Source organism: Coregonus clupeaformis, chromosome 3 (genome assembly GCF_020615455.1).
Source record: "Coregonus clupeaformis isolate EN_2021a chromosome 3, ASM2061545v1, whole genome shotgun sequence".
Taxonomy (NCBI): domain Eukaryota; kingdom Metazoa; phylum Chordata; class Actinopteri; order Salmoniformes; family Salmonidae; genus Coregonus; species Coregonus clupeaformis.
In genome coordinates, this window is record NC_059194.1 from 30,032,853 (window position 1) to 30,154,748 (window position 121,896).

The window sequence follows — 121,896 nt, forward strand, 5'->3', positions numbered from 1 at the left end:
TATCTCCAGCTGATCATGAATGGCTTTAGAAAGGGAAAGTTATAAGCAAAGTTACAAAAACAAAACAGCATTGTCAATATCCTGCTAAAGAGATATGCAATTCCAAAAATGTCAGTCGGCCATTTAGTGATGCCATTGAAGACAAATCAGATTTCCTTGACCAGAACGGGACATTTAAGTTAACTAATGCCGAATACAGTGATTCTGCCAAATATTTTGTAGAACTCTGTGATGTCCTGGAGAGAACATTTCATCTTATTCAAGTTAAATTTGTTAAGTCTTTAAAAACTGAATGGCTATACTTGTTGACTAAATAAGTTAAATGGTAGTGGACAAGCTTCAGTATTGTACAACAAAAATATATCTACATGTAATTGGAAGTAAAAACAACCCTAATCAGTGAAATGTATAGCAATTAATAAAGAGGGGGTTTCATAAGTGACAGTAGATTAATAATTTATTTACTTGGTATGAGTTTTGTGAAGCATTACATTTTTTTGTGTTCAAATCTGGATGTAATATTGATACAATGTAGGCTTAGTCTTGTTTCAATTATATATGTGATCAACTCTTTTAAATTATATTATGTTGGTGTCCCATGGAGAGAAGAGGGTGTCCAGTTCCTCTGAGGGGGGATGGTTTCCAGTACAGCTGGACTCTGGATGGACACACACTGAAAGACACTGAGCCCTGTCATGTTGATGAGACTAACACCGTCACACTGAAAAAAGGCTTGTATGGAGATCTCACTAGCACCGTCTAAAACAACATCAACATGCTACCGCCAACAAGAGAATCTCACCTTGTCTCGGTAAGCTGTGGCCTTCTGTCAAACTGTCAATACTATTTGTATTATAATTTACTCAGACATATTATAAAAAATACATACACTACATGACCAAAAGTACTGTATATGAGCATTAGTGAGGTCGGGCACTGATGTTGGGCGATTAGGCCTGGCTTGCAGTCAGTGTTCCAGTTCATCCCAAAGGTGTTTGATGGGGATGAGGTCAGGGCTCTGTGCAGGCCAGGGAAGTTCTTCCACGCTAATCTTGTCAAACCATTTATGTATGGACCTCGCTTTATGCATGGGGGCATTGTCATGCTGAAACAGGAAAGGGCCTTACCCACAAAGTTGCATCCGCCAAACCCAGATTCGTCCATCGGACTGCCAGATGGTGAAGCGTGATTCATCACTCCAGAGAACGTGTTTCCACTGCTCCAGAGTCCAATGGCGGCGAGCTTTAAACCACTCCAGCCGACGCTTGGCATTGCGTATGGTGATCTTAAGCTTGTGTACGGCTGCTCGGCCATGGAAACCCATTTCATGAAGCTCCCGACGAACAGTTGTTGCTTCCAGATTGGAGCTCGGTAGTGAGTGTTGCAACCGAGGACAGACGATTTTTTTACGAGCGACTCGCTTCAGCACTCAACGGTTCTGTTCTATGAGCTCTAGCAGGGCAGAACTGACTTGTTGGAAAGGTGGCATCCAATGACGGTGCCACGTTGAAAGTCACTGAGCTCTTCAGTAAGGCCATTCTACTGCCAATGTTTGTCTATGGAGATTGCATGGCTGTGAGCTCAATTTTAAACACCTTTCAGAAACGGGTGTGGCTGAAATAGCCAAATACACTAGTTTGAAGGGGTGTCCACATACTTTTGTATATATAGTGTATTTATACCATGATCGTCATATTATCAGGAATTGAAAACTTTTCAAGGTGTGGAGAAATGCTAAATGTGAAAGAAAATGTCACAGACATTAAATGACGGGTCAGACCAAGGCGCAGCGTGAAATGCATACATGTTTATTTCAACGATAAACACACGAACAAAACAACAAAACAACGTAACATGAAGTCCTCAGGCTAAACACAATACAAGCCTCTACACGGAACAAGATCCCACAACTAATGATTGCAACCAGGCAAGTATGATCCCCAATCAGAGACAACGAGCGACAGCTGCCTCTGATTGGGAATCACACCCGGCCAAACATAGAAATACAATAACTAGAATGTGAACATAGAAATAATGACATAGATCTCCACACCCTGACTCAACATACAAGAGTCCCATAAGTCAGGGTGTGACAGTACCCCCCCCCAAAGGTGCGGACTCCGACCGCACAAACCTGACATAACAGGGTAGGGTCCGGGTGGGCATTCCGCCTCGGGAGGCGGATCCGGCTCCCGGGCGTGACTGACCACATTCTCTCAGCCTCCCCGTTGCGCCCCTGGTCTGGTCTGGACCTCGGCGCGCTGCTTCCCCTCTCCTTCCTCCCACGATGCACCAAGCCCTGTCTGGGCCCTGGTGTGGGAGACCCCGAACCTGGAGAGAGGCTGACGTCTGGGTCTGGACTGGAGCCGCTGACCGGAGCTGGACTGGGCACCGGTGGAGCGGACTGTTCTGGCTCCGGAGTGGAGCTGCTGACTGGAGCTGGACTGGACACCGGTGGAACGGACTGCTCTGGCTCCAGAATGGATCCGCTGACCGGAGCTGGACTTTGCACCGGTAGAGCGGACTGCTCTAGCTCCGGAGTGGAGCAGCTGACCGGAGCTGGATTGAACCCCGGTGGAGCGGACTGCTCTGGCTCCGGAGTGGAGCAACCGACTGGAGCTGGATCAGGCACCGGTGGAGCGGACTGCTCTAGCTCCGGAGTGGAGCCACTGACCGTGCCGGACTGGACACACGCACCACTGGTCTGGTGCGAGGAGCAGGCAAGGGCCGGACCGGACTAGGAACACGCACCACTGTCTTGGTGCGAGGAGCAGAACGGGACAAGCCGGACAGGCGACACGCACCACTGGCTTGGTGCGGGGAGCAGGCACGGGCCGTACCGGACTGGGAACACGCACCACTGGCTTGGTGTGAGAAACAGGAACGGGCCGGGCCGGACTGGGAACACGCACCACTGGTCTGGTGCGAGGAGCATGAACGGGCCGGGCCGGACTGGGGACACAAACCACTGGATTGGTGCGGGGAGCAGGTACGGGTCTTGCCGGGAACACGCACCACTGGTCTGGTGCGAGGAGCAGGAACGGGCCAGGCCGGACTGGGGACACACACCACTGGCTTGGTTCGGGGAGTAGGTACGGGTCGTACCGGGCTGGCGACACGCACCACTGGCTTGGTGCGGGGAGGAGGAACGGGACGTACCGGGCTGGCGACACGCACCACTGGCTTGGTGCGAGGAACAGGAACGGGCCGGGCCGGACTGGGAACATGCACCACTGGTCTAGTGCGAGGAGCAGGAACGGGCCGGGCCGGACTGGGGACACACACCACTGGCTTGGTGCGAGGAGTAGGTACGGGTCGTACCGGGCTGGCGACACGCACCACTGGCTTGGTGCGGGGAGGAGGCACGGGCCGTACCGGGCTGGCGACACGCACCACTGGTCTGGTGCGAGGAGCAGGCACGGGCCGGACCGGACTAGGAACACGCACCACTGGCTTGGTGCGAGGAGCAGAACGGGACAGGCCGGACTGGCGACACGCACCACTGGCTTGGTGTGAGAAACAGGAACGGGCCGGGCCGGACTGGGGACACACACCACAGGCTTGGTGCGGGGAGAAGGTACGGGTCGTACCGGGCTGGCAACACACACCACTGGCTTGGTGCGAGGAACAGGAACTGGCCTTGGCGGGAACACGCACCACTGGTCTGGTGCGAGGAGCAGGAACGGGCCGGGCCGGACTGGGGACACACACCACTGGCTTGGTTCGGGGAGTAGGTACGGGCTGGGCCGGACTGGGGACACACACCACTGGCTTGGTGCGGGGGGCAGGCACGGGCCGGGCCGGACTGGGACACACACCACTGGTTTGGTGCGGGGAGCAGGCACAGGCCGGGCCGGACTGGGGACACACACCACTGGCTTGGTGCGGGGAGCAGGTACGGGTCGTACCGGGCTGGTGACACGCACCACTGGCTTGGTGCGTGGAGCAGGCACGGGCCGGACTGGCGACACGCACCACTGGCTTGGTTTGGGGAGCAGGCACGGGTCTTACCGGACTGGGAACACGCACTACTGGCCTGGTGCGAGGAACAGGAACGGGCCGGGCCGGACTGGGACCACGCACCACTGGTCTGGTGCGAGGAGAAGGAACGGGCCGGACTGGGGACACACACCACTGGCTTGGTGCGAGGAACAGGAACTGGCCTTGCCGGACTGGGAACACGCACCACTGGTCTGGTGCAAGGAGCAGGAACGGGTCGGGCTGGACTGGGGACACACACCACTGGCTTGGTGCGGGGAGTAGATACGGGTTGTACCGGGCTGGCGACACGCACCACTGGCTTGGTGCGGGGAGGAGGCACGGGCCGTACCGGGCTGGCAACACGCACCACTGGCTTGGTGCGAGGAACAGGAACGAGCCGGGCCGGACTGGGAACATGCACCATTGGTCTGGTGCGAGGAGCAGGAACGTGCCGGGCCGGGCCGGACTGGGGACACACACCACTGGCTTGGTGCGGGGAGCAGAACGGGACAGGCCGGACTGGCGACACGCACCACTGGCTTGGTGTGAGAAACAGGAACGGGCCGGGCCGGACTGGGGACACACCCCACTGGCTTGGTGCGAGGAACAGGAACTGGCCTTGGCGGGAACACGCACCACTGGTCTGGTGCGAGGAGCAGGAACGGGCCGGGCCGGACAGGAGACACACACCACTGGCTTGGTTCGGGGAGTAGGTACGGGCTGGGCCAGACTGGGGACACACACCACTGGCTTGGTGCGGGGAGCAGGCACGGGCCGGGCCGGACTGGGACACACACCACTGGTTTGGTGCGGGGAGCAGGCACAGGCCGGGCCGGACTGGGGACACACACCACTGGCTTGGTGCGGGGAGCAGGTACGGGTCGTACCGGGCTGGCGACACGCACCACTGGCTTGGTGCGTGGAGCAGGCACGGGCCGGACTGGCGACACGCACCACTGGCTTGGTGCGGGGAGCAGGCACGGGTCTTACCGGACTGGGAACACGCACTACTGGCCTGGTGTGAGGAGCAGGAACGGGCCGGGCCGGACTGGGACCACGCACCACTGGTCTGGTGCGAGGAGAAGGAACGGGCCGGGCCGGACTGGGGACACACACCACTGGCATGGTGCGAGGAACAGGAACTGGCCTTGCCGGACTGGGAACACGCACCACTGGTCTGGTGCAAGGAGCAGGAACGGGCCGATCTGGACTGGGGACACACACCACTGGCTTGGTGCGGGGCGTAGGTACGGGTCGTACCGGGCTGGCGACACGCACCTTTGGCTTGGTGCGGGGAGGAGGCATGGGCCGTACCGGGCTGGCAACACGCACCACTGGCTTGGTGCGAGGAACAGGAACGGGCCGGGCCGGACTGGGAACACGCACCACTGGTCTGGTGCGAGGAGCAGGAATGGGCCGGGCCGGACTGGGGACACACACCACTGGCTTGGTGCGGGGAGCAGGCACTGGGCCGGGCCGGACTGGGACACACACCACTGGCTTAGTGCGGGCAGCAGGCACGGTCCGGGCCGGACTGGGGACACACACACCACTGGCTTGGTGGGGGAGCAGGTACGGGTCATACCGGGCTGGCGACACGCACCACTGGCTTGGTGCGGGGAGCAGGCACGGGCCGGACTGGCGACACGCACCACTGGTCTGGTGCGAGGAGAAGGAACGGGCCGGGCCGGACTGGGGACACACACCACTGGCTTGGTGCGGGGAGCAGGCACGGGTCGTACCGGACTGGGAACACGCACCACTGGCCTGGTGTGAGGAGCAGGTACGGGTAGTACAGGACTGGTAAGGTGCACTGGTGACACAGTGCGAGAACCAGAGCAGGATATACTGGACCTTGGAGGCGCACTGGAGACCAGGAGCGTTGAGCCGGCAGCCCCGGTAATGTGGTGGCCTCCTCTCTTACCCTGCAGATCCGATCCTTCTCTCTTTCTCGGCACTCCTCCTCCAGGGAAGACTCCTCCGGGAGCCCCCACGAGTTAGGGAACAGAAACTCATCGTCGTTGTCATCCTCCGACTCCTCAGTATAAAACTGTTCCCGCTCTTCTTCCCATGATCGTAGGGACTCAATCTGGAAACCCACCGGGTGCAGTGGTCGGGGCTCTTCTCTCTCACTCCCCGAGAGAGAAGAGCCCCGACCACTGCACCCGGTGGGTTTCCAGATTGAGCCCCCCAAAAAACGTTTCTTGGGGCTGCCTCTCAGGCTTCCTCCTCGGCTGGCGCCTTCTGTGTTGCCGTTGCTCCTCTCCTGCCAGGGTCCTTTCCCCGCAAATATCTCCTCCCAAGACCAAATCTTCCCCACCTGTGTCCAGGGTGTTTGCTCCTGGGCACGCTGCTTGGTCCGTGTTTGGTGGGATCTTCTGTCACGGACGTTGAAGGACGGGTCAGACCAAGGCGCAGCGCGAAATGCATACATGTTTATTTCAACGATAAACACACGAACAAAACAACAAAACAACGTAACATGAAGTCCTCAGGCTAAACACAATACAAGCCTCTACACGGAACAAGATCCCACAACTAATGATTGCAACCAGGCAACTTAAGTATGAGTGACAGCTGCCTCTGATTGGGAATCACACCCGGCCAAACATAGAAATACAATAACTAGAATGTGAACATAGAAATAATGACATAGATCTCCACACCCTGACTCAACATACAAGAGTCCCATAAGTCAGGGTGTGACAGTTAAGGCGAACAGCTTCTATATTTAAGAGTTTTATTAGACAACAGCTGTGCACAGGGAGACCAAAACAACACTTCTGCAAGGATCGTAATAATCTGTCCCTCCAGAGGAAAGATGGGCATATATACCCTGCCTTATCTGTTCGTTGTTTAATCTTTCCATGCCTAGCTCCAAAACATTAAATCAAGGTTGCCCTTGGGGTTGAATAGGCTATCACTTTAAACCATACTAAGTGCTCGAAAGCACCAAAGGCCGATATTGTGGCTTAGGGGCCCAGATATCCTAGTGGCCGGGGACTTTAATGCAGGCAAACTTAAATCCGTTTTACCTAATTTCTACCAGCATGTCACATGTGTAACTAGAGTAAAAAATAACTCTAGCCCACCTTTACTCCACACACAGCGATGCATACAAAGCTCTCCCTCGCCCTCTATTTGGCAAATCTGACCATAATTCTATCCTCCTGATTTCTGCTTACAACCAAAAACTAAAGCAGGAAGTACCAGTTACTCGCTCAATACGGAAGTGGTCAGATGACGTGGATGCTACGCTACAGGACTGTTTTGCTAGCATAGACTGAATATGTTCTGGGATTCATCCAATGGCATTGAGGAGTATACCACCTCAGTCACCGGCTTCATCAATTAAGTGCATCGACGACGTAGTCCCCACAGTGACCGTGCGTACATATCCCAACCAGAAGCCATGGATTACAGGCAACATCCGCACCGAGCTAAAGGCTAGAGCTGCCGCTTTCAAGGAGCGGGTGCCCTCAGACTAACAATTAAACAGGAAAAGCGTCAATACAGGACTAAGATTGAATCTAAATACACTGGCTCTGATGCTCGTCAGATGTGGCAGGGCTTGCAAACTATTACGGACTACATAGGGAAACCCAGCCGCGAACTGCCCAGTGACGCGAGCCTACCAGATGAGATAAATGCCTTTTATGCTTTCTTCGAGGCAAGCAACACTGAAGCATGCATGAGAGCACCAGCTGTTCCGGACGACTGTGTGATCACGCTTTCCGTAGCTGATGTGAGCAAGACCTTTTAACAGGTCAACATTCACAAGGACGCGGGGACAGACGGATTACCAGGGCGTGTACTCAGAACATGCGCGGACCAACTTGCAAGTGTCTTCACTGACATTTTCAAACTCTCCCTAAATGAGTCAGTAATACCTACATGTTTCAAGTAGACCACCATAGTCCCTGTGCCCAAGAATGTGAAGGTAACCTGCCTAAATGACTACCGCCCTGTAGCATTCACGTCAGTAGCCATGAAGTGCTTTGAAAGGCTGGTCATGGCTCACATCAACACTATCATCCCGGAAACCCTAGACCCACTCCAATTCGCATACCTTCCCAACAGATCCACAGACGCAATCTCAATCACACTCCACACTGCCTTTTCCCACCTGAACAAAAGGAACACCTATGTGAGAATGCTGTTCATTGACTACAGCTCAGCGTTCAACACCATGGTGCCCACAAAGCTCATCACTAAGCTAAGGACCCTGGGACTAAACACCTCCCTATGCAACTGGATCCTGGACTTCCTGATGGGCCGCCCCCAGGTGGTAAGGGTAGGCAACAACACATCTGCCACGCTGATCCTCAACACCGGGGCCCCTCAGGGGTGCGTGCTTAGTCCCCTCCTGTACTCCCTGTTCACCCACGACTGTGTGGTCAAGCACGACTCCAACACCATCATTAAGTTTGCTGACAACACAACAGTGGTAGGCCTGATCACCGACAATGATGAGACAGCCTATAGGGAGGAGGTCTGAGACCTGGCAGTGTGGTGCCAGGACAACTACCTCTCCCTCAATGTGAGCAAGACAAAGGAGATGAGCGTGGACTACAGGAAAAGGAGGGCCGACCAGGCCCCCATTAACATCGACAGGGCTGTATTGGAGCGGGTAGAGAGTTTCAAGTTCCTTGGTGTCCACATCACCAACAAACTATTATGGTCCAAACACACCAAGACAGTTGTGATGAGGGCATGACAACACCTTTTTCCCCCTCAGGAGACTGAAAAGATTTGGCATGGGTCCCCAGATCCTCAAAAAGTTCTACAGCTGCACCATCGAGAGCATCCTGACCGGTTGCATCAGCGCCTGGTATGGCAACTGCTCGGCATCCGACCGTAAGGCGCTACAGAGGGTAGTGCGTACGGCCCAACACATCACTGGGGCCAAGCTTCATGCCATCCAGGACCTACAGTATATCCATTGAATTTTGTAGAAAGAAAAAAAAGAGACACCAATCTCATCTCTGAAGTGTTTACTAGATAGCTGACTAGTTGGCTAAGCTTCCGGTCATTTCTTTTTTACTGGCCAGTCAACTTTTAATTCCTTAGCCCGGTGTGCCCTCCTATGGACTCTTATAAATGGTTCTTCACCAACATCTTTTTCAGTGTTGCAAACAAATCATGTCTCATCATTTGTTTTGCAGATTAATCTTAATTTTTCAGAAAGTAGATAACAGTTTAATATTAAAATATGAATGAGTATGAATAGTTTACATCAAATTAAACTTTAATTTCAGTGATGTGCATTGACATGAACAATGAAAACACTGTGTTGGAGATTGTGTTGCAGTGAGGGAAGAAATACACATTATTGGTTGAATATATATATATATATATATATATATATATATATTAGTACCAGTCAAAAGTTTGGACACACCTACTCATTTAAGGCTTTTCTTTATTTTTTACTATTTTCTACATTGTAGAATAATAGTGAAGAAATCAACACTATGAAATAACACATATGGAATCATGTAGTAACCAAAAAAGTGTTAAACAAATCAAAATATATATTATATTTGAGATTCTTCAAATAGCCACCCTTTGCCTTGATGACAGCTTTGCACAGTCTTGACATTCTCTCAACCAGCTTCACCTGGAATGCTTTTCCAACAGTCTTGAAGGAGTTCCCACATATGCTGAGCACTTGTTGGCTACTTTTCCTTCACTCTGAGGTCCGACTCATCCCAAACCATCTCAATTTGGTTGAGGCCGGGGGATTGTGGAGGCCATGTCATCTGATGCAGCACTCCATCACTCTCCTTTTTGGTAAAATAGCCCTTACACAGCCTGGAGGTGTGTTGGGTCATTGTCCTGTTGAAAAACTAATGATAGTCCCACTAAGCCCAAATCAGATGGGATGGCATATTGCTGCAGAATGCTGTGGTAGCCATGCTGGTTAAGTGTGCCTTGAATTCTAAATAAATCACAGACAGTGTCACCAGCAAAGCACCCCCACACCATAACACCTCCTGCTCCATGCTTTACGGTGGGAACCACACATGCGGAGATCATCCGTTCACACACACCGCGTCTCACAAAGACACGGCAGTTCGAACCAAAAATCTCCAATTTGGACTCCAGACCAAAGGACACATTTCCACTGGTCTAATGTCTATTGCCTGTGTTTCTTGGACCAAGCAGATCTTTTCTTCTTATTGGTGTCCTTTAGTAGTGGTTTATTTGCAGCAATTCGACCATGAAGGCCTGATTCACACAGTTCCCTCTGAACAGTTGATGTTGAGATGTGTCCGTGACTTGAACTCTGTGAAGCATTTATTTGGGCTGCAATTTCTGTGTCTGGTAACTCTAATGAATTTATCCTCTGCCACAGAGGTAACTCTGGGTCTTCCTTTCATGTGGCGGTCCTCATGAGAGACAGTTTAATCATAGCGCTTTATGGTTTTTGCGACTGCACCTCAAAGTTATTGATATGTTCCATATTGACTGACCATATTCTCTTAAAGTAATGATGGACTGTCATTTCTCTTTGCATATTTGAGCTGTTCTTGCCATAATATGGACTTGGTCTTTTACCAAATAGGGCTATCTTCTGTATACCCCCCTACCTTGTCATAACACAACTGATTGGCTCAAACGCATTTAGAAGGAAATAAATTCCACAAATTCACTTTTAAGGAGGCCCACCTGTTAGCTTTAAATGCATTCCAGGTGACTACCTCATGAAGCTGGTTGAGAGAATTCCAAGAGTGTGCAAAGCTGTCATCAAGGCAAAGAGTGGCTTCTTTGAAGAATCTCAAATATAAAATATAGTTTGATTTGTTTAACACTTTGTTGGTTACTACATGATTCCATATGTGCTATTTCATAGTTTTGATGTCTTCACTATTATTAATTAATTAATTGAAAATTGTAAAAATAAAGAAAAACCCTTTGAATGAGTAGGTGTGTCCAAAAAAAAAAAAAAAAAATATATATATATATATATATATATATATATATATATATATATATATATATGAAAACAAACAAAACAAACAGCTAAATCTTGACCTCAATCCCTATAATGTCAAATACAGTGCATTCGGAAAGTACTCAGACCCCTTTTTCCACATTTTGTTACTTTACAGCCTTATTCTAAAATAGATTAAATTGTTTTGTTTTTGTCATCAATCTACACACAATACCCCACAATGACAAAGCAAAAACAGGGTTTTAGAAAGTTAGGACAAAAATTAAAAATAAAACGGAAATAAATTAAATAAAATCAAATTTTATTGGCTACATGCGCCGAATACAACAGGTGCAGACATTACAGTGAAATGCTTACTTACAGCCCTTAACCAACAGTGCATTTATTTTTAATAAAAAAGTAAAATAAAACAACAACAAAAAAGTGTTGAGAAAAAAAGAGCAGAAGTAAAATAAAATAACAGTAGGGAGGCTATATATACAGGGGGGTACCGGTGCAGAGTCAATGTGCGGGGGCACCGGCTAGTTGAGGTAGTTGTTAAAGTGACTATGCATAAATAATTAACAGAGTAGGAGCAGCCTAAAAAGATGGGGGTGGGGGGAGCAGTGCAAATAGTCTGTGTAGCCATGATTAGCTGTTCAGGAGTCTTATGGCTTGGGGGGTAGAAGCTGTTGAGAAGTCTTTTGGACCTAGACTTGGCACTCCGGCACCGCTTGCCGTGCGGTAGCAGAGAGAACAGTCTATGACTAGGGTGGCTGGAGAATTTTGAGGGCCTTCCTCTGACAACGCCTGGTATAGAGGTCCTGGATGGCAGGAAGCTTGGCCCCAGGGATGTACTGGGCCGTACGCACTACCCTCTGTAGTGCCTTGCGGTCGGAGGCTAAGCAGTTGCCATACCAGGCGGTGATGCAACCAGTGAGGATGCTCTCAATGGTGCAGCTGTATAATTTTTTGAGGATCTGAGGACCCATGCCGAATCTTTTCAGTCTCCTGAGGAGGAACAGGCTTTGTCGTGCCCTCTTCATGACTGTCTTGGTGTGTTTGGACCATGATAGTTCGTTGGTGATGTGGACACCAAGGAACTTGAAGCTCTCAACCTGTTCCACTACAGCCCCGTCGATGAGAATGGGGGCGTGCTCAGTCCTCTTTTTTTTTTCCTGTAGTCCACAATCATCTCACATATCACATTTACATAAGTATTCAGACCCTTTACTAAGTACTTTGTTGAAGCACCTTTGGCAGCAATTACAGCCTTGAGTCTTCTTGGGTATGACGCTACAAGCTTGGCACACCTGTATCTGGGGAGTTTCTCCCATTCTTCTCTGCAGATCCTCTAAAGCTCTGTCAGGTTGGATGGGGAGCGTCGCTGCACAGCTATTTTCAGGTCTCTCCAGAGATGTTTGATTGGGTTCAAGTCCGGGCTCTGGCTGGGCAACTCAAGGAAATGTAGAGACTTGTCCCGAAGCCACTCCTACATTGTCTTGGCTGTGTCCTTTGAGACCAAAAATTACAAGATTATGTTATAATGTTATTGAATCAAATGGTTGTTTTCCGCAATAAAAAAGGGTTCTTAGAACTCTCATGTGTCTGTGTTGACACTGACAGTAGATTTAGTCTTCATAGCAAATGCTATCTGGCTGGGGGATACTCCTTTCTCATATATCAAGTCTCATCTTGTGACCTATTCCATACATCTGTTATGTGTCATGTTGACTAAGAGGGTGTATCTTTGCTATAAAATATCTTTGTATTCTTTGTGCCGGGGCTCTCAGCCAACAGTCAAGACTGTTGGGCTGACCAGCCTCACTTATTAACTTAGTCATACGTTTTGAATGAAGTAATATCCTGATTGGTGATTGACCCTGTCTCTCCTCATTATTGATTACAATTTCCACTACAGTGCTTAGGGTCATTGTTCTGTTGGAAGGTGAACCTTCATCCCAGTCTGAGGTCCTGAGCGCTCTGGAGCAGGTTTTCATCAAGGATCTCTCTGTACTTTGCTCCGTTCATATTTCTCTAGATCCTGACTAGTCTCCCAGTCCCTACTGCTGAAAAACATCCCCACAGCATGATTCTGCCACCACCTTGCTTCACCGTAGGGATGGTGCCAGGTTTCCTCCAGACTTAACGCTTGGCATTCAGGCCAAAGAGTTCAATCTTTGTTTAATCAAACCAGAGAATCTTGTTTCTCATGGTCTGAGAGTCCTTTAGGTGCCTTTTGGCAAACTCGAAGCGGGCTGTCATGTGCCTTTTACTGAGGAGTGGCTTCCATCTGGCCACTCTACCATAAAGGGCTGATTGGTGGAATGCTGCAGAGATGGTTGTCCTTCTGGAAGGTTCTCCCATCTCCACAGTGGAACTCTGGAGCGCTGTCAGAGTGACCATCAGGTTCTTGGTCACCTCCCTGACCAAGGCCCTTTTCCCCCGATTTCTCAGTTTGGCCGGGCAGCCAGCTCTAGGAAGAATCTAGGTGGTTCCAAACTTCTTCCATTTAAGAATGATGGAGGCCACTGTGTTCTTGGGGACCTTCAATGCTGCAGACATTTTTTGGTACCCTTCCCCAGATCTGTGCCTCGACATAATCCTCTCACGGAGCTCTATGGACAAGTCCTTCGACCTCATGGCTCGGTTTTTGCTCTAAAATGCACTGTCAACTGTGGGACCTTATATAGACAGGTGTGTGCCTTTCAAAATCATTTACCACAGGTGGACTCCAATCAAGTTGTAGAAACATGTCAAGGATGATAATTGGAAACAGGATGCACCTGAGCTCAATTTCGAATCTCATAGCAAAGGGTCTGAATCAGTGGCGGTTTTACACGGAGGCCGGGGGAGGCCCGTGCCTCCCTGGAAATGTCCCTGGCCACCCCTGTGGCCCCCCCGTGCTGACCAAATAAAAAATTATGAATTTATAACTATTTTACACGCGAGCGCCAAAAGCGGAACTAATGCAACGCTCTACACGGCAACGTTCTACACGGGTAAATTAGAGTGGCGCACCCAAAAACTGTATCCTGCCATCTGCGCACCCAAAATGGCTGTCTCTCCAAAGAGAAATGTATGGCAGAACCAGAGAGCTGCAACGTTTAAGCGACACACGTTGGTCATGCCGATTTCTAGCCCTACGTAATATCATGGACACTCTACCTGCCCTTAAACGACTACTGCAAGAGATTGCTCAAGAACGTCATGGTGAAAGAACTGTTGAGGCCCGAGGTCTTCTTGCTCAAATTGACCAAGAATTTGTTGTGCATCTTGTTACTCTGCGTAAGTTGTCTTTTTTTCCTCACAGTACCAGTAGTTCCACACACTACTAGAGTGTATGTATGTTTGTATGTATGTATATATATCCCACCAATCCTCTCTCGAGGTTTTCAAAAAGGGGCAAACTCATGTCTCAAGACCTGCTTCTGTTGGTTCCCCTCTCCTGCCTGTAACTTTCCATCCACATCCCCAAAGTTTTGTGGCCCATTATGACATCACTCCATTAAGTGATTGCTGCATGTACTGCTCTAAGGAAACACTTCTCTCTCTCTCTCTCTCTCTCTCTCTCTCTCTCTCTCTCGATAGATAGATAGAGTTTATGATTTTATTCTTTTGAATTATCTCTGCCAAACATCTATGTACTACAAATCTTCAAGCTCCACAGATGTTTTATGGCATCCACTAAACCTCTTTAGATATTTGTAAATTATACAGTGTGATACCTTTCAACGAAAGTTTATTTTATTTTTTACCAACTATGATTTTTCCTTTTGAAAACAAGCAAAGCAAGAAAAAAAGAAACAAAATCACTCCAATCATTGCACACCTTGTGTCGTTCAGACTTTGCAGGTCCAGCTTTGACATGATGATCTAACTAACACTAATATTGTAACTAATATTGTAACTGAAATATGTATGATCCTATGATGAGCGATTGCTTACTTCCCTTTCACTCTTAAAAATTACTGGAAAAAAATGTGTATAAAAAGGTATATGTAGTATATGTTTGTTTAGTGAGCATTCATGCTGTCATTTTTTCCTAATGTGAACTATGGTGGAAATGTGCTGTCCTAAATGGACTTGCCCATATATGTTGTAAAGCCTTTTTGTACACCTGCTCATCAACTGACAGTGAAGTACACAAAGACACAGACACACACACACACACACACAGACACCTGTAATATTCTTGTTTTCATGTTGTTGCTGATATCCATCAGTGTTGTTCATATTGCTACATTGTGTTGACATGATTGTTGCTTTTAAACGAATGTTAACTTAATGTTTATTGTCTGCATCCTATTGGACTACTGGATGTTAATGTGTAACACGTTTCCCTGTTTATGTGCTTTAGCAATACTGTATGTCAATATGGTCATGCTAGTAAAGCCTCTTTGAATTGAATTTCTTTTCTGATTTGGTTTATTTTACCTAAATGGATACAGGGTAGTGTGTTTTGTTTATAAATCACTCAGAAAGTTTTCTTTCTTAAAACAAAATGTGGAATCAACTGTCCACAGTAGTGGGGCTTCCATAAATAGGAAATGGCACATTGTTGTACCCTTTGTTGTATCCTGGAGTTTTGTTCACATTGAATATGAACCCTGTATTTGTACCCTGTACTTTTTATTTTATTTTTATTTATTTATTTTTTCATTTTTATGGCACTATCTCTCTTGCATCTGCACTCTTGTACAAAATACGTGTTATAATAAATGTCATATGATTTTAAAGTAAAATAAAGTTTATAATCTTTGAATATCATGTGTTGCCAGTTTTTTTATGTGTGCCCCCCTGATTAAACACTGGCCCCTCCTTGGCCCCCCTAGTAAAATGTGTCTAGAACCGCCACTGGTCTGAATACTTATGTAAATAAGGTATTTCTGTTTTTAATTTTTTCATACATTTGCAAAAAGGTCTAAACCTGTTTTCGCTTTGTCATTATGGGGTTTTGTGTGTAGATTGATGAGGAAAACAATGTATTTAATCCATTTTAGAATAAGGCTGTAACATAACAAGATTTTGAAAAAGTGAAGGGGTCTGAATATTTTCCAAATGCACTGTCACGTTGGTTGAAAGACGGGACAGACCAAGGCGCAGCGTGATATACGTACATGTTTATTCAACTTTAAACACACGACAAAACAACAAAGGAAACGAAACGTGAAGTCCAAGGTAGAACACACAACATACCTTACAAGGAACAAGATCCCACAACTAGACAGTGCCAATAGGCTACTTAAGTATGGTCTCCAATCAGAGACAACGAGCGACAGCTGCCTCTGATTGGGAACCACACCGGCCAACATAGAACTAGACATACTAGATCCTCATACAAGAACAAGCACAACAAGGAATATACACACCCTGACTTAACATATAAGCGTCCCCTGAGTCAGGGCGTGACATGCACTGTATTTAGCTTCATGAAATCAATAATTTGCTAGTAAGAGATGACATTCATATTCTGACAATCTCTGAAACTCACTTAGATAATACCTTTTGTGATACAGTAATAGCGATACATGGTTATAATATCTACAGAAAAGACAGACATTTCAAAGGTGGAGGTGTAGACGTTTATATTCAGAACCACATTCTTGTAAAACTTAGAGAGGATCTCATGTTAAATACTGTTGAAGTAATAGGGCTACAGGTTCATCTGCCTCACCTAAAGCCCATTCTGATGGGAAGCTGCTATAGACTACCAAGTGCTAACAGTCAGTATCTGGATAACATGTGAAATTCTTGATAATGTATGTGATATCAACAGAGAGGTATATGTTCTGGTGATTTAAATATTGACTGGCATTCACCAGGCTGCCCACTCAAAAGACAGCTTCAAACTGTAACTAGTGCCTGCATCCTGGTTCAGGTTATCAGTCAACCTACCAGGGTAGTTACAAACAGCACAGGAATGAAATCATCAACATGAATAGATCACAACTTTACTAATGCTGCAGAAATTTGCTTTAAAGCAGTATCCAAATCCATCGGATGTAGTGATCACAATATAGTAGCCATATCTAGGAAAACCAAAGTTCCAAAGGCTGGGCCTAATATAGTGTATAAGAGGTCATACAATACGTTTTGTAGTGATTCCTATATTGTTGATGTAAAGAATATTTGTTGGTCAGTGGTGTGTAATGAGGAGCAACCAGACACTGCACTTGACACATTTATGAAATTGCTTATCCCAGTTACAAATAAGCATGCACCCATTAAGAAAATGACTGTAAAAACTGTTAAAACCCTGTGGATTGATGAGGATTTGAAAAATTATATGGTTGATATGGAATAGCAAATAAGTCTGGCTGCACAACCGATTGGCAAACATACTGCAAATTGAGAAATCATGTGACTAAACTGAATAAAAAGAAGAAGACACTACACTATGAAACAAAGATAAATTACATAAAGAATGATAGTAAAAAGCTTTGGAGCACCTTAAATGAAATTATGGGCAAAAAGGCAAACTAAGCTCCATCATTCATTGAATCAGATGGCTCATTCATCACAAAACCCACTGATATTGCCAATTACTTCAATTATTTTTTAATTGGCAAGATTAACAAACTTAGGCATGACATGCCAGCAACAAACGCTGACACCACACATCCAAGTATAACTCATCAAATTATGAAAGACAAGCATTGTAATTTTGAATTCCGTAAAGTGAGTGTGGAAGAAGTGAAAAAAGTATTGTTGTCGATCAACAATGACAAGCCACCGGGGTCTGACAACTTGGATGGAAAATTATTCTGGATAATAGCGGACGATATTGCCACTCCTATTTTTCATTTCTTCAATCTAAGCCTACTAGAAAGTGTGTGCCCTCAGACCTGAAGGGAAGCAAAAGTAATTCCGCTACCCAAGAATAGTAAAGCCTCCTTTGTTGACTCAAATAGCTGACCAATCAGCCTGTTACTAAACCCTGAGTAAACTTTTGGAAATAATTGTGTTTTACCAGATACAACGACATTTTAATGTAAACAAATTGACAACAGACTTTCAGAACACTTATAGGGATGGACATTCAACAATTACAGCAATTACACAAATGACTGATGATTGGCTGAGAGAAATTGATCATAAAAATATTGTGGGGGCTGTTTTCTTAGACTTCAGTGCAGCATTTGCCATTACCGATCAGAGTCTGCTGCTGGAAAAACGTACGTGTTATAGGCTCAGTTGGCATGAAATGGCAAATTACTTGTCAGAAAGGGGTGACATCTTTACTATGAAATTTGTAAACAAACTAGGTACAACACCCTCTTGGATAGTCAGTATAAAATAAAATTAACCAGCTAGCTAACTAACATACAATAGAAAGGTATGGGAAGCTTGTTAGCACAACATGCTAGTGGACTTTCAGAAGAGAAATGCACATTCATAAACGGTATACAGTACTAGTTGTAAACCGTGATGGAATGTATAAAATTATATCTAAAATCTGAAAATAAAATAGCACACTTACTGATAGGTAAAGTTAGTGAAGGAGCAACTCCATCTATGTTTTTCGATCTTAAGCTTGTTTGAAGGAATCAGTCAGTGAGCTTATATATATATATATACAGTGGGGGGAAAAAGTATTTAGTCAGCCACCAATTGTGCAAGTTCTCCCACTTAAAAAGATGAGAGAGGTCTGTAATTTTCATCATAGGTACATGTCAACTATGACAGACAAAATGAGAAAACAAAATCCAGAAAATCACATTGTAGGATTTTTTATGAATTTATTTGCAAATTATGGTGGAAAATAAGTATTTGGTCAATAACAAAAGTTTCTCAATACTTTGTTATATACCCCTTGTTGGCAATGACACAGGTCAAACGTTTTCTGTAAGTCTTCACAAGGTTTTCACACACTGTTGCTGGTATTTTGGCCCATTCCTCCATGCAGATCTCCTCTAGAGCAGTGATGTTTTGGGGCTGTCGCTGGGCAACACAGACTTTCAACTCCCTCCAAAGATTTTCTATGGGGTTGAGATCTGGAGACTGGCTAGGCCACTCCAGGACCTTAAAATGCTTCTTACGAAGCCACTCCTTCGTTGCCCGGGAGGTGTGTTTGGGATCATTGTCATGCTAAAAGACCCAGCCACGTTTCATCTTCAATGCCCTTGCTAATGGAAGGAGGTTTTCACTCAAAATCTCACGATACATGGCCCCATTCATTCTTTCCTTTACACGGATCAGTCGTCCTGGTCCCATTGCAGAAAAACAGCCCCAAAGCATGAAGTTTCCACCCCCATGCTTCACAGTAGGCATGGTGTTCTTTGGATGCAACTCAGCATTCTTTGTCCTCCAAACACGATGAGTTGAGTTTTTACCAAAAAGTTATATTTTGGTTTCATCTGACCATATGACATTCTCCCAATCCTCTTCTGGATCATCCAAATGCACTCTAGCAAACTTCAGACGGGCCTGGACATGTACTGGCTTAAGCAGGGGGACACTTCTGGCAATGCAGGATTTGAGTCCCTGGCGGAGTAGTGTGTTACTGATGGTAGGCTTTGTTACTTTGGTCCCAGCTCTCTGCAGGTCATTCACTAGGTCCCCCCGTGTGGTTCTGGGATTTTTGCTCACCGTTCTTGTGATCATTTTGACCCCACGGGGTGAGATCTTGCGTGGAGCCCCAGATCGAGGGAGATTATCAGTGGTCTTGTATGTCTTCCATTTCCTAATAATTGCTCCCACAGTTGATTTCTTCAAACCAAGCTGCTTACCTATTGCAGATTCAGTCTTCCCAGCCTGGTGCAGGTCTACAATTTTGTTTCTGGTGTCCTTTGACAGCTCTTTGGTCTTGACAATAGTGGAGTTTGGAGTGTGACTGTTTGAGGTTGTGGACAGGTGTCTTTTATACTGATAACAAGTTCAAACAGGTGCCATTAATACAGGTAACGAGTGGAGGACAGAGGAGCCTCTTAAAGAAGAAGTTACAGGTCTGTGAGAGCCAGAAATCTTGCTTGTTTGTAGGTGACCAAATACTTATTTTCCACCATAATTTGCAAATAAATTCATTAAAAATCCTACAATGTGATTTTCTGGATTTTATTTTCTCAATTTGTCTGTCATAGTTGACGTGTACCTATGATGAAAATGACAGGCGTCTCTCATCTTTTTAAGTGGGAGAACTTGCACAATTGGTGGCTGACTAAATACTTTTTTCCCCCCACTGTATTTATATATATATATATATATATATATATATATATATATATATATATATATATATATATATATACAGTGCCTTGACAAAGTATTCATCCCCCTTGGCGTTTTACCTATTTTGTTGCATTACAACCTGTAATTTAAATAGATTTTTATTTGGATTTCATGTAATTGACATACACAAAACAGTCCAAATTGGTGAAGTGAAATAAAAAAATTAACTTGTTTCAGAAAATTCTAAAAAAATATATATATAAATAAATATAAATAATAAATAACGGAAAAGTGGTGCGTGCATATGTATTCACCCCCTTTGCTATGAAGCCCCTAAATAAGATCTGGTGCAACTAATTACCTTCAGAAGTCACATAATTAGTTAAATAAAGTCCACCTATGTGCAATCTAAGTATCACATGATCTGTCACATGATCTCAGTATGTATACACCTGTTCTGAAAGGCCCCGGAGTCTGCAACACCACTAAGCAAGGGGCACCACCATGCAAGCGGCACCATGAAGACCAAGGAGCTCTCCAAACAGGTCAGGGACAGAGTTGTGGAGAAGTACAGATCAGGGTTGGGTTATAAAAAATATCAGAAACATTGAACATCCCACAGAGCACCATTTATATCCATTGTTAAAAAATGGAAAGAACATGGCATCACAACAAACCTGCCAAGAGAGGGCCGCCCACCAAAACTCACGGACCAGGCAAGGAGGGCATTAATCAGAGACAACAAAGAGACCAAAGATAACCCTGACGGAGCTGCAAAGCTCCACAGAGGAGATTAGAGTATCTGTCCATTGGACCACTTTAAGCCGTACACTCCACAGAGCTGGGCTTTACAGAAGAGTGACCTAAAAAAGCCATTGCTAAAAGAAACAAATAAGCAAACTCGTTTGGTGTTTGCCAAAAGGCATGTGGGAGACTCCCCAAACATATGGAAGAAGGTACTCTGGTCAGATGAGACTAAAATCGAGCTATTTGGCCATCAAGGAAAACGCTATGTCTGGCGCAAACCCAACACCTCTCATCATCCAGAGAACACCATCCCCACATGATGGTGGCAGCATCATGCTGTGGGGATGTTTTTCATCGGCAGGGACTGGGAAACTGGTCAGAATTGAAGGAATGATGGATGGCGCAAAATACAGGGAAATTGTTGAGGGAAACCTGTTTCAGTCTTCCAGAGATTTGAGTCTGGGACGGAGGTTCACCTTCCAGCAGGACAATGACCCTAAGCAAACTGCTAAAGCAACACTTGAGTGGTTTAAGGGGTAACATTTAACTGTCTTGGAATGGCCTAGTCAAAGCCCAGACCTCAATCCAATTGAGAATCTGTGGTATGACTTAAAGATTGCTGTACACCAGCGGAACCCATCCAACTTGAAGGAGCTGGAGCAGTATTGCCTTGAAGAATGGGCAAAAATCCCAGTGGCTAGATGTGCCAAGCTTATAGAGACATAACCTAAGAGACTTGCAGCTGTAATTGCTGCAAAAGGTGGCTCTAGAAAGTATTGAGTTTGAATAGTTATGCACGCTCAAGTTTTTTTGTCTTGTTTCTTGTTTGTTTCACAATAAAAAAATAGTTTGCATCTTCAAAGTGGTAGTTATGTTGTGTAAATCAAATGATACAAACCACCCAAAAATCAATTTTAATTCCAGGTTGTAAGGCAATAAAATTGGAAAAATACTTTCGCAAGCCACTGTATGTACACTGAACAAAAATATAAATGTAAAGTATGAAAATGTATGCACTCACTACTGTTAAGTCGCTCTGGATAAGAGCGTCTGCTAAATTACTTAAAATGTAAAATGTAAAGTGTTGGTCTCATATTTCATGATCTGGTCATACCTGTATGCATTTTGGGGTATATTGAGACAGATTGGGCAGTATTGAGATGTGCTTTATTATCATATGGTACCCTTGATGATAACTACACCTCATTTCCCACAGAACAAGGATACCCATTGGAAAAGTGTCATTGAGTCATCATAGATTTAGTATAACATCTGTCACAGCAGCCTATTTTCAAGTTGGCCACCATTCATTTAAATGTGGAGGAACTGAATTTATTTTTCAATGCCATAAAGGAATAGATATTGGTGTAATAAGACCAACTGTCACACCAGTCTTTGATTTGGCTCCGCCTCCTGTCCAGATCAGGCGTTTGGCGTCGCCGGCCTTCTAGCTGCTGCCGAACCTACTGCTGGCTAACGCCCTTCACTCATCAACCCCGGTCTTGTCTCGTCATCATTACACACACCTGGTTCCAATACCCACTCTATCACTGTGTATATACTCCCTCTGCCATTTGTCTTTGTCGGTAATTGTAAATGTTACTTGTTTTCCTGAGAGGAATCTCTCCTACTATTTCCTGAGTACTTTATATTTTGCACTTTGGGTTCGCCCTGTGCCTTTTTGTTTATGAAGATATATTTTGAGCACAACAGCGTTTGGGTTTCGTCCCACTTTGATCTATGGTGCTTAAATAAATCCAGTAGTTCTAAACCTGCGACTGCGTCTACACCAGTGACAGAATGACTGACCTGAGAAAACAGGAAGCAGCAGGACATCCCGACCTCTCCGCTGTAGGAGTGAAGCTCCGCCACCACGACTCGTGCCTGGAGCGCCTCGGGACTGCCATGGACGAGGAGCTCCGGGACATACACCAACTGCAGGCTAGACCACCACCTTCCCAGCTCCCCGCGGTCGTTCCAGCCACCCCCACCACCATCTTCATCACCCGGTCCGATCAGCAACGTCCACCTGCCCCTCCTGGAGTGGTTTGATGGCACCCCAGCTCACTGTAGGGGGTTTCTCCTGCAGTGTGACTTCCACCTTGCCCGTCATGCAGGGACGGCCTCTGAGAGGGACAAGGTGGCCTTGGTGATCTCGGTGCTGACAGGCCGGGCTCTGGAGTGGGTGCACGCCGTCTGGGAGAGGGACGGTCCAGAAGTGCAGTCCTATGAGCGCTTCACCCAACTCTTCCGTGCCGTCTTTGACCACCCAACAGAGGGCCGATAGGGAGGTGAGCATCTCCTCCGTCTACGCCAGGGGTCCAGGACAGCGTCGGAGTATGCTTTGGATTTCCGTACGGTGGCTACGTCCACTGTCTGGAACGACCAGGCCCTGTTGACGGTTTTCCACAGCGGGCTACAGGCGGACGTCCAGACCGAGCTGGCCTGTCGAGATGAGGACCTCACGCTGGACCAGCTCATCGCCATCCACCTGGATAATCTCCTGCGTGCCCGTCATCGCCCATCCAGGTGGTTCGGGTCTCTCCCAGGAACCTCCAGCGAGACTGAGCCCATGGAAGTGGGCACGACGCACCTTCCCCCTGCGGAAAGTCAACGCCACCGTCAACAGGATCTCTGCTCCTACTGCGGGGAGTCGGACCACCCCTGGAACACCTGTCCCAGAAGGAGACCCAGGCGAGGAAGCGACAGGACGAGGAGCGCTCCTGCACCTTCCCAGGTAGACATGGACGTGCCTTGCTCCTCTCTGTCCACCCAGCCCGTCCTCATCCCTGTCACCATCCCTGACTATCCTGGTCCCCCACTGAGTCCTCCCCTAGTGGACTCAGGTGCTGCAGGCAATTTCCTAGACCGGTCAGTGGCCTTATCATTACGCATTCCTCTACTCCCTTTACACTGGACAGGTGTAAAGAACACATGTAAAAATGACCATAACAAGAATTCTAATCACTTGTAAATATTTACTAAACCGGTGTAATTAACAAGTGTGAAAATGAGTTTTGACACTTAAAAAAACCAAGTGAAAAATTATCATAACAAGTGTTCAAATCACCTGTAAACGCACACTGGACAAGTGAAAAAATCACGTGTACAAAAAAAGACATTTGACACTTGAAAAAAGCAAGTGAAAAATGACCATTACAAAAGTTCAAATCACCTGTAAAGGCACACTGGACAAGTGACAAAAACATATGTAAAGAAAATGACATTTGACACTTGAAAAAAGCAAGTGAAAAATGATAATTACAAGTGTTAAGACATCTTCCGGGTAAGACGATTTGAATTTTTTGGCTTTCCATATGCGTAAGCATAGAATAAGCCGCCTCAATATTTGCAGCAGTAGGTGGTACTATCTCTCTAGGAGCTGATCCGTTGTCAGTATTGTGAAATAATTCTAATGTTAAGGAAATATTTGAATGGAGAAAGCTGATCCGATCCCTTTCTTTTGATTCTATCAGTATTGACACATGCTCCAACTTAGCGACTGTTCTCTCTGCGTGGTGTTCTGGGAAACACATGTTACATCTTCTGCCGTTGTTGGAAAGATGAATCATTAAAACACTTGTAAGCCTCAGTTCCATCGCTATCAGGAAACTGTGCCCTGGGCCATTTCACCATGCAGACCCACTGCAACCTGGTCTCAGATAATTTTGTATTATTCAGTATGTAAAGCCGATATTCTCAGTTTAGTATGATATGTTATGTTTTGTTTGTTATGTATTAATTTGTGGATGTCCATCACCCATTTCATATGACATGTTACGAATTACAATTCATATTATACTGAACAAAAATATAAATGCAACAATTTCAATGATTTTACTGAGTTACAGTTCATAGAAGGAAATCAGTCAATTGAAATAAATTCATTAGGCCCTAATGTATGGAGTTCATATTGACTGGGCAGGGGCGCAGCCATAGGTGGGATCTTTTATTTCAGCTCATGAAACATGGAACCAAGACTTTACATGTTGTGTTTATATTTTTGTTCAGTATAATAATATATAATATGCCATTTAGCAGACGCTTTTATTTTTTTATTTTTTTTTATTTCACCTTTATTTAACCAGGTAAGCCAGTTGAGAACAAGTTCTCATTTACAACTGCGACCTGGCCAAGATAAAGCAAAGCAGTGCGATAAAAACAACACAGAGTTACATATGGGGTAAAAAACATAAAGTCAAAAATACAACAGAAAATATATATACAGTGTGTGCAAATGTAGCAAGTTATGGAGGTAAGGCAATACATAGGCTATAGTGCAAAAGAATTACAATAGTATTAACACTGGAATGATAGATGTGCAAGAGATTATGTGCAAATAGAGATACTGGGGTGCAAAAGAGCAAAATAAATAACAATATAGGGATGAGGTAGTTGGGTGGGCTAATTTCAGATGGGCTGTGTACAGGTGCAGTGATCGGTAAGCTGCTCTGACAACTGATGCTTAAAGTTAGTGAGGGAGATAAGAGTCTCCAGCTTCAGAGATTTTTGCAATTCTTTCCAGTCATTGGCAGCAGAGAACTGGAAGGAATGGCGGCCAAAGGAGGTGTTGGCTTTGGGAATGACCAGTGAGATATACCTGCTGGAGCGCAGACTACGGGTGGGTGCTGCTATGGTGACCAATGAGCTAAGATAAGGCGGGGATTTGCCTAGCAGTGATTTATAGATGGCCTGGAGCCAGTGGGTTTGACGACGAACATGTAGTGAGGACCAGCCAACAAGAGCGTACAGGTCACAGTGGTGGGTAGCGTATTGGGCTTTGGAGACAAAACGGATGGCACTGTGATAGACTACATCCAATTTGCTGAGTAGAGTGTTGGAGGCTATTTTGTAAATGACATCGCCGAAGTCAAGGATCGGTAGGATAGTCAGTTTTACGAGGGCATGTTTGGCAGCATGAGTGAAGGAGGCTTTGTTGCGAAATAGGAAGCCGATTCTAGATTTAGCTTTGGATTGGAGATTCTTTATGTGAGTCTGGAAGGAGAGTTTACAGTCTAACCAGACACCTAGGTATTTGTAGTTGTCCACATACTCTAGGTCAGACCCGTCAAGAGTGGTGATTCTAGTCGGGTGGGCGGGTGCCAGCAGCGTTCGATTGAAAAGCATGCATTTAGTTTTACTAGTGTTTAAGAGCAGTTGGAGGCTACTGAAGGAGTGTTGTATGGCATTGAAGCTCGTTTGGAGGTTTGTTAACACAGTGTCCAATGAAGGGCCAGATGTATACAAAATGGTGTCGTCTGCGTAGAGGTGGATCTGAGAGTCACCAGCAGCAAGAGCGACATCATTGATATACACGGAGAAAAGTGTCGGCCCAAGAATTGAACCCTGTGGCACCCCCATAGAGACTGCCATAGGTCCAGACAACAGGCCCTCCGATTTGACACACTGAACTCTATCTGAGAAGTAGTTGGTGAACCAGGCGAGGCAGTCATTTGAGAAACCAAGGCTATTTAGTCTGCCAATAAGAATGCGGTGGTTGACAGAGTCGAAAGCCTTGGCCAGGTCGATGAAGACGGCTGCACAGTACTGTCTATTATCAATCGCGGTTATAATATCGTTTAGGACCTTGAGCGTGGCTGAAGTGCACCCATGACCAGCTCGGAAACCGGATTGCATAGCGGAGAAGGTACGGTGGTATTCGAAATGGTCGGTGATCTGTTTGTTAACTTGGCTTTCAAATACTTTCGAAAGGCAGGGCAGGATGGATATAGGTCTGTAGCAGTTTGGATCTAGAGTGTCACCCCCTTTGAAGAGGGGGATGACCGCGGCAGCTTTCCAATCTCTGGGGATCTCAGACGTTATGAAAGAGAGGTTGAACAGACTAGTAATAGGGGTTGCGACAATTTCGGCGGCTAGTTTTAGAAAGAAAGGGTCCAGATTGTCTAGCCCAGCTGATTTGTAGGGGTCCAGATTTTGCAGCTCTTTCAAAACGTCTGCTGTCTGAATTTGTGTGAAGGAGAAGCTGGGGGGGCATGGGCAAGTTTCAGCGGAGGGTGCAGAGTTGGTGGCCGGGGTAGTGGTAGCCAGATGGAAAGCATGGCCAGCTGTAGCAAAATGCTTGTTGAAATTCTCGATTATTGTAGATTTATCGGTGGTGATAGTGTTTCCTAGCCTCAGTGCAGTGGGCAACTGGGAGGAAGTGCTCTTATTCTCCATGGACTTTACAGTGTCCCAAAACTTTTTGGATTTAGTGCTACAGGATGCAAATTTCTGTTTGAAAAAGTTTGCCTTTGCTTTCCTGACTGCTTGTGTATATTGGTTCCTAACTTCCCTGAAAAGTTGCATATCGCGGGGGCTATTTGATGCTAATGCAGTACGCCACAGGATGTTTTTGTGCTGGTCAAGGGCAGTCAAGTCTGAGGAGAACCAGGGGCTACATCGGTTCTTAGTTCTGTATTTTTTGAATGGGGCATGTTTATTTAAGATTGAGAGGAAATTACTTTTAAGGAACAACCAGGCATCCTCTACTGACGGAATGAGATCTATATCCATCCAGGATACCTGGGCCAGGTCAATTAGGGAAGGCCTGCTCGCTAAAGTGTTTTAGGGAGCGTTTGACAGTGATGAGGGGTGGTCGTTTGACCGCGGACCCATTACGGACGCAGGCAATAAGGCAGTGATCGCTGAGATCCTGGTTGAAGACAGCTGAGGTGTATTTAGAGGGTATGTTAGTCAGGATGATATCTATGAGGGTACCCATGTTTACGGATTTAGGGTTGTACCTGGTAGGTTCGTTGATAATTTGCGTGAGGTTGAGGGCATCTAGTTTGGATTGTAGGATGGCCGGGGTATTAAGCATATCCCAATTTAGGTCACCAAGCAGTACAAACTCTGAGGATAAATGGGGGCAATCAATTCACATATGGTGTCCAGGGCACATCTGGGGGGCTGAGGGGGTCTGTAGCAAGCGGCAACAGTGAGAGACTTATTTCTGGAAAGGTGGATTTTTAGAAGTAGAAGCTCAAACTGTTTGGGCACAGACCTGGATAGTATGATAGAGCTCTGCAGGCTATCTCTACAGTAGATTGCAACTCCACCCCCTTTGGCAGTTCTATCTAGACGGAAAACGTTATAGTTGGGGATGGAAATTTCAGAATTTTTGGTGGCCTTCCTGAGCCAGGATTCAGACACTGCTAGAACATCAGGGTTGGCGGAGTGTGATAACGCAGTGAATAACTCAAATTTAGGAAGTAGACTTCTGATGTTTACGTGCAAGAAACCAAGACTTTTGCGATTACATAAGTCAGCAAATGATAGCGACTGGGGAGTAGGAGTGATACTGAGGGCTGCAGGGCCTGGGTTAGCCTCTACATCACCAGAGGAACAGAGGAGGACTAGAATAAGGATACGGCTAAAGGCTTTAAGAACTGGTCTTCTAGTGCGTCGGGTACATAGAATAAAGGGGGCAGATTTCCGGGTGTTGTAGAAAAGATTCAGGGCATTATGTACAGACAAGGATATGGAAGGATATGAGTAAAGTGGGGGTAAACCTAAGCGTTGGGTAACAATGAAAGAGATAGTATCACTAGAGGCATCAATTGAGTCGGTCTCTGCGTGTATGGGGGGTGGGACAAAGGAGCTATCTAAGGCAGGTTTAGCTGGGCTGGGGGATCTACAGTGAAATAGTACAATTAGAAATAACCGAAACAACAATAAGCTAACCATGTTTGGGCTGAGGCTAAACATAAACAGGATGTAGTACCGTAAAAAGGAACAGTCCAGCAGACATCAGCTGTATAGCTGAGTTATCATAAGGTCCGGTGAACAGCAATAGGATAGTTCGGAGGCTGCTAAAGCCTCCGAAACTCAACATTAATACCATTGTTCATCTTCCCCCAAAGCGACTTACAGTCATGCGTGCATACATTTTTACCCTGGCGTTACAAGCGCCATGCCCTACCAATTGAGCTACAGAGGACCACATTTTACATATTTGCAAAACGTACAATACAGTATGTTATGAATCTACAAAAACATATATGTTACGAATTAGCTAAATGTACTATATATGTTACAAATTTGCAAAACATATGATATGTTACGAATTCTAGCTAGGTGGCTAACGTTAGGTAGCTGGCTAATGTTAGCTATGCTAGGGGTTATGGTTAGGGTTGAGTTTAGGATTTAGGTTAAAGGGTTAAGGTTAGGGTTAGGGGAAGGGTTAGCTAAAAGGGTTAAGGTTAGGGTTAGGGGAAGGGTTATCTATAAGGGTTAAGGTTAGGGGAAGAGTTAGCTAACATGCTAAGTAGTTGCAAAGTAGCTAAAAAGTAGTAAGTACTTGAAAGGTTGCTAATTAGCTAAAATACTTAAGTTGTCCGTGATGAGCTTCGAACTCGCAACCTTTTCACATTATACACCAACCCATCCACCCCGACCAACCACCCTACTTCCGTTTTTGCTTTAAGTAAACATATGTCTTATGTAACCATACCAAACGTCACATTTCATACCAATTTAGATATCCTGGATTTACATTTACTATGTTACGTCTAGTCTGAGACCAGGCTGCAGCCCTAGGTGACAGAGAGCACATAAGTGTGAGGGAGGGCCTACAAGGCTCCTCACCTTTCCTCTGAGTCAGAACCTATGAATAGGGTTAGGTCAAAATTACAGTTTATTTTGGTTGTCACAAACTGAACGAGTTCTACTGAAGGGCAGGGGCAGCTGGAGTATCTTTCATACCACCTTTGCATAGGTTTTGTTTATGTCTTAAAACATTGACAGGTTATGAAAATTCAGCACGGTATGAAAAATAGAGGGTTAATTTGCTAAATTGAGCGCTGTGTTGTGAAGAGACATGGAGGCTGTGTTTGGACTGTTCGGGATCTTAGTAGGAGTGTCTCATGGTAGGAAGTTTCTGTATATGTGTTGGTGTCCCTCTTTTTATGCATAGTATAAGGAGTTGTGTACAGTATATCAAGCAGCAAGAGCATCGCTTGATCACAGCTCTTTGTGATACAGTATACTGTAGGCTACTCAGAATCACTTTTGTCAAATGAATCCCTCTAATAAACTGAGGTGCTGTTACAGTATGTTGCCTATTGACCCATAAGAGTCTAAGCCGGGGGAGTTTTTTTTAAACTAAGCTATATGGAATTGTTTTAAGGTCATACCAAGGATCATTTTGCTGTTTGATTTTTGATTTTTAAGACCCCTTGAAATTATTATTTGCTGAAATAAAATGATTTGGCCTTCTTGCTGTTAGCCCACACAAACGCATTGAATAAAATATTTACTAAATGGAACAACAGATGCCAAGAGTGTGCAAAGCTGTCATCAAGGCAAAGGTTGGCTACTTTGAAGAATCTAAAATCTAAAATATATTTTGATTTGTGTAACCTTTTTTTTGGTTACTACATGATTCCATATGCGTTATTTCATAGTTTTGATGTCTTCACTATTATTCTACACTGTAGAAAATAGTCAAAATAAAGAAAAACCCTGGAATGAGTAGGTGTGTCCAAACTTTTGACTGGTACTGTATATACATTTTACATGTATTTAACCCCTTATTTTTTGCACTAAACAGTCTCCATATATACTTCCATTCCTATACGTCCATATACTGTTGCTTGCTTGTATCCTCATCTGTAAAATGAAACTCAAAAAGAGGACAGTAATAGTGACTATGATTTTCAGGCAAGGTGACAACCTGTGATGCTAGACAAAACATGTCATGTTATGGAACTCTGGGAGGAACTGTCTATCTCCAGCTGATGACTGCACATGATATCACGTTTAAAAAAGACTCCAATGGTAGTTCTACACGAATATTCAAAATGACAGACAACAAAGTGATAATCGATGACCCCTTTAAAGCTAGGTCACACTTCTTCATCAACAACGGGACGTTTAGATTAAATAACACAGAAAGGACAGATATAGCTGAATACATAATTGTAACATTTGATAAAAATTGAATATCATTGGGCACCAGACGACTACAACTGTTCATTGAAGGTAAATACCTAACTCGCTAACTCATTACTATTTTATTTTATTATTTGATACAGTAATTTTACTATTTGCTTCCTAGATATTAATTTAGGACATTTAATCAACAAGTATGATGCAATGACTTATAAATCAAACTAACAAAAAATGCATTTAATACTGTAAGTATATAAATATGTGTCCATAGAGCTGTAATTGTGATAAACTAGACAGAAACCAGTAACAACATTATAACCTCAACATTAATACCATTGTTCATCTTCCCCCATAGCCCCTGTGTCCCCTGCAAAGCTGTCCTCTGAGTGTCTGTCCAATGGAGAGATGAGGGTGTCCTGCTTCTCTGAGGGGGACGGTCCCCAGTACAGCTGGACTCTGGATGGACATCCACTGAGAGACACTGAGGCCTCTCCTGGTGACAAGACAAACACCATCACACTGAAGAAAGGCCTGTCTGAAGATCTCAACTCTACCGTCAAAAACAACATCAACGTTGTTACCACCAGCGAGAGAATATCGCACTGTCCAGGTTATCTACTGTTTCATTTATATTGTTAAACAGACATATTATGAAAGAATATTAATGATAATAATTATGATGATTATAATAATGATCAATCCTTTCAATGGAAATTGACCAGTTTAGAAACCGCACTGTCCATTTGCCAGTGTTCAATTCAGATACAGTGGCTTGCGAAAGTATTCACCCCCCTTTGCATTTTTCAAATTTTGGGGGGGTTTGTATCATTTGATTTACACAACATGCCTACCACGTTGAAGATGCAAAATATGTTTTATTGTGAAACAAACGAGAAAAAAGACAAAAAAACAGAAAACTTGAGAGTGCATAACTATTCACCCTCCCAAAGTCAATACTTTGTAGAGCCACATTTTGCAACAATTACAGCTGCAAGTCTCTTGGGGTATGTCTCTATAAGCTTGGCACATCTCGCCACTGGTCCAGCTCCTTCAAGTTGGATGGGTTCCGCAGGTGTACAGCAATCTTTAAGTCATACCACAGATTCTCAATTAGATTGAGGTCTGGGCTTTGACTAGGCCATTCCAAGATTTGTAAATGTTTCCCCTTAAACCACTCAAGTGTTGCGTTAGCAGTATGCTTAGGGTCATTGTCCTGCTGGAAGGTGAACCTCCGTCCCAGTCTCAAATCTCTGGAAGACTGAAACAGGTTTCCCTCAAGAATTTACATTTTACATTTTAGTAATTTAGCAGACGCTCTTATCCAGAGCATCTTACAGTTAGTGAGTGCATACATTTTTCATACTGTATACACATTTCCTTGTATTTAGCGACCATTCATCATTCCTTCAATTCTGACCAGTTTCCCAGTCCCTGCCGATGAAAAACATCCCCACAGCATGATGCTGCCACCACCATGCTTCATCGTGGGGATGGTGTTCTCGGGGTGATGAGAGGTGTTGGGTTTGCGCCAGACATAGCGTTTTCCTTGATGGCCAAAAAGCTCAATTTTAATCTCATCTGACGAGAGTACCTTCTTCCATATGTTTGGGGAGTCTCCCACATGCCTTTTGGCGAACACCAAACGTGTTTGCTTATTTTTTTCTTTAAGCAATGGCTTTTTTCTGGCCACTCTTCTGTAAAGCCCAGCTCTGTGGAGTGTAGGGCTTAAAGTGGTCCTATGGACAGATACGCCAATATCCGCTGTGGAGCTTTGCAGGTCCTTCAGGGGTATCTTTGGTCTCTTTGTTGCCTCTCTGATTAATGCCCTCCTTGCCTGGTCCATGAGTTTTGGTGGGCGGCCCTCTCTTGGCAGGATTTTTGTGGTGCCATATTCTTTCCATTTTTTTATAATGGATTTAATGGTGCTCTGTGGGATGTTCAAAGTTTCAGATATTTTTTTATAACCCAACCCTGATCTGTACTTCTCCACAACTTTGTCCCTGACCTGTTTGGAAAGCTCCTTGGTCTTCATGGTGCTGCTTGCTTGGTGGTGCCCCTTGCTTAGTGGTGTTGCAGACTCTTGGGCCTTTCAGAACAGGTGTAGATATACTGAGATCATGTGACATATCATGTGACACTTAGATTGCACAAAGGTGGACTTTATTTAACTAATTATGTGACTTCTGAAGGTAATTGGTTGCACCAGATCTTATTTAGGGGCTTCATAGCAAAGGGGGTGAATACATATGCATGCACCACTTTTCCGTTTGTCACGAATACCGCCGAGGCTGCTCCTCCTCCTTGTTCGGGCAGGCTTCGGCGTTCATCGTCCCCGGAGTACTAGCTGCCACCGTTTGATGTTTTCGATGTTTGTTTGGTCATGTCTAGTTTAGTGCACCTGTTTCGTATTCTGTCCTGATTATGTCACCTATAAGTTTCCCTGTGTTATGTTTTGTAGTTGTGTGTTATTGTTCCACATGTCGTGTGTTGTAGGTTCGGTGCCTTGTCTGAGTTTAGTGTTTTACTCACTGCGCGTATTTTGTTCGCCTCCTGTGTTTGAGGCCGTTTCTTTTTGTGTCTATTTACAAGTAGAGTAAAGTCGCTTTGACTGATCCTCTGTGTCCTGCGATTGACTCACCCACCGCATCCACATCAACACATTTTCTGACAGAATAACACACCTCTTTACTATGGAGTCAGCAGGAGCAGTGGCGAGAACGGAGTCGCTGGAGGATCGGGTCAGCTGCCAGGACGCCAGGATCCAGCAACTCGGATCTGCCATGTAAGAGGTAATGGACACCCTGCGCCGATGGGAGAGAGGAGGCTTGCCCACACCTCCTCCTACCTTACCACCACCATCGGCCAGCCCCACCATACCAGCTCCGGAGTCCAGTGGTATTCGGCTCTCGCTCCCGATGGCACCGCAGCCGGGTGTCAGGGGTTCCTCCTTCAAGTGGAGCTCTACCTGGCAACCATACACCCGGCGTCCTCGGGATACGAGAGCATTTCCGCCCTCATCTCCTGTCTCTCCGGCAAGGCGTTGGAGTGGGCCAATGCCGAATGGAGGGGAATAGACGCCGCCACCATCAGCTACGCGGAGTTCTCCCGCCGCTTCAGGGCTGTTTTCGATCATTCCCCTGAGGGTAAAGCGGCGGGGGAGCGTCTGTTCCACCTTCGACAGGGGAAGAGGAGCGCACAGGAGTTCGCCCTGGACTTCCGGACTCTAGCGACGGATGAGGGGTGGATTGAGAGGGCCCTCATCGACCACTATCGGTGTAGCCTGCGTGAGGACGTTCGACGAGAGTTGGCCTGCAGGGACACCAATCTTACCTTCGACCAGTTGGTGGACATGTCAATCCGTCTGGATACCCTGCTGGCCACCCGCGGACGTCCAGAGTTGGGGCCGTCCATTCCATCCCCCAGCACCTCCGAGCCGAGCCCTATGGAGCTCGGGGGTGCTGGCGCTAGAGAGAGGAGGAGAGAGATACCGAGGGAGGCCGTCCCCTGCCCCAACTGTGGTCGTAGAGGACACACTGCGGCTAGGTGCTGGGGAGGGTCTCCAGGGGTTCGAGGCAACAGGTTGCGCACTGGGGAGTCATTCCAGGTGAGTAGGCGCCCAACTCACCCAGAGCTCTCTGTTGTTCACTTTTGTATACCTGTAGTATTTCCTCAGGTTGCATCTCAGTCCCAGCATAAGGCGCTAGTCGATTCAGGCGCAGCTGGGAATTTCATTGATCGTAATTTTTGTGTGAGGTTAGGGATTCCTCTCCTGCCTGTTGATGCACCCTTCCCGATCCATGCCCTAGATAACCGTCCGTTGGGATCTGGGTTGATTAGGGAGGTCACAGCGCCACTTAAGATGAGGACGCAGGGGGGTCATGAAGAGATTATTCAGTTGTATCTGATCGACTCTCCTGCGTATCCCGTGGTACTGGGGCTTCCTTGGTTAATCGCCCATGATCCCACCATTTTGTGGCAACAGAGGGCTCTCAAGGAGTGGTCTAACCAGTGTGTCGGGCGATGTTTAGGTGTTTCCGTAGGGGCGACCACGGTGGAGAGTCCGAACCAGGTGCCCGCAATGCACATTCCCCCCGAGTATGAGGATTTGGCACTCGTGTTCAGCAAGACTAGGGTGACGCGATTGCCACCTCATAGACGGGGAGATTGTGCGATAGACCTCCTGGCGGGTGCGGCACTTCCGCGGAGCCATGTGTATCCCTTGTCTCAAGAGGAGACGGCGGCTATGGAGACTTACATAGCCGAGTCTCTGAGACAGGGATACATACGGCCCTCCACTTCCCCTGTGTCCTCGAGTTTATTTTTTGTGAAGAAAAAGGATGGAGGGGTTGCGCCCGTGTATTGATTACCGTAATCTCAATCAGATCACTGTTAAATACAGTTATCCTCTTCCTCTGATTGCGAGTATGACGGAATCATTACGCGGAGCGCGTTTCTTCACAAAACTGGATCTCAGGAGCGCTTACAACTTGGTGCGCATTAGGGAGGGAGATGAATGGAAGACAGCATTTAGTACCACCTCGGGTCATTATGAGTATCTCGTCATGCCATACAGGTTAATGAGATGCTCCTTCGGTCTTCCAATCCTTTGTGGACGAGATCTTCCGGTACTTGCTTGGGCAGGGTGTGGATGTGTACATTGACGACATTCTAGTGTACTCGTCTACACGAGCCGAGCATGTAGCCCTGGTACGCCGAGTGTTGGGTAGGCTGTTGAAGCATGATTTGTATGTCAAGGCAGAGAAATGTCTGTTTTTCCAGGAGTCCATCTCCTTCTTGGGTCATCGGTTGTCCGCGTCAGGGGTGGAGATGGAGATTGACCGTGTGTCAGCCGTGCGTAATTGGCAGACTCCAACCACTGTTAAAGAGGTGCAACGGTTTTTGGGTTTTGCCAATTACTACCGGAGGTTTATCCGGGGTTTTGGACAGGTGGCAGCTCCCATCACTTCCCTGCTGAAGGGGGGCCCGGTGCGTTTGCAGTGGTCGGCTGAGGCGGACAGGGCGTTTGATAAACTGAAGAACCTGTTCACCTCGGCTCCGGTGCTGGCGCATCCGGACCCCGCTTTAGCGTTCCAAGTGGAGGTGGACGCGTCAGAGGCCGGTATTGGGGCAGTATTTTCTCAACGCTCAGGCACGCCATTCTAAAAAGCTCAGCCCAGCGGAACGAAATGTATGACGTAGGGGACAGGGAGCTGCTAGCCGTAGTTCAGGCCCTAAAGGTGTGGAGGCATTGGCTTGAGGGGGCTCAACACCCTTTTCTCATTCTGACTGACCATCGTAACCTGGAGTACATCTGGGCAGCTAGGAGACTGAACCCTCGTCAGGCTAGGTGGAACAGGTTTCTGACCCGGTTTGTTTTTAAGCTTACTTACATCCCAGGGTCCCAGAACGGTAAGGCAGACGCCCTGTCCCGGCGGTATGACACAGAGGAGAGGTCCATTGAGCCCACTCCCATACTGCCGGAATCTTGCCACCAGACAAGATTCCGGCAGTATGGGAGTGGGCTCAATGGACCTCTCCTCTGTGTCATACCGCCGGTGGTGGCACCGGTGGTGTGGGAGATCGATACGGAAATCGAGCGGGCATTACGCACCGACCCTACTCCTCCGGAGTGTCCGGTGGGGCGGACGTACGTGCCGCTCGAGATCTGTGATCGTCTCATATATTGGGCTCACACGTCACCCTCCTCTGGACATCCAGGTATTGGCCGGACAGTGCACTGCCTTAGTGTTAAGTACTGGTGGCCAACATTGGCTAGGGACGTGAGGGTTTATGTCTCCTCCTGCTCAGTGTACGCCCAGTGTAAGGCGCCTAGACACCTGCCCAGGGGGAAGTTACAGCCCCTGCCCGTTCCACAACGGCCGTGGTCTCACCTCTCGGTAGACTTTGTCACTGACCTACCCCCCTCCCAGGGGAATATCACTATTCTGGTCGTTGTGGATCGGTTCTCTAAGGCCTGTCGTCTCATCCCAATGCCGGGTCTCCCTACTGCCCTACAGACCGCTGAGGCTTTGTTTACCCACGTCTTCCAGCACTACGGGGTTCCCGAAGATATAGTGTCCGATCGAGGTCCCCAATTCACCTCTAGAGTCTGGAGGGCGTTCATTGAACGTTTGGGGGTCTCGGTTAGCCTTACCTCGGGTTTTCACCCTGAGAGTAATGGGCAGGTTGAGAGAGTGAACCAGGATGTGGGTAGGTTTCTGAGATCGTATTGCCAGGACCGGCAGGAGGAGTGGTCGGGTTATATCCCTTGGGCAGAGATTGCCCAGAACTCTCTTCGCCACTCCTCTACTAACCTGACCCCTTTCCAGTGTGTGTTAGGGTATCAGCCGGTTCTGGCACCATGGCATCAGAGCCAGATCGAGGCTCCTGCGGTGGATGAGTGGTTTCGGCGCTCGGAGGAGATGTGGAACGCTGCACACGTCCATCTGCAGCGGGCTATCCGTAGACAGAAGGCTAGCGCCAATCTCCACCGCAGTGAGGGTCCAGTATACGCACCTGGAGATCGAGTCTGGCTCTCGACTCGAAACCTGCCCCTTCGCCTGCCCTGCCGGAAGCTGGGTCGGCGGTTTGTGGGGCCATTTAAAGTCCTGAGGAGATTGAACGAGGTATGCTACAAGTTACAACTGCCTAATGATTATCACATTAACCCCTCGTTCCATGTGTCTCTCCTCAGGCCGGTGGTAGCTGGTCCAATCCAGGACAGTGAGATAAGAGAGACTCCTCCACCCCCACTGGACATCGAGGGGGCTCCAGCGTACTCAGTCCGGTCCATCGTGGATTCGAGACGTTGGATGGGGGGTCTACAATATCTCGTGGAGTGGGAGGGGTACGGTCCGGAGGAACGGTGCTGGGTGCCTAGGAGGGACATCTTAGATCCCTCCCTCCTGACGGAGTTCCACCGTAACCATCCCACGCGCCCTGCTCCGCGTCCTCCTGGCCGTCCCCGAGGCCGGGGTCGGCGCACGGCTGGAGCCGCGCGTCAAGGGGGGGGTACTGTCACGAATACCGCCGAGGCTGCTCCTCCTCCTTGTTCGGGCAGGCTTCGGCGTTCGTCGCCCCCGGAGTACTAGCTGCCACCGTTTTATGTTTTCGATGTTTGTTTGGTCATGTCTAGTTTAGTGCACCTGTTTCGTATTCTGTCCTAATTATGTCACCTATAAGTTTCCCTGTGTTATGTTTTGTAGTTGTGTGTTATTGTTCCACATGTTGTATGTTCGGTGCCTTGTCTGAGTTTAGTGTTTTACACACTGCGCGTATTTTGTTCGCCTCCTGTGTTTGAGGCCGTTTCTTTTTGTGTCTATTTACAAGTACAGTAAAGTTGCTTTGACTGATCCTCTGTGTCCTGCGATTGACTCACCCACCGCATCCACATCAACACATTTTCTGACACCGTTATTTATTTTTTAGAATTATAAAAAATAAAAAAAATCATTTCACTTTACCAATTTGGACTATTTTGTGTATGTCCATTACATGAAATCCAAATAAAAATCTATTTCAATTACAGGTTGTAAATCAACAAAATGTACTGTACATATTTTATTCCTGTGTTTATTGCCTACAGCACTCATATAAACTCAGCAAAAAAAGAAACGTCCTGTCACTGTCAACTGCGTTTATTTTCAGCAAACTTAACATGTATTACTTAACATTTGTATGAACATAACAAGATTCAACATCTGAGACATAAACTGAACAAGTTCCACAGACATGTGACTAACAGAAATTGAATAATGTGTCCCTGAACAAAGGGGGGGGTCTAAATCAAAAGTAACAGTCAGTATCTGGTGTGGCCACCAGCTGCATTAAGTACTGCAGTGCATCTCCTCCTCATGGACTGCACCAGATTTGCCAGTTCTTGCTGTGAGATGTTACCCCACTCTTCCACCAAGGCACCTGCAAGTTCCCGGACATTTCTGGGGGGAATGGCCCTAGCCCTCACCCTCCCATCCAACAGGTCCCAAACGTGCTCAATGGGATTGAGATCCGGGCTCTTCGCTGGCCATGACAGAACACTGACATTCCTGTCTTGCAGGAAATCACGCACAGAACGAGCAGTATGGCTGGTGGCATTGTCATGCTGGAGGGTCATGTCAGGTTGAGCCTGCAGGAAGGGTACCACATGAGGGAGGAGGATGTCTTCCCTGTAACGCACAGCGTTGAGATTGCCTGCAATGACAACAAGCTCAGTCCGATGATGCTGTGACAAACCGCCCCAGACCATGATGGACCACCCACCTCCAAATCGATCTCGCTCCAGAGTACAGGCCTCGGTGCAACGCTCATTCCTTCGATGATAAACGCGAATCTGACTATCACCACTGGTGAGACAAAACCGTGACTTGTCAGTGAAGGACATTCTTCCTTAAGTACTACAATTTACCGGTGCCAGTGAAATACTAGATGTAATGTCTCTGAACCTTTCCACATCACTGGTTTTGGGGGGGTTAAAGTTGCTGATGCATTTCCTGTTTGAGTCGCATTATTTCCAGTCAAGAATCCCCTCATTAACTAAAAGTAAAGCATGCATGATTTCACCATACAGTATATCAGTTTCACTCAAAATAAATTAAGCTAAAAGAACAAATTGAGAAGAGGTTGAGAAATAAAGATAATAATGTTTCTAACAAAGTGTTGATAACATCATGTAATGTTGTGTAATAGGAGTCCCCTGTAGCTCAGTTGGTAGAGCAAGGCACTTGCAACGCTAGGGTTGTGGGTTCGTTTCCCACGGGGGGCCAGTATGAAAATGTATGCACTCACTAACTGTAAGTCGCTCTGGATAAGAGTGTATACTAAAATGTAAATGTAATATGCAGAGGAATCACTTGTCATGCTTCATTGTTGATGCCACTGTGTGATAGGAAACTGCAATTTGATAATAAAATACTTTTTTTTTTAAACAAGCAAAAGTTGTGGCTGTCTTCTCTAATAGTACAGTATAGAGGTCAAAGGTTAAGAGCCTTGGGCTACCATTCATCCCCTCTGAGGAGTACTAACACAGTCTTTATGGCCCATCATAGTTGAATTCTCCACAACCCCAGGATCATTACCTCTCTATGGTTACTGATCTATAGGACAGGTGACACAGATGCCCAGGTATGCTGCTCTAATCATATAACTAATGTGTTCTTCTGACATCCTCTTGTCATGTCCCCTATTGGACAATAAGCAGGGAGAAAAGGGTATGCATATCAAAACCAGCAGACTGTACAGATTAATGTGAAATTCATAATAGTTTTTAAGTCCAAATAATGTCATGTGGGTTATCTATACTGCGGATGTAAGTGTCCATATCCCCATATACAGTGGCTTGCGAAAGTATTCACCCCCTTGGCATTCTTCCTATTTTGTTGCCTTACAACCTGGAATTAAAATTGATTTTTTTTTTTTTTTTAATCATTTGATTTACACAACATTCCTACCACGTTGAAGATGCAAAATATTTTGTATTGTGAAACAAACAAGAAATGAGACAGAAAAACAGAACTTGAGCGTGCATAACTACTCATCCCCCAAAAGTCAATACTTTGTAGAGCCACCTTTTGCAGCAATTACAGCTACAAGTTTCTTGGGGTATGTCTCTATAAGCTTGGCACATCTAGCCACTGGGATTTTTGCCCATTCTTCAAGGCAAAACTGCTCCAGCTCCTTCAAGTTCGATGGGTTCCGCTGGTGTACAGCAATCTTTAAGTCATACCACAGATTCTCAATTGGATTGAGGTCTGGGCTTTGACTAGGCCATTCCAAGATATTTCAATGTTTTCCCTTAAACCACTCGAGTGTTGCATTAGCAGTATGCTTAGGGTTATTGTCCTGCTGGAAGGTGAACCTCCGTCCCAGTCTCAAATCTCTGGAAGACTGAAACAGGTTTACCTCAAGAATTTCCCTGTATTCAGCGCCATCCATCCATTCCTACAATTCTGACCAGTTTCCCAGTCCCTGCCAATGAAAAACATGGTGTTCTCGGGGTGATGAGAGGTGTTGGGTTTGCGCCAGACATAGCGTTTTCCTTGATGGCCAAAAAGCTCAATTTGAGTCTCATCTGACCGAGTATCTTCTTCCATATGTTTGGGGAGACTCCCACATGGCTTTTGGCGAACACCAAACGTGTTTGCTTATTTCTTTCTTTAAGCAATGGCTTTTTTTCTGGCCACTCTTCCGTAAAGCCCAGCTCTGTGGAGTGTACGGCTTATAGTGGTCCTATGGACAGATACTCCAATCTCCGCTGTGGTGCTTTGCAGCTCCTTCAGGGGTATCTTTGGTCTCTTTGTTGCCTCTCTGATTAATGCCCTCCTTGCCTGGTCCGTGAGTTTTGGTGGGCGGCCCTCTTTTGGCAGGTTTGTTGTTGTGCCATATTCTTTCCATTTTTAAATAATGGATTTAATGGTGCTCCGTAGGATGTTCAAAGTTTCGGATATTTTTCTATAACCCAACCCTGATCTGTACTTCTACACAACTTTGTCCCTTAACTGTTTGAAGAGCTCCTTGGTCTTCATGGTGCCGCTTGCTTGGTGGTGCCCCTTGCTTAGTGGTGTTGCAGACTCTGGGGCCTTTCAGAACAGGTGTATATATATTGAGATCATGTGACAGATCATGTGACACTTAGATTGCACAAAGGTGGACTTTATTTAACTAATTATGTGACTTCTGAAGGTAATTGGTTGCATCAGATCTTATTTAGGGGCTTCATAGCAAAGGGGGTGAATACATATGCACGCACAACTTTTCCATTATTAATGTTTTAGAATTTTTTGAAACAAGTAATTTTTTTCATTTCACTTCACCAATTTGGACTATTTTGTGTATGTCCATTACATGAAATCCAAATAAAAATCCATTTAAATTACAGGTTGTAATGCAACAGAAATAGGAAAAATGATAAAGGGGGATGAATACTTTTGCAAGGCGCTGTAAGTTTTACAGCAATGCAATGCGAACAGTGCTCATCATCATGTGATATAAACAGCTTAGATAAGACTTTTATAAGTTTTATTTTGCAATCATGAAACTTTTATGCTTGTCATGTGCCTCTGGCATTAAAATAGCAAACTAATCATTTGTGGAGAGACTGTAAACGGCTAAAACGTGTGGTTTCTCTTCTTGGTGATCATGGCTGTCTTGGCACATACTGTAAAGGGGATACAGCAGTGGTTTTCAAACCTGTTTTTAGGTGTCAATTTTGGCAAAACGGGGCAAACAACATCTATATGTAGCCTAGGTGTCAATGATACACTTGTAAAGTCGTTTGTAACACAGAAATGTTTGTACCAATAAGACGTACCAAGACGTTTTTTTATTTGTCTGGATGAATCATAGGATTGAGAAACTGAGGCCAGCTGTCGATCAACTATCAGGATGTGAACATAAATACCCCTGCTTACTTCCTTCTTCGACATCTCTTCAATTGATTTTCCCTTCACGGTGCCTCAAAACCAATCAAACCTTTCATACAAAATATTGAAGAAAAAAAAAGAAAAAAAAAACATCTGATCAAAACATTACCCTTGTTTTGCAGTTACAAATTAATTGGGTCAAGAAAATATAAACACAAAAGCAGTTGCAAGTAAGGCACTTATGTCTTTATACATATTTGCATAGTGTAACCTGTTCTACTCTCTCTCGTTCTTATTTTTATCAAAACACAGACAGTAGTATTCTATTAGAGGTGTGCAAGAAGCATGTAATAGTTTTTTCATCATCATATCACTGAGGTCAATTACATCTTCTGTAGTGATTGTCATGGGAACAGCAGTTTAATATGGTTATTCCAGTGTTTTACAGTTTGTCCGCGGTAAAGGAACTCCTCAGTACTCCTCTTTGATAGTCATTGATATTGTCTCTGACAACAAGCTGCTGCTGCTGGAGCTGGTTGCCATGGAGCCGTTGCTGGGGTCAGCCAGGCTGGACGGGGTAAGGGTCAGGGTGGTTGTAGTCTTAGAGGCCTGCTGGGACATCTCGATCTTCTTCTTGGTAATCTTCCTCTCCTTGGCTCTCCTGTTCTGGAACCAGATCTTTACCTGCGACGATATCAGAGAATGATGAGAATGTATCTGCAGTGTGAGGTGATGTTCACCTGTTGCTCTCACCTGTCTTTCTGACCCACCTGTCACTCTCACAAACATATCTGTCATCTACCTGTCTCTCTGAGAGGCTGAGTCCCAGGGCCAGCTCTGCACTGGAACTCTTTCTACAGATCTCCAACTGTCTCTCTAACACACACCTGTCTCTCTGACACACCTGTCTTTCTGACACCTGTCTGTCTGTCTGTCTCTCTGACCCACCTGTCTCTCTGAGAGGCTGAGTCCCAGGGCCAGCTCTGTCTTCCTCCTGATGGTGATGTAGCGGCTGTACTGGAACGCCTTCTCTAGCACTAGGCGCTGCTGGTCCGTGTACACCACCCTGTACTTGTCCTTGGTGCGCGTCTTCCCTCCTGGAACCAAACACAAAAATGACAATGCAACAAACATAATAATACATTTATCTAACAACTATTATAGGGATGATCCAGCACTGAGTAGTTTTCAAGGATTTTGAAATCAACGTTCTAAATGGGTTAAATTGGCATGTTAGGTAATGATATGATAAATACAAAAAGTGTATAACTCTTGGAGGGATTGGCATACATAGATTCAAGTGTAAACAGTGTGAAGATATCTCCATGACTCAGGCTGTACAATGTGTGAACAGTAGTACCACCACAGACTGCTAAAACTGGCTGATGGAGACATGTCTGGAGCCATGTTAGAGTTGTCTCACACATGGGGGTGGTTGAAAGCTCCCTGGCGCCTGTGAAGCCTCATCTACCCTATTAGTCATGTTAATCATAAGCAGTGTGTAAGACATTACTGTGGTGGTTCTTATCACTGTGAGAGCTGTTTACATAGGAGTTTACATAGATAGCCATTCATTCCCACTTGTGTGCGTACACACACATACTGTACACACACACACACACACACACACAGCGCCAGGGACGGGTGAGTCAGGGAGATGGTATTGATCCACAGGAGAAGTCTTGACGGCACGGTGCGACCGAACATTGATCGCAACAGGGCGAGGAGGGGAACACAAAGTGAGATAAGGCCAGGAGAGTTTCCTGTAGAGGAGGGTTGGTCCTGTCCTGTCTGAGACACCCAGCCCAGTCCAAACCAAACCCCTGGCTGTCAGCCTTATATGCCCTCCGTGTCACCCCCACAGTGGACAGAGAGGGTGGGGAACCACAGGTTACAGACTCCCAGGCCTCGGATGTTAGCTTTTCACTAAAATATTTTAACCAGTGGAAGGGATAGGTGAAAAGGTTCTGTTTGATGAATGTGTGTGACGTTTTGCAAAGGTTCTGGAACTTATGTATATGAATATGTATTCTGTTTTCAGTGAGTCAACAATGCTTGTTTTGTGTCCTGTAAGCCTACACCCACTCAAAACATTAAACCTGACGTCTGCCATTGAGCACTAACATTGGATCAACAAGTCCATAACTTGTACTATTTTTCTAATAGGTGTAATACTCTCCGCAAAGTTCATAAACAGTTTTGGGCGTTCAACAATAAGTAGCCTACTGTACATAATAAATACATTTTATTGAGGAAATAAACTAGGCCAATTCATATATTTGAGATAGGCTCAAGGAATTGGGATTTGGGGAGTTTACCTGTACTGGATGAATGTACATTGTGTCTGATCCAGTCTGAGTCTGGAGAGTACTGCCCGGCAGGTGAGTTGAGTGATGGAAGAGTTCCCGGCCCCGTAGGCAGGATGGATGTCGGATCACGGGAACTGAAACTTATCTGTTCTGTACCTGGGCTCAAACCGTGGAAGTCTGCGCTCTGGCCATACGGTGACCACTCCTCCTGCGGAGCTGCGAAGTAAGTGGGGTTCCACACACCTGTCATCTGGGCATGCGGGTCACTGATGCCTGTGACATGATGATAACCAGTCAAATCCGTATATTGCATGAAGTTCTGACTGTTCAGAGTTTGAGTCGGGTGTCCCACAGAATTTGAGTACATTCTGGTGTTTTTATCCAGCAGGTAACTCACGCACATGTCAAAGAATTAACTCCTCTGCGCATGGTAATCCACAAAATTATAACACCAATTCTATAGAAATTCCTAGAAATCTATCTACGCGATCAACCTCCTGTAACCTATGCACCTGTCGAGCAGTTACACCTCACCACACCTTTATATAGTGTTGTTTGCAGGACAAGTTGACAGTTCGAAGGTATCTCCATGACGTCAACTTTACAACCTGGAGGGACTACCTAGTTAGCACAGCCCCTCACATCAAGATTATGTAGGGTCTTTTTCAGAAATGGTGTTTTATTAATAAGTTAGGATCAGTGGAGGCCATTGAGGTGAGGACATCATGATTATTTAATGTACAAAATTATTCCTTGAATCAAAGTAATTCACTGTGTTTGTGTCTGTATGAGGTGGGGGATACATTCCCTCCTAAAAGTCTGAAACACTGCATGACTTTACAGTGACCATAGGGGGGCATCAGATTACCAGACATGACATGCAGCCCTACAACCTGAAATGACGGACAACAACATGCTGGGGTAAAGTACATTTAATGTGTGTGATCTGCTGTCCTCTACTGTTTGTGAAGTTTCTTGGGTTTGAAGTAGCCTGCCATCTCAAAACTACTTTTACTTTCACCTGAGGCAATTAATGCGGTATAGACCCTTCTACTGTTCACATTTGGAAACATAATTATTTTATGAATAAAAATATGTCACATTGTTGATAATCTACAGTGACAGCCTACTCAGCTGGTGCAAAAGACACCATCCATTAGAATTTCGGAAGGGAAGGCATTTATTAAAGATTGAAGTCAATATCTAGTCTAGACGTCCATTAGCGACAATCCACCATTAGCACCGGCCAAGTGAACACTAAAGGATGAGAAACTGTTATAATACTCATGAAGCCTCCAGCCAAATTCACCTGCCGGCGCCCAATAAACCTGATGTCCATCAGAATGTGTAGACAAATGTACAGTCATCTGGAACCCAGACAGAATACAGCTCATTCTGTACTGTAAATCCCATTAATGCACTTTCTCTACCATTTGTAATGTAAAGAATAGCTTATAAAGTAGATATTTTGTGGAGAGTGTGTTTTCAGCACTGGTATCTTGTTGGACTGGGTAGGACCACACATATCTTGTTTGTTGTTGCTGCAAATAAGACAGACAGACAAACAGACTTACATACAAACAGATGAGAAGACAGACAGACAGATAGGAATGCTAAGCATGCACACACACGCACGAAGCATGCACACGTCAGCTCAACAGGCAAGTCTGTCCATTACACAACCCACTGACACAGATTCCAGACATAAGCTTTGAGCAAAGCCAACTGTCTGAGCTTTATGTAAGTCTAAAACTCTATTATAGCTCCCTGAAAAATGTCTCCAACATCTACTGAAAAGTTTCAAACCACAAAACGCTTTAAATAGGACATACTATATATAGACAACTGAGTTACAGGAACTTGACTCTCGCTCTGTGCCAGAAAAAAGAATCAGACTTTTTCTAATTCAGAGGTAGGTTGAATTGTCTCTGTGGTTAAGTGTAGTAGTCCTACATAAACAGTATAGCATTTCACTACTGTATGTCTTGTAAACACATAAAGTGTAACTGGGGAAGTAATCAAAGATTTCTAGCCTCTGTGGGCCACTTGTGAGACACTTACACGTGTCAGGAGCACTGCCTCTGGGCGGTAATGAGTTGTTATGGGTTCCCAGGCAGACCCAATTCTTTGATGTTCAGCAGCCTCCGCCTGGAGGGAAAGATACAGTGGACTCAAGTCACAGCCTGAGGCAACCTGTGGCCTACAGCAGGGGTGTCATGCACCCCAAAAATCTGAGGGGGCACAAAGTATGTGAGGATCGCTGGTAGGTGGTCACCGGTAAATTGGAAGATTTTGCCTGAACACCTGAAACAGCTTTCTCCTGCAATCTAGAGACAAAATCATTATGCTTAATTCTATGTTTAAAAAATATGTCAATTTTTCTGCATATCTAAGTATACCTCTTGAGCTGTCTGTATCCTCCTGAGTGGTGGTCCTTTTTTAAAGAAACTAAATATGTTTCTCTGCATCTCTGCTAATATCTGGGTTAAAAGATTGAAAGGAATGTGAGTCTTATTCTGTACATTTAGTTATTACTTGCTTTTCAAAAGTCTACCAACCTTGCCAGCAGGCATGCCAGCTAAGATAGTTAGACAAGCTAGCTACCCAAACTTGATTGATAGTCTGAAATGGCATCTTGGTAGCTAGTTATGAGGTTGGGAGATTGGGAACCTATCTGGGCTATCAAAAGCCAACTTCATAAAATTGCTAAGTGGCTAGTAGTATTACAGAAGAAAATTGAGAAATGTGAGGGGGCACATGCCCCTGTGCTGCCCCCTATGGGCATTATCCCTCTGGCCTACTGGGCCTTGCTATATGCTTTGTAATCTATTCTTACTGTGTTATGTAATACTTTATTATGCAATACTAAATGTGGTTGCTTGAAGTTTATCCCACATACCGTTTACAAACTTCAAACAAGCAAGTCATAGATAACGTCATAACAATTATCTTTAAGTGTTTAATTGTGGCCAGTATTAATTCTTATAAAACACTCTCTCTTACTGTAACTACTGATGAGGATTGCCCAATTTCAGACTCTCCACACATAAATAATGAATTGGTTAAAACCAATATTCAGTAGGCAGAACTGCATGGCACCTTATCCTAGATCGAATTAGTGATTTGTTTCCCTACTAAGCTTTCTATATAGGGTTTGACATTTTCCCTTTTACTACAAAACAAAACATTTCCTCTCTTGACCACTCCCTAGGCTACTCCAACTGTTGTGCCATTGTAAAAGCTATCCCCCCTTAAGTGAGGCCATGTAAATATGACTGTTGATAACGGACCAGGCCTCCCAACAACACATGGGTGTCCCAGCCAGTCAGTCCATAGGCATTCTTGGCCTAGCCAGTCATAGGGCTTAGACGATTTCTATCGTGAGGGTCTGTCCCAGGAGAAGAGCTGGCCTGTTTTTAATTGGAGGATGTTTAGACAGTTTGTGTCTTAGCTCCCCTCATCCTCATAGATAAGAGTGTGTGGGGAAGCAATGAGTACTGTATAGAGGTAAAACAGCAGCCATGGTGTTACTATTATTACTACTACAAATACTACTAATGGTATTTTCAAAACATCAGCCATGGTATTACTACTACTACTGGTATTTCAAAAAGAGGATGTTGTCTACATCCGGTACAGTAGATGGAGAAGCAACAGCTGTAGCAGAGGGCTAATATTACAGAGATAGAAGTTGAAGTCATTGATGTTGTGGTAGTGGCTGCAGTGCAGCGATCTGTGCAACGTTTATACTGCACTATGAGCTCACTTTGGGCTTGTAGAGAACAAGATAATATGTATTATAAAGTATTACAGTAGTTTACTATTGCATTAGTATACAACTGTGAGGTGGGGCCCACTATGCTCTGACTGGCGGTTCTGAAGACTGTTGTTGTCCCCTCTTAACTCCCTGTGTTGTGTTGTAACTGTCATCCCTCTAATTACTGCTGCTGAGCCTTCACATTGACTCACACAATTAAAGGAGAGTCTGGTCCAATTTGCCCCCTCATCTCTCACTCTCTGTACCCCCCGTTCCCTCTCAGGAGGCCCTCTCTTTCTAACAGAAAGAAAGGCCTGAGTCAGCTGCTGGCTGGCATTATGAATTTTCAGGCCATCCACTCATATCCTGGGAAAGGAGAAATTAGGAATCCGGCCAAGATTGAAAACAGACATGGGCACAGACATTGAAAACAGAGAGAGAGAGAGAGATTCTTTCAAACTGAAAGCAGAGCTCCTGTGCACAGTACAAACCTCCTGTAGTCTCAAACCTGTTTTCTCTCTCGCTTTCACACTTTGTGTAGATGAGGTGATTATTACTGAAAGTGAAGCTGAGTTATGTTACTAAGTGAAAGAGAGACTTGTTTTTCGTTTATTTTCTATAGCCTGGCACAGGCTTGCCAAAACACGTTTTCTCCTGGAATTGTCCCTTTCTCTCTCTTTGTTGTACTTTTTTTGAGTCTTAGATACAGATGCAGTCCGATCCTGTTGCTAGTAGTGACTGTCGGAACTGCTTCAGTTCAGTTACACCTCAAACAAATCACACCGGTGGTGAACCTTAGAACAACAAACACAACCTGATCTCTCTCTCTCTCTCTCTCTCTCTCTCTCTCTCTCTCTCTCTCTCTCTCTCTCTCTCTCTCTCTCTCTCTCTCTCTCTCTCTCTCTCTCTCTCTCTCTCTCTCTCTCTCTCTCTCTCTCTCTCTCTCTCTCTCTCTCTCTCTCTCTCTCTCCATGTGTTAGAGCCTCAGCAGTGGTGGACCAGGACCAGGGAGGGAGACAGTGTGTGTTTCTGTTCGCTGTTCGGCAGAGCAGTGGGCTGACTTTATCAGTGTATGTGAGAAGAGAGCAGAGGAGAGCAGACCAGAAGAGAGGAGACCCCCTGTGCTGTGATTTGACTACATAAACAGAGAGCTCAGAGCGGTACCTCTTCCGACGGACTCCCAGGACACTGGAGATTCACCCTAAACCCTACAGTCCTGCACTTCAGAGGGATCTAGTCCAACCCTTAAAAACACAACTTGCTGGAGACTGTTACTAGAGACTGTTACTCAGAAGAGCACTTCTTTGACAGAAAGTGAGAGAGAGAGAGAGAGAGAGAGAGAGAGAGAGAGAGAGAGAGAGAGAGAGAGAGAGAGAGAGAGAGACACTCACAGAGACTGAGACTTGATCATGTTTTAGGAGCCAAGACACAGCCGAGAACTGATACACTGAAGGTAAGAGGATTTTGTTTCAGTTTGGCTCTTTTGTTTTCTTTCACATTTACAGTGTTTCTGACTAATACATTTTTGGCAACTGTAATAGAGCCTATGATTTATTACTGGACATGAAGGATGACTAAATACAATTAGTTGCGACAGAAATCCCACTATGAATAATTCAATTACATGGCTGTCTATCACCTCACTAATACACTACTGTACTGTAGCTGTCCACAACTGGATAATGGCATTTTCTGCAAACATATTTTCTGTTGTAATGATTAATTGGGAATTGATTAATTTAGTTAACTTTGTGTGTGTTTAATGTCACGGAATGGCTGTCTGTGTTTCATTTCATGGAATGTCTTGCCAGACTTATACCATTGTGTGTTTTGTGTGTGTTGGCGGTTGGTGCTGTTTAAGATTGGGGAGGACGATTTTCTTTTATGAGCATGGTCTTATTTCTACTACAGCATATTGGATGACAGGTCGAGTGACAAATTTGATTAATCAAGGTGACAGAAAGTGACACATTCAATACCGCCTTGCATACTCTTGCCTGCATCTAGCTGATCTAGGGTATAATTATTAGTCCAAACAGTTGCAAACAAGAGTTTATATTGGACAAATTCAGGTAGGTTTATCCCCATTTCGTTTGCTTCAATTTAAGAAAAGTTTTTCAACAGAATCGGTGGAATGAATACACCCCTGATCACCCGCACACACAGTTCACTTTCATAGCAGTATGAAAATGTATGCACTCACTAACTGTAAGTCGCTCTGAATAAGAGCGTCTGCTAAATGACTAAAATGTAAATGTAATAGCAGCCACATACAAAAAGCATAATCACTTTGCTCATTGTATAATTCCTTATTTTATTTACACACTTTCCTCCTCTCACCTTTTCCCTTCGCTTGTGGACTTCAGTGCACAACACAACAGCTGTCTGAACTTTCCAAGCCAAACCTTCATACCATAACCGCTAACCGGTAAACACAGCCTACATCGTTGTCACCATATTAGCTAACATCATAGTCAACATAGCTTCTAGAACTAATATGTTAGTAAACCCACTACAATCACGCAGTACTGTGTACATACAGCAAGCAGTTTAGCAGTTACACCTGCGGGCCCCGGAGGCAATAAATTAATACAACCGAAAGCTTACCCTGACTTGAAAGAGTTCCAGTGTTGGATAGCCTTAGTCAGCTAGCTAACATAAATAGCATTCCTCTCTGTTTGAGTCGGGTGTTTGAGTAGACTAAATTAGCAAGCTGCATTAGCTAGCTAAGTAAGTGAAAGTGAAAAAAATACACCGAAATATAGCTATTTCTCTCTCTCTGTCTCGGCTGCTTCTCCATAATTTTTGAAGAAATTAATTTGTTCAAAACTGTTCAACTATTGTCTTTGTCTCTCTTTGAGTCAACTACTCACCACATTTTATTCATTGCAGTGCTAGCTAGCTGTAGCTTATGCTTTCATTATTAGATTAATTCTCTGATCCTTTGATTGTGTGGACAACATGTCAGTTCATGCTGCAAGAGCTCTGATAGGTTGGAGGATATCCTCCAGATGTCGTCATACTACTGTGTAAGTTTATGGAAGGGGGTGAGAACCATGAGCCTCCTAGGTTTTGCATTGAAGTCAATGTACCCAGAGGAGGACGGAAAATAGCTGTGAATATACACTGATTATACAAAACATTAAGAACACCTCTTCTTTCCATGACATAGACTGACCAGGTGAATCCAGGTGAAAGCTATGACCCCTTATTGGTGTCACTTGTTAAATATACTTCAAACAGTGTAGATGAAGGGGAGGAGACAGGTTAAATAAAGATTTTTAAGCCTTGAGACAATTGAGACATGGATTGTGTATGTGTGCCATTCAGAGGGTGAATGGGCAAGACAAAACATTTAAGTGCCTTTGAACGGGTTATGGTAGTAGGTGCCAGGCGCACTGGTTTGTGTCAAGAACTGCAACACTGCTGGGTTTTTCATGCTCAACAATTTCCTGTGTGTATCAAGAATGGTCCACCACCCAAAGGACATCCAGCCAACTTGACACAACTGTGAGAAGCATTGGAATCAACTTGGGCCAGCATTCCTGTGGAACACTTTCGACACCTTGTAGAGTCCATGCCCCGACAAGGCTCTTCTGAGGGCAAAAGAGGGGGTGCAACTCAATATTAGGAAGGTCTTCCACACACACATACATACACACACACACACACACACACACACTCACATACTCAACTCACCCTTGGTGAACCACTGGTCCTCACCAGTGAACCATTGATGCCCTGTAGTCCTGGTGAATGACCTTTACAGAATCAATCTTCTACGCACAGCTACGCAGGGGAGCCACTGACAACCATGGAGCCATTATCATAGCATAGCATCATTCACGTCATAGGAGTCCTCAGTGTCTTCAGTTGAGGATACAACTCTGTGTTTTGTTTTAACCACATACAAACACATACAGATATTAATTTGACTATTGTCACAGCAAAATAATTTGAACCGGATTTGAATGTTTAGTCCATAATGTTGCTTGATGGGTGGTTAGGCTATTAGCTGGCCAAAAGTAGGCTACATGAAAAGCGCAATACTGTTAATATAACCATGTGTTAGAGTGGGTTTTCAGTGAATGTATGTCAATCACAAAGCTCATCTGCATTTCCTGTGGTGCAGGAAAATTCCCAGGAACAAAAGAGCGATCAGATTAAGATCCTACATCTGTAAGTGTAATACATTTGGGCCCGGTTTCCCGGACACAGATTAAGCCTAGTCCTAGACTGAAACAGGATGTGAATGGAGATTCTCCATTAAAAATGCTTCTTAGTTCTAGAGAAGGCTTAATATGTGCCCGGGAAACTGGCCCATAGAGTTTTAGCTTTGTCATTGGTGAGCGTGTGTTGCTTGTAGAACAGTGAGTTGTGTCTGTGTCATCTGGGCAGAAAGGAGAGAGAGGCAGACATTCATACAAACATACTCCACTCTCTGACATCCCCACACAGACAGACTTAATCACTGTGGATGTTTCAGTTATTGAGCTGGCATACATATTACATACCTTATGGTTATAGTAGTAATTTAATCTCATAACAAAGACGTGTGGCATGTTGCTCTTTCATCCAACAGATGTTGTGCACCTGAGACTGCTGTTCTATGACTACGGTCAGATGCTAGAAGCCTTTGGTATACCGATGCTCTGGCATGGGGCGGTTTAGGTTGTAGAGCCACAAACAGACAACACTCTAGTACTGTAATGCAGATGGATCTGTTTGATACAACCGATGTTAGCATGACATGTGCTTTACTGTTGACTCCTCATCTCTGTCTCTTCTCCTCTGAAGTACAGTTCTTTATCATGTGTAACCATCTTGTCACGAGCTGTTTGGATATTTATAGGACATGTATAGCCTGTTTAATGAGCTTAAAAAATTATGTTCATACCATTGTTTTATAATTAGTGTTTTATGAATTGTTTTATAATTGCAGTTTATCACTAACATGCTATGTACCTCCTCCGCTAAACCCTATTCAATCTCACATTCTAAGACATCCAGAAGTTTAATTTAAGGCACGTTTGGAGCATTGTGGGGATTTTGTCTTACAGTGTGACAGGGGGCCGGTATGTTGGATAGAGAGAGAGTTCTCCCTGTGCTGTTGTAGTGCTGCAGTCTTCTCTTCTCCCCTTCCCTCCCCTCCTTTCCTTTCCTCTCCTGTCCCCTCCCTTCCCCTCTCCTCTTCTCTGTCTGGCAGTAGAACTAATCTTTCAGCAGTCATCAGCTGTGTCCTGGCTCTCAGAGCTCCCTGCATGCCAGCCAAAGTGAGAAATGTGATTCACATTATGACCATCCAGAAGACATGCAGTGTATCTGATTCAACAGGCGGCTCACATGCACTAACCCATATGGTCTGAAGTACCAGTGTGGTAGCTTATAGCTACAAGCTCTGCAGCACATTGAATGAGGCCTATGATTGATCTTTCCAAAGTTATAAGTGTTTAGAATCAAGCCCAGGCACTAATGCTGTTTAGATCTTGGTACTAATAAAGGATTTAGCACCTGGCACTTAGCTCTCCTTCTTGAAGTGTTGCCATTCTAACTTATACTACAGCTATAGCATACGTAGAGATCAACACTGCGAAGCCACATCTTCCTGCTATTAACAGAACACAACATTATATGAATAATTTACCAGTGCTCAATAATCCATTGATTCATTATGTATCACCCTTATAATTCTGGACTAAGAGATAGCCACTCCAATAAGGCCAGTGGTGGTTGAAACAGCCTGCTACTCAAAGCCTCCTTCTTTCTCGTCCTCCTCCACCTCTTCCTCCTTCCTATTGTACAAACCATTCCACTGACAGAGTCATTAGAACATAGAACACTTAATGAGTTGTGAGGAGTGCTGAGCTAATACATCCTGTCCAGGTCTGGCCTGCACCACTCCTCTCCCTCCCACCGCTCACTAAACAACACTACGAGAAGCAGCTGCATCATATCTGAGAGAGGGTGTGACAGTTTTCAGCCAGCCACTCTCTTCGGAGGATAATAGAAATAGAAGGGTTTTGTAAAAGCTTCGTAACAGAGTAATAAGGCTTCATAAGAAAGTGAAACACATCCCAGGAAGTCATATAGACTATAGTGTATTGACAGCGAGCTTTCGTCATAAAAGTATCATACAATGAAAGTAAATGGAGAATGGAGTCAGTATGACGATTAAGGCTGTTGTGGCTTCATTGAAAACAGTGATGTTTCCTCTGGCGCTGTCCTCGGTCCAACTAAAACATGTCAGGGATTATTGCTGGTGATACAAACTGGGCAGGAGGGCAAAGGAAAACATGCTGTAGCTCTCAGAAGTGATAAGACCTTTCACACGAAGGAAAACTGAGACAAAATAATCCTTGGCTACAGTGAATTTGTCTGGCTTGCTACTCTGACTGTGTGTGAATTTGAAAGATAAAAGCTAAGCTGATGATACTACAGTGTACATACCTAGCTTATGTGTAATTACATTTTCCCTCCTTAAAATCATGACTGAAACTACCCCTGAGTCTTAGGGATGGAAATAGAGAATCACCACTATATGAGTATCTCTCATTAAAACACTTATCCTTAAACATGAAAATAATAATCTGAAATTCCTAAAAGCAGGGTCAGTTGACCCCCATAGTCCTGATCCCACTGTAAAGCTGCTGTGATGCTCAAACTAACACACTTTGCAAACTTTTTTTAAAAATCTCCTTTTCCTTCCTTTTCTCTCTCCCTCTCTCGGCTGTGTTGTTGGAAGCCGCCATGGAAAACAAGAGGGATTTAAAGCCAGTCAGAGCTGTAATTGTATTCAGCTGTTTCTTTTTCTTTCCTTTTTTTTGAGGAGTGTAGGCGTCCTCTATTTCTCACGGGGAAGGGAAGGGTCTGGGGTGGGGGGTTGGGGGGTTGGGGGGTCTGCTATTCCCTCAAGTGTTTGGGCTGAGAGGTGGGAGTGAGGGTTGGGGGACATGGGTGTTTTACTTGCCAGATGGGGAGGGCTTAGTGGAGTGGGTTGGGGGGTGTAGGGGGAGAGGGTCTAGTGACTGGGACTGGGGCTAGTTGTCAGTGTCTAGGTCTCTACATCCGGTATCTTCCCTAAGAGTTCACCAAGGGTTTTCGGTTGTTATTTTACTGGAACTCTGCCCTTCGTCTTTTTATAACATATTATCGTTGCCTGGTGATAATACTGGATGTGCTTTTAACACTACGTCATAGACACTAAAGATGATGTTCCATTGGAAGTACAGTACTTAGTTTTTTTTAGTTTTTTTGCCTTGATAGTAAAGAACAATCATTTGATTACAGGAACATCGTTTTTATTTTGACAAACACTTAATGAGACATTGAATAAGAGCTACTTTTTTTTTTTTTAAGTGTTTTTCCCCTCTTTAATGCTTTTTAAGCCTTTTCCCTCGTTTAGTTTTCCAAATGAGTTGCAAACGAGATCATTAAGCTGATATCAAACGTCAGCCACATCCAACAACTACCACCCCTTTAACCACTGGTTTTTACCATAACCCTTCTCAGTCGCATTTACAGCTTCATTTAAATAGGAGCTAGCCAGAACCCACAGCTTCCCAAATAAGAAGTCTGACATAGCTCTGTTGAGGTAGGGTACTTCAGACACCAGTCACTGTTTACCCATGATAATCCAACACCACCGCAGTGCATTTTGAGAAGCGGAGAAAATACAGCAAGGGACTTTTGCTGTTATATCAGTTTCTCTGCAGTTTCCTCTAATGTGTCATTCAATTAACATATTGTACTGTGATGATAGTGTAGCGATATAGGGGGAACAGCTGGAGTGGTGCATGAATCAGCATCTCTGGCGTACACTTCCCCGTTACCTCATGTGCCATGTAGGTCCAGACCTCTTGGCAGAAGCTGTAGCACACTCACTGTACGAACAGGGAAGTTAACAGTTAGTCTATAGAAGATGGCCTCTATGTGATCCTTACTGAAGGGTCAGTAGTTGAATTGCAGGAAAGCTAAGATCTATTAAGCTTGTAGAGCTGAGTTAGCGTGGTGTTGTTCTACAAGGATGTAGACTTAGTTGGTTCTATAAACACAAGTTCCAGTTCATTTTCCGAAGAGACTGCGACACAGTGTCAGACAAGTATTGGTATTTCCGACAAGTATTTGTTTTCTGGCACATTAAGCTGTTCATGCAGTGACCCTAATAACAAATGAAGAAATAGGTAAATTCAAGAATGTTAAACAATTGTCATGTAGATTAATCTACAGTAGAATACATCTGTGTTCAAGTGACATGTGGTTTACACTTTGGTTGTGGATGGAAAATGCCCATAGGCTTGAAATGTTACTTACAGTGGCTTGCGAAAGTATTCACCCCCCTGCCATTTTTCCTATTTTGTTGCCTTACAACCTAGAATTAAAATAGATTTTTGGGGGGGTTTGTATCATTTGATTTACACAACATGCCTACCACGTTGAAGATGATAAATATTTTTTTGTGTGAAACAAACAAGAAATAAGACAAAAAAACTGAAAACTTGAGCGTGCATAACTATTCACCCCCCCAAAGTCAATACTTTGTAGAGCCACCTTTAGCAATTACAGCTGCAAGTCTTGGGGTATGTCTCTATAAGCTTGGCACATCTAGCCACTGTGATTTTTTCCCATTCTTCAAGGCAAAACTGCTCCAGCTCCTTCAAGTTGGATGGGTTCCGCTGGTGTACAGCAATCTTTAAGTCATACCACAGATTCTCAATTGGATTGAGGTCTGGGCTTTGACTAGGCCATTCCAAGACATTTCAATGTTTCCCCTTAAACCACTCGAGTGTTGCTTTAGTAGTATGCTTAGGGTCATTGTCCAGCTGGAAGGTGAACCTCCATCCCAGTCTCAAATCTCTGGAAGACTGAAACAGGTTTCCCTCAAGAATTTCCCTGTATTTAGCACCATCCATCATTACTTCAATTCTGACCAGTTTCCCAGTCCCTGCCGAAGAAAAACATCCCCACAGCATGATGCTGCCACCACCATTCTTCACTGTGGGGATGGTGTTCTCGGGGTGATGAGAGGTGTTGGGTTTGCGCCAGACATAGCGTTTTCCTTGATGGCCAAAAAGCTCAATTTTAGTCTCATCTGACCAGAGTACCTTCTTCCATATGTTTATATGGCTTTTGGCGAACACCAAACGTGTTTGCTTATTTTTTTCTTTAGGCAATGGCTTTTTTCTGGCCACTCTTCCATAAAGCCCAGCTCTGTGGAGTGTACGGCTTAAAGTGGTCCTATGGACAGATACTCCAATCTCCGCTGTGGAGCTTTGCAGCTCCTTCAGGGTTATCTTTGGTGTCTTTTTTACCTCTCTGATGAATGCCCTCCTTGCCTGGTCCGTGAGTTTTGGTGGGCGGCCCTCTCTTGGCAGGTTTGTTGTGGTGCCATATTCTTTCCATTTTTTAATAATGGATTAACGGTGCTCCGTGGGATGTTCAAAGTTTCTGATATTTTTTTATAACCCAACCCTGACCTGTACTTCTCCACAACTTTGTCCCTGACCTGTTTGGATAGCTCCTTGGTCTTCATGTGGCCGCTTGCTTGGTGGTGCCCCTTGCTTAGTGGTGTTACAGACTCTGGGGCCTTTCAGAACAGGTGTATATATACTGAGATCATGTGACAGATCATGTGACACTAAGATTGCACACAGGTAGACTTTATTTAACTAATTATGTGACTTCTGAAGGTAATTGGTTGCACCAGATCTTATTTAGGGGCTTCACAGCAAAGGGGGTGAATACATATGCATGCACCACTTTTCCGTTATTTATTCTTTAGAATTTCTTTAACAAGTAATTTTTTTCATTTCACTTCACCAATTTGGACAATTTTGTGTATGTCCATTACATGAAATCCAAATAAAAATCAATTTAAATTACAGGTTGTAATGCAACAAAATAGGAAAAATGCCAAGGGGGATGAATACTTTTGCAAGGCACTGTATATCCCCTCTCACAGACTGGCAGATAAGTGGTTTTGGTCAAAAGCAGGTACTGTTCTGTACTGTACAGACCACACACACCCAGTGCTACAGTAGAGAAGACATATGGTTATGCAGAGATACTATATATCTGGACTGAAATCTCACAAAGCATTCCCTAAACTTTGGTTGTTGGGTTAGTTTTACTGTCTCTGTAAGTCAAAGAGGAAAATACTGATGTTGAGGCAGTGTTAGTGGAAGGGGGGCTGGAAGCAGTGCTCCTTGGAGACCAGGAGTCTTGTCTCAGAGACTGACTCTGTTATCTAAAGAGCACTCCAGAAAGAGCTGGAGGATGACAATGATGTGTAAACGTATCTATAGCTACTATATTAGTTCTGTGATTTGGAAGATGTCCACTCCATGTATAGTATGTATAGTACGTAATAGAAAAAGGTGACCACAAAGTTGGAGAGGTTTGTTTTGTTCAGGACCACGTTCTGCACACGTGTTATGTATAGACAGAACCCTCTGTGTTGAGTAAGCTTTGTGTCTGTTCTTGTGTTCTTTTTGTTGTACTGCTCACTTTGTTGTGGTGTTGTGTCATAAACTGTGTTCTGCCTGTCAGCGTGTCCCTTCTCTGTTTTGTTTGTAACGTCTGAGGTTGTGTTCTATCCATTGTTGTGGTGTCTCTCATTCTTCTTGATCTTGCTAATTCTGTCCCTTATTTTGTCATGATTTATGCTTTGTCTTGTGTTTTCCTGTGTACAGTTGTCTGGTCTGTGTTCATTTGTCTGTTTGAACCTGTGTTTTGTCTGTGTTGCACTGTGTTGTGCTCTTCTGTCTCTGATTGTGATGTGCTATTTTTTGTGTCATTGTGTTGCGTGTCTGGTTGTGTTGTGTTGCACTGTACTCTGTATCTGGCTACGTTGTGTTGTGCTGTACTATGTGTCTGGCCAGTGGTCTTGGTGATCTGCAGCATCACTGTTGAATCACTCCCTCACACCCACACATGGCCGCATGTTTCCCCATACAGGAAGTGAAGACTCTCCAGCTGCGCTCAAAGAAGCTTTTTGGACCAAGTGTCTGTCTTTTGTTATAAAATGTATTTTTCATTCTTTCAAACACTGTCTCCCCGCTTCCCCTCGGGACACACTCAGTAAGGCAAAAGCTTGGTTGCAAATGTGATTGGGAAAGTGGTTCCCACCTCATCATGTGCTGACTGCAACATCATTGCCAGATGTCTAACTCAAACACGGACCAGTATGGATAATACCCAGAGATTGAGCACGAAGGCTGTGCGTGGGCCGGGCCGCCTGCATGCTCCCTGGTGGGGTTGGGTCAAACCATCCTCTATGTCAGGGGGGTGAAGGGGTGGGGGTGAAGGGGTGGGGGTTACACTGAGTGTAGTGGAGTTGGTAGTGAATGCTGGGAAGGGTCAATCAGCCATGAGATAGGTGTTTAAAACTGTGTTCCCAGAGTGTGAGTTTTCCCAGGGATGCTGGAAATCTCATGCATGGTGATTACCATGACATCTCCAATGTAAACACCTATCTTTACGTCGACCATGGCCAATGGGGGAAAGGGACAGTACATACAAAACCACTCTATCTATGGACCACTCAAATCTGATAACACCCTTCAATTGACCCTTCACTAAGCCTCACCCCCCTTGGTTACTGTTGCAACCTCAGACAACATTTTCCCGGGAAGCCCAAATCTCCATTCAACCACTGGCGAAATCCCCTCACAATGATGTCAAACTGTGTTTCTAAAACACAATGAAATTAAACACAGACTACCCCTTGCTAATCAGGAAACTCTTGTGGTGGACTGTCATTAAAATTGCTTCACGAGAACCTGGTAAAATTATGTTTGTAGTGTAGCTAGCCACTGAATGGCTCTGAATTCACTGTCATCATGCAGTCAAATCTATAACCACTTTTGGGGCTAAATAGTGCTCTCAAATCGTTGCCTGATGTTGAGAGCAGATGGGCGTCATATTCATAACATTGCTAACTTAGCTAGGTAACATACATTTTGAGAAAACAAGTTATATTAAGTGGCTAGCTAGCTAGCATTTGAAACGTTTGGTGGTCAATGAGAGCTAGCTAACTAGCTGAGCTAGAAAACAATGTAACAAAAGTATAATTTTGGATTTTTAAAATATTCCATCAACAGGCTCTGCATTTTCAGGAATCACAGTAGCAAGTATGCCATTATTATTTTTTTTGCTCTTTAACTGTATAGGTTCATTAATATGTTATTAACATATAATATGTGTCATATTAAGAATTTCCTCACTACTAAGAATGTCCTCACTACACGCAAATACGAGCGTTTCTGCATCTCACCGGTAGAAACGGGCCATCTACATTTCCTGGTTGTAACCACAATATACAGATTTCAGGACGAAATGCCGCCCCTGTCTAGGTGGATCCGTTTGAGAATGGGTGTCAACAGGTAGCTAACGTGACTCACTGGACCAGCCACTCGTTCATAAAACATAATCTTGCAAATAAAAAAAAAATTGTGCGTGTGTTTACAACAACTGTAAAGTTTAGTCATGGTGTGGTGCTCAGTACCTGGATGTGCAAACTACAAGCAAGCACAGGCTGCTGGGGTAACATTTCATCGTCAAGCAGAGGTAACGTAGCAAACTTAGCTAGCTAGCTAATTAGCTAGCAAACTACATTTGTTTATCTAAATCTAGCTAGCTAGCTTTCATAATATGCTGGCTAGACGTTCCAAAGCAAATCATTGTAATTAGCCAGCTGCTATCTGGCGATGTGATTTGTAACTTTGCAAGCTAACTTTAACTACGTTAGATTACGTTAGCTACAGCCTACTGGACCGTATCTAACTGTTAGCTAGCTAACTAACTAACGCATCGGCTAATGTGACTGGCCTGTGTGTTCTTTTTACAGAGTCTGATCACATCAACATCTGCAGCAGCATCAACATCAAACTCAGCACCAGGAACTAGTGTAAGTCACCTTTGCTATAATTTTCCATGACTCCATGATGAGCAAATAAATATACTGGAGCTAGGCATAAACATGGTCTGTGTCTTGTTGTCATAGTTGTTGTGTTTATAAGTAGGCTACAACTTCTATTGTAGTTACCTGTATTACGGAGGCTTAGTTGATAGTGTATGCAAAGCTTGAAGTCTAAATTGAAGAAAAGCAGAGTTATTAGTAAGGAGGGGATGGTGTGGGTGACTGATTGGTGTCTGTTGGGGATGGGTATTGTGTGGAAGTGTTAGTCAGCAGGATCTATTAACACGAGGGGGATGGGTGGATTTTAGTACCTTGTTTAAGTGTGCATTGATGGGGACAAAGTAGTAAAATGATGGCTAATCACTGTCTTGTTTATGTCCTACAGACTAATCCTGCTGCTGCTGATGATGATGACCTTGACACCAGCTTAAGAAGTACAGATCCTGTAGACCCATTGGATGAAAGCTATCAGCCAGGAACAAGCTCAACATCATCTGACTCGGAAGTGGAAAAGACTGCACGGGGCTGGCAAGAGCCAAAGTGTATAGTCTGAGTCCAACGTCATGGAGCTTATGAAGTTCTGCCAGACCAGCTGCCATTGCCCAACACAAGATGAGGTTCACCAGCTGAAGAACATTCAGGACCCTGCCTGGAATATTCAGCAAGCACAACATCCATATTCAGTTAGACTGATGTTGTAGTATAATATACCATGCCTAGTATGCTCACAACTGAACTGTGGTATAGAAATTGCTAGATCTTGTACATATGTATATAATGGAGTTTGATCATGTTTTATATCATCTTTCTTACAAGTGTACTGACAAGTGACTAAATGATTTCAGCTGCATCAGAAACCAATAAAGTGTTGACCTCAACTTCTCGATTAATTCACTGTGATATTCATGAAATGTTTTTGGAAGTAACTAGCTACAATCTTACTACTAAAACAAATGATGCAGGGACTTGGTGTATCATTTCAACTTTAATGTGTTGGCAAGTAAACATGTTCCAAAAAAACAGTAGATTAGTCTGTCACTGTAGCAAATAAGTAGACATGGCTTGTATTCAAGAGAAAGACTGAGGTGAGTTTACAGAGCAGTATGCATGAACAGTTATGGCAATGTATGACATACAGTTGAAGTTGGAAGTTAACATACACCTTAGCCAAATACATATAAACCTAGTTTTTCACAATTCCTGACATTTAATCCTAGTAAAAATTCCCTGTCTTAGGTCAGTTAGGATCACCACTTTATTTTAAGAATGTGACATTTCAGAATAATAGTAGAGAGTATGATTTATTTAAGCTTTTATTTCTTTCATCACATTCCCAGTGGGTCAGAAGTTTACATACACTCAATTAGTATTTGGTAGCATTGCCTTTAAATTGTTTAACTTGGGTCAAACGTGTCGGGTAGCTTCCCACAATAAGTTGGGTGAATTTTGGCCCATTCCTCCTGACAGAGCTGGTGTAACTGAGTCCGGTTTGTAGGCCTCCTTGCTCACACACACTTTTTCAGTTCTGCCCAAACATTTTCTATAGGATTTAGGTCAGGGCTTTGTGATGGCCACTCCAATACCTTGACTGTTGTCCTTAAGCCATTTTGCCACAACTTTGGAAGTATGCTTGGGGTCATTGTTCATTTGGAAGACCCATTTGCGACCAAGCTTTAACTTCCTTACTGATGTCTTGAGATGTTGCTTCAATATATCCACATAATTTTCCTTCCTCATGATGCAATCTATTTTGTGAAGTGCACCAGTCCCTCCTACAGCAAAGCACCCCCACAGCATGATGCTGCCACCCCTGTGGTTCACGTTTGGGATGGTGTTCTTCGGGTTGCAAGCAACTCCCTTTTTCCTCCAAATGATGGTTATTATGGCCAAACAGTTCTATTTTTGTTTCATCAGACCAGAGGATATTTCTCCAAAAAGTACGATCTTTGTCCCCATGTGCAGTTGCAAACCGTAGTCTGTCTTTTTTTATGGTGGTTTTGGAGCAGTGGCTTCTTCCTAGCTGAGCGGCCTTTCAGGTTATGTCAATATACAGTGAGGGAAAAAAGTATTTGATTCCCTGCTGATTTTGTACGTTAGCCCACTGACAAAGACATGATCAGTCTATAATTTTAATGGTAGGTTTATTTGAACAGTGAGAGTCAGAATAAGAACAAAAAAATCCAGAAAAACGCATGTCAAAAATGTTATAAATTGATTTGCATTTTAATGAGGGAAATAAGTATTTGAACCCTCTGCAAAACATGACTTAGTACTTGGTGGCAAAACCCTTGTTGGCAATCACAGAGGTCAGACGTTTCTTGTAGTTGGCCACCAGGTTTGCACACATCTCAGGAGGGATTTTGTTCCACTCCTCTTTGCAGATCTTCTCCAAGTCATTAAGGTTTCGAGGCTGACATTTGCCAACTCGAACCTTCAACTCCCTCCACAGATTTTCTATGGGATTAAGGTCTGGAGACTGGCTAGGCCACTCCAGGACCTTAATGTGCTTCTTCTTGAGCCACTCCTTTGTTGCCTTGGCCGTGTGTTTTGGGTCATTGTCATGCTGGAATACCCATCCACGACCCATTTTCAATGCCCTGGCTGTGGGAAGGAGGTTCTCACCCAAGATTTGAAGGTACATGGCCCTGTCCATCGTCCCTTTGATGCGGTGAAGTTGTCCTGTCCCCTTAGCAGAAAAACACCACCAAAGCATAATGTTTCCACCTCCATGTTTGATGGTGGGGATGGTGTTCTTGGGGTCATAGGCAGCATTCCTCCTCCTCCAAAAATGGCGAGTTGAGATGATGCCAAAGAGCTCGATTTTGGTCTCATCTGACCACAACACTTTCACCCAGTTCTCCTCTGAATCATTCAGATGTTCATTGGCAATCTTCAGACGGCCCTGTGTATGTGCTTTCTTGTGCAGGGGGACCTTGCGGGCGCTGCAGGATTTCAGTCCTTCACGGCGTAGTGTGTTACCAATTGTTTTCTTGGTGACTATGGTCCCAGCTGCCTTGAGATCATTGACAAGATCCTCCCGTGTAGTTCTGGGCTGATTCCTCACCGTTCTCATGATCATTGCAACTCCACGAGGTGAGATCTTGAATGGAGCCCCAGGCCGAGGGAGATTGACAGTTATTTTGTGTTTCTTCCATTTGCGAATAATCACACCAACTGTTGTCACCTTCTCACCAAGCTGCTTGGCGATGGTCTTGTAGCCCATTCCAGCCTTGTGTAGGTCTACAATCTTGTCCCTGACATCCTTGGAGAGCTCTTTGGTCTTGGCCATGGTGGAGAGTTTGGAATCTGATTGATTGATTGCTTCTGTGGACAGGTGTCTTTTATACAGGTAACAAGCTGAGATTAGGAGCACTCCCTTTAAGAGTGTGCTCCTAATCTCAGCTCGTTACCTGTATAAAAGACACCTGGGAGCCAGAAATCTTTCTGATTGAGAGGGGGTCAAATACTTATTTCCCTCATTAAAATGCAAATAAATTCATAACATTTTTGACATGCGTTTTTCTGGATTTGTTTGTTGTTATTCTGTCTCTCACTGTTCAAATAAACCTACCATTAAAATTATAGACTGATCATTTCTTTGTCAGTGGGCAAACATACAAAATCAGCAGGGGATCTTCTCTGCACAGACACATTTGTATCTTCTTATACCGCCTCACAGCCTCACTCTACAAAACCACAGAGTCTCTGATGCAGTCTGTCTTTCCCAGAAGCATTTTAATGCCTATAGGCACGAGCAGTGAGAGTGTTTTCCTATCCTTAGGGTCAACTCTGGTGTCCACTCTCCATCGCCACTCATCAACGTATAGTTGTCATTTGTGACACTGAGGTGTCTCGTGCTCATAAATATTGATGTACTGTTTCCCGGGTTGCGGATCGCTCTCTGAGTGTTCTGACGCATGTCCTTCTGGGACGGCGTGACCTCCGGGCCCTGGTGCTCCCGCCACCATCCCCAGTGGATCAGCGGGCCTGGGAAAGTTTCAGAGAAACACTGTGGGAATGTGAACTGTACTGTAGACCAGTGACACAGAGGGGATGGAGGGGGAGGGAGTGTGTGCATGCTTGTGCGTGTCTTTGTGAATGTGTGTGTGCGTGCCAGTAAGTGTGCCTCCATGTGTGTGTGTGTGTGTGTATGTGTGTGTGTGTGTATGTGTGTGTGTGTGTGTGCCTGCATTTGTATTCCCTGTGCCTTTGAAGTGTGTGAGAGAACCAAAAAAATGTATAATGAAATCAATCAAACATTACACAAGGCCCTAGCTAGCCTAGTGCAGGGCGACGTCCAATCCATCTCTCTCTGGATCCTCAGCTTTATTAGAACCAGGAGGATGGAGGCGGGGGAGGAAATGTACGAGTCATGTTGTTGGAACAGTTTAAGAGTTTCAGTTTGGGGAACGGAAGTGCCAGGGGCAGTTTCTTTACACAGGCTTAAAGCTCTAAAGATATACTGTATCTAAGTTTGAGTAACTGTTAGCTGGATAGTCAGGGGATTTTAAATAATAACAAATTAATCTTATTTATATAGAACCTCTCATAGGCTAGAATACTTGTAGCCCAAAGGGCTTTACAGTACTCAAAGTACCAGTAATACTTTTTTCAGCACGTTTTATGATTCTGTTGATTACTTCTAAAAACAGAACAATTAATCAATTTACAGTATTTCATACTGTATATGACAATAAATGAAAGTTTGCCTTGTGAGGAGGAACATCTTCATGGCGATGTAACAGTACCACAGTTGTATCGTGATCAGATTAGAAGTTGGAGAAGTTTTACTACACATGCTTTTAATAGTACACATTAAGTAATCCAGTTGAAAACAGAAATAAAACAATTTAAGTGCCCACAATTATTTTTAAGATCAATTTCAATGTTTCCACTGACCCCCTTGAAGGATTCCTCCTCCTCTTGCTTCTCCCCCCTCTCTTCCCAGGGCTTCTTTCTTCCGCCCTCTCTCCATTTCCCACCCTCGTCCTGCGTACAGGCCTGTGATCTATCCTTAACTGTTTCCAGACGCCTGCTGCTGCACCCCTTCCCTGTGCCCCCCTTAACGCTCCCCCTCCCCACTTCCACCCACAAGAACGTCCACCCCTCTTTTCCTCTCTCCTTCCATCACATTCTCTGTGTTGTAGATATTTCCCTCTGTCCTCTTTCCCTCTTAAGGTGCAGTGTTTACTTAGGAATACTTTCCTGCTCTCTCATTGGCTGTCTGTGGTCAATGATGGGTGAACCATGTCGCCTTTACCTCCATTGACCTCTGACATGACGCTGAAGCTGAAGCGATGACATTGCTCTTAAAGCATCAAAACCAGTCCGTGTCTCAAATTATGGATAAGGGGTCTGGTAGTGAACTACAGTGGCTTAAGAAAGTATTCATACCCCTTGACTTTTCTACATTTTGTTGTGTTATAGCCTGAATTTCAAATTGATTCAATTGAGATTGTTTATCACTGGCCTACACACAATACCCCATAATGTCAAAGTGGAATTATGTTTTTTGAAATGTTTACAAAATAAAAATAAAAAGCTGAAAGATCTTGAGTCAATAAGTATTCAATCCCTTTCTTATGGCAGGCCTCAATATGTTCAGGAGTATAAATTTGCTTAACAAGTCACATAATACGTTTCATGAACTTACTCTGTGTGCAATAATAGTGGTTAACATAATTGTTTAATGACTACCTCATCTCTGTACCCCACACATAAAATTATCTGTAAGGTCGCTCAGTCGAGCAGTGAACTTCAAACACAGATTCCACCACAAAGACCCGGGAGGTTTTCCAATGCCTTGCAAAGAAGGGCACCTATTTGTAGATGGGTAAAAAAAAAAAGCAGACATTGAATATCTCTTTGAGCATGTTGAAGTTATTAATTACACTTTGGATGTTGCATCAATACACCCAGTCACTACAAATATACAGGTGTCCTTCCTAACTCAGTTGCTGCAGAGGAAGGAAACCACTCAGGCTTCACCCTAAGACCAACATTGACTTTAAAACAGTTACAGTTCAATGGCTGGGATAGGAGAAAACTGAGGATGGATCATCAACATTGTAGTTACTCCACAATACTAACCTATTTGACAGAGTGAAAAGAAGGAAGCCTGTACAGTATAAAAATATTCCAAAACATGGATCCTGTTTGCAACAAGGCACCAAAGTAATACTGCAAAAAATCTGGCAAAGCAATTCACTTTTTGTCCAGAATACAAAGTGTTATGTTTGGGGAAAATCCTACACAACACATTACTGAGTACCACTCTCCATATTTTCAAGCATAGTGGTGGCTGCATCATGTTATGGGTATGCTTGTAATTGATGAGGACTGGGAAGAAAATAAAACGGAACGCTAAACACAGGCTAAATCCTAGACGAAAACCTGGTTCAGTCTGCTTTCCACCAGTTGCACAATCCAGGTGTGGAAAGCTCTTATGCCTTGTTCACACATTCCGTTTTGGAATACAGACTGTCCAAACAGCAAGATACAAGTGACCAAATCAGATTTGTGTGTATTCAGACAGCAGTCATTTGCTGACATGGCTATGCTAGTGGTCATAGTAATGATGGGTGTGTAGGCTGATTGGTGGTGGTGCTCGTGCTTCCTATCGCTCAGAAGTTAGCAGGTGACAACAATGCTTGCCATGGACGTTTCCCAGTTGCTTTGAATGTTCTAAATCATAGTGTAAAAACACCTTTAAAGCATCAAAGTGTAAGATGATCCAACATTCAAAATGAGTCATTTTTGGTTAGCCACAGCAGTCAACTAGCTAGCTAGGTCGCTGTTTAGCTTTCTAGCACATTCACAAATTTGTTTGTAAACAATTAACAAGTTAGCTACCATGCCATGTTCTTGTCACACTGTCAATAGAGTAGCTAGCAAGTAACAAGACATGCCAAATAACAGTCTAACAACCACTTGAGGGCAAATATACCAGATTTGACCGTTCAGACACAATTCGCTAGGCCAGGAATCACATTTCTATCTGACTTCAAACATCTACGAAGGTGGTTTGAAATGTGGATTGAAATATCAGATTCCATGTGGCTTTTGACTGTTCAGACTGCATGAAAAAATAACAGATTCGAATCGGAAATGGAAAAAATTGGATTTGAGTCACTTCAAACTGCCAATGTGAACAAGGCTTTAGAGACTTACCCAGAAAGACTCACAGCTGTAATCACAGCCAAAGGTGATTCTAACATGTATTGACTCAGGGCGTTGAATACTTATTTAATCAAGATATATTAGTGCTAGATTTTTAGTTTTTTTTTAAGATTATATACTTTTTCTTCCACTTTGACATTAGAGTATTTTGTGTAGATCGTTGACAAAAAAATTACTATTAAATCCATTTAAATCCAACTTTGTAAGACAATAAAATGTGGAAAAAGTCAAGGGGTGTGAATAATACTTTCTGAAGGGTAATAGGGTATGATTTGAGATTTTACCTCAGTGTTGAGTTTTAAAATACAAAACTACACATTGTACCACCATAGCAGCTTATCAGGAAATAAAATCCCAAATATGGTTTGTTGTTGCCGTTCTGTGGTTGCCGCTATTGCCTAATCACTTTTGTTTACTTGGAATCCAATTAAGGGTTCGATACGACAGTGGAATAGTTTTAGACCCAACAACATAGTGTTGCAGAGGCACACACTGACCCGTTTGTTAGTTAGACAGAACGCTGGCAAAACAAGAACAAAAACTCTCCGACATTGTTCTGTCCCTGTGCAGTGAGCCATCACATACCTCTCCTTTGAACCCATTCAGAACATAGAACCGGAATGTTGTGTACAGAACTCACATCTCATTATTGAGAGGGGAGTAACCTTCCATTGTATTCTAAGAGCCACATCTACTCTGTTTAGTCTATGTCGATGATTAGCCCTGTGCTCTTTCTGTGGCATACAGTATCTTTGGATTAGGAACAGATTGAGCTGTCATGACATGTGTTTTATATCGTAAGCTCCCAACTTAGTTTGACCTAACCTTGTTGGTCTTACAAGAGTAAAAGGCATCCATCATGATATGAGCATATCAGTAGTGTATGTGAAGAGATATTCATGAGCTGTTATGAGATCAGAATGTTCAGACCAACTCTGAGTCCCACCCTCCCCATGCCTGAGCTCACTAGTAACCAGCGTAGGAGGGAACAACACCCTTACGTTAACCTTTGAGTCGTCTATGTCCCTCTCAATCATCTTGTCTGTCATAAGCCATTTACTGTATGAAGGACAAGTGTAAAATAGAAACTCTGGGTGGGGAGTTTGTCTTTAACACACTGGTCAAACTCAATATACTGGGTGTGACGAGGTGTGAATGAAGGAGTCAGGCGCAGGAGGTAAAACACCGAAGTCCAGAGATTATTCCGTTTACATAAATCAAACGCACCCAGCGTCAAAACGAAACTATAACAAGGGAAAATATTCCACCTTGGCAAATACAACTGGAAGACGAGCTACTCGCTCTCACAATAAACAATCACTCACAAAGACAAGGGGAACAGAGGGAACACTTATACACATACTAATTAGGGGAATGAGCACCAGGTGTGTGTGATTGACAAGACAAGACATGACAAGTGCAGTGATGAGAATGGGATCGGGGCGAGTCGGATGGCGACGGTGGAAATCCCTCAACAGGGAGGGATCGAGGATGTCCGTCCTTGGGACCCTTCACCGTTCCTCCAGACCATACCCCTCCCACTCCACGAGATACTGAAGGCCCCCCACCCAACGCCTCGAATCCAGTATGGAATGGACCGAGTACGCCGGGGCCCCCTCGATGTCCAGAGGAGGTGGAGGAACATCCCGCACCTCAGACTCCTGGAGTGGACCAGCTACCACCGGCCTGAGGAGAGACACATGAAACGAGGGGTTAATACGGTAATCAGGGGGGAGTAACAACCTGTAAGTAACCTTGTTTATCCTCCTCAGGACTTTAAACGGCCCCACAAACCGTGGACTCAGCTTCCGGAAGGGCAGGCGGAGGGGTAGATTCCAGGTCGAGAGCCAGACCCAATCCCCCGGTACGAAAACCGGGGCCTCCCTGCGGTGGCGGTCAGCGTTCGCCTTCTGACGACGCACGGCGTGCTGGAGGCGAATGTGGGCAGCGTCCCAAGTCTCCTCCGCGCGCCAAAACCAGTCATCCACCACAGGAGCCTCGGTCTGGCTCTGGTGCCATGGTGCCAGGACCGGTTGGTAACCCAAAACACATTGGAAGGGTGTTAGGTTAGTGGAGGAGTGGCGGAGAGAGTTCTGAGCGTATTCTACCACTCCCCCGGCCAGTCCTGACAGTAGGTCCGCAGGAACCTACCCACATCTTGATTCACCCTTTCCACCTGCCCATTACTCTCGGGGTGAAATCCAGAGGTCAGGCTGACCGAGACCCCCAGACGTTCCATGAACGCCTTCCAGACTCTAGACGTGAACTGGGGACCTCGGTCGGACACTATATCCTCTGGTACCCCGTAGTGCCAGAAGACGTGAGTAAACAGAGCCTCCGCAGTTTGTAGGGCCATGGGGAGACCGGGCAGAGGAAGGAGGCGACAGGACTTCGAAAAGAGATCCACAATGACCAGGATAGTGGTGTTACCTTGGGAGAGGGGAAGATCAGTAAGAAAATCAATACTAAGGAAAGACCATGGTCGTTGTGGAACTGGTAAAGGTTGTAGCTTACCCACTGGGAGGTGCCCAGGTGCCTTACTCTGGGCGCACACTGAGCAGGAGGAAACATACACCCTCACGTCCTTAGCCAAGGTAGGCCACCAGTACTACAGTCAGGCAGCGCATTGTACGACCGATACCTGGATGACCAGAGGAGGGTGACATGTGTGCCCAGTAGATCAGACGATCACGGATAAGCGTAGGCACGTACTGCAGCCCAGCTGGACACTGCGGTGGAGATGGATCTGTGCGTAATGCCTGCGCTATATCCGCGTCCATCGCCCATACTACCGGCGCCACAATGCATGAGGCCGGGTGTATTGGGGTGTTGTCTCTGGGCCTCTCCTCTGTGTCAAACAGCCGGGACAGTGCGTCTGCCTTCAAGTTCTTCGTACCCGGAATGTATGAGAGTGTGAAATCAAACCGGGTGAAGAAGAGGGCCCACCTGGCCTGACGAGGATTCAGCCTCCTAGCTGCCTGAATGTACTCCAGATTACGTTGGTCTTTCCAGACGAGGAAAGGGTGTTTCGCCCCTTCGAGCCAATGCCTTCACACCGTCAAAGCTCGGACAACAGCCAGCAGCTCCCGATCACCAACGCTGTAGTTCTGCTCCGCCGAGCTGAGCTTCTTCGAAAAGAAGGCACAGGGGCGGAGCTTGGGTGGCATGCCCGAGCGTTGGGATAAGACAGCACCTATCCCTACCTCGGACGCATCCACCTCCACTGCGAACGGTAGTGATGGATCGGGGTGAGCCAGTACCGGGGGTGGAGGTGAACAGACCCCGCAATCTACTGAAGGCCAAATCAGCCTCAGCAGACCAGCGGAGCCGGGACGGCCCATCCTTCAACAAGGAGGTAATGGGAGCTGCGACCTTGCCAAAGCCCCAAATAAACCTCCGATAGTAGTTGGCAAAGCCAAGGAAGCGCTGCACCTCCTTCACCGTGGTTGGAGTCGGCCAATTACGCACGGCTGAAATGTGATCTCCCTCCATCTCCACACCTGTGGGATTAATGCGGTATCCGAGGAAGGAGATTGACTGCTGGAAAAACTCACACTTCTCTGCCTTGGCATAAAGATCATTCTCCAGCAGTCGGACCAGTACCTTGCGAACCAGGGACACATGTTCGGAGCACGTAGAGGAATACACCAGGATGTAATCGATGTAGACCACCACACTGCGACCAAGCATGTCCCGAAACACCTCGTTCACAAAGGACTGGAAAACGGATGGAGCATTCATCAAACCGAAGGGCATCACCAGGTATTCATAATGCCCCGAGGTTGTGCTGAATGCTGTTTTCCACTCATCCCCTTCCCGAATACACACCAGGTTGTAGGCACTCCTGAGGTCTAATTTGGTGAAAAAACGGGCCCCATGCATTGACTCAATCACTGAAGGAATGAGGGGAAGAGGATAACTAAATCGTACCGTCACCTTATTCAGTGGTCGATAATCAATGCACGGGCGTAAACCGCCATCTTTCTTCTCAAGAAGAAACTTGAGGAAGCAGGTGAAGTGGAGGGACGTATATACCCCTGGCGCAGGGACTCGGTGACGTATGTTTCCATAGCCTCCGTTTCAGCCTGCGACAGGGGATACACATGACTCCTGGGAGGTACGGCGTCTACCCGAAGGTTTATCGTGCAATCCCCCTCCCGATGAGGTGATCATTTAGTCGCTTGCGTCTTGGAAAACGCGAGCGCCAGATCATGGTATTCGGGGGGAATGCACACGGTGGGAGTGCCGTCTGGAGTTTCCACCGTGGTCGCACCAACGGAAACACCTAAACACCTACCCGGACATTCACGCGACCACGCCGTAAGAACCCTCTGCGGCCATGAAAAATTGGGGTTGTGAAGGGCTAACCACAGAATACCTAAGACTACAGGGTAAGCAGGAGACTCAATAATAAAAAAAGTGATCTGTTCAACATGCGTCTCCTGTCTAATCATGGTGACTGGTACAGTAACCTCCTTAACCAACCCGGACCCTAATGGTTGACTATCAAGTGCTCTGATGGGGAGTGGAATGGATAGGGGAACCAATGAAATGCCCTATCCATAAAGTTCCCAGCTGTGCCTGAATCGACTAGCGCCTTACACTGGGAAACTACTAGGTGATCGGGAAAGGAGAAAGATAAGGTACAGTGCGCCACAAAGGACTCTGAACAAATTTGGGTGTTCGTTACCTGGGGTGATGCATGAGTACCCTGCCTACCGCCTCCAGACCCAAAAGAACGTTGACTGTGACGTGAGGTGGATTGTCCCTTCGTGCCACCAGAGTGGCACTGTCGCTGTCCTCCTGCGCTCTCTCGACCGGCGGCTCCCCCCAGCTCCATCTGCTCGGGGTCAGAGTTGTCTGGAGTGGGAACAGGCAGACCCCTACCAGGACATCTTCTGGCTGCTAGCAGATTATCCAGCCGGATGGCCATGTCCACCAGTTGGGAGAACGATAGCATGGCATCACGGCAGGCTAGCCTTAGGTGGCACCGGAAATGGTCAATCAGGGCCTGCTCGTTCCACCCGGACCCCACTGCCAGCATCCGGAACTCCAGCGCATAGTCCTGTGCGGTCCTCATCCCCTGCCTTAGATGGACCAGTCGTTCGCCCGCCACTCGAACCTCAGGCGGGTGATCGAAAACGGCCCGAAAGAGGCGAGCAAACTCCCCGTAGTCCTCCAACGCGGCACCTCCCTCGTTCCACACCGCGTTGGCCCACTCCAGGGCTCTCCCACAAAGGCAGGAAACGAGGACGGATACCTTCTCCCGCTCCAGTGGCGCCGGCCTGATGCTGGAGAAATACAGCTCAATACGTGCAGCCGTCCCATCAAACGCCGGTGACCGGGATATCTGGATCCCTCCAGGGGCTGGGGTGTAGGTGGCTTGATCCGGTTGACCAGCTGGTCTCGATAGAACCCGATCCATCGCTTCCCCCAAGCTGGCCAGCATCGAGGAATGCTCCTGGACCCTTGCCACAACTCCAGGCATGCGGTCTTCTCCTGCTGACTCCATTCAGCGGGTGAGTGATTCTGTGACGAGGTGTGAATGAAGGAGTCAGGCGCAGGAGGTAAAACACTGAAGTCCAGAGTTTATTCCGTTTACATAAATCAAACACACCCAGCGTCAAAACGAAACTATAACAAGGGAAAATATTCCACCTTGGCAAATACAACTGGAAGAGTAGCTCAACCGAGCTACACGCTCTCACAATAAACAGTCACTCACAAAGACAAGGGGAACAGAGGGAACACTTATACACATACTAATTAGGGGAATGAGCACCAGGTGTGTGTGATTGACAAGACAAGACATGACAAATGGAGTGATGAGAATGGGATCGGCAGTAGCTAGTAAGCCAGTGACGACGAACGCCGAAACCTGCCCGAACAAGGAGGGGAGGCAGCCTCGGCGGAAGTCGTGACACTGGGAGGAATGTTGTGAAGAAAAACAGGGGTTATAATGGAGACTACAATAATCAAAGTGTTTTTCTTTTTATTCTGTTTGCAGAATAATTATCTCCTGAAGCCAATCACCATGAGGAGTGTCAGAGTATCCACTCTCCATCTGACAACCCTACTTACAGGTGAGAGGAACAACCACACATCATGAATATCATGAAAATATACTGTGAGGTATAACATCACTAGGGCCTGAGTCTTTCCTGGTTAGGTTACATGGTAGGGAAAAATTCCTGGACTAATTTGCCATTGAGATTGTTCTTTAATCTGGAACACAAAGAGCATCGATCAGCTTAAAAGGATCTGTCATTAACGGTGCATCATCATCCCTCCTTCATAGCCCTCCAGACTGTTCACATCCCTCATCACTGTGTAATTGGATGGATATCTGAGTTGTTATTGCTATCTTAACCTTTGACCCTTGGCCTGGGGATCTAGCTATTTGACCCCAAACCTGACCTTTCCTTGTTTGTGTTGACTGCAGCTCTTCTACACATCTGTCCTGAGTTCTGTTGCCTGGAGATCTCCCCTAGCAACAGTGAAGTCGTCATGGCAGCGGGTGACTCAATGATCTTCACCTGTTCTGGCTGGGGGACGGTCGGATGGAGGTTCAAGCGGGATGACAACGTTCCCTATTTTGGAGTGGAGAACCAGAACACAACCAGTGTTCTCATTCTGGACAACGTGACGTGGAGCCAAACGGGAGTATACGTCTGTGCCGAGGCTTGGACTGACGAGACTACAGAGGTGGCAGTCTTTGTGCCGGGTGAAAACAATGTTATAACTTTAAAATTAGATTAAGATCAATTTATTGGTCAATTGCACACAAGGTCCAACTGAAATTGTACTTCCACTTTTAACACAACCCCTTCGATAGACACACATACAGTACATACAGGTATTTTGGAGAGGTGCGCAGGGCTGCCACACTGGGCACCCGGCGAGCTGTTGTGGTGGTTAAGTGCCTTGCTCAAGGGCACAACGGCAGGCAATGACACCAGCGACTCTCCGGTTGCCAGCTCACTTGCCTTCAGATCTTTCCTGTTGGACCCGGGATTCAAACTGGCAACCCTCTGGTTACTGGCTCGTCTCTCTAACCGCTAGGCTACCTGCCGCTCCCTTTACACTCTGTCACAGCTATTGTACTTTTACAAAGATAGGTTAGGTTAGACAACTGTTATGTTCCCACTGCCCAGGCAAATATTGGATCTTGTAACAGAGAACTCAGCTTATAGGCCTCAATATCTAGGTTCAATCGTCATATATTTAGTAAATATTTGTATCCCTCACATGGAGTGAAATGATTCCTCTTATCCCTCAAGTGATGCTAAGTCTTCCCGTCCCTCGCCTTCCTCACACAGACCCTGATGTGTGGTTCATTGAGAGTTCCCACGGCATGGTGACCAAGACCAGCGAGGAGGGGACCATCCCCTGTGTGGTCACCAACCCCCAGATCAACGTCACCCTCTACGAAAGGGACAGTGACATGCACCTGAAGGGGGTCTACATCCCCAGTGAGGGCTACAGAGCGCCCCTGGAGGACAGGACCTATGTTTGTCGAGGAGAGCTGAACGGGGAGGAGAAAGAGTCCCAGGCTTTCTATGTCTTCAGTATTGCTGGTGGGTACCTGGCTGAGGCTGGGGGTCAGAGATGGGGCTGGGGATTGTAAAAATAAAGGAGACTAGAGGCTAGAGACCTAGCGTTTCATGACATGCATTGTACTGCACAGGCCATGTATTTCTTTGTTGATATGCATGTCTGGCTGTAACAAAGACAGTATTGCAAGGGTATCAATATATGGTCTCACTTAAAAGGCTATCAAGCTGCTGTATATCAGTGATATTGCTAAGTAAGCAATATGTTCTCTTTCACATTGAGGTAATGTCTCAAAAATAACAAGGAACTCTTTATCTCTATCCCTCTCTCTCTCCCTCATGCCCTCCCTCTCTCTTTCTCTTCTTCTCTTTCCACACACTTCCCGTGTTAGTCCCGGAGACGATCGACGCCTACATCAATGCGTCCAAGACGGTGCTGAAGCAGGGCGAGCCTCTGACAGTGAACTGCACGGTGCACGGAGTGGAGCTGGTCTACTTCTCCTGGGACTATCCCAATAGAGATGTGAGTGGGAGAGAAGAGAGGAGAACAGGCGCAGAGTAAATTACGTCAAGATGTCTGTGTAGCCACACCTAGATGTGTTACATCCCCAGGAAATCTCATTCATGACAGACACATGGTTTTCATATCATCGTTCATAATACAGTACATTTATGGTGGTGAAAGTGTTTAAGTTTGAAGGCCCTTGAGATAGGATTTCACTGATAGATATACAGTTGAAGTCGCAAGTTTACATACACTTAGGTTGGAGTCATTCAAACTCATTTTTCAACCACTCCACAAATTTCTTGTTAACAAACAATAGTTTTGGCAAGTCAGTTAGGACATCTACTTTGTGCACGACACAAGTAATTTTTCCAACAATTGCTTACAGACAGATTATTTCACTTATAATTTACTGTATCACAATTCCAGTGGGTCAGAAGTTTACATACATTAAGTTGACTGTGCCTTTAAACAGCTTGGAAAATTCCAGAAAATGATGTCATGGCTTTAGAACTTTCTGATTGGCTAATGGACATCATTTGAGTCAATTGGAGGTGTACCTGTGTATGTATTTCAAGGCCTACCTTCAAACTCAGTGCCTCTTTGCTTGACATCATGGGAATATCAAAATAAATCAGAAAACAAATTGTAGACCTCCACAAGTCTGGTTCATCCTTGGGAGCAATTTCCAAATGCCTGAAGGTACCACATTCATCTGTACAAACAATAGTACGCAAGTAGAAACACCAAGGGACCACGCAGCCGTCATACCGCTCAGGAAGGTCTGTCTCCTAGAGATGAACGTACTTTGGTGCGAAAAGTGCAAATCAATCCCAGAACAACAGCAAAGGACCTTGTGAAGATGCTGGAGGAAACAGGTGCAAAAGTATCTATATCCACAGTAAAACAAGTCCTATATCGACATAACCTGAAAGGCCACTCAGCAAGGAAGAAGCCACTGCTCCAAAACCGCCATAAAAAAGCCAGACTACGGTTTGCAACTGCACATGGGGACAAAGATCGTACTTTTTGGAGAAATGTCCTCTGGTCTGATGAAACAACAATAAAACTGTTTGGCCATAATGACCATCGTTACGTTTGGAGGAAAAGGGGGGTGGCTTGCAAGCCGAAGAACACCATCCCAACCGTGAAGCACGGGGATGGCAGCGTCATGTTGTGGGGGTGCTTTGCTGCAGGAGGGACTGGTGCACTTCACAAAATAGATGGCATCATGAGAAAGGAAAATTATGTGGATATATTGAATCAACATCTCAAGACATCAGTCAGGAAGTTAAAGCTTGGTCGCAAATGGGTCTTCCAAATGGACAATGACCCCAAGCATATTTCCAAAGTTGTGGCAAAATGGCTTAAGGACAACAAAGTCAAGGTATTGGAGTGGCCATCACAAAGCCCTGACCTCAAACCGTTAGAACATTTGTGGGCAGAACTGAAAAAGCGTGTGCGAGCAAAGAGGCCTACAAACCTGACTCAGTTACTTCAGCTCTGTCATGAGGAATGGGCCAAAATTCACCCAACTTACTGTGGGAAGCTTGTGGAAGGCTACCCGAAACGTTTGAAGTCTACCCAAAGCTGAAATAAATCATTCTCTCTACTATTATTCTGACATTTCACATTCTTAAAATAAAGTGGTGATCCTAACTGACCTAAGACAGGGAATTGTTACTAGGATTAAATGTCAGGAATTGTGATATATTGTAATATAATATAATAATAATATGCCATTTAGCAGACGCTTTTATCCAATGTATTTGGTTAAGGTGTATGTGTATGTAAACTTCCGACTTCAACTGTACATGTGGATAAAATCAACACATCCTGTTAAACTTGTAGAATCTGATATTACTCAGTTTGTACTTCCATAGCCTTCTCTTAGAAGGAATAAAAAATGTATGCACCCCTTTCCTCCCCTGTGTCTGTCAGGTGGACTCCATTGAGCCTCTGACTGACGTCCTGTCATCGCAGAGGATGCGCTCATGCCTCATAGTCTCCAAGGCAACGCTGGCCAACACTGGCCAGTACGTGTGTCATGTCCACGAGGGTGTCCAGGACCAGAGCGCCACAGCCAACGTCAACATCACCGTCCTCGGTGAGGAGACAGGAAGAGACTCTCTCAAAACAAACAATGACTGGATAGCTTATTATTAAGGTTATTTTTTAGACTGAAAGAGCATCACTCATAATATGAACCCCCATGCACTAGGCGAGAGAGAGTTCTGTGAAAATAAATACATATTTTTTAGCATGTAGCTAGTGAACGTCACTGAAAATACAAACACAACATCTGTGTTTTGTGTGAGAAAGTCAATTAAAATCCAATAATATTGAATTATTATTTTTTATAAAATTTTATACAAAGTGTCCAATCTGAGAATTGTTGTCGAATCAGAATCAGCACTGTAGCAAACTGAATTTTTATTTTTTAAATCTGTGTTTTCCCCCCCTTACCTTTGACGTCACTTCAAATAATTGACACGCTGCAAATTGAAAGTCAGCAAAACGTTTTTTTAAGATTAAACCCAACATTTTTCTCTTTCACCCTCTTTGAGGATTGGATGTAACCTAAGATACAGTCATGCCTCTGTGAATGCTTACCCTATTCCCACTGAGGTGTGTTATATTTAGGCCACGGTAGCCAAACATGTATAAACTGCCTTCTTCGTAGAGCCAGGGCATGCATGTTGTAAGTCTTTCTCTCTACAGGGCTCTAGTGCTCTGGGCCAATACTCTGGACAGCCCAGTGGAAATGACAGATCCTCATTTCAGTCTCCAAACAGTTCAACCATTTGAATAGATAGCTTTGTAATCACCTCAGTCTATACAATATGGACCTACTATACTTAGCAGCTATACTGTAAACACAGTGATCTACACTTAATACTCTTATATGGTAGTTACTTCCCTTGCCCTGGGTGCCTGTCTGTTTCAGCTTTTCAACTTCCATTTGTCTAGCTATTTATTCCCTAACGCAGGCTACATGTTCTTGCAAGATGTCTACAGAGGTACTATACTTATTATGTGGTTACTAACTAATGACAACCTTCCTCTGTCAGAGCAAGGCTTCGTGGAGCTGAGATCCGTCCAGGAGCGTAACATCTCGGCCCAGCTGCACCAGAACGTAGAGCTGAGGGTGGAGATTGAGGCCTACCCTCCTCCACGTGTGCGCTGGACCAAAGATGATGCCACGGTCAATGGGGACAACACCGTCATCACCAGGCAGGAACATGAGACCAGGTGAGACTACCTGGACGACGATCAATTCTAATCAATTTAGAGATTGAATTGATCAGATTAGATCAATAGAGTGGGTTCTATTTGTCGTTACATTAAAGTATAAAACAGATCAGGCAACCGGATTTACAATCCCACTTGTGTGGTATGGACGTTAGCAACTCATTGGGTAATTTAGGCTCTAAGAGATGGTCTTAGTCTGTCTCTGGTTCTTGCTGGGTGTTGAGTGATTTAGTCTTGCTGTCTGAGAGGATTGGGTAACCTGCTGTCTAGGCTTTATCTGCTGTTGACTGATAGAGACTGGATGTCTCAGGAGGTTTTAAGGTTTTAGCGATGTTGATGGATTGATTAAGATGAACACATTTTTCCAGGAAGACTGAACCGTTGTGAATAATTTCATAACATTTACAACTGTGTGGTTTTCCATTACCCCTCTATCTCAGGTACGTCAGCACGTTGACCCTGGTGAGGATCAGGACAGAACAAAAAGGCCTCTACACCGTTCACGTCGCCAACGGAGATGACACCAAGAAATTGACCTTTGATCTGGAGGTCAAAGGTGAGTCGCCTTTGCAACCAATGTAAACCAACGTGGTGTATCTCAGTAGTCTGTTAAGTGGTTCCTTCTCCTCCTTTACCTTTTGTCATCAGCACTGATTTGAAAGAACTGCATCCACCATGGATGTAGCTCCATTGCTTTCACACTCCCTATGCTTTGAGATCAGTGCAAATAAATGAGAGGCGATAATAATAGAAAGTCACTTAAGACTATTGAAATTCCACCCTGGCTCAACATATACCTACACTTATCATCTAGAGTCATGGGATATGTATTTCCTAACCCTGTACCCCTCTCTGTGTAGTCCCCCCTCAGATCACAGACCTGTCGGACCACCACCTCCCAGGGAAGAGGCATGCAGTGACCTGTGTGGCTGAGGGAGTCCCCTCCCCCACCATCCAGTGGTTCAGCTGTGACACCATGCTCAAGTGAGTCATGTCATCATCATCATCATCATCATCACACTGTTAGTGTCTGGGATTCTCTCACACTCTGGACACTAGAGGGCAGACTTTGCTTAAACTGGTTTTAGTTTAGATTTAGTAATTGCAGTTTAAACTGATGTCAGGCCATTTGTGTTATTAGACAGCTTCTATACCAGAGTACATTAGCTCACAGCCTTTACCTCAGACACACCTGAGTAGAGGTAGCAGTAGTATTTCACCTTTACTACTGTACTATTGAAACACCTGTAGTAACGTTATCATTATAACATCTCTCCCAGGTGCAGTAATCGGAGCACAGTGTGGCAGCCCCTAGTGTCAGACCCTGAGACCCTGAGCGTCCAGACCAACGTCAGCTTCAACGAGAGCCGTAAGGTGGGCCAGATCCGCAGCCAGGTCATCTTCCACAAGCCCCAGCAGGTGACCGTCCGCTGCGAGGCCAGCAATGAGAGAGGACTCCGCAGGAGGGACGTCAAACTGGTGTCCAGCAGTATGTATCAAAAAAATAGAACAAAATAATGATGCTATTACCATTATCTAAGAACAATATTTTATCTATGGGGATTTTTGTATTTCAGTGTGTCTCTACCTAAGGGTTCTATTTATCTAAGTGCATACTGTAACTAGACAAAGTCGTGGAGAGTTGCAGGGTGTACTGTGCAGGCTGTTGGTTCCAGTCCAGCACTAACACAGCTGATAAATAATGGTTTATGTATAAATAATGGTGTGAATGTTAATACTAGGAACAAATGTTCTTTGTGACTATGTCAATTATGTAATAGTTGGATATTAATGTTCTGTGTTGTGTTCCAGCTTTGTTCTCCCAGGTGGCAGTGTTGGCTACGGTTCTAGCCCTGGTGGTCATCCTCATCATCTCCATCATCATCCTCATCGCTGTGTGGAGGAAGGTGAGACTACACAAAGACACAGTGAACAATGTTTAAACAACTATGCAAAAATGCATTACGATTACTAACTCACTCATGGTATTACAATGTGCCTGAGTGATTGGGTAACTCTCACTCTTGTGTGTTGCCTCAGAAGCCTCGCTACGAGATCAGGTGGAAGGTGATCGAGTCAGTGAGTGTGGACGGACATGAGTATATCTACGTTGACCCCATCCATCTGCCCTATGACCTTGCCTGGGAGATGCCCCGAGACAACCTGGTGCTGGGTAAGGACTAGGAACCATGGGGGAACGGGGTACCCCCAATCTTTATTTGATGGTGTATTTAATAGGGACAGATGCAAGTTACATATTGACTGTTCTGATTTGGGCAATGTTTGTGTTTCTGACTTGGGCAATATTTGTGTTGTGTTCCAGGTCGTACTCTTGGGTCCGGAGCATTCGGCAGGGTGGTCGAAGCGACCGCATATGGTCTCGGTCATTCCCAGTCCAGCACGAAAGTGGCAGTGAAAATGCTCAAATGTAAGTGAGAACAATAATCTTCAGCATAGAGGTAGTTTTAAGCCTGTATGCCAGTCTGTTTTAATAATAATAATAATAATAATAATATGCCATTTAGCAGACGCTTTTATCCAAAGCGACTTACAGTCATGCGTGCATACATTTTTGTGTATGGGTGGTCCCGGGGATCAAACCCACTACCTTGGCGTTACAAGCGCGGTGCTCTACCAGCTGAGCTACAGAGGACCACCCATACCCATACCCCATGCTTTAGTTCTCTGACCTCCGACCTCTCTGTCCTCTGACCACCAGCTACGGCCAGGAGGAGTGAGACACAGGCTCTGATGTCAGAGCTGAAGATCATGAGCCACCTGGGGCCTCACCTCAACATCGTCAACCTGCTGGGGGCCTGCACCAAACAGGGTGAGCCCATCACCACAGCAACATTCACAAGCTCACAGCCTAATGTCATTCGTCTCTGAAGTCCCAGACCTAGGGCAACAGCATGTATGCGGGAACATTGTTAATGTGGGAGGCAACCCATCTGCCTAGGGAGACTATAACGTCGTAGCTACAAACGTTTTTTTTTTGACTAACTATGTAATTGTATGTGTAAATTCTTCCCCAGTGAAAATAAATTATTTCCCTTTTTGTGGCGCTCAACCTCTCAGGCCCTCTCTACCTGGTGACAGAGTACTGTCGCTATGGAGACCTGGTGGACTACTTACACAGGAACAAGCACACGTTCCTGCAGTACTACGCTGAGAAGAACCAGGAGGACTCTGGCTGCCGCATCTCTGGAGGGAGCACTCCTCTCAGCCAGAGGAAAGGGTGAGAGCTACCTCCTCATCTGGGGGTTCACTCAGGTTTTCGTTTGGAAGATAAAGAAGAGGTTAGCTCTCACCCTTTCCTCTGGCTGAGTGAAACAGTGCGTGGATCAAGTACAACCACATATTAATGGGAGAAAAAAAGACATACATATGTAGGATCTTAATTTGATCACCCTGTTGCAGGATAACTTTTCTGCAATGCAGGAAAGGTAAACTTGTTGTTTATTTGAGGTTTTAGAAGGATTCTGAAGTTTGTCGTTTCCACTTTGAAATTTAGTAATTACAGTTTAGGTTTAGTTACAAAAAATGTATCAACCACAAAAAAATAATCCATTAATTATAATCCACATAATAATTTGCATTTCCTGCTGCTGCAGGATTATTTTCCTGCTGTAGCAAACTGGCTCAAATTAAGATTCTACATCTGTAGACTTTCAGTCACAAAAATGAGGCCATACAGACATAGAACTGGCCATGTGTTTTTTTCCTCCATTATACATTATCCTAATGTGTCCCAAATATCTTGGCAGCTACGTGTCATTTGGCAGTGAGTGTGACGGTGGTTACATGGACATGAGTAAGGACGAGCCCACAGTGTACGTCCCCATGCAGGAGCTGAAAGACACCATCAAATACGCTGACATCCAGGCTTCTCCATATGAGTCTCCCTACCAGCACGACCTTTACCAGGAACAAGGTACAGAGTCCAAGAAATACAGAGCCATAACAAAGCCCAAGCGTACTGTATACTTTGTATACTTTAGGTCTATGATATGCCAAACATATGGGAAGCACATGAGATCAAGAAAGGACAGGAGGATGGGAAAGGACAGTTTTATTGTTTATTTTACCTACAGAAGCCTCTATGTATACCTTATGATCCCTTATTGATGTCACTTGTTAAATCCACTTCAATCAGTGTAGCTGAAGGGGAGGAGACAGGTTAAAGAAGGATTTTTAAGCCTTGAGGCAGTTGAGACATGGATTGTGTATGTGTGCCATTCAGAGGGTGAATGGGCAAGACAAAATATTTAAGTGCCTTTGAACGGGGTATGGTAGTAGGTGCCAGGCGCACCGGTTTGTGTCAAGAACTGCAATGCTGCTGGGTTATTCACGCTCAACAGTTTCCCGTGTGTATCAAGAATGGTCCACCACCCAAAGGACATCCAGCTAACTTGACACAACTGTGGGAAGCATTGGAGTCAACATGGGCCAGTATCCCTATCTTCCTACTATTGAGGTGTACCCCATTCAAGGACACTTAAATATTTTGTCTTGCCCATTCACCCTCTGAATGGCACACATACACAATCCATGTCTCAATTGTCTCAAGGTTTAAAAATCCTTCTTTAACCTGTCTCCTCCCCTTCATCTACACTGATTGAAGTGTATTTAACAAGTGACATCAATAAGGGATCATAACTTTCACCTGGATTCACCTGGCCAGTCTGTCATGGAAAGAGCAGGTGTTCTTAATGTTTTGTATACTCACCTGAAAATCTATTCACCTTTACGTTGTCTCTCTTTTTGACCTCATTAATGAACCCTTCAATCCATGTCTCTGCTCTATCTCCAGACCAGAACACAGTGGACTCTGCCCTGTTCATCAGTGACTCTACCACCCTCAGCTATTCTGACCTCATCGGCTTCAGCTACCAGGTGGCCAAGGGCATGGAGTTCCTCGCCTCCAAGAACGTATGTAATGTTCTATTTATTCAGCCTTTATTTATTACATGGAATCTAAAGTGCAGTAGATATGGATATAGAATGTACTTCAGCATCAATAGTTAATGTCCCGTCTGACCTTGGCTTCCTGTAACCCTGACGTTTAAATGGGCAATCAGCAGTTGAAACAATAACAAAGCATCTTCACCGTCACTGTTTTGGTTAAAAGCTGATCGATGGGCTTGGAGAAATGTAACCACTCTCAAATAGACAGAGCTATGGATGCAACAACTGATATAAAATGATAGTTTGATATATACACTGAACAAAAATATAAACGCAACATGTAAAGTATTGGTCCCATGTTTCATGAGCTGAAATAAAAGATCCCAGACATTTTCCATATGCACAAAAAGCTTATTTCTCTCAAATGTTGTGCACAAATTTGTTTACAAGTTTACAAAAGGCCACTGTAAAATGTGCAGTTTTGTCACACAACACAATGCCACAGATGTCTCAAGTTTTGAGGGAGTGTGCAATTGGCATGCTGACTGCAGTAATGTCCACCAGAGCTGTTGCCAGAGAATTGAATGTTAATTTCTCTACCATTTTAGAGAATTTGGCAGTACGTCCAACCGGCCTCACAACCGCACGTGTATGGCGTTGTGTTTGAGCATCATAATGTACGGCTCCATGTCACAACAATCTGTACACAATTCCTGGAAACTTCCATGGCCTGCATACTCATCAGACATGTCACCCATTGAGCATATTTCAGTTCCAGCCAATATCCAGCAACTAAGCACAGCCATTGAAGAGGAGTGGGACAACATTCCACAGGCCACAATCAACAGCCTGATCAAATCTATGCGAAGGAGATGTGTGGTGGTCACACCATATACTGAATGGTTTTCTGATCCCCACACCCATACCTTTTTTTTAAGGTATCTGTGACCAACATATGCATATCTGTATTCCCAGTCATGTGCAATCCATAGATTAGGGCCTAATTTATTTATTTCATTTAACTGATTTACTTATATGAACTGAACCTCAGTAAAATCTTTGAAATTGTTTCGTGTTGCATTTATATTTTTATTCAGTATATATATAGTTGAAGTCGGAAGTTTACATACACTTAGGTTGGAGTCATTCAAACTCGTTTTTCAACCACTTCACAAATTTCTTGATAACAAACTATAGTTTTGGCAAGTCGGTTAGGACATCTACCTTGTTAGGACATCTACCATCTATCTAATTACCTTGTAATTTTTCCAACAAATGTTTACAGACAGATCATTTCACTTATAATTCACTGTATCACAATTCCAGTGGGTCAGAAGTTTACATACACTAAGTTGACTGTACCTTTAAACAACTTGGAAAAATCCAGAAAATGATGTCATGGCTTTATAAGCTTCTGATAGGCTAATTGACATCATTTGAGTCAATTGGAGGTGTACCTGTGTATGTATTTCAAGGCCTACCTTCAAACTCAGTGCCTCTTTGCTTGACATCATGGGAATATCAAAAGAAATCATCCAAGACCTCAGAAAAAAGTATGGTTCATCATTGGGAGTATTTTCCAAATGCCTGAAGGTACCACGTTCATCTATACAAATAATAGTACGCAAGTATAAACACCATGGGACCATGCAGCCGTCATACCGCTCAGGAAGGAGACGCGTTCTGTCTCCTAGAGATGAATGTACTTTGGTGCGAAAAGTGCAAATCAATCCCAGAACAACAGCAAAGGACCTTGTGAAGATGCTAGAGGAAACAGGTACAAAAGTATCTATATCCACAGTAAAACGAGTCCTATATCGACATAACCTGAAAGGCCGCTCAGCAAGGAAGAAGCCACAGCTCCAAAACCGCCATAGAAAAGCCAGACTACGGTTTGCAACTGCACATGGGGACAAAGATCGTACTTTTTGGAGAAATGTCCTCTGGTCTGATGAAACAAAAATAGAACTGTTTGGCCATAATGACCATCGTCATGTTTGGAGGAAAAAGGCGGTTGCTTGCAAGCCGAAGAACACCATCCCAACCATGAAGCACGGGGGTGGCAGCATCATGCTGTGGGGGTGCTTTGCTGCAGGAGGGACTGGTGCACTTCATAAAATAGATGGCATCATGAGGAAGGAAAATTTATGTGGATATATTGAAGCAACATCTCAAGACATCAGTCAGGAAGTTAAAGCTTGGTCGCAAATGGGTCTTCCAAATGGACAGTGACCCCAAGCATACTTCCAAAGTTGTGGCAAAATGGCTTATGTATAACAAAGTCAAGGTATTGGAGTGGCCATCACAAAGCCCTGACCTCAATCGTATAGAACATTTGTGGTTAGAACTGAAAAAGTGTGTGCGAGCAAGGAGGCCTACAAACCTGACTCAGTTAAACCAGCTCTGTCAGGAGGAATGGGCCAAAATTCACCCAACTTATTGTGGGAAGCTTGTGGAAGGCTACCCGAAACGTTTGACCCAAGTTAAACAATTTAAAGGCAATGCTACCAAATACGAATTGAGTGTATGTAAACTTCTGACCCACTGGGAATGTGATGAAAGAAATAAAAGCTGAAATAAATCATTCTTAAAATAAAGTGGTGATCGTAACTTACCTAAGACAGGGAATTTTTACTAGGATTAAATGTCAGGAATTGTGAAAAACTGAGTTTAAATGTATTTGGCTAAGGTGTATGTAAACTTCCAACTTCAACTGTAAAAAATTATACATTAAATACAATTATTTGATATCAACAACAACAACAAATTGAGGCTATACAGTGTTTGTTTACATACATTTGGTTTACAAACATTGGAGTAAAACAATCTTATATTTTGGGTCCTGATGGGGTACAGAATCCATTGGTGGAAGAAGTACCCAATTGTCATACTTGAGTAAAAATAAAGATACCTTAATAGAAAATGAATCAAGTAAAAGTGAAAGTCATCCAATAAAATACTACTTGAGAAAAAGTCAAAGTATTTGGTTTTAAATATAAAAAAATATATACTTAAGTATCAAAAGTAAAAGTAAATGTATAACTCATTTCAAATTCCTTATATTAAGCAAACCAGACGGCACCATTTTCTTGTTTCTTTTTTATTTACGGATAACCAGGGGCATACTCCAACAAAGCATTTGTGTTTAGTGAGTCCTTCACATCAGAGGCAGTAGAGATGCCAGGCATGTTCTCTTGATAAGTCCGTGAATTGGACCATTTTCCTGTCCTGCTAAGCATTCAAAATGTAACTAGTACTTTTGGGTGTCAGGGAAAATGTATGGAGTAAAAAGTACATTATTTTTTTTAGGAATGTAGTGAAGTAAAAGTAGTTTTACTTAAGTACTTTACACCACTGACAGAATCAGAATCCCTTTTACTGTCCTACAAGAGGAAAATCGTGGCACAGCTTACACAGGAATACCTAAAACAAATATGAAAACACAGAAGAAACAAACAACAGTGTTGGTGATGCTTACAGAGGACTGGGTGTTATCTATCCTCACGGCCTGAGGTCTGCCACTTCAACAGTTGTGGATCCAGCGAATGATGTTGGGAGATACGTCCAGGTTATTGAGCTTCTGGATCATAGTGTGTCGTTGGATGGTGTTGAAGGCAGAGCTGAAATCCACGAACGGGATGTGTGCGTAATTTCCCATTCCCTCCATGTGTTCCAGCAGCCTGTGCAGCCTGCAGACCACCGTGTCATCAATTCCTCTCCCCGCTTAGTAACAAACTGGTAGGGATCAAGGGAGGAGTGAAGGATGGGTAGTAGTAGGATGTTAAGAACCAGTCTTTCCAAGAAAATCATGATCAGTGACGTGAGAGCAACTGGCCGGTTGAACTCAGTCGGGGTAGACATTTTATGAATGGGGAATGGGGACGATGGTAGATGTTTTCCATAGGGTGGGGATTGTGCCAGTGGAGGGGAGTCAGTGAAGTGGAGGGCATCCAGCAGGTTCTCACAGATTCTGGATCATAGTGGGTATCAAAACGTGGATAACAAAACGTGAGAAGTAGTGGTTGAGGTCGTTGGACAAGGCGATTGGGTCATCATGGGCAGGTGGAGATGGTTTGTCAGAGTAGCCTGCCAACTTCCTGACTTTTTGAAAGGCCTGCTTAGCGTTCATGTTGCTGAATTCCTCCACCTTCTCCTTGTACCTTAGTTTGCTCATTAGATGGCATGTTTGAGGGAGCTGTTCAGTTGGCGTAGGGACTGCATATCCCGATGGGAGAACGCAAACTTCTTCATGCTTAATGCGTTTTTGATCTCACCATTAATCAATGGTTTGTCGTTCGGAAATACCCTGGTGGTTCTTGTGGAGATCACACAGTTTATACAGAACTTTATACTGTCCGTTATTGTGGTACGCATTTCATCAAAAATGAATGTAGCAACTGCAGATTGCCCTTTTAACCCTCTCCTCCCCAGTGTGTCCATCGTGACCTGGCCGCCAGGAACGTGTTGATCTGTGAGGGGAAACTGGTGAAGATCTGTGACTTTGGCCTAGCCAGAGACATCATGCACGACTCCAACTACATCTCCAAAGGCAGCGTGAGTGGCAGGGTCACTCATACACATACACATACACATACACATGAAATAACACAACGTTTGAAAGATAACAGTAAAACACCATTTAAACACCATAAATGACAACTTTCAACCGACTTAAATTGTAAGCTATAACTGCTGCTGTAACCTACCTCTCAGTACCTGGCTGATGCTAACATTATCTCTAATTCTGGCCCTTTCAGACGTTCCTGCCCTTGAAGTGGATGGCCCCAGAGAGTATCTTCCATAACCTGTACACCACCCTGAGTGACGTGTGGTCCTACGGCATCCTCCTCTGGGAGATCTTCACCCTTGGTACGTGGACGGGAAACGGAATCCATTCATTATTAACTGATAGATCGAAGACGAGATTACTGTTTGATTAAACCGAAACAACCCATTAACTGGAATTAATTCAGAAATATCAGTAGTAGCATGAGCAGAACTTTTGATTAGATTACCTCGTTTATTTAATGTATGTTAGTATAGAGGTTTCAAAAGGCTGTCAATACCGTGTTTAAACAGACAGGCAATAAAGTTGTCTTATGAGGACAAGACGATCAGCTTGTCTAATCCTGAGTCTATTTAGGGTCAGATGAGGTCTTGTTGTTATTAGCTACAGTCAGGGTTTATTATCAATTCATTTGGGGATTTTTACAAATGCTTTTGGAAGTGCCGTGACAAGAAGAGTACCTATTGAGAAGTGGTTAATTTGGCGTGAAACCGCGTGAACGTTTTTCATGGTAAACAAAATAGGACAGGATTCTGGTATAATTCGAGATCTGAGAACTTTTGGACACTGCTGATTCAGCATGACTTCAACAGATCAGCCTTTAAATATTTGAATGGTTGATCTTTTAACAGGAGGAACCCCTTACCCTGACCTTCCAATGAATGAGCTGTTTTACAGTGCCTTAAAGAGAGGCTATCGCATGGCCAAACCTAACCACGCCACAGACGAAGTGTAAGTCTCTACCATCACTCTCAAACACCTCTCTCTAATCATGTCTTCTGTCAGTGTTCTTTTTTAGTGACATGTTCAGTTAAAATGTTCAACTAAGGAAGTAATTCTGTCCTCCAGTTATGAAGTGATGCAGAAGTGCTGGGATGAGAAGCATGAGAAGAGGCCAGAGTTCTCCTTTCTGGTGCACACCATGGGGAACATGCTCACTGACAGCTATAAAAAGGTATCCTATTAATATAGGAGTTTTTCCCTTTACACAATGCATCTGAGGACAAACAGTATTTCCACGTCCACCTATGAAAACTATCAATGTTTTTGCAAAATGCATCATACGGGGATGATTTCTGTATTTTGAAAGTTACATATCTTAAAAACTTGATTGCTGACAAGCAAAACATTTTGGGACTATGTCAACAATGGACTAACGAAACAAATACCAAAAGATAGTTTTTGGGTGGAGTTTTCCTTTAAGTGTGTATTGACTATGGACAGATCTAACATTGATCACTGAGATGTATCTAATTGACTATAATTATTGGTACAGAGATACTGCCAGGTCAACGACGAGTTCTTTAAGAGTGACCACCCGGCCGTGGTCCGCACCAAACCCAGGCTCTCCTCCCCCTTCCCCACCCCAGCCATCACCCCCTCCACCGCCCCTGACACCCCCCAGGACCTCAACCCCTACCCCCTAACTGGAGACTTTAGACCGGAGGCAGATGGAGAGGAAGTGACGGCCTCCTACAACGACTACATCATCCCCATCCCGGACCCCAAGCCTGAGGAGGAAGTCTTCTCCGAGGCCAACAGCTTGCCAACGGAAAGCCCCGCGAGGTATGGCTGTCTAACATACTTCCTGACTACAAACACTGACTGACTGACTGACTGACTGACTGACTGCAGATGTGTGCCAAGTGCTGAGCATGCTGGAAGATAAGGCATATTTACTCTAGAGGACCTTGTATCATTACAACACCAACCCACACAGCCATATGCGCGATTGAGACAAAAGCTGTTTTATCTTACCATGTGTACTGAGTGTACAAAACATTAAGAACACCTTCCTAATATTGAGTTGCACCCTGCACCCCCCTCTTTTGCCCTTAGAACAGCCTCAATTCGTCGGGGCATGGACTCTACAAGGTGTCGAAAGCGTTCCACAGGGATGCTGGCCCATGTTGACTCCAATGCTTCCTACAGTTGTGTCAAGTTGGCTGGATGTCCTTTGGGTGGTGGACCATTCTAGATACATACGGGAAACTGTTGAGGGTGAAAAACCCAGCAGCGTTGCAGTTCTTGACATAAATCGGTGCGCCTGGCACCTACTACCATACTCCGTTCAAAGACACTTAAGTATTTTGTCTTGCCCATTCACCATCTGAATGGCACACATACACAATCCATGTCTCAATTGTCTCAAGGCTTAAAAATCCTTCTTTAACCTGTCTCCTCCCCTTCATCTCTCTACACTGATTGAAGTAGATTTAACAGGTGACATCAATAAGGGATCATAGCTTTCACCTGGATTCACCTGGTCAGTCTGTCACGGAAAGAGCAGGTGCTCATAATGTTTTGTACACTCAGTGTTACATTTTGAGGATTTTGCATTACCTATAAGGATTGTGCATACAGTACACAGGATATTTCAACTGAAACCTCAGACAAGCAAAGCTGGCTTAAATATGATAGTTTAGGTTTTACATAGTTTGGATTTGTGGCGCAATGCTGTGCTCAAAGTATAGTTTTTACCTAAAATCCCACGTTTGTTTCTAAAGGAACGTGTGTTGTTATTCCCTGTAGTTCTCTGGCTCTGGAAGAGGACGGGGCTGATTCCATCTCCCAGGAGACAGCAGAGGCAGACACCATTCCAGAAGAGGACGGTCTCCATGCCAACCAGGCTCTGATTCCACTGGAATCTTCTGGAACACCGGAAGTGGAAGACAGCTTCCTGTAGACCTTTAAGAAACTTGGTGAATGTATAGCAACATTCCTGAATAGCTGTAGCGCGGGGATGGGAAACTTTGATGGGAGTGGGGGCCACCATTTTTTTGTACTTATCTTGAGGGTCCGCAGTGGCACACATGTCTGCGTACCCACATGCATACCCCATTAATGCAGTCAGATCCGGCCCTAGTTAATTTCCTGCCACCAGTTGCCCATCCCTGCTTCAGTGGATTAAGACAACATATTGCGATTTCAATGAGAAGGTGACCCTAACAACAGAAACAACTTCCACTGCTTTAGCAAATATTTCACAACTGGTACTTTCAAAATAATTCTGTGCTGAAAATCAATTCAAAAATCTATAATTACTTAGAGACAGTGACATGTATTTAATCAATGATGATTGTTGATTGATGATGATTTTAATGTAATCAATGCAAAATACTCCATATTGAAGGGAGGGACCATTTGCAAACCCTTCACATAATAATGAAGATTAAAAAATACCAGTACACATAAGAATAAAAATGTAGGATTTTAAAATACTGTAGTAATATGGTCACTATTGCAGTGTTTTCTATGGGGATTTGTCTTGTCATTTTTCTATTATGAAGATGAAAACATTAGGCTTCCAAAACCCTTTCAGTTTTTTATTAAAATCACTAAAAGTGTAACATGTACTGTTACATTTTGGTTGTGTGAAAAAGTTCAAATTTGTTGATGGGTAGGCTACTTTAGTTAGTAAAAACAATCATGAACACATCATCTTATGGCATCTATACTTCTCAATATCAATGGGATATGACATTCTAGTTGCACTGAGGTATATTTTCTTTGTGTTTTTTATTTTATTTTTACAAATGCGTACTTTCTATTTCAAGTTATTTCACAGGAATATAATGAATTTTGAGAAAAGAGACATACATTGGCCTTAATTAAGCAGAATATGGTACACTCAGTAAATGTTATATATCAAAATAGCATTTTATGTTGTCTTGAGTTTTATATAGATTTCTTTTTACATTTTATATAACATTTTGTTTAAACAATTCTGTATACATTTTGCACTTTACAATGTTTAGGAAAACATGAACATTTCCAAGAAAGGGATTTAGGTTCAGGACATAAGAGATTGAATGATGTCTGAGAGGTATGAACAAATTGTATGTTTTTACACGGAGGTACTGACTGAATTAGAAATAATCTGAGCATATCACTGCCTTAGCACACCTGATACAAGATTAGTACGTTGTTGTGTACTGTGACTATGACTGATCTAATATCTTTGAAGTGCTTTTGTATTGTATAAAGTTCTATGAGAAATAAAAATAGTAGGCCTAATGTTAAAATAAGCTTTTCTTTGGGAGGATAACTTTATACAAATATGCATATTTGTATATATTTGTCACATGATGTAGGAACACAGAATGCAGAACACGCAGGAATGCAGAACTCACACACTACATTATGTAGAATATTAACCATACACACGCTACTGTACCAAAGCTTTTCTGTATGTTTACAAATGTATTTTTTTATGCAATATTTTGTATGTTAAAAGTGTTTATGTGAAAATAAATGTTTCTAATGAAAAATATGATAGATCATTTCATTGTGTCTCTTCTTTTATATCAGCAAGAAATGTGTTCTGTATTTTGTATTAGTTCTATGACTTGCAGCATTCTACTATTTTCCCATAACGGAAAATAATTCATTATGTTCTTTAGCTCTCTAATTTTCAACACCAACATCTGTTTTCTGGCTTTATTCAATCAATGTAGAAGAGATCATAAATGTCCCCACATGAATTGACCATAAGAGAGATATCCGATGAGATTCCCAAAATAGAATCAGCAAAACCAAATGAACTTTCCCAAGCCCAGCTAGACTTAGTTCAATCAAAGCTCTCTTTTCGGCCCTCAGGCAGGCTGGGGATGGGGCTAGGCATGCTGGGGCTGGGGCTGGAGCTGGGGATAGGCAGCAGAGCAGCAGTGTGACCCATCATCACCGCAGATTAGTCTCAGCACCAAGGCATTAGGACTGGGAGGGCCGGCCTGTTTTCTAACCAAACTGAGACGCATGGTCATTAGAGGGGAGCATGACACCACTGTCTGTCTGTTTATGCCTCTCTCTCTTTTACTGGCTGCTGGTCAGACTAAGGGAGACAGAGACAGAAGAGAGACAGGGTTCAAGGGACTTTACTCGCTCCTGGATGGTGAATCCACAGAGCTCTGTGGGGTCAGAGGCATACCACTGAGCTTAAGACATCTACAGGTTCAGTAGAGTTAATTGTTTCCAGTCTTAGCCATGTTACACAGTAACTATCATTAATATCATGTGAATAACATTTGAAAAGGCTTTCAGTAAGGTCTGGCCTATATTGCCTTGATTTCAAAGTGATAAATCCTGAAAGTTTTGATTTCCCAATCTTCTTTAGAAAAGAAGAAGTGTATGACAGTGAGTGAGTGACAGCAGAGATCCAATCGAATGATTCCTCATTTTTCTCCTTGACCACAGACACAATAACAACACTCCAAGACATACAGACAGACACAGACCTGGAGCAGATCCAGGATGGAGCTATACCTGGCCTTTATGCTGGGGATCCTGCCCACTGCAGCTCAAGGTACGACTCAACACTTGTTTTCAACTGTACTGCATCATGTTGGGATTCAGGTTTAGGTGTCCATGTGTTGATTTGGTTGTGTTGTTGACATTGTATTCACTGCAGCTCTTGTGTCCTCCATACTTTTACGTATATATTACCCGACTAAAATACAATTTATATGCAGTGGTGGAAAAGGTACCCAATTGTCATACTTTAGTAAAAGTAAAGATACCTTAATAGAAAATGACTCAAGTAAAAGTTAAAGTCACCCAGTAAAATACTACTTGAGTAAAAGTCAAAAAGTATTTCGTTTTAAATATACTTAAGTAGCAAAAGTAAATGTAATTGCTAAAATATACTTAAGTATCAAAAGTAAAAGTAAAAGCAAACATTATTTCACATTCCTTATATTAAGCAAACCAGACGGCACGATTTTCTTGTTTTATTCTTTTACGGATGTTCTCTTGATAAGTGTGTGAATTAGATAATTTTTCAGTCATGCTAATCATTCGAAATGTAACTAGTACTTTTGGGTGTTAGGGAAAATGTATGGAGTAAAAAGTACATTCTTGTCTTTAGGAATATAGTGGAGTAAACGTAAAAGTTGTTCAAAATATCAATAGTAAAGTAAAGTACAGATATCCCAAAAAACTACTTAAGCAGTACTTTAAAGTATTTTTATATGTCACATCACATTGCTAAGACAATATATTAAATAAGCATCTGTTGCTGTCCTAATTACGGCTGAAATGATTTGTCTGCTTTTTGGCTAATTCTTAGACCTAATTTCAAGTGGGGTCATTTGTTGCTTTGTTGATTTATATGTTTGAAAGTATAATATGTATGTAAAACTATAATATTTCATGAATAGTTCCATTAGATGTTATGACTGACTTCTTGAATATGGAAAATCATATGTAGGACCCAGTGGCGGTTGGTGCCGTTTAAGATGAGGGAGGACGCACATTTGTTTTATGAGCATGGCCTTATTTCTATTACAGCATATTGGATGACTGTCATTCATATTCCATTCACCCAGCTCAGCTACTACATGATACTCAAATTTTCCTATACCCATCACCTACTTTATGACTTAAAGTTTACAATGTACACTACCGGTCAGAAGTTTTAGAACACCTACTCATTCAAGGGTTTTTCTTTATTTTTTACTATTTTCTACATTGTAGAAACTATGAAATAACACAAATGGAATCATGTAGTAACCAAAAAAGTGTTAAACAAATCAAAAGTTAGTTTATATTTGAGATTCTTCAAATAGCCACCCTTTGCCTTGATGACAGCTTTGCACACTCTTGGCATTCTCTCAACCAGCTTCACCTGGAATGCTTCAACAGTCTTGAAGGAGTTCCCACATATGCTGAGCACTTGTTGGCTGCTTTTCCTTCACTCTGCTGTCCGACTCATCCCAAACCATCTCAATTTGGTAAAATAGCCCTTACACAGCCTGGAGGTGTGTTGGGTCATTGTCCTGTTTAAAAACAAATGATAGTCCCACTAAGCCCAAACCAGATGGGATGGTGTATCGCTGCAGAATGCTATGGTAGCCATGCTAGTTAAGTGTGACTTGAATTCTAAATAAATCACAGACAGTGTCACCAGCAAAGCACCCCCACACCATAACACCTCCTCCTCCGTGCTTTATGGTGGGAAATACACATGCAGAGATCATCCGTTCACCCACACTGCGTCTCACAAAGACAAGTTGGAACCAAAAATCTCAAATTTGGACTCCAGACAAAGGACACATTTCCACCGGTCTAATGTTCATTGCTCGTGTTTCTTGGCCCAATCAAGTCGATTCTTTTGACTGGTAGTGGAGATGCACAGGTTGAGAGAATTTTTAGCAATCAAAGTGACAGACAGTGACACATTCAATCCCGTCTTGCACACTCTTGCCTGCATCTAGCTGTTCTAGGGTGTAATCATTAGTCCAACAGTTACCAAACAAGAGTTTCTATTGGACAAATTCAGGTATGTTTATCACCATTTCGTTCCGTTTGCTTCCTTTTAAGAAACATTTTTCAACAGAATCGGCGGAATTAATACACGGCTGATCACACGCAAACACAGTTCACTTTCATAGCAGCCACATGATCACTTTGCTCGTTGTAATTCCTTCTCACACCTAGGTGCTCTCCTCCTCTCGCACCTTTTCCCTTCGCTTGTGGACTTCAGTGCACAACACATCAGCTGTCTGTGACCAGGCAAAAAAAAACGTTCCAAGCCAAACCTTCATATCATAATCGCTACACACAGCCTATATCGTTGTTCCATATTATCTAACATCATAGTCAACATAGCTAATATAATTAATGCATTAGTAAACCCACTACAATCATACAGCACAGTGTACAGTCAGCAGAGCAAGCACTTTAGCAGTTACACTGGTGGGCCCCAGTGGCAATAAATTAATACCTTACATTGACTTGGAAGATTTACAGTGTTGGATAGCCATAGCCAACTAGCTAACATAGCATCCCTCTCTGATTAAGCCGGATGTTAGAGTCAGTGTCGGTTTTAGCATGTAAATCTTGGTGGGCAAACTCCCCCCCAAAAATGGAGTTGCATGCCAGCAAAGCCACTACACAACACTAAACAATACATTAATTGCACTATAACGGTGACAAACAGTGCCTACAAACTGTTAGAACCTATATAAAGTTGTTCCAACAGCAGAGCTTTCTTTTCAGCACCATGGAGTGAATCCTTACCACCGCTAAACCTGGCTATTAGCGGAGCCTTGTCTGGCAGCGAAACAGTTCATTCAGCCTCATTTACTGCCTTTAAAAAAAAACATAGCTGATATGGCTGACTTGCTTAAACAAATGTGGTTTTTGCTGACAGTTGAGATGTAGAAACTATGGCATAAGGGAACGATGAGCGAATAAGAGGCAATCCGTAATTTCGATTAAGACATTAATGAGTGAGCTAGGACGGACGTAGTCAATACAACTTTTTGTTGAGCACTTTTGAAATGTACAGTGACAGAATTCAGAACATGGGCCATTCTTATTCTCCCTGTACACCAAGTCAGAACCATAGGATAAATAAAGGGGGCATATAAGCAGACAATGAAAGCTCTTACAATATTCGATGACTACATTTCCCTAAAACAGGCTACAGGCTACATGTGCACCACCAAGTCAGAACAGTAGGCTAAGTTATGAGAGGGAAAGGGACCAAATTATTAGGGTGAGGCACATGGGCTACTAACAGCTTACTACACAACATACACTTAGTATTACTTTCTTAGCTACAGCATACATATCTCCCTGGCATATTACATCATTTATGCAGCAGCATACAATACATTTTTGGACTCACATTGTTGTGCTGTGCTCACTTGAACAGGAAGGTGGCGGGGCAGTCATTCTTGTCTGCAAATTTTGTCATCAAACTTTGTCATCAAAGTCAGGCATTCTCTGGATTTATAGTGCTTTCAAGACAACTGGGAACTCAGGGGAAAAAAACAAGGTTGAATCATGACGTCAGTGATCTTCAGGTCGGAGCTCTAGAAAGAGGCCCGAGTTCCTGACTTGGAATTCCGATTTGGATGACTGTTCAAAGCTTATTTTCCCAGTCGGAGCTCATTATTTTCAGAGTTCCCAGTTGTTTTGAACTCACTGAAGTCTGAGATTTCCCAGTTCCGAGTTTCCAGTTGTTTTGAACGCGGCAGAAGTCATGCTGGATTGACAGCATGGCCAATGTATTCAACCTTTTCTGGCCGATAGCATGTGAATGTTTACCCTTTTAAGCTTGGAAAAGAGACCCTTAAACCCAGACTTGGACCACACACCCACTCCACTGAATAGCAGGCTAGTGATTACTTTGCAGTGCTTGCAGTTAGCCACTGAATCCTTCCAAACCACTCATTGTTGAATTTTCAACTTGTTGTGTAATTCAATGGTGTAAAGTACTTAAGTAAAACTACTTTAAAGTACTACTTAAGTCGTTTTTGGGGGTATCTGTACTTTACTTTTCTATTTATATTTTGGACAACTTTTGCTTTTACTTCACTACATTCCTAAAGAAATAATGTACTTTTTACTCCATACATTTTCCCTGACACCCAAAGTACTAGCTACATTTTGAATGCTTAGCAGGACAGGAAAATGGTCCAATTCACACACTTATCAAGAGAACATCCCTTGTCATCCCTACTGCCTCTGATCTGGCGGACTCACTAAACACAAATGCTTAGTTTTAAATGATGTCTGAGTGTTGGAGTATGCTCCTGGCTATCCGTAAATGTAAAAAACAAGAAAATGGTGCCATCTGATATGCTTAATATAAGGAATTTGATATGATTTATACTTTTACTTTTGATACTTAAGTATATGTAAAACCAAATACTTTTAGACTTTTACTCAAGTAGAATTTTACTGGGTGACTTTCACTTTTACTTGATTCATTTTCTATTAAGGTATCTTTACTTTTATTCAAATATGACAATTGGGTACTTTTTCCACCACTGGTGTAATGTTTATGTCCAATGGCCAATGAGCACCGATTTTGAAAGTATGATGTTAACATGATCAGTCCAATCAAAGCTACGGTAGATATAACGTGATTTGATGTCATTTTATCTGAGGCCAATGACCTTTGAGCTTTGAGTCTTCTCGGATGATGGCATCACCCAAGGGGCTTGAATTTTCGAGTTCTCTCCATAGATTTTACGATGACGGAGTGTCCCCATGAGTGACAGAACACTGAGCCAGTCATGGCTCATCTAAAGAACATTACCAACCCCTCCGCTCCATATTTTCTGCTGGCTGCACCACCACCACAGAAAGCACTGAGCTAGGCTGAAACACCTGCATTTTTTTTTACATCATATGCAAACTGATATGTGACACGTATTAATGCCAAAATAACATGCCGGCGGGGCTAAACAGATGGGGCTATTGTCTTTCTCTTTCTTTGAGTGAACTACCAATCACATTTTATGCTAGCTAGCTGTAGTTTATGCTTTCAGTATTAGATTAATTCTCTGATTCTTTGATTGGGTGGACAAAATGTCAGTTCATACTGTAAGAGCTCTGATAGGTTGGATGACGTCCTCCAGAAGTTGTCATAATTACTGTGTAAGTCTATGGAAGGGGTTGAGAACCATGAGCCTCCTAGGTTTTGTATTGAAGTCAATGAACCCAGAGGAGGACGGAAACTAGTTTTCCTCCGGCTACACCATGGTGCTACCCTACAGAGCGCTGTTGAGGCCACTGTAGACATTCATTGCAAAACAGTGTGTTTTAATCAATTATTTGGTGACTAGAATATATTTAGTATAGTTTTATCTAAAAATGATAGCTTTTGTGATGTTTCACTCTTTTAATTTTTATGAAATTCACTGAGGAGATCGTCCTCCCCTTTCTCCTCCGAGGAGCCTCCACTGGTAGGACCGTACTGTCCTGTACATCTGCTGCTGTTGTTGTTCCATTGCTCGACAGCCATTTGATAGGCAGCTAGTATACTTGGAGTCCATTGGAAGGTGGTGTGTAATGTTATCAGGAAGTCTAGACCCAATCAATACTGAATAGCCCAAAACCATGAGCAGTCCCTCCCTTTGACCCTCTGAGGTTGAGCTGTGGACTGTGGTAAATAAGAAAATCTGCTGAACAGCAAAACTCAGTTCTACTTTGAGATAAAACAAAACAAGACATGCTTTATGTGTAAGAATGAATTGAGACAACACTTACTGTGATTTTCAGATGTTGTTTTCTGATCCATGCTTTACCAGATACAGGAGAGTGGATGCTGAAATAAATGCACCACAAGAGAGCCCAAATGAACTTTTTACCAAATAAGATGTTAGAGAGTTAAGGGTCGCGTTTTTGCATATCCTCCCACTGAGAATGGGGTCACAGCCAGGGATCAGCCATTATTGACGGCGACCCTGGAGCAAACAGGTTTTTCACCTAGTCGACTCAGGGATTCGAACTACTGTAGCAACCTTTCGGCCCAATGCTCTTAACCGCTTTGCTACCTGCCACCTTGTGCATGACCAGGAAACTCTGATTCCTAAACATGGTTATATCAACTGGTTTTAATTCAGTCAACTCTGTCAAGACAAGATTTAAACCTCAAATCACTATTTCTTTCTGAAAGTCGTCTTAAGATTAAAAGTAATCTTGGACACCACAAATTTAGGAAACAAATTGCAGAATTGGCCAGCCTGGCTCTAAAGGAGAGGTCCTATTCTCTCTCTCACTTCTGCTTTTCTTCTCTGTATCGATGTCACGATACCGAGGACGGGAGTGAATGGAGACACATTTATTAGTCCCTCAGGGACCCCCAGACATTTCACAATTTAGTTGTAGCCCTGAACTATCTCAGCTGATTCACCTAGTCAAGGGTCGCGTTCCCCTGCTCAGATGTTGCATGCATCAACTAATGGTTGCGTGTCACGTCATCGACAGTACCGTCGGGCACCAAATTGCTATAATATATGATGTGGTTAGCTGATACATAAAATACATGTGCAGTCGTGTAAGATAAGAAAAACATGTTATTTGAAGCCGTAGCCTACTGTAGATTTATGTTGAAGTTCTTCAACCTCCCTTGGCCCCAGTGATTTGCTGGAGTGTCTCAAAGAAGGCATTGTTTGTCCCTGTATCACAGCATCACCAGCAGTTAGCTTCGTCACACGCTAAGGGAGGACATATCCATGTTTTTACCACCCCATACGGCTCCATCTGTCTCACTCTGTCCCTTCCGTTTTCGGAAGAAAATAAGGAATTCTTTGTTTGATTTTGTCTTGGTGTAAAAGGGTGTAAAAGGGCCAGGGCATTACCATAGTCTAGGACGGTGGTTCTCAAACCTCTCCTCAGGGACCCCCAGCCGTTCCATGTATTTGATATTTATTTTTATTTAACCTTTATTTAACTGTATTTAACATGTATTTGATATATTCCAGAGCTGGCACACCTGATTCAACTCGTCAACTAATCATCAAGCCCTTCGGCGCGTTCCTCTGCCAAGGCGTTTCTGACGGATGCCAGATCTTACACGCCTGCATATGTATTTTATGTATCAGCTAACCACATCATATATTATACCAATTTGGTGCCCGACGGTACTGTCGATGACGTGACACGCAACCATTAGTTGATGCATGCAACATCTGAGCAGGGGAACGCAACTTTTTCTTTAAGCAATGGCTTTTTTCTGGCCACTCTTCCGTAAAGACCAGCTCTGTGGAGTGTAGGGCTTAAAGTGGTCCTATGGACAGATACTCCAATCTCCGCTGTGGAGCATTGTAGCTCCTTCAGGGTTATCTTTGGTCTCTTTGTTGCCTCTCTGAGTAATGCCCTCCTTGCCTGGTCCGTGAGTTTTGGTGGGCGGCCCTCTCTTGGCAGGTTTGTTGTGGTGCCATATTATTTTAATTTTTTAATAATGGATTTAATGATGCTCCGTGGGATGTTAAAAGTTTCAGATATTTTTTTATAATCCAACCCTGATCTGTACTTCTCCACAACTTTGTCCCAGACCTGTTTGGAGAGCACCTTGGTCTTCATGGTGCCGCTTGCTTGGGGTGCCCCTTGCTTAGTGGTGTTGCAGACTCTGGGGCCTTTCAGAACAGGTGTATATATACTGAGATCATGTGACAGATCATGTGACACTTAGATTGCACACAGGTGGACTTTATTTAACTAATTATGTGGCTTCTGGAGGTAATTGGTTGCACCAGATCTTATATAGGGGCTTCATAGCAAAGGGGGTGAATACATATGCACGCACCACTTTTCCGTTATTTATTTTTTAGAATTTTTTGAAACAAGTTATTTTTTTCATTTCACTTCACCAAGTTGGACTATGTTGTGTATGTCCATTACATGAAATCCAAATAAAAATGCTACAAAATAGGAAAAACGGCAAGGGGGATGAATACTTTTGCAAGGCACTGTACATGTGTGAAACAGGACAAATATAAGCACCCCTTATTTGAACTTTGAAGAACTCCATCCTAACCATTATGGTGCTTTCAAGAAAACTGGGAACTCTAAAAAAAAATTGGTCAAATCACGTCAGTGATGTTCTCGTAATTCCGAGTTGGATGTCTGTTCAAAACAAATTTTCCAAGTCTAAGCTTTTTCTGAGTTCCTAGTGGTCTTGAACGCACTGAAGTCAGAGATTTCCAACTTCCGAGTTCCGAGTTCCCAGTTGTTTTGAACGCGGCATGAGATCTGTATCAAAAGTATGTCCATGCATTGCTATGAAATGACAATACATACAGCCCTATATGTAGATGTTTGATCTCATCTCTATGTTAACCTCAGCAGAATGGCGGCGTCCTGTGATCAAGTTAAACTCAGAGGTCGTGGTTGGGCCTGACGTAGTACTGAACCCTGGCACCCCATTGGTCCTGAAGTGTGAGGGGGATGGGCCAGTCAACTGGCTGACCCGGTTATCCAAACACAAGAGCTTAATCTCCAAGGGCAACGGGAGAGTCAGAACCTTCAGGGTGGAACGTCCCTCTGCAGAACACACCGGGACATATAAGTGTGAATATACTAGTGGGAACGTCAAGGGTCGGGACTTGTTCTCTACTGTGCACGTCTATGTGAAAGGTAAGCTCAGAAGAGGAGTGAGTTGCTGTTTGTTTACCATACCTGTAGAGAGAGTGTTTTGACCAGTATCCCTCATTCTAACACATCCCCCCTTCTCCACCAGACCCAGACAGCCTGTTTTGGACCAGCAGCACATCCCTGCATGTGGTGAGGAAGGAGGGGGAGGACCACCTTCTCCCCTGCATGCTGACCGACCCAGAGGCCACAGACTTGGGGCTCCGCATGGACAACTGTACCTCTGTGCCCCCAGGGATGAACTACATAGCAGACCCCCGCAGAGGCATCCTCATCCGCAACCTCCACCCCAGCTACAATGCTGACTACGTCTGCAGCGCCAAGCTCCACGGGGTGGAGAGGACATCCAAGGCTTTCAACCTCAACATCATCCAAAGTGAGTAGGTTGAGTGTTGTGGCGGGATACTTTACTTAAAGGGGCCTGAGTCAAGGCACATGCTTGATCAGGCCCATGTACCATACTGTATCGTACAATTGCTATATTTTCAAATTCAAGAACAAGTATTCGAATTGGCAAAGGAGCTTGTGCATATTGCTTTATTATACATGCTGTGTTCCTGGTTCCCTCTGTGTCCAGGGCTGCGTTTCCCACCTTATGTATTCCTGGAGATGGACGAGTATGTTCGTATCGTGGGTGAGAAGCTGAGCATCCACTGCACCACACACAACCCCAACTTCAACTTTAATGTCACGTGGAATTACAGCTCCAAAAAGGCAAGCACTTTCAGAGTTTCTGGAACGAAAATTTGTTCCACTGTTGGCCAAATTAAAATGCATGATAATAGGTCTTGACAACGACATTATGTTATGTTTCTGTCTCTTCTTACAGAGATTTACCATAGAGCAGAATGTCCAATCAGTGGACACTAACCGTCTGGACATTGAAAGCATCCTGACCATCCCTGCAGTGGACCAGTCAGACACAGGCAACATTACCTGCATCGGCACCAACGAGGCTGGAGTGAACAAATCTACCACCTCTCTGCTGGTTGTAGGTAAGTTACTGGATAACTCTAATATAATTCAGGCACACATGGGGATACTAGAACATATTCCAGTCACAGAACTGGATGGTTAGAATCAGGGCACACTGTAGGAAAACGTTTTGCAACAGAAGCTTTTTTGGGGGGACAAGTTCAGGAAGTCCCTCTCCGTTTCAATGCCTAATGTAAGCACCCCTGTCTGATCTTGAAGATAACCCCTCCCATGTCTCTCCGTGTCTCTGTCCAGAGGAGCCCTACATCCGTCTTTCTCCCCAGCCGTCCTCCAAGCTGGCTCACCAGGGCCTGTCCATTGAGGTGAACGAGGGGGAGGACCGGAAGCTCAGTGTCCTGATCGAGGCGTACCCCCAGATCATAGGCCAGCACTGGGAGACCCCTACAGCCTCCTCCACGCAGGAACAAACCTTTACACGCTATAACAATAGGTGGGTGGAACTCATACAACAACAAGATGAAGGTAACTGACTGAGAGAGGAGTGATCCTCCTCTAGCTGTATTGGGAAGGCGTTTGGGGCTTTGGGACTAAAGGACAGCAACAGAAAACTGTATTTTAAAATGTTCACGGATCAAAGGCACACTTGATCATAATTATAATTCGGAAAGTATTCAGACCCCTTACTTTTTCCACATTTTGTTACGTTACAGCCTTATTCTAAAATAGTTTTTTTTCCTTCTCAGTCTACACACAATACCCCATAATGACAAAGCAAAAACAGGTTTTTAGAAATGTTTGCAAAAAAAATTAAAAATATGAAATATGACATTTACATAAGTATTCAGACCCTTTACTCAGTACTTTGTTGAAGCACCTTTGGCAGCGATTACAGCCTCGAGTCTTCTTGGGTATGACGCTACAAGCTTGGCACACCTGTATTTGGGGAGTTTAACCCATTCTTCTCTGCAGATCCTCTCAAACTCTGTCAAATTGGATGGGGAGCGTCGCTGCACTGCTATTTTCAGTACCCTCCAGAGATGTTCGATCGGGTTCAAGTCCTGGAGCAGGTTTTCATCAAGAATCTCTCTGTACTTGGCTCCGTTCATCTTTCCCTTGATCCAGACTAGTCTTCCAGTCCCTGCCGCTGAAAAACATCCCAACAGCATGATGCTGCCACCACCATGCTATACAGTAGGGATGGTGCCAGGTTTCCTCCAGACGTGATGCTTGGCATTCAGGCCAAAGAGTTCAATCTTGGTTTCATCTGACCAGAGAGTCATGTGGTCCTCTGTAGCTCAGCTGGTAGAGCACGGCGCTTGTAACGCCAAGGTAGTGGGTTCGAACCCCGGGACCACCCATACACAAAAAAATGTATGCACGCATGACTGTAAGTCGCTTTGGATAAAAGCGTCTGCTAAATGGCATATTATTATTATTTATGTACTCCAAGCGGGCTGTCATGTGCCTTTTACTGAGGAGTGGTTTCCGTCTGGCCACTCTACCATAAAGGCCTGATTGGTGGAGTGCTGCAGAAATGGTTGTCCTTCTGGAAGGTTCTCCCATCTCCACAGAGGAACTCTGGAGCTCTGTCAGAGCGACCATTGGGTTCTTGGTCACCTCCCTGACCAAGGCCCTTCTCCCCCGAGTCTTGGTGGTCTTGGTGGTTCCAAACTTCTTCCATTTAAGAATGATGGAAGCTACTGTGTTCTTGGGGACCTTCAATTCTGCAAAAAAAAATGTGGTACCCTTCCCCAGATCTGTGCCTCGACACAATCCTGTCTCGGCGCTCTACGGACAATGCATTTAACCTCATGGCTTGGTTTTTGATCTGACATGCACAGTCAACTGTGGGACCTTATATAGACACGTGTTTGCCTTTCCAAATTATGTCCAATCAATTTAATTTACCACAGGTGGACTCCAATCAAGTTGTAGAAACATCTCAAGGATGATCAATGGAAACAGGATGCACCTGAGCTCAATTTCAAGTCTCATAGCAAAGGGTCTGAATACTTATATAAACAAGGTATTTCTGTTTTTAATATTTTATAAATTTGCACACACAAAAAAAACTGTCTTCCGCTTTGTCATTATGGGGTATTGTGTGTAAATTGATGAGGAACATCTTTCTTTAATACATTTTTGAATAAGGCTGTAACGTAACAAAATGTGGAAAAAGTCAAGGGGTCTGACTACTTTCCGAATGCACTGTAATTCAGAATGGGGAAGCTGCAGAAGATTTGAAATTAGCTGATGTTTCAGTTAATTTGTTTATCTGGCACAAACTCAGAGGTCACCGCCACCGGTCCGAAGAGTTCTGTGCTATGAAACTAGAGTTAAGGGAAGGAAGGAGCTAATGTTTTACCTCCGCGATGACACATAGCAATAACTGTCTAAGGAGAACTAGCATGTATTAGTCATCAAACCACAGCACGTCATCTGCATTCATTCCTCTTTTGTCCCAGTTAATGATATCCAGTGATTCTACAATACACTCTTAGAAAAAAGGGTCCCAAAAGGGTTATTCAGCTGTCCCCATAGGAGAACCCTTTTTGGTTCCAGATAGATCTCTCTGTGGAACTCAAAATGATTCTACATGGAACAAAAACAGTTCTACCTGGAACCAAAAAGTGTTCTTCATAGGGTTCTCTTATGGGGACAGCCGAATAACCCTTTTAAGTTCTAGATAGCACCTTTTTTTCTAAGAGTGTAGATCTGGTCTGTTTTTCACTCAGGTATTCCGCTACCCTGCTGCTCAAGAGGATGATTACACAGGAGCAGGGCCAGTACACCTTCTATGCCAGGAGTTCCATGGCCAACGCATCCATTACATTCCAAATCCAAATGTATCGTAAGTAAAGTACGAGTAGTCTGTATAAGTACAGACATACTAATACAGACACACAGTGTCAGTTCATACAACAACCATACACTGAGGAATAAATTCATTTTCAGCACAGCATCTATTGAACATATTTGTCTCTATTTTGAGTGTGTGAGTATTGTTTGACCATGCCACTGACTATCTCTGCTCTCTCTTGATTGGCAGAGAGGCCGGTTGCCGTGGTGAGATGGGAGAACATCACCACCCTCACGTGCACGTCGTTTGGTTACCCTGCTCCCATAATCCTCTGGTACCAGTGCTCTGGAATCCGAACCACGTAGGTGTTAGAGAGGGCACAGTGGTATGATATTGCCATCGTAAAAGATAGACGTAATAAATATAGTATTTTTTTTTTTTTTATCATGACGTATTAGATATCATAACTAAATGGGGAACTCTATCCTATCTGTATCTTCCTATGGAACAGGTGCAATGAGAATGCAACAGGTCTCCAGATGCCTGCTCCTCTCTTGGCCCAAACGGTCGAGGTCCAGAGGGAGGAGTACGGAGCGGTCGAGGTCCAGAGCGTCCTGACAGTGGGACCATCCAGTCGTAGGATGACCGTGGAGTGTGTCGCCTTCAACCTGGTTGGCGTCGGTAAAGACACCTTTGCCATGGAAGTTTCCGGTAAGACCAGAGCACGGTTATCCATGGTTATCCTCAAGCTTACTGTCTTATCTAGTTCATACTCCTTTTTCCTGTGTCATCATTGTCAAGTAAATGAACTGTACATGTCTGTCTGTACATCTGTTTATTCAGATTCACAATAGCCATTACTTTAGCTACAGCTATTCTTCCTTGGTTCCACATAAACCCATAACAAAGCCATCACACACAGAAGGTTCTGAGTGTGTCATCACCAGCCCCCCTGACTCTGCTCTCTGATTGGATAGATAAAATGTTCCCCTCCACCCTATCGGGAGCAGCTGGTGTTCTGGCCTTCCTCCTCCTGCTACTCATGGTCCTGCTCTACAAGTACAAGCAGGTAGGGCACACAACACCCTCTGCAATATAGAACATATACTAATAGACCAGTATGTGATCTCATCTAAAATAAAACTAGGTAACAAACTGATATATTCATGAATAGAGTATTCACAAATATTTCTAGTTTGAAATCATTGTTACCTTTAGTCAAAGAAACCATGGAGAACCCTTAGTTATTCAAAATAGTTGACTAATGAACATTTCCTTCCCTCTACAGAAACCGAGATATGAGATCCGGTGGAAGATCATCCAGGCCAATGAAGGAAACAACTACACCTTTATCGACCCAACTCAGATGCCGTACAATGAGAAGTGGGAGTTTCCCAGGGACAAGCTCAAGCTAGGTTTGTGCAGTGCAGTGGTTTGGTTCTTGAAAGTTTCAGGAAAAATTTAATTTGGCCTTACTACTATTAGCCCATACAAAGACATTGAATAGAGTCACTACATGGAACAACAGATAGTCCCCCAAAAAATTAAAAGGAAGTTTGTTCTGAAGTGTCTGTCTATTTAAGAAAGATTTGTATTTGCCCCCTTATTTTTGACACTAAACTATCTCCATATACTGTTTAGAGTACTTCCATTCATTTTTTTAACTGGTACTAGGGGACCTTCAGAGGAGTCTTGTGAGGCAAAACAGCGGACATGTACGTGTTTGTGAGAGACTCACCTTTCCACAGAGGGGTCATATTAGTGTGTAACCCAAACTGTTCGGACACTACAGACAGAAGTTGGCTGGGGGTCGTAGAGCAAAACTATGACTCCCACAAGGGGGTTAAAGTTCATTTCCAGAAATTCTGCACATTTTGCCATGTGGCGTAGAGAAAATGTTGCCGTTTTAAAGCAAGTTTGCTGCAATTCTACACATTTTGCCATGGGGCAGAGAGAAAAATGTGTAGTTTTAGAGCTAATTTCCTGTAATTCTACACATAAGGTGGAGGCAAATGTTAGCAGTTTTTATTATGATAACTCATGATCAATGAGCCCCATCCCGTCGGTAATTCGACCATGCTTACTACAAGTTTAGATAGCTGGCCGCTAGACTAACTTACAAAGCTAAAAAAAAAAAATGCTGACATGGGCTAATCGAGTGACTGCTGATGCACAACCAAATTTCGACATTGCACCTTGTGTATTCTATTATTCTAACGGTGTGAAATTGGTCCGCGGGTGGGCCGCCAGTTGCCCATCTCTGGGTTTGATAGTCCATACTGTATGGTGAATGAGTGAAAAAGTGATGTGTTGGCTGTGTGACCTGCAGGGAAGATCCTAGGAGCCGGGGCCTTTGGGAAGGTGGTGGAGGCCACAGCCTATGGTCTGGGGGAGGACGACAACGCGATGCGAGTGGCTGTAAAGATGCTCAAAGGTCAGAATCCATTGAATTGAACAAGCTTTTTTAGTTCAGGAGTAGAATTGATCAAAGTCTGAGAAACTGTCTGTGATCATAGTGTTACAGAAGTATCATATTTACATTTACATTTTTACATTTACGTCATTTAACAGACGCTCTTATCCAGAGCGACTTACAAATAGGTGCTTTCACCTTATAGCCAGTGGGATAACCACTTTACAATGTTTATTTATTTTTAATTTAATTTAATTTGTATTTATTTTAATTTTTAAAAAATTTTTTGGGGGGGGTTGGAGTAAAGGGGGGGGGGTAGGAGGATTACTTTATCCTATCCCAGGAATTCCTTAAAGAGGTGGGGTTTCAAATGTCTCCGGAAGGTGGTGAGTGACTCCGCTGTCCTGGCGTCGTGAGGGAGCTTGTTCTACCATTGGGGTGCCAGAGCAGCGAACAGTTTTGACTGGGCTGAGCGGGAACTATGCTTCCGCAGAGGTAGGGGAGCCAGCAGGCCAGAGGTGGATGAACGCAGTGCCCTCGTTTGGGTGTAGGGACTGATCAGAGCCTGAAGGTACGGAGGTGCCGTTCCCCTCACAGCTCCGTAGGCAAGCACCATGGTCTTGTAGCAGATGCGAGCTTCAACTGGAAGCCAGTGGAGTGTGCGGAGGAGCGGGGTGACGTGAGAGAACTTGGGAAGGTTGAACACCAGACGGGCTGCGGCATTCTGGATGAGTTGTAGGGGTTTAATGGCACAGGCAGGGAGCCCAGCCAACAGTGAGTTGCAGTAATCCAGACGGGAGATGACAAGTGCCTGGATTAGGACCTGTGCCGCTTCCTGTGTAAGGCAGGGTCGTACTCTCCGAATGTTGTAGAGCATGAACCTACAGGATCGGGTCACCGCCTTGATGTTAGCGGAGAACGACAGGGTGTTGTCCAGGGTCACACCAAGGCTCTTCGCACTCTGGGAGGAGGACACAACGGAGTTGTCAACCGTGATGGCGAGATCATGGAACGGGCAGTCCTTCCCCGGGAGGAAGAGCAGCTCCATCTTGCCGAGGTTCAGCTTGAGGTGGTGATCCGTCATCCATACTGATATGTCTGCCAGACATGCAGAGATGCGATTCGCCACCTGGTTATCAGAAGGGGAAAGGAGAAGATTAGTTGTGTGTCGTCAGCGTAGCAATGATAGGAGAGGCCATGTGAGGATATGACAGTGCCAAGTGACTTGGTGTATAGCGAGAATAGGAGAGGGCCTAGAACTGAGCCCTGGGGGACACCAGTGGTGAGAGCACGTGGTGCGGAGACAGCTTCTCGCCACGCCACTTGGTAGGAGCGACCTGTCAGGTAGGACGCAATCCAAGAGTGAGCCGCGCCGGAGATGCCCAGCTCGGAGAGGGTGGAGAGGAGGATCTGATGGTTCACAGTATCAAAGGCAGCAGACAGGTCTAGAAGGACAAGAGCAGAGGAGAGAGAGTTAGCTTTAGCAGTGCGGAGAGCCTCCGTGCCTCCGTGACACAGAGAAGGGCAGTCTCAGTTGAATGACCAGTCTTGAAACCTGGGTTGGGTTTCTTTCTCTCTCTATCTATCTCTTTCTGCAGCCAGGGCCCACTCAGATGAGAGAGAGGCTTTGATGTCAGAACTGAAGATCCTGAGTCTCCTGGGACAGCACAAGAACATTGTCAACCTCCTGGGAGCCTGCACTCAGGCGGGTGAGACTGAACACTATAAAACACAGCTTCCTATCTGAAGATGTGCAGAGACATTCAGAGAATTACAGTATCTGTATTTTTTTTTTATGTATTTGAGTCAAATTTGGCCCAAATATTTCAATTCAAACCTATGTGGAAGTTTGAAAGTTTTCTCCATTTATTGAAAATGTCAATTTTTCTTCTCTCAGGACCTGTACTGGTGATCACTGAGTACTGTAGTTATGGCGACCTTCTGAACTTCCTGCGACACAAGCAGGAGACCTTCCTGAACTTTGTCATGAACATACCAGAGGTACCAGAAGAGACCAGTGACTACAAGAACCTCTGTGAGGGGAAACAGTTCATCAGAAAGTATGGATATTGTTGGCATGCACCAAGCTCATGAAAAAGCATGCACTCACCTTTATTCAGCTTACACAGCAGCAGCCTTGTGAAGTAACCACTTTGTGTGATTTCCCTCCTCCCGACCCTCACCCTCCTCTCCTCCCCTGATCCCTTCCTCCGCTCCCTCTACCAGTGATAGTGGGATAGCCAGTGTGTGTTCTGACAGCTACCTGGAGATGAGGCCTGGTCCCCAGCCTGTCAACTCCTCTCTGGGTAATTTATCTGTCTTACTCCCTTCTCTTTTATCTAGAACCAGTCATTGCATTGGTTCACCAGTTTATTGTTGTTTGTCTCAGACATTTCTATGAACATAAAATGATATTCTATTCTATCAGACTCTGTGTGTGAGGAGGGTGGGCCGGACTCGTGGCCGTTGGACATGGATGACCTGCTGAGGTTCTCCTACCAGGTGGCTCAGGGCCTGGACTTCCTGGCAGCCAAGAACGTGAGTTTCAAAATAAAGGTTGCGAAACAAGGCTTGTATAACTACTAATATTTCAGTTTGAGATTATGTTTGGTGAAAATTCAGCATACTATATATGTTTAAATATAATCTGATAGAGATAAGAGATGCTCTTTGTGATGTTGTAGTAAGCTACTGTAACTGATTCTCTCGCTGTCTGTCTCTTTGTCTCAGTGTATTCACCGGGACGTTGCAGCCCGGAACGTTCTCCTGACAGACCGCCGTGTGGCTAAGATCTGTGACTTCGGCCTGGCACGTGACATCATGAATGACTCCAACTATGTGGTGAAGGGCAATGTGAGCAAACAACAACAACCTCAATAACATGTTCCATGTCAATAAAAAACCATTCATGTGTATTTGATATGCGTTTCCTCACACCATGTGTCTATAGGCGCGTCTGCCAGTGAAGTGGATGGCTCCAGAGAGTATCTTTGACTGTCTCTACACTGTCCAGAGTGACGTCTGGTCCTATGGGATCCTGCTATGGGAGATATTCTCTCTAGGTGAGCTGGCATAAATATGAATCTCTCAACATAATAGATTTTGATATCTCTGGTGAAATCATTCAGTCGTTCTTGTTTAGTTGTTTAATTCATGTGTTTTGTTTAATTTCTTTAGGAAAGAGCCCCTACCCCAGTATCCTGGTGGACACTAAATTCTACAACATGATAAAGTGTGGTTATCAGATGTCTCGACCAGACTTCGCACTTCCAGAGATGTAAGTTACAGATTCAGGGCTTTTAGGTTTAAATAACCTTGTCCCCCTTCTGGCTGAAGCCTTTAGCTTCATTGGGATACAGATTCATGTATATTACAATATCCTTTTAGAATATTCTGTAAGACTGAACAAAGACCCCCTATATTCCAGTCATACCCCCTTTTCAGCATTTGTAATCAAATTCAATTTATTGTGCCTTAAAAGCATTAGGCATCGCTGATTCCAGATTACTTTGCTGGAGTTCTGAGCCCTACATTGAAAAAGCTCTCCACCACAAGCAAACACCCCACAGAAACGAGGAATAAAGAGTGTATTTTTCAATATCTCCAAGGCTCCATACATCTGTGTGTGTCGATTCGCTGTGGTTGTCACACTACCCAGAATAACTGTATTGTGGGTCCGGAGACAGAGGGTACTGAGACTGAGTCAGGACATAGTCATCTGGGCCCCTTTGTGTGGGGGTGAGTCAGTCCTTGGTCAGGCATGGTTCTGCGTGTTAGCCACATGATCAGCAGGCTGGAGCCCGGAACTGAGCCATTTCACAGCCCAGGCAGGGAGAAGACTGGAGGGACTGTAGTGGCGTTTATGAGGTGTGCCTCTCTGTGCGTCACAATCAACCATGCTTATCATTCTCGGATCTAGTTACATACAACCCCAAAGATTGGCCAAAAAGGGGTCTAAGTTGCACAAGGCAGAAGTATGGCAACTGAAAAGTATCCTGTCATTTGATATGGACATGGCGGGGTTCGAAAGACCATAGAGCTCTATATTGAGACAATCTTCTCCATGATGCTTGAGGGCCTTGCAGAACGATGATGAATGCTACAAAATTTTGTATTTTTGATACAGTATCGTAACCAATATGATATAAAAAAAAAAAATCAAATTATATTTGTCACATGCGCTGAATACAACAGATGTAGACTTTACCGTGACATGCTTTCTTACAAGCCCTTCCTAACGATGCAGAGTAAAACAATTATAACACATATAAAATACACAAAAATGAAGCTACTGTATATACAGGGAGTAGCAGTACCAGATCAATGTGCAGGGTTCCGGGGTACAGTATTTGAGGTAGATATTTACATAAAGGCAGGGTAAAGTGACTAGGCATCAGGATAGATAATCATAAGAGTAAGAATAAAGAAGAATAAAGTAAGAATGTATTTCTGTCCCACTAGGTATACGATCATGAAAATGTGCTGGAATCTGGAGCCAACAGAGCGACCGACCTTCAGCAAGATCAACCAGCTGATTGAGAGACTACTGGGTGAGCAGCCAGAACGTCCAGATCAGGTAACACAGACAGGGGGATGGATGTTTACCATGGTGGATAAGCTGTATATCTCTTATCAGAATAAAACTGCATCTACCCTATGGACAACATAAAACATATTTAATTGTCAGACTGGATTGACCAGACTAAAGCATTATCTGTAGATAGCAATACTGTAACTCATTAATGAGTGTTTGTTTTGAAACCTGCTATTTTCAGTGTTCTGCTCTCCTGTCCCAGCAGCACCAGAACGTCCAGCTGCAGCAGGACATGATGGTTGAGGAGTTGGAGCCGTGTGATGATGATGATGAGCCTAAGTGTTGTGATGGCTCCTGTGACCAGTTGTGTGAGCACGAAGAGGAGGAGCAACCGCTGATGAAGACCAATAACTATCAGTTCTGCTGAAAAGCATAATTCTATTTCTATGTCTGACATCATCAAACTATCCACATTCTGATATGGAATTCGTCCACATTCTATCGTCTCCTGCTCACTGTAGAATCATTCTGGGAGCAGGAGAAGATATTTTTACGCCCAGTTTTACACTGTAGACAGGCAGCTGAGAGAGTCATGTCATGTGACTTGTTATATCCCATGACAAGTTTTGGAAAAACAAAAGGAGAGAATTCATCTAATCACAGATAGTGCCTTAGTTGTGTAGTTAATATATATAATGCCATATTTTACATAAATTACTCTTCTTTGTTGTATGCTTTGGAGATTATCTTTTAAATCTATGCACTAAAGATGCATCTACCCTGCCTGACCAGATTGTGTTGCTCACAGTTTTTTGTAGGCTATTTGTCCTCTTTATGTACATTATATTCTTCTGTAGCCACTATGGATAGGGTTGATTTCTTATTTGTGGGAACTGGGAACGAATGCTGCTGTGGTGTTTCAATTTACATTTGTCAGCGGGTTCACTTTCACATTGTAGGATGACCTTTTCTCAACATGCTACGCAGCAGCAAGACAGTAGCAAACAATGCAATAGTATAATTTCTGCTACAATATATTTGAACATATTCTATATTTGTATGATGGCTTAGTTTGATGCTGGACGTAATAACATGAGATAAAATCTAACTGGGGACCACATTCCATGTATTGTCCTTCAGCTTAAAACCTGCTGCATGAATCATTGAAATGGATTGTGTGACGCTATTTACATCAATGAAAGCAGGTGTATTGGTTTTTTTATCTCTAGCGATAGTAGTTTCGTATGACAGTCACAATATCTTCAGAGTTACTCTCTCGTGGACACAATCACGCAGCTGACTAAATGATGCAAGATTTTAGTTGTGGGTTAACCAATATTACTTCAGACTCAGCCAGTCGATGGCAACGTGATTGTCATATGCTACAGTACAGAATGAAAGGCAGATAAAACTGTATAGGGAAATCCGTGGATCCAAGTATAGACAACACAAAGGCTTTGTTTTTGATTGACTCAATCGATTGTTCATTTCTATAACACTCAATATTTTGATGTTCATTAATTGATCAGTTCATAATTTCTGGGGGTAAATTATGCAAAAAAAAATGTTGATTCATTGTATTGAATGTAGAATTCAGCTAATACTGCCTACTGTAATTATGATGATTGCAGATACAAGCTCTACGTCAGAGTGAAAAGCTATATGTCAGAATTGTTGTAAGACATTTACTTGGATTGTCAGCAGCTATTCTGACTACTGAGTAGAAAGGAAATAAAAGTATGAGCTTTTTATTAAAGGGAAATTTCAAAAATGTTGAACTGCATATTCATCATCTCCAGCACCACCCCAACAACAACATATGTGAAAATGGCACGTTTCTATGTTTTTTTGTAAAAAAGATAGAGGAAGATAAGTGTTTCCAATGACATCATTGGTGTGCATAATGTGATTTTAAGCATTTATGAGTAGGCATTGTCTACTAATTGCTTGATGATGTCATTGGAAACACAAGCTGCCATTACACGATGCAAATTGCACGCAATTTTAGTTGCTTCTTGATTGCTTCGTGAAACACCCCCCTGCAACTAATAAGCAACTCATCTGCAACTTGGTTTCAAGCAACAGCCAATCAATACAAACACTTTTGTTGCATGATCCGTTCGAAGGTTAGGAATTCTGATCCAGTTGTCATGTCAACACAGCTGTCAGTGCTGTGCAGCACAACCATTGATCAGGGTTGACAGAACAGAGACTAGCACAACAGGAGATGTATATAAATGATTGTACATGGTTTAGCAGTCAATAAATTATATTTCTAATTGAACCCAAACCTCTCCCTAACCAGTTAACTGACATTTTCCACCATGAACTGTGCTAGCTAGTTAGCTGTGTTGGTGTTTGCAATGTCATTTTGGCTAGCTAGCGAGCTAAATTGTACAGGCTGCATTTCTTCTATATCCTTGCTGTTACAATAACCAAACGGTTGGATAAACAATTAATTTGTGAAACCACAATGTAATGCAGCAGAAGACATCGGGCGAGTTTAGAATTCTCAAACAAGCAGCTTCAATTTGATTGGCTGTTGCATGCAATTTTAATCACGTTTGAGTTGCTTCATGTAACAGCAAAGTTACTTGAGATGATGTCACTTGCAACCTGCAACTGTAGCGAAAATTGCGTGTACATTGCTTCATGTAATTCCAGCCTTATCTTCCTCTATCTGTTTTACTACAAAACATAGAAACGCGCCATTTTCACATATTTTGATGTTGGGGTGGAGCTGGAGATGAACATTTTGAAATGTCCCTTTAACTGTATGTATGATATACACTGAGTATACAAAGCATTAAGAACACCTGCTCTTTCCATGACAGACTGACCAGGTGAAATCTATGATCCCTTATTGATGTGCTAAATGGCATATTATTATCATTATTATTATGTCACTTGTTAAATCCACATGGATTGTGTATGTGTGCCATTCAGAGGGTGAATGTGCAAGACAAAAAATGTAGGTGCCTTTGAACGGGGTATGTTAGTAGGTGCCTGGCGCACTGGTTTGTGTCAAGAACTACAATGCTGCTGAGTTTCACGCTCAACAGTTTCCTGTGTGTGTCAAGAACGGTCCACCACGCAAAGGACATCCAGCCAACTTGACACAACTGTGGGAAGCATTGGAGTCAAGATGGGCCAGCTTCCCTGTGAAACGATTTCGACACCTTGTAGAGGAGGGGTGCAACTCAATATTAGGTGTTCCTAATGTTTGGTATACTCAAGTGTAATGTACATTTTACTTTTACTTCACTGCTTGAAGGCAAAGGACAAATCCTTTGTGGGTGATCCTTTTAGTTTTTGCTAACTAAATCACTGTACGGTCTCTGCAAGGACAGTAATTACATTCACAGACAATGTGTCGACAACTCTGAAACTTTAATAAATATATTTTTCTGTCTTTCCTTGGAAATATGTAATTTTCCATTTACCCTCTACTTCAAAAACAAAATATTTCAGCCTAGATACTCTATTGTACGTCTTAAGAAAGAACAAATAGGACAACAGGGAACAAAATGCTACATTTCTGTGATTTTTAAACTCAGTCCCCATTTGTCTTCTCTGCATTCTTCTAAAGTTTCATTCCATGTTCTCATGGGAGGTTGAGCAATACCAGACCAACTAAGTAAGAATCACCCCAAACAAAACCACAGAAACTTGATTCAACATAAATAAATACTTTTTCACTTTATTTAGAAAGTCTTGAGCAAAACCGCTCAGAAAATGCAATAATTTAAGCTTCCCCGGGTTGAACTGGGCTATGGCCCGTCACGTGACCGGGCGATGCAAGTGAGGGAGGCACGCCCTGCTCAAATCAAACGGTACTCTGTGCCACACGCTCATATTGTTAACAATGCAGCATGGTGCATCGTTCAGAAACATACATATTTTTTCCATAAAATATGTTTGAATTATCAAACTATTTTTCATTGGGAAGGCAGATAAAGCGTTTTTATCAAAAAATCTATGCCTTTTGCATGTGAAAACACAGAATCCTTCTCAATACTCCACGTGCTTAACCTACGTCACATTTGTTTTGAGCGGACTTCGCAGTCGGACAGAACTGGGCAACCGGCTCACGGCTGGGAGGCTGCCTGGTTCCAAATAGAATGCAATCAACACCGGATCACCCGGGCAGTCCCAGGACATTAATAGAATCCCCTGATTGTTCTCTTGAGATTCCATTCAAGCAGCTGAGATAGAACAGCCCTGACATTTGGAGCCACCCCTCCAATTGGAGTTCAGGACAACAGTCTCCTGTAGTCCAAAAACAATCAAAGGCCACAAGAACTACAGATTCTATCAGCCCATGAGGCAGATGTGAAAGGTTGTCTACTTGAATCTTTGAAAACATTGCACTCCAAAACAGTGGATAAAACATCAAACAGTCTCACTGATGATGAGAAAGCACGATGGGTAATTAAATACACACATTTATTAAATAATGATAGACTTCTAGACAGAATGTTATGCACTCCAATAATGAAGTTAGTCAACATGAACAATATGTGACCGACCGGCTCAAATCGGTCTTATGTAGCAAAATTTGAAATTGTGTTTTTTACATTGGATAAAAGTAGAGACAGAGCTACAAAATGGTATATCATACACTGCATTTTTGAGGAACAATGGGAAAGTAATTCTGCTTTGAAAGTTGATAAACTTGTAAACTCACTTTTGAGAAAATGGCCTTTGAATGTTTTGGTACCAAGTGAAGAGCTCTTCTTTTTCTACACCCATTCAGCATCGTTCACACCCTCTTAAGCTTTAGCCCCACCCATCTCGTTTCGCTCTTGGAGCGTTCAGAGCGCACACTTGACGCTCTGGCCGATGAGCAGGGTTGATCCTAGCGTTCTGACCTCACAACGGCAGTAAAGCACCCAAGCTAACTGGCTAACATTGGCTAGCTTGCTATTTACTTTCAGACACAAAATTGTGGTAATGGTTCATTGTTTACCTCTGGATAACATGAAAACAGCCTAACCAGCTCTGCTGGCAACAATTTCATTATGCTTTTTTGCCCGATGTTTACTGACACCGGCCATACTCAGACTGAATTTACGAATGCACCTGAAATGGTTACTTGCATAGTGGAGTCTTTTGTTAAGACATGTAGCTAGCTAGCTAGCTAGGTAAACAATGAACCTAGCTAGGTAAACAACGCGTAAGATTATACACGTCATGTAACGTTAGCTAGCGAGCCAGCCTTTACACCCTTGCATGAATCTGCTGGTAGTGGTAGCTAACCAACCAGGTTCAATGTTAGCTAGCTAACATTAGGCTCTAACTAGCCACGCAAACGGCTCTGAGATACGAATAATAACATCATACACGTAACGTTAGCTAGGGAGCGAGCCAGCTAACATTAGCTATCTAGCTAATAGTACACTTTAGCTTGAAATGAAACCACTTCTGTCAAAATTAGAAACGTGTCATATCTGAAAATGTAGCTAGCTAGACTATCTTACCCGTATACATCATCATGCATGATAGATGCGTCTCCCTGTCACGGATGCCATGCCATGGTTGCCCTTAGTTTGAAGATGTAATCCGGAGTTTTCTCCAACTCTTTAACTATCATACTCTAATTTCATTGATTTCAAAACTTGATCCTCCAGAAAGTGGAGAGCAACACTTATGCAGCTCCACTACACGATACATTTTTTTAAAAGCCGCGTTAGACAGGATTACCTACACATACTGACCAGCTCAAATAGACAGAATCCTTCTATATGGCAGACCAATCCAAACTCCTCTCTCGGCATGCCCAGCCAACTCATTATCTCAGCCAATCATGGCTAGTGGGAAGGTTGCTGTCTTTTTCTGTGGCTTAACCAACTAGGCTCGTAATTTAACAATTGTATTCGTATTTACAGATGGCATACAAGTTTGTTATTAAGGCACATGAAAGTTCACCTGTTCCAGAAGGCATTTCTGCCCCTAAAATGTTTTTTGTTTGTTTACGTTCAAACAGGGGCGGTGTGTTCATTAGGGCGATATGGGCGACGCACTGCCAAACGGGAAAAGGACGGGATTTTTTTTCTAATCAATTATATCACGGCAACAGTAGTTATCAGTGTTCTAATCTAGACGTCTGATCTGGCACTAAATGTCCAATCAGGCTAAAGTCGTGCTTCAAATGGCCCCGCCCCTTTTGGGGCGATTTCAGTCAGGTTGAAAATCGCCCCAGAAGTCTCTCATAGACTCTCATGTAAAATCCTTTTTTTTCAAATATCAGAGCTTTCAATACAATCTCTATGGGTTCCGGGAGGGCTTGCACTTACGCGCTTTCGTCATACGTAACATAACCATGAACGTAACTAAGAAAAGAGCGGGTAGCAGCGTCAATCAATTCACGTACTACTGTCAAGATGGCTAGCGTTCAGTGCAACTCGATTGTCTCTTTGAAAGAAGTTCCTTTTTGTCGGCGAACAAATCAAGATAAATTGGCAACGAAACAATTAGGACCTCCCAGACCAAATTTAATATTTCAACAGGTTTCTACTAAAGGGGGAAAGTCCTACACCCGAGGATTTTCCAAAAATTGGTACGAACGAAAAACCTGGCTAGCAGGCTGCGATGTAGCTAATGCAGTCTTCTGCTACCCCTGCTTTCTCTTTCACCCTGAAGGCGGCACGGCAGACAGCACCGCTTGGACAGCGACTGGTGTAACGGACATGCACCATCTTTCAGAAAAGATTAAGAAACATGAGCTGTCAAAGACCCACATGGATAGCTGTTTGAGATTGTCTGCTTTGGGGAGAGTGAACATTGCCACTCAACTGGATGAGGGATACAGGCTAGCTGTCCGCCGCCACAACGATGAGGTTAGTAAGAAGCTAACCTGGTCCTCTGTAGCTCAGCTGGTAGAGCACGGCGCTTGTAACGCCAAGGTAGTGGGTTCGATCCCCGGGACCACCCATACACAAAAATGTATGCACGCATGACTGTAAGTCGCTTTGGATAAAAGTGTCTGCTAAATGGCATATTATTATTATTATTATTATATTAAGAACCACCACATCCTCAGCCGGCTAATCCAGTGTGTGAAGATTTGCGGAGTGTTTGAGTTAGCTTTGCGAGGCAAAGATGAAACTGAGGGCTCCACCAACCCTGGTATTTTTCTTGGACTTGTCAACTTTGTGGCACAATTAGATGAGGTGTTTTATGGAAATGCATATTGTTTATGCAGTGTTGAGGAATGTGAAAGAACACCCTTGATTATTTTTACTGTGATAACTTATTTTGCTTTTGTAAGCCAACACTTTTGAGATCAGTCAATAAATGCTTCTGGTATTGACTTATATGCTGCCCCTGTCTTCATGTTGTTGCTGGACATATCTTTTTTTAAATGTGTGTAGGTCACCTAAATCATCAGAAAAATTGCCCCCCCCTGAGAATTTTTTCAGGAGCCGCCACTGCGTTCAAATGACTCTCCTGTGAAGTAGTGACCCACGACATGTTTTATTTTTTATTTTACCTTTATTTAACTAGGCAAGTCAGTTAAGAACAAATTCTTATTTACAATGACGGCCTACACCAGCCAAACCCGGACGATGCTGGGCCAATTGTGCGCCGTCCTATGGGACTCCCAATCACGGCCGGTTGTGATACAGCCTGGAATCGAACCAGGGGGTCTATAGTAACACCTCAAGCACTGAGATGCAGTGCCTTAGACCGCTGTGTCACTCGGGAGCCCAACTAGACATATGCCTAGTTTCCTGAAACGAGTCACATATGTTAAAACTTTTTCTCTATTCTAAAACTATGCGAACATTACTTCAGTTAATGTACAGCACAGAGCAGTTACTGTAGTAACATTCACGTTTTTAGACTCTTCATAGGTTAATCTTCTCTCACAAAGAAAACTAAGTGCCCTTTTTTAGATTAATTTCAAGCCAGCAAATTCTCTGCTGGACTGATGAGAAAATAAGTTACAGACTATGAGTCTGGTTAGCAGCAACACCTCTGCTTCTTTGAAAACACTCAAGCGTCTCTTTTTGCACCTTATATTGAAGGCCTCTCAATACAATGTCCCCCACTATACTATTTTTGTCTACCTTTT

General features: G+C 44.1%; 3 protein-coding genes across 6 annotated transcripts; 2 read left to right on the plus strand and 1 right to left on the minus strand.

Moving 5' to 3' along the window:
* Window positions 1-42,308: 42,308 nt before the first annotated feature.
* On the minus strand, window positions 42,309-44,907 carry LOC121546814 (homeobox protein CDX-1-like). Its single transcript, XM_041858067.1, has 3 exons — window positions 44,403-44,907; window positions 43,033-43,181; window positions 42,309-42,768 (listed from the first exon to the last, which is right to left on the minus strand). Exons 1-3 carry the CDS (start codon window positions 44,794-44,796, stop codon window positions 42,556-42,558), a joined length of 756 nt encoding a protein of 251 aa, XP_041714001.1. The 5' UTR covers window positions 44,797-44,907; the 3' UTR covers window positions 42,309-42,555.
* A 4,228-nt stretch (window positions 44,908-49,135) lies between these two features.
* LOC121544573 (platelet-derived growth factor receptor beta-like) lies at window positions 49,136-93,522 on the plus strand. 2 transcript variants are annotated; one of them, XM_041854532.2, is made up of 23 exons: window positions 49,136-49,603; window positions 74,253-74,328; window positions 74,688-74,969; window positions 75,565-75,822; window positions 76,191-76,321; window positions 78,245-78,410; window positions 79,375-79,555; window positions 79,996-80,111; window positions 80,416-80,539; window positions 80,836-81,044; window positions 81,368-81,462; window positions 81,596-81,728; window positions 81,879-81,983; window positions 82,275-82,385; window positions 82,634-82,793; window positions 83,323-83,489; window positions 84,369-84,487; window positions 88,895-89,017; window positions 89,221-89,332; window positions 89,882-89,981; window positions 90,099-90,204; window positions 90,526-90,815; window positions 91,782-93,522. In XM_041854532.2, exons 2-23 carry the CDS (start codon window positions 74,280-74,282, stop codon window positions 91,933-91,935), a joined length of 3,291 nt encoding a protein of 1,096 aa, XP_041710466.1. In that variant the 5' UTR covers window positions 49,136-49,603; window positions 74,253-74,279; the 3' UTR covers window positions 91,936-93,522. The 2 variants fall into 2 exon arrangements, with proteins under 2 accessions (XP_041710466.1, XP_045064076.1); XM_045208141.1 differs by having other exon boundaries at window positions 81,599-81,728.
* Window positions 93,523-94,064: 542 nt separating this feature from the next.
* LOC121544582 (macrophage colony-stimulating factor 1 receptor 1-like) lies at window positions 94,065-115,594 on the plus strand. 3 transcript variants are annotated; one of them, XM_045208144.1, is made up of 22 exons: window positions 94,065-94,199; window positions 94,443-94,551; window positions 102,834-103,121; window positions 103,225-103,512; window positions 103,714-103,850; window positions 103,966-104,131; window positions 104,367-104,562; window positions 106,808-106,923; window positions 107,122-107,233; window positions 107,384-107,583; window positions 107,850-107,941; window positions 108,161-108,287; window positions 109,202-109,306; window positions 110,884-110,994; window positions 111,183-111,345; window positions 111,512-111,591; window positions 111,714-111,823; window positions 112,016-112,138; window positions 112,236-112,347; window positions 112,463-112,562; window positions 113,747-113,861; window positions 114,061-115,594. In XM_045208144.1, the coding sequence occupies exons 2-22, from the start codon at window positions 94,500-94,502 to the stop codon at window positions 114,244-114,246; spliced, it is 2,979 nt and encodes a 992-aa protein (XP_045064079.1). In that variant the 5' UTR covers window positions 94,065-94,199; window positions 94,443-94,499; the 3' UTR covers window positions 114,247-115,594. The 3 variants fall into 3 exon arrangements, with proteins under 3 accessions (XP_045064079.1, XP_041710478.1, XP_041710486.1); XM_041854544.1 differs by having other exon boundaries at window positions 114,082-115,594; XM_041854552.1 differs by having other exon boundaries at window positions 114,085-115,594.
* Window positions 115,595-121,896: the final 6,302 nt, after the last annotated feature.

What these genes read in the sequence shown, in the direction of transcription:
- LOC121544582 (XM_045208144.1), top strand. Translation starts at nt 94,500, where the DNA reads ATGGAGCTATACCTGGCCTTTATGCTGGGGATCCTGCCCACTGCAGCT. An exon ending in CTTTGCCATGGAAGTTTCCG is followed by an intron (nt 107,584 to 107,849) that starts GTAAGACCAGAG and finishes CTGATTGGATAG; the next exon opens with ATAAAATGTTCCCCTCCACC. An exon ending in TGCTCTACAAGTACAAGCAG is followed by an intron (nt 107,942 to 108,160) that starts GTAGGGCACACA and finishes TTCCCTCTACAG; the next exon opens with AAACCGAGATATGAGATCCG.
- LOC121544573 (XM_041854532.2), top strand. Translation starts at nt 74,280, where the DNA reads ATGAGGAGTGTCAGAGTATCCACTCTCCATCTGACAACCCTACTTACA. An exon ending in CGTCAACATCACCGTCCTCG is followed by an intron (nt 78,411 to 79,374) that starts GTGAGGAGACAG and finishes TTCCTCTGTCAG; the next exon opens with AGCAAGGCTTCGTGGAGCTG. An exon ending in GGCAGTGAAAATGCTCAAAT is followed by an intron (nt 81,984 to 82,274) that starts GTAAGTGAGAAC and finishes TCTGACCACCAG; the next exon opens with CTACGGCCAGGAGGAGTGAG.
- LOC121546814 (XM_041858067.1), bottom strand. Translation starts at nt 44,796, where the DNA reads ATGTGCGTGAGTTACCTGCTGGATAAAAACACCAGAATGTACTCAAAT. An exon ending in TGTACATTCATCCAGTACAG is followed by an intron (nt 43,182 to 44,402) that starts GTAAACTCCCCA and finishes GTTTGGTTCCAG; the next exon opens with GAGGGAAGACGCGCACCAAG. An exon ending in TCAGCCTCTCAGAGAGACAG is followed by an intron (nt 42,769 to 43,032) that starts GTGGGTCAGAGA and finishes ATATCGTCGCAG; the next exon opens with GTAAAGATCTGGTTCCAGAA.